Source organism: Phasianus colchicus, chromosome 12, assembly GCF_987193195.1.
Source record: "Phasianus colchicus chromosome 12, bPhaCol1.hap1.1, whole genome shotgun sequence".
In the NCBI taxonomy this organism is placed as follows: domain Eukaryota; kingdom Metazoa; phylum Chordata; class Aves; order Galliformes; family Phasianidae; genus Phasianus; species Phasianus colchicus.
Genome location: NC_143447.1, coordinates 16,307,778 through 16,451,956, shown reverse-complemented (window position 1 = coordinate 16,451,956; position 144,179 = coordinate 16,307,778). Strand labels below are relative to the sequence as shown.

The window sequence follows — 144,179 nt, the reverse complement described above, 5'->3', positions numbered from 1 at the left end:
GGATGACAAGTATCACTGAACTGGGTATTACCAGTGCTGATGTATAAATATAGTGCAAAAAAAAAAGGGTAAGGCTGGCTTCTGCAGTAAAATGATATTGACACAATTAGTTTGATGCTGTTTTTAGAGTTTATAGAATATGACCTCTGGATTTTTCATCTTCAAAGGTTACTTCTAATTAGCATCCAGTGATAACATGTTGGAGATGCTTCTTTAAAAGATATCACAGCTCTAGCAGTGAGAACTGACATGGTATCTATCAAAGTCTCGTGGTGCCTGCAATTCTGACAAAAGGCACTCTAAAGGACTGGCACGTACCACCTTATTTGCATTTTTGCATTTCATTATGCTCATAATTGCATACCACCACAGCAATTCTTCCACGCTATCTCAGAAAACATTATCAGCAATGTCTGAAATAAATGCTTAAATGTCAACAATTGACGAGCAAGAAAAGCTGACCTTTGAAGGATCTCATTCTTTTGAGAATTGCCCTGCTATGACTCACTCCTCAACTTTTTGTTTGTGCTTGATAACACCAAAGGAACATAGTTTCTGTGTGGATTGTTTTTGTGTATTGGAAATAGAGAGGAAGCCAAAGAGCTGTAAAAATACAATCAATTTATACCCACAGTCAGATGGGATTGACTGAACATTTGCAATGACAATTCTTAAAGTCACTGAAACATTAAAGTAAGTGGACATTAACATTAGGCTACAATAGAATTTCTATGGAATTATATGTTACATTCACATTAGAATTAAAGTTAATTTATCCATGATTAATGTTATGACAATGAACAAAACAACTTTCCTTCCACAAACACGTTAACCATTTTATACATTGTGATAAGTGTTTGACAACTGTAAACAGCTGCTCTAATACCAAGGAAAACTATTCACAGTCATCTTATATTTACTGCAATACTGACCAGCCTTCCTTAGTTTAAACTTACATTTTATCCTAGTTTGTGTTTCTACCATCATTTCATGGCTCCATTTACCTTGATTTGCATAGCAATTTTGGTGCACATTTTTCAAAAAAAAAAAAAAAAGGACTGATCAATTTTAGCTTAAAATAAATTACACCACCACAGAAATTGCTCCCACTGTCCAAAAATGCTAATCAATTTTGAAAATCTACATCATGGCTTGCGTCCCAGATTTTTTCCATCCAATCCACATCAAAAAGAAATGATAGAAAATTATGTTAACATGTTCGACTGCTTGTTTGCTTGTTTTAGTTGAGGCATTGGTTATGCTTCAATGGCAAACTAATCGCCTGTTTGGAATCTCATCCAGTTTGTGTTACTTTTTTTTAATGGCAGTATGGAGATGCTGCAGATTTCAACACAGTCCATAGAGAAAGTTTCAGATTCTCTAACAGGAGAATTTTTTTCATCACTTTCAAAGTATCAGTAATAGGAAAATTGAACAGTTTATTTTGATTTGTATTACAGTCTTCTGTGGCATGATTTCATTTCTCTATATTAGATTCTTTTTTTTTTTTTTTAATTCAGTGAAAAATTACAACAGATCAACCTAAAACAACTCACTGAGAAGTAGCTCTTTTCAGGCCTATAAAATACCATTAGTGTGAGGATTTTAATATTTTAAATGAAACGTGATTTTAAGTATTTTAATCCATTTCAGCTCTTTGGTTAACTTGTATCTGAGGGGGTTCCTTTTCACACAGCTTTCACACAGGTTCACACTTATTCCTAATTACTATCTGTTATGGCAACAAGGCTACCTGCACCTCTGTCCCCAGACTGCTTCTTGTTGTGTCTGCATGTTTTGTAAATATATAGGGACCCTTTTTTTATCCTTAGGATATTACTATATAGTTCAGTACCTTGTAGAAACAGGTGAGCTACTTCAGTATTAATCAACCTTAGTGAATATATGCTAAAAGAGCTATTGAGCTTCTGGTGCTGCAGCTAACACCCATTTCATGGCTGCATTACTTCTAAATGTAACACTGTACAGCTAAAGTAAGCACCAAAGGAAAGATGAGCCCAACAGTATATACAAATCTGGAAAGAAATGGAGTTACCTTTTGTTCTCTGCAATTAATGATTCACCTTCATGGCCAGTACTGTAGTTAGGGCTATTATTTAGTCAGTCCCCACTTTAAAAAGCATTCAACAGCAATAAGTTTTCTGGGTCCATACAGAGGTGTATGCTGCCCTGACTCTAAGGGGCAGGATATCATCCAAGGTGACCATTGGCTTGAACAGATTAGGCTTATAGACACTTTCAGAGCTGTTTCAGAATGTTACCTGGCAGACAAAATGATCTTTAGAAATAACTGGGAAAGGCACATAGGGGGAAAATAATAATAATATGCAATAAAATTTCATTTAAGATTCCAATTTTACACAGTCCATTACATGTGAGAGTGGATTATTCTTCCAAAACAAAGCATTTCGTTGTTTTAAATCTCAGGAGCTTCCCTATTCATTGTAACACCTTGTTGGAACCACATATCTCTGCTGCAGTTGTAATAAACTGCACAATGACCAGATCTCTTTTAAGATGGCTGATGTAAAATAAGGATGCACAAGCACTGTGTCTCCTATTGCCCCTTTCCTTTTTGAAATAGCCATAAAAGTAAGTGGGAGGGCAGTAGCAATAGACTTGGATCCTCCAAGTATATCCATCTTTCTTATGTAGTATGAAATATATGGCATATTATAGACCTTGACAAATTTCAGTACAACTGACCAGAGTTTTCTAAAAAAATTATATGTATGAATTTCCCCAGTTTAAACATGTGAAACATCACTTCTACAAAGCACTTCAACATGACTTCCATTTTAAAATCTTCTAGACCTCATTAAGAGTGCATTCTTTGTTTCTGGCTATTGAAAAAGCTCAGCTAAAGCTGAAACGCCTCATTATAAAATATTCTGCAACGTGATTTAAAACAATGCATGAAAAACTATAAAAAAGACTTTCTACATGGATATGATTAACAACCAAAATTGCACTGTTTCTTGTTGTCATTAACAACCTCCAGTAATGATTAAGATGGGCCATTATAAAATATACATATAGATAAAAAACCTCCATATGAAAAAGTCAATATTTTATATGAAAAACAATACTGGAATTATTTAAAGCAATTTTTAAGTTTATGTCCTTTTTGTCTGAAGATGGAAAATGGATCTTTTTTTAGTTAAGATGTGTTTACAATAAAAACATTTGTCACTGTTCTTCATTCAGAGATAAAATGCTGGAAATGCACAGTGCACTTACTGGACAATTCAACATGCTGGGGTCAGGCACTCTAAGACTTCACAGTAGCACAAGAACAGATATTGAAGATGCTCGAAATCCAGATTATGGCTTTCAGAAGACATGGAGTATTGTTCACCCAGGTTGAAAGCAAATGTATGTTTATATACTTTAATCTTGGCTCACATGTGAGCTACCATGTTAACAATTTTGTTACCCAGGCTGCCCTGGCTTGGGATTTAAATAAAAACAAATTACAGGTCTTAACAGTGATAGATGGACTTCTTTTACATTTGTGTAGAGTATTTTTGCCTTAAGATTAAAGGCTTATGCATTTATCTGCATAAACTAACCCCTGGAGTAGGGTACTGCTGACATTTTCCAAGAAAAATGAATATCCTAACTTATTCCAAAGAGAAGACTTGGTATTTGTATGGCCAGAGTGACCTTTGCAAGTGCCCTTTCAGATTAGGTGCACTACATGGAAAATTGTGCTCTTACAGTACTCCATAAATCATACCTACCAATTTTCTTTAAAGGGGTATGTAAATATCAGTGTACCAGGTGGGTAAACAACACTAACCTCGTACAAATGGCTTGAAAATTGAAGAAAAGCACCTTATTTTGCTGCTGAAATTGCTTTTGAAGCCCAGCATCGTGGCTTGGGTTGTAGAATGCATGAAATGATTTGTGCACTGGGAATAGAAAATGGGTTGATGATAACCACACTCGACACAGTTCCTATGTTTCTGAGTTCTTTCGATGATCAAAGATATCATTGCTGTATATTACTTTTCTTAGCAGATCCCAAATGCATGTGAATTTCAAGTGACATACACATTATCTGCATGTTTCCAAAACGGACAGGCAGCTTTTTAGTTTGTATTTCTCATTTGAGCTGGTTAATGCTTCTGGTCCAGTTTCCGTCTCAGCCTCCTTGCAATAGTTATGTAGCATTTTCATTCAATAAAAACAAGACTGAGAAGTTTATGTACTAAAGAAGGAAAAAAAGAAAGAAGTTACAGCCTTTCAAAAGTCAAAAGTATTATTTGAATACATACTGACTGTGAAAGTGGAAAGATCTGTTAATTGTTGCTAAGCTCCAATAGGCTGCAGAAAAGACTCTGAAAGAAGAAGAGCTCTGGTTTTGGAGATATCAGTAGGGTAACATATACAGTATGGGTAGCATAAACACTTTGGTGGAACTAAGAACCACCAAAGGTGGGAAATGAGAACATCAAGAACGTACATGTAGCATTTCCAGAAATTTCCTTTCCTTTTGGTTTAATTTTTACAATAGAGACAGAGCGACTTCAGAAGTCCTGCGTTCCCTGAGATTCCCTTACATTTAATGATGCTCAAACTCTCTGGCATATCAATCTGGGCAACACAACCCGGACTAACCCTTGGACAGTTCTGAAATACAGACCTTAATAGTGTGAGTGGAACTACGTTATAACCGGTAGAAGCTGGGAGCAGAAACAGGATCCACGTTTCTTCCTCCTGCCTACATGAATACTGGAATAAACAGATGAAAATTGTAATCAGCCATTTGGAAAGATGAAGTGTGAATAAAGAATAAAAGCCATAATCCATTTCTAGCATATGTTTACGAAGGTGCCTTAGAGTTACATATCAACATCTCCAATGTCCTCCTTCAAAACACTTAAATCAGCTCAGCTCAGAGTGCCTTGGGGCATAAGAAAGAAGACAGAAGAGCTTGCAGGAAAGTGAAGCATTTCTGAAAGCAGATTTATTTTTCACAAGAGGGAATAAACCCAGCAAGAGAAGGATATCATCTACCTCCCAAAGAAAAACAACACTGGAGGGAGAAAAGAGCTGCAAATGCTGTAAAACCAAACTTGGAGCATTTCTGGTAAAATTGTTCTCACAGGGAAGGGAAAAATAATCATGAAGGAGATGATGGTAGTGTCTGAGGACATCCCCAGCTTGCATACCTGTGAAAAAATGAGGTCCTCCTTCCCAAAGATACTTCCATGCCAGGAGCAGATCACTCAGCCATGTTACCATCGGTCTACCTTACAACTTCTTTGAGAGGACAGGGTTGGATCCAACAGCAAAACCATGTTTAAAGCAAGATATAAAGGCAGTTTGAAAGACTTGTAACATTTCAGGTCACAAGAAGGCACACAGACACTTTGCAAATGCAAAATACCTTGTTGGGAACATGTCACATGTTTATCAGCTGTTCTCATTTCCTTTCAGTCTCTGATTTGGTGGGCTCAGCAGCACACTGAACTTCCAAGAGTTTGCAGTTAGTTTGGAAAAATCGCAATGCTGAATTTCTGCTCTCTATAGATTATCTAAATGCATTTGCTTGGCAGTATTTTCTTCTGATAAAAGTATATGATAGTATTTAATCTCCAGAACCTCTTGTTCACGGAAGTCTCAGTTCTTTTCTACCTTCTGTGTTTTGTACTGGTACTGATTTAAAGACAGTAAAAATTAAATTCAATACAAAGACTCTCATTAGTATCTGGAAATCTGCACTGTTTCATCTAGCTCCAAAAGCCCTCATTACAGCATGGAAGGGAATTACCCCTGACTTCAGGAGTCATGAGGAAACACCTGAGAAAACCTTTGCATCGTGGTGAGAGGAATAGTTTGTGGGTGGGTTTGGTTTCTTTTTTCAGAAGTGCCTATAAGAGTTAGGTAGCATAGGAGCCGACTAAAAACCATGGTTATTTGTATGCCTGAGCAGCTTGGTTGCTTCTGAAAATTCCCACCACTTACAGACACGCTAAGGGAGTGATTTTCAAAGGAGCTTGTGGATTTTGCAGAGATGTATTCACTTGTTGGTACATTCAGTTTTCCCCCAAGTTGTTGAGCTCAATGTGATTACTCACAGGTATAAAAAGTAAGCAAGTACATACACATTTGTAGGCTCATGGCTGAGAACAGCCTAGAACTGGGGGGCAGGCAGAAGACAAACATTTTCCAAGGTCACTTTTTCATGTTAGCTGCATACTCTTGGAGAGGCTACAAAACATGCGTTATTATCTCCAGTGGGGACTGCAAATAAATATAATGTTATTATTAGCTAACCTTTTAATGCATCTTTTGAGCTCTGAAGGAGCAGCATTGTGCCAAGCTTTATAAATTTGTTTCTTCAGTCTCCTTGACTCCCAACATGTAACATTTTATTCATTATCCTAAGGTCTAATCCAGTTTCCAAATAACTCAGTGGTTTCAACATACCATAAAGATGCAACCAAAGCTTCTGCTATGCCTGGCTTTGAAAAAAAATCACCACTTAAAAAAAAAAAACCGTCCACTTGCAAAAATACCATCTTAAAATGTCTATTCTGCACATACCTTGGTAAGATCTCTCTCTTATTCTGTTTACTGAAACCTCAAAAAAATCACATAATCTTGCATCTACATGAACAACGGAAAAAAAAAAAAAAAAAAGAATTGAATTTGACAAGCACTGCTAATAATGAAAATGTTTTTAAATGTGAGCTCTAGCTGTGTACCAATCACTGCCTAATCAGGGTTATGCTTTTCAAATTATATTGTGTCTTCTTTCACCTCCTGACTATTATGTGAAATAAAAAGAGAAGTGCTTAGGCAAATCCTTGATCTGTTCACATATATTTTTAATATTAATATGTCAGAGCAGTGGCAATAATGATATTAGGCAAATGACGGAATTCTCCCCCCAGCTGGACATGTTAATTGAGAAGCCAAATTTTAGAGGCAAAGTTCACGTCTGTGCAGATGGCAGGACAATGCTGGATGGCAGGCCTAGGTCAGTGTCAATCCCAAACCGTACTTTAATGGCTCACTTCTCTGCTTTTTCAACGTCAGCTGGTCCCTGTGGGGTGTATAAGTTGAGGAAGTCTGTCTGTCTCTGTTTTTTTTCTGCCCTTGACTCTGGCTCACTAATTTCATGCAGAGAAGATGCCCCTGTGTGTGATAATAAAAGAAAGAAGAACTTGGAATCAAAAGATCAAATGAAAGAGAAGGTTTCAATGCTTCCTTAAGAGGTGATGTAGCTGCTTAAAACCAATACCGTTCCCTTCTTCTCAGAGGACTTCATCCAAACTTGCTCACATCAAGGGGAACACGTTCCCCATTAAAACCAGCCACCTGACATTTCCTTGCTGCATTTTAAAATAACAACAATTATTATTTATTTATAATTTTTTGAGGTGAGGGTTTCCTACGGTCTTTATTTGCACTTATAGCGAAACCACTTAATATTTTGGCCTGGCTGGTCAGAGTTTAAGACGCTTTATTGTGTTGCAAGTACATAAAGGTATTTTACCCTTTGTTAAAAAACCCTGAATATTGCTCATATTTATATAGCTATTATATTATCTACTTTAATATGATCTGTGAATCAAAAGCTGAATGTATAGACCTATATATTTAGAGAGATTTATAGCTATACAGCATCACAAAAAGACTTTAATAGCTTCAGTTTCCTAAGTGATATAATTATTTATTATCTCTAATTAAAATGCAGAGCTTGGCTTTCTGCATGAGACTAGATGAAAAGCCTTTTTAATGAAAAGAGCAACTATGAGCTCTAAATTTCTTTATGGAAGAGATAACTTATGTAATCACTGGTAACCTTTTTCAAGAATATTATCTCACTATTTATAAAACAATACCTTCTTTACTTTATAAATTCCCATTTACATATGAAAAAGAGCTTTATTTATTGATGCCTTTGACTGATGTGCATTCTTCTTTCAGGAATACCCTTTTTTTTTTTCATTTTACATATGCCAGAGCACCTTCTTTGCCTTTGACGTTACCTGAAATGATATTTTAAAATAATTCTCTCCTTGAATAATCAATAAACACAATTTAGTTCATTCATCAAATAAAATCACATTATATTTCCTTGCTCTATAGTGTTATATTTAAAATATTTTCTAATCTTTTACAGTTAAAAGAATGCAAATTTTAACCAGTAGGAGCAGCTATGAACAAAGGGAAAAACAAATTTGTTTTCTTTTGTTATTGTAAAAAAACCTTTCTTCAACACCACCCCCAACATACACACACCAAAAGGTATTATTATTTAACTGCTCGGTGAATCAGTAGGATATAAGCAGCCCAGAATTGAAACAGCATGGCAGTAAAATTTGTCCACATCTATATTAAAAATGAGTCATGATCTCATATACTGCCATAACTTAATTGATATTTATATTGTTAAATTACCTCTTATTTCTAAACAAGGAGAGGTTGCCACCAATTATGGAAAAAATGCTATAATATGCTAAAGCTTTATACAATTACATTTTCTTCATATTTGTATGACTTTCAACATGACTGTGACCCAAACTTGATCCATCTTTAGCACTTTTAACATCATTTTCTGCTAAACATACAACAAAAAATGTGAACTTGTATTATATTAATAAAATATTAATATATCACAGTATAGATTGATGTGATCCATACCTTATGGATATTTCACAACTACACAAGGTTTGATTAAAAGCTCACTGTAGTCAAAGGTAAGACTTTCTCTGATTCTAATGGGCTTTCTATCAAGGTCTTGGCTATCTGTATTTTTTCATGAAACAGAAAAATTCATTATCTTTGGAATTGCCCGATATGACTCAGGGCAGCAAATGAGTTCAGTGATGATGCATTTGTGTAAATCTGGGCAAAAATTGACCTTGCATACTGTCAGATAGGAAAAGAGGTAGGAAATGCATTTAACTGAACATCTCTGTTGTGTTGTAATCATCTAGACTTGTGTTTCACTAATTAATGGCTGTGTAAAGCGAGAGCATTCAAATAGACATCATTTTAAAATCCATTTACTGTTTACAGTCTTTGCTTTGTAACTGTTATTGTTATTGATTATCTTTTAACTTACCTCCTCTCTCAAACCAATACCTCACCATGTCATTTCATCTCTTAATTCAGAAAAGAAGCCACCAATTTTGCATAAGCATGTAGTGTACCAGCCAGTGCAGATTTCATGCAATAGTCTCCCAGTTGTCCAACTAACATTTTTCTAGACCCCCTGTAAAGATTTTGGAAGATTTTTCTGAGTGCAAAAACCTATATAGAGGGCAAAGCACATATGTTTTGAAGAATATAAATGCATATAGTCGATGACATTATCTAGCCAGTTGAACCAGGTTTAAGTTTACAACTAATCAAGTCAGGGAATGGAAAATAATAATCTATGTAAATCAGTTTAAACTTGGACATTCCATCTGAACAATATTGTACATAGGAAAGAGTGTATATTGATCAAATAAACATTTAATATTGTTTCATCAGATGGGATCAGATGGGAACACAGTTTATATTAAGTTGTCCTTAATTTCATTCACAACATTGTTAGCTAGACTTTATTCTACTAATGAAAATATAACTGTATCTCCAGGAAGGATAGCCAATATCCTGGAAAAGAGATCAAAAGAGCACAGAGCAATGTTGAAAGAACCATTCAAGTGAACAGAAAGTAAATACCATTTAATTTATATTGTTACAATATTGTTACCATTTAATTTTGAAAGTATTATTTATATCAGAGATATTTTCATCTTCGTATTGTAAAAAGCGTGTAAGTGCATATTCAAAATGAACAGAGTGGAATTTTTCTGTATTCATTTTACATACATGAGAAAATATAGACCTGATACAACTCCACATAAGTCAGTAAAATGAAAGATAAACTCCAATGGACTGCAGATTGGTGCTAACCCTGGCTTTTAAAGTTGGTAACAAATAATTGATTCATATATTTGGAGATGTACATATTCAGTGTTTTTCATCACGTGGATACACAAACTTCAAGCAGTGGCACTTCAGCTGTTCTTAATATTACAGCCAAACCTCATCCAATTTTCTAATTACCCTCTCTTATTAGCAGCAGTGAGGTTGAAAGCTATTCCTTATAACAATAAACTATCTTCTTTTCAAAGGCTCAATTTAAAAGATGGATTTTGCATAGCACCATAACACTTACATTTGCCAGTGCCTCTGTTGCTGGTGTAGATTGCCTCCATGGACACACACATGAAGATACTGCATGCACACATTGCTAGCTGTCATAGAAAATCAGCTATGAGAAAGCAAGCGTTCATAACTTTGTTCAAATAAATCAAAAATATCTACTTAGTAAACTATACTGATGTAGTCTGATATTATATATCATATAACTCAGATTCTACTGTTTCTTGTGCTTAAAGACTAAAAAAATCACAGAATCACAAATGCTAGAGCAACTCAAGTTTGAGTAGCAGATGATGCAGATTTATAAAATCATACAGCATGGACTGAAAAAAGACCAAGTAATCCACGAAATCTGGGGAAAATCAAACCACTTATTCCATGTGTAATTCAGCTAAAATTACACAGGCTTAATATTTGAAATCATCAGAGATTTTTGCAGCCTTTATTTCTGTTACAGTTCCTCTTAGCAACTGTATTGAACACTAATGCAGTATGTGCATTATTACAAACGGGAAATCCCTGGCATCAAAGGATTAATTTTAATCTTTGTCTTGCTTTAGTAATAGGAAATAAATTTTACCTAGTCATTGTCCTAGTCAAGTCATATAAAGAAAGTATATCTGCTGACGAGCCTTTATTATCACAGTCAAATAGATTAGCATTGATTTACTGTAGGTAAGAGCTGCTGAAGGGTCCGTTCTGTGTGTGCTCTTCAGCAGCATGATTATTTACTGTAAACCTACCCTCTGATTTTCTCCTTAGGCTGGTATTGCTATTATTAAAGCTAATTCACATGAAATTATGGTAGCTCTTCTGGTCTACAGTCCTTGGTCAGAGACCTAAGCAGGTGTTTGCTTAATAATTTGGTCAAAGATCAGTGAGTTAAAGGTTAGGCCATAAAGGGGAAGAATGGAGAGGTCAGAGCACTTGCAGGAGGGGTCTGAGACTTGATCTTCCAGAGTCTGGAATGGTCGAGCCTCAAGGTCAGCCATTAGTGATCTTGCTTTAACGGACTGTGAGATGTCAACCATAAATTCACCATGCCAGCACCTTTAACCCTATTAATACTTTGACTACTGGAAATAAAAGCAAGAATCCAGAAGGAAATAGTCCATGGAGAATTATTCACAAAGTGTCCATGAGATTAAGTTTATGTAGTAAAGCTTATAACTCTTAACAGAGCTTTCCAAGGAAAAAAAACACACATTCTTCATTACTCCCCTTTACAGAAAATCATTGCATTCTGTGTCAAGATGGTAGATGAAGACACTTCACACATAATGCCTAAATATATATATATTCATAGAACATAAGATTTTTCTCAGATAATATAAGTAGGAATTAATGAAAACAGAAACAAAACTGAAAAATCACCTGTTCTCGAAAACTGTACTAGGTCAGGTACACACAAAGTTTTATCATTGTCACCCATAATTAGAGAGCACATACTGAGTAGTCATCTTCTTATCAGAAGCAAATGGTGTCGCGGCCATTTTCTTGTTCACGACAATAACTGTGTTTTGATGGTTAGCTATTTTAGCAAGTAGAAGCATGTGACAACCAAATGCCAACTTGGAATAAATGATGTTTAGGAATTTCATCCTGGAAAGTGCATCTCACCTTCTACTCTTTAGTGCCACTTCAAGATGGAGCTGTTGGCATTTCCTGAAATAGCGCTGAGTTGTAGAGATTCAAATAATCTTAATATCTAAGAACTCTAGCTGGTAGTTTTACATCAAAAATACATGAAACAGCTTAGTATTACCAAACACCACATCCTGCATCTCCAGAGCCTGGGAAACTCATCTTTTGCTGTGTCCACAATCTTCTGTGAAAAGAATAAATTGATATTATTAATAGAAATTGTGCTATAAATGTGCATAGCATTCTTCAGAACAAATATAGTTCCTCATTATCTAAAGGAGATTAAAATCTAGATTAGAGCCAGAACAGTATGTAATGATTATCTGTGTAGAGGAGATGTAAAGGAATAGCTGATGGAGGGACTGCTCAGCCATTTGGGAAATCAAGGTATTTGGCCAATAAAGAAAGTAACATCACAGACTAGGTGAGGAAAATATTTCCTGCTTTATAGCTAGGATGTCCATGGGACAACGAGCAAAGACAGTGAACTCCTTCCCCAGAGTTCCTGGGTACACCTGACAAGGCACTCTTTCCACTGCAGGATGAGGAGGACGTGAAGCTTACAGGGATCAAAGTATCATGAAATGAAGCAAAAGGGTAGGAAGGGTGAGACTTAAAGGAATCATGCATTGAGATAAATGAAGACATCACAGCAGAATAAAAAGAGATAACAACAGACAGTTGGGTGCAGAGTGCTAATTGGGAGTCTGAACTGAACCAGTGGCCCCAGTCCAGCATTAATGAAATATTCATAGACAGGCACACAGCACACTGTCAGGAAAGGACAAGCTGGTTTGCCTTTTAGTGAGGAGAATTTTACTATATCCCTGTTTTCTTGCCTTGACTTCCCTACTCTCACAACTCCGAATCTGTGGTAAGGAAAGATATACAATTGCTATAAAGTGTGTTTTGTCCATGAAAATTCCAAACTGGGTAACTTGGCTTTAAAAATTAATTACTTCATCCTTAAGGGCCAACTACACAGGAACTTGAGACGTCTGGAAACTTCACACAGACCTTTCTTTAACTTCTAGTCATGCTTTACTTGACTTCTAGCATACTTAGTTTCTGTATATCCCTATCTTAGGAAACCTGCACAAAGATCTGAACAGAAAGAGCTTTTCATATGTGGGCAGGAGGGAGCATGGTGTTTCAAGAGAAAACTAGCTCTCCTATTGATAAAAATTCACAGATATTTCAAACTGAGAAACTAATCCTGTCAAATCTTATGAGGTATAAAGTACCCACAATTCCCACAAAGATCAGCAGGTTCTGGGTTCCCTCCAGAGCCCCTCAGAACTGAGCCCTTCATCCAGAATACTTGGCTTCAGTTCATATCACTTGAACTCACATTGTTCAGTTGGGCTTAAATCTTCACATTAACTGTTTGCTCAATTGCACTGCATACCGTGCATGCTGCTGTGTGCACCTGTTTGTTTTGATAGCAAGCACAATAGGATATTTTGTGGGTTGAAATCATCCACTGTAACAAAACAGTCTTTTTTTAATTAAAAACAATTCTGGAAATGAAAACACAATAAGAATATGTACAAAAAAAAAAATCCGTTTATGAAGATTGAAACATAAAATGTGTCAAAATATTTTTGGAACCTCACAAGTATTTTGGTGACACAAAGTCAGTTTTCAGAAAGAAGTTCTGTTTTTAATGGGCATACGCTTCTGTCTTTTAAATACTCTCTAAAGGATATTCTAAGTAAATCTGTAAAGAATTCCATTTAAAAAATGAAGAGCAAGATTATTTATTAAAGAGTAATGTATACTTATTTTGCTTTATGTTCTGCTTGCTAATTAGGAAGAAAATGCACAGTTAAAAAAGCTGATATCAAATTTCCAGCCTACTTAATCAGTCCAGGTAGACATCCATTCACAGGCAGCCATATCCCATAATGCTTTTGCATGTTTAACTTTCATTAATTCAATACAATTTATTTCATTAATTGTAAGAGGAACATCAAAAAAGCTTATGTTTTAAGACAAGGACTGACCATGTTCATATTTAAGATTATGTCTTGTACTTCAGGAGCTCCTCCCATACCACCTGCGAGTAAACAGTACCATGAGCCCCTAGTCTTGCAGAGAACTCTACAATATACGAGGTGAAAATACAAGGTACTGTAAGCTAATGATAATCAGAAATAATTTCTTGATATTGTTGCATACAGAGAGCTCTTGAAATGGAAAACACCTTTACAGCATTATCTTTTTCCCTCTAGATTACAGGACAGACAAACACGATAATCTCAGAAATCTTTAGAACAACAGAGAGAAGATTATTTAATTCTCTTAATGGTCGCCACTGAGGCAAAATTAATCCAAGCTTGGAAAAGGACAGCAGAAGATCTTTAACAGTGCAGGACAGCCACAGAGAGCTATCAATAGCAGCTGTGTATCAATAGTTAGGTAAATTCCAGCTTTGCAGGACAGAACAGTTGGTACAAAGGGAAGGTGAATTAGCCTTAAACCAGGAGAGATGTTGTTCCATGGATTTGTTGCTTTCCTTTGAATAAAGAATACTGATATTGTCTTCCAGAAATCAGTTCACTGCCCAGCACAAAAGCTTTGCCCTTTCGCCTCCTGTGCATGCAGAGAGAGGAGATGCTAACATGCTAAAATTCACTCCTGGGCAAGAGGCCAGAACATGGCCTATGTACTATTAAGCCTTCGAAATAGGGTTTAAGTGGGACTTAAGTGGTGCATGAGCCTTTTGTTGGCTTTCTGCCCAGAAGTGAACTTTACCCACAGAGAATATTACATGTTGTCCACGCTTTGTCTACCATATATGGGTGCAATGTAATTCTCCTTTATCACCCTGACAGAACTTCCAGCATTGCTTAACCTGAGTTGTTCTAAATGGTCCAGTGTAAACTATGCCTGCTACATGCAATACAACCAAGCAGAGCATTTCTAATACAGGAGAAAGTCTCTCTTCATGGTGAAGAATTTTCTCAGGACTGATATGCCAACAGGGTGAACTGTATGAGCCTCTTAACTGTATGAACCTCTGTAATTAGAAAGATGTGGTTTATGGCATTTATTTCAACAAAGTAGCGTATAGATTTTCTACAAGACATTATTTTCTGTCTACAGTATATTATTTTTATTTTCACTTAAAACATACCAAGAATCTCCCTACTGGTATGCTCATGTGGTATTCCTCACATTTAAACATAGCTGGAAGTATTCCCACATATTTTATGCACACGATAGCCTTTCAGATTCAATAGAATTGCAAGGTAAATCAATTAAAACATAGCGTATGTCTTTACACGAGTGAGTGCCAAAGTTCTACTTGCACTGCTGAAGTGTGGGTTTTTCCCCTTTAAGATTTTGTTTCTATGGGTTTTGTTTTGGCATTATGGCTGTCTCTTTCCTAACTGTCTCATTTTCACTTGAGAGTTGTTTAATAGGTTACTAAGAGGGTTAGAAAAGACAAGAAGCAAAAGTTTAATTACTTGCAAAAATATGCACAATACAAGAGAAATGCACACATTCTGGACATTTTGTAGCCTGATACTGTCTCTGCTGGAAAACAGTTGACAGAGAGGGAAGCAGAACTGGGAACAAAAACCTCAGATGTCCTGGAAGGAATAATAAATCATAATTTACTATTGTAAATTCTGCTGGCAGCTCTTAAAAGTGACCACAAGTAGTCTCTCTGATATATAGTGAAGAGATCCAGAACTGCTGACAGGTTTGTATATACCAGACTGATTAACACTTTATATTACATTGACAATTATTAGGGGCTTTAAATTTGAGTTCTTACATTGCTCTTACTTCGAAGAAACCAGCTGTATTTTTTTTTCTGATGATACTTTCTGTAAACGACATGTAGAACCTGATGATTATCATTCATTTTTATATAGTTAGCAGATGGCTTCTGGCAGCAATTCCTTAAAAGTTTCTTCATTTATAAAATATGAAGTGGCCGACCTAAGTTAAACCAATTAGTGACTTTCCTTTTTCATTTTTCCAGGTGCTTTCTTCATTATGAGATATCAATCAACTGCAGGGCAGTAAACATGCTAGTTCTGGTATTTATGGAATGCTCAGATCATCAATTGAAGTACACGTAGTTCAAATCTAAAATATTAGCAGTTCAAAAATCCATTAAGATCAGTATCAGATGAGTTGTTACACCACTCGTATTGGAATGTGCTGCAAAGAACCAGCATGTGACACCTTGGAAGTGAAAGAAATATTTCCTGTTACTACAATACTCAAAACCTCAAAACAAACAGATTGCAGAAACCAGATTGCATTCATTGGACTCATTTTTAAGTAATAACATTTACATTAACAGTGTTCATATTCGTTTCTTCAGCTACTTGGTATCTCCAGGTCCATAAGATAGAGAAAATGTTTCAGGGTGAGTGTTCTTATTTAATACACCTGAAAAACTATTCAGCTGTTTGTTAAAAATGGACAAACATTTCAGCTTGTTTCTACAAGCAGGATCTTTCATGATCAATTTTAGTTTCGAAAAACAGACACATTACTTGAAATTACATGCATGACTAAAACTTGTACCCACTCAAACCTGGTACCAGTATGTCTCTATAAGTGTATCACATGCCTCTCTATAGGCTGAAAATCTCAAGTACAATTACACTAGAGTTGGAACGCTGTTGTTGGATTTTATAGCAAGCAGAAAAGCAAATAATCTGTGCTTCTAGGTATATGTTTGGAATTGAGGAATATTAGAAAAGAACAAAATTGCAATTCTGTAAGCCTCTAAGGTCAGGTAAAGCTTCTACTCAAATGAGTAGCCTCCTGACAGGATCAGACCAACTACTCACCAGAAATAAGTTTTTGTTTTGGAAAAAGGCAGGTTAAAATGATAAATGTCAAATTGCAGTGGGTCTTTTGAAAAAGTCATCTCTCCTGACACTTCACCCTCATCCCTTGCTCTCCTCTTCACAGATGGCAACAAGGTGCACAGTAAAAGAAATTAAGATGATAGTGTGTAGACAGGAGCAAGGAGACTAGTTTTCATCTCTGCAGACAACAGAAATGACATCACGTCTCCTCAAACTGACACATTAATAAATTTAGTATCACCTGAACTTTTCTGGAAAAGAGAACCTTTTACACCAGCAAGTTATCTGGTGTCAGTAATAATAGGAATCTGTATCATATTCTGCACCATATATGATGGCAGAATTACCTTTTGGGCCCTAACAAGTTGACAGGGGTTCATTTTGCTTCCTCTTTTAATGACATCTTCTTTGCAGGTGAACTGCAGATGTAATGACTTCCTCTTTTGCTACTGAATACTCTGAAATGTCATCATGACCCAAGACATCTCAATCTAGCTTAATGCAAACGGGAAGCAAAGGGTTTTTAAAGGTGAAACTGATCTTGCTAATGAAGAAGTATCACTCTTCATTTGGACAGGGAGCACAAAGCTTGTTAGATCGAGCTAGGTGAATGTCACAGGTTAGAGTTCAAACATAACACAGAATTGTAACTAAAGATGTTGTCTCCTATTTGTGTAGAGATACACAGTCAAAACAAAGTAATATAAGTCTAAATTAAGTATTTTGGAATGATCCGGCAAGGCATAAAATAAACATTTGCTGGAGAGGACCTTAATCATGAACAGTTCAAAAACATTTAAAAAGACAACAGTAAACATGTAAGAATATGTTGAAAAAGAAAAGAAAAAGAAGAAACAAAGAGGAATAAACAGCAAGGAGAACACGAGGGATTTTAGCATAGCCCAGTCACTGCTCTGGAGATTCACACAAAAGTATCTGATTTGTATGTTGAGCTATAGCATTTCAGATTGTAAAAATTCATTTGCCACTGAGTTTGAACAGGCCATACATACATATGTATTTTTAATGTACAAGAGAGCCAATTAAGAGCCTCAATTAATCCAAGAGCTTTTCTTCAGTATGAGTGAAAAGCAGCTTGCTCTTCAGACTTACAGAAAGTTTCCTGAAATCATTGGATGTTCATGGAAAAAAAAAAATTACCCACAGCTACCAAACACATTCAGAGCACCTTTGTCACCTGAGAGGAGATCAGCTCTTCCTTGTCATTATCATGTTTGTGGGAGATGGCATCCCTCATGCTGAGAAGTAGCCGTGGAAGGCATTAACTTTCAAAGCCTTTGCTGACCTTATAGAAATAGCACTGACAACAAAATTTAGCTGATCTCTTTGCAGATGTTTTTTTTACATATTTATTTCATTTAATAACGCATTGTTTACAGACCAGGTCGTGGTGACACTCTTCTATTTCAAGCAACTCACTGTTTGCAGGGCTTCAGGATGTCTCAGATGGAGACACTGTATGAATGGGCCCAGATTGAGGCCAAGCAGAAATTGTTCAATGATTCACCAAAAGAAAATAAAAAACAAAAGCCTACTGGCTTCAAATGCTTGTCTGATTCAGGGAACATTTTAAAAACACCACATGAGTATTTTAAGTGCCAAAACTAAGATGGAGATTCGAAAATAATTATATGGAGATATCTGAAAGAATGCATCATTCATGCAATCTTCACATCTGCTTGAAAAAAAAAACCAATATAAGGTACATTTCAGCTGCTCTGATTTAAGTTTTTCAGCAGTTTTTCATAGAAAAAGCAGAAATGTGTTTGCAATATATTTTGTTTCAGCAACACTGACTTATAAGAGCTTTCATTTACTCAGTACTGGTTTTTCCTAAGATTCTTAGTGGAATTCACTGATCTGAAGTATAAAACCAAATGGGAAGGCATCTATGAATGATAAAAGATGGCTGTCTTTTAAAATTAACAATGTCTATGGCTAAAAATGATAAACTCAGTCCTTAGCTGAAATGCAAGATTTTACCAAAAGCAATAAAGTCAGCGTTAATATCAAAAATATAAATTTCTTTGTGTATCAAATCTTAATATTAAAGGACTCGGATGGACAAAATGGAACAACTCGAGGTTATGCTCCACAGCGCTGGGTCAATTTGGCAAAAACTATTCTGCAGAGTTCCCAAGAGGTCATCAGAAAAAAAAAAAAGAAAAAAAAAAGTGAAAGAAGAGTGCTTTCAAGAATTGAACTTATTTATGGACTCCAGAAATCTGCTTCTCTATGGTTAGCTTCTCTATGCCGTCTAGTTAAGAAATGGCTTAAAATATACCACAACTTCATACAAGCACTGTGGTTCCTTATAACGCATCTGGAAACAAAGAATAGCTTCTATGCAACAGTGAAAAGTTCCAGGCCATATATCATGCAGTGGATTGACGTTAAGATTGTTTTCTGGAGAAGAGCCTTTATTCATTCTAAATCAACGGATGCTATAGAATGGATGATAAACTTACATGTCGAACTCTAAAGTTGCTATTCAATTTGCTCGATGAAAGAAAAGATTGAATACAAGATTTGATTACCTAGCATCCAATGCAATAGTAAAATGCATTACCTTTTTTTTTTCTTGCATATAGGAGGTACAGAAATTGCCTAATGAGTTTAATCCACTTACCTTGAAAGAAAAAGTAAAGTACTTGCAAATAAGTTTAAATGAATTTTAAATTTAAAAAAAAAGAAAAAAGAAAAAAGAAAAGAGTCATGGTCTCTGTGTTATTTTAGGAAAAACAAGCAATTACACTTAGTTCTAACAGGTGGAATAATGACTTTTTCACCTGTCAACTGGCAGCTTAGAATTCCCACACATGTAGACCATTTCTGTTTCATCTTTTCTTTGAATTTCAGTTGCTTTGCTTTTCAATGCCTGTGCTTTGCTGGTGTCTCCTTTGTGTCTGAAACTCTCACACTGAGTTCCGCCTCTTTGGTGCTGGGCTTTCTTTTCACAGTGACATTTCAACATAAACAGTCAATATTCATTACCTCAAAGGAGACTTCCCTCCTATTGCTGACCAATTAAATACCAGCTGGGTTAGGCGGACAAAGGTAAAGAAGCTGTAGCACAGGACTGGCTTGGAGTATACTTCTTCCCTTAAATGGGGAAAGAATGTATTCAAAATGAAGAATTGACAGTATTGGGAAAATCCAAAGCAGAGCAGAACAGTTTCTTAAGAAGTTATGCTCCTGCTCTTTATCTTGCAAGGTCTGTTCCTAGTGTTATTCAGCCCATAGACAAAAATAGGAAAGATGCCTACATATCACAGGGACAAAAACAGATACCAGGTGTTCCTATACAACCTCATAACTTTGATAAAATAACAAGCACGTAACAAAAATGTCCAATGTTTGATAACAGGAGAAAAGGCTTTCCCCTTTTTCTTTTTTTTCTTTCTTTTTTCTCTGAGATGGGACTAAGATCCAGATGTATTTTGAATGCTGTTGCATTACATACAGTTCAGCATAGGCTTCTTCCTTTTACACTAAGTAATGTTCAAGAAAAATGCCCTCCTAAACAGATCGTGAGCAAGGTGAAGATGTAACCAAGCCTACAGCTGATGAGAACAGCCTGCTGACAGCCTGGAGGCTGATGAACCTCCTTCTCTGCCACAGAGTGGGAGGGGAAGAGCATCGATATCATTTACCATCTCCAAAATGTAGGCACAACCCTTAGGGGAAGGAATAGCTCTACCAATGGCAGTGCAAATCAAGCATCAGTTTCACCTGGGATGTGCAAGAGCACTGAATCATAAAAACACTAAGATGAGAACAACTGAGAGGGACAGTCTATACTGCACAGCAGCCCCAAGGCAGGATCAGATACCTGAACTATTCCTGACATTTTTGTCCAACCTCTCCTTGAAAACCTCCAGCAGCACAGCCTCTTGTGTTCCAGTCCATGGCAGTGCTTAACTCTGCTTACAGGCTACTAAATTCTTCTGATTGCCAAAACAGACCCTTTTTGTTCTGATTTAAGATTATATAAGCCCAAATCTACACATACATCAACAGAATCCAAGGAGAAGTCCAGTGGTGTTTTAGCCCATTCATGTTTTTAGAGTTTAAGTACAAAAGGTACATTTTAAGTGCTGAGAATTTTCAGATAATTAAAAAAATAAAGCAATAATTTGTAATCTGAAAAAAATGCAGAAACTTATTTGTCTTAAGAAATGTATTAGTAGAATAAGCAAGCAAAGAAAATAAAACAGTTCGGAGCATGAGGATATGCAGATCAGACACCAGTGTGGTATGAACAAGTCTGAAATCAAAAGACTCAATGATTGCTCAGTGCAAGATCAGGCTGAATTTTCACAGTTCGAAATAGCATGTTTAATGATCAGAAGTAGTTCTTATATTTTTACATGAACTCATAAGGATTTTTTCTCCTTCTTGTGAAATAGAATTTTCTATAGCACAAAAGGGCCCAATCCCACAGCCTACCCTCAGTGGGAGGTTTGCTTAACCAAGAAATGCAGTGTCAGGCCTTCTCAGAGGATAAAAACAATACAAAGAATTGGTGTAGATGCTTTATGTAAAGGTAACAGCTTGAATCCCTGAAAGCATCCAAATGATTTTTACTTAAATGGATGTGACATTGCCAAGAAAGAAACTTTATCCTCATGAGAGATCTTTATTAGCCAGGGTACTTAACCCTAAAGATGAGGAGAATTTAATAATCACAGGGTTGTTTTCTCCCTCTTTCTTTCATTTGTGCAACCAGCAGCTAGAGGGCACAAAAGAATGCTTTTACCTTATGATCTATCATATAAAAGAGCCCTACTCACTGAATAAAGAAAAAATAAAATTCCTAATATCATAGACTACAACACATTTTGTTTAGATTCTTAGTCTCAGTTCTGTTTCTCAAGAAGCAGTAGCAACTCAGAGAGTCAATTGCATGACAGTGCAGGAAACTAAATATCTTTATTCCACCAAGAATGTGTATTTAAATCCAAGAACACACCAGGTATTTCACATCACATACACTCTCTATGCACACGGTCATCATTACTTGCCTTAACTGTTTTGCAGAGCTCTTTGTTTAAAACTAATATAAACACATATTTAACCTCCTTCATTCTTACATCTTAAATATTAATGCTGGCTGTGACTCTGCATTAATAACAGCTATTATTTTTGCATTAATAAGGAGCTTACGAGAATAAACATAGAAGTCATAGTGCAGTCTTCCTGTCAATTAAAAAGAGAGTCAGTTGTAGTTGCAGAGTACTTTATCTTATCATTTCACTCAGGACATTCCCAGGATCTGATCTGAACAGTTCCAGTGATAATAAACGTGTAAGTACACAGAAAACCATCATGGCAAGAAAGTCAGAACGGAGGTTATCAGTGAATTGCCAATTTTGGAATCCCTCGCTTTGGAAGGAGCATTATCACCATAAATGAGGTCATTGATGTGGACAGTGTGAGCATAGAGCTTGACATTTTTTCCACCAGAAATCCTAATAACCCCAGAGGTGGTCACATCTGTTGCTGCGCCATAAAATGGGGCGGACCTTAATAGCAACGTGTGTATTTCTATGTGTATACGTATACACACGTAGTTAAAAAGTGAAGCAAAACAAAGACCCTTTCCCTTCACCCCTAATGAACTGCACCAACCCCTTAGGCAGAAATGACTTGGATCCGGATAGAGCGCCATTTGCCAAATTGTAAATTGCCTACATTTATTTTGGGAGTGCACTAAACAGAGTGCTAATTGCCTTGTTTAGCACTTTCCCTTCTTTCATTTGCACTGGTGTAAAATCTTAGTAAATTAACTCAGGATTTTATTATGTAGGTAGCATTTGAACAACTGAATCAGTGAGAAAGCAGCATCAAAGGACTGATAAAAGAGGAGTTGACTCTACCCAGAATGCCATTTATATGTCCCTTGAATTAAAAAGGATGAAATTAACTTTTAATCCTTTTGCTTTTCATATAGCTGATCTTAACATAACATGTATTACTCAGTCATTTTATTTGCATTTACTCATTTCAAAATGTTAATAACTGTGGTTGCAAGCTTACTGTATGGGAATGCGGAGTTGCTTGTATTCATATACATAAGTGTGTAGGATTCCTTAGTAATTTTTTTGAACTGCAGCCAAACACAGACTTGAGGCTTCTGTTTATTGTCAAAGAGAACACCCTGAAGAGCAATTCCCATCTAACTGTTCAGTGGGCTATGCAAAATTAGCTGGTGGTCTCATGCTTGTCCACAGCACTAACGGTATCTTATTTTTACACAAAGTCCAAGGAGAAAATTGGAAAAAAAATAATCACCATATTCTCACCTCTATAATATTAATTTTTCCAACTGGGAAATTAGAAATGTCCTGTTTGTTATGGAAACAAATGCAATGATATCATATATATAAACCGGATGTTTTAGAACAAAGTCTTGCATCAAAAAATTTTTGTTCACAATCCTTGGCAAGGGATTTCAGCATGGTAGCACCACTGTTTGTGAACAGAATTTCATTTAAAGAAAAAGCATTCAGAAGACCACTGAGTCAGCACTTTGTAGATCTGAGTTTTGTTCTGAACACACCTGCTGGAGAATTCCTACCTTTAGACAATGGATTTCAGCAGTGATGAAGTCTGGGGTGTTCTACTTGCAGGACCTTAATATTCTTCAGTTCTGAGAAGCCAAAACTTCTGCCTTCATGTGCAGCCAAAAGCCTTATAATATAGAAAAGATAGATAAAACCTGTTTGTTGTTGTCGATAAACACTGTGCATGCAAAAACAACTACACTTTGCACATCTACCATTTCAGTTTGCAGTCCTTATAAATCATGTATTTCTATATACGAAAAGCATAGTATCATAAAAATATAAAAATCAACTTATTAATATTAGAATGAATTTGAGAAACTGTTAAAAAACAGTAAAATGTATTTTCTTTGTTTCTGATAGATTTCTTTAAAAGCTAATTTAATGGTTATTTTCCCTCTCAGTACTTCTGATTGTAATGGGAATAGCAAATTAATATAAAAAGACATCACGTCCTGAATCCTTAGCACCCTAACAACGTTTGAGTAAATAACACATTATATGATCATATGTAAGTACCCAAACTTCTATCCCTTAACCTTACAAAACAACAAAAAAAAGGGTTTTTTTTATAAAGGCAAGTTTTTTACAATATTTTTTTAGTTCATTTTCCAGACCAGGATGGTTTGGGTGGGCTCCAGGTAAGTGAGCTATTGAACACTTCTCCCAAATACAAGGCCAAGGCCTTTGAAATACCTGTATTATTATTTAACATCTGGCTGCACTGCTGTTCAGTGCTATGTGAATAAAACAAGCCATGACTTAGTGTGTGCTAGCCATGCTTTGCCAAAAGAACAAAAGAAGTACTTGATAATGATTCTCTGTACGTGGGTTTATAATAAAGGTCCAGAACTTACTCCTTATATTGCAAAGGGAAGCCATGCCATGTTTCCACAGCAGCAAATGCAAGTACATTTTTGGGGACCACATCTTCTTGCTGCAAGAGTTACTGAGTGGGAAAGGAGCAGGTTATAGATTTATTTTTATCTGTGCAAAAGAAACCATGATTAATTAGGATGTGATATCCCTGTTACTGCTACTTTTATTACATTGGAGGTAATAGCACTCATTCAAGCACAAGGACTCCATGATGTTCCATGCTATGAATGTATGCACTGAAAATTTGGTCTCTACATCTGGAAGTTTATAATCTGAAAGTATTGAAGAACAGACAAAATGGTTAGCAGAAGAAAAGTCACCACAGATCGCGTACAGCTCAAGGGACCTAAATACAGGCTTTCTTCAAAGTGTTGCATAAATCTAGCAAGACTAAGTTGGTTGTTCGATGAAGAAGTTAACTGCTGGACCCAAAGAGAAGGCAAGTACATAAACTAGAGAAGGAAGATCTGGGACATGGGATGAATAATTCTGAAAAAAATAGTGCTTCAGAGCTTAAGGAGAGGATTTTTTTTTTTTTAACTGCTCTCCAGGATTTCACTGTTTGGCCTTGTAATGTCAAAAATATGTTTTTAACAAATTAACCTAGCGCTGAAAAATAATTGGGACTAACCAGCAGCTTCCCAGTTCTTTGTTCCTTACTATTTAGTCACAGGCACACACACACAAAGTAGAAAAAATACACAAAGGCAAAATTGTCTACAAATGTATACAAAGATTTTTATGTTCTACTATAGGCCCTTATCTCAGGCAAAATGAATATGCTAAAGAATCTCCATTAAAAACATTAAAGCATAATTGGCTACCCTTAATTTCCCAAAAAATGCTGCCAAGTTCCACTTTGTAACAGAAGACCATTAATAAAAATATATGTTATTTCAATACAAAATACAAAGAATGTGTAGATCTACCAATATAATATACCAATCTACCAATTTACTACAATGATTTTTATTTTATGTTATCAATAGGATTTTCTCAAAGAACATCACAGTCTTCAAAAAGAAACAATCCACGAAGGTTACATTAACAGTATAAAACCAACCTTGTCCAGACACCCTAAAGGGATGAGTTTTCCTGTTCCCTCTTTGTTCAGTAATTCAATTTGCTTTGGTAAGTGAATTTTGAGAAACAGTTGTAGCATTAGTGCTTCCTCCATTGCCATTCCAAAGCACATATTCTAGCCAGAGTATGAGAAGAAATTTTAGTTTAGATTGTGCAGGAATTTGAGGTATTTCCTTTCATAAACAAGTTTTAGAAGTAGATGTTACATTTTACATTTACATCTTGCTTACAAGCATCTCTAGCAAATGCCACCACATACTTCTATTTCTTATATATACACGGACAAGCTTATGCATGCATATACAAAATGTATATAATGGAGTAGGATCTGCATTGTGTCAGAGTTTTAGATGGTGTTTCCCTGTGCTTGTGAAGGACACGTGCTAGTTTTAAGTATCAGTCATGTAGGAGTTTCTGATCAGACTTCTGTCTTCCATAACACAACAGCTTATGGAGGTTTTACATATGAACAGAATGACGTTTTTGTCTTAATCTCACCTTCTTCATGCAATTGTCTTTAAACTTTTCAAGAAAAATCAATGTAATTTCTCCATACTTTTTTTGTTGTTGTTGTTAAAATAGTTAAAGTCTGATTAAGCCAGGGATGAACAATGAAGTGTTATGATGTAAAATCTTAAGAATCTGAGGCATAAGCACAACGGAGAACAAAACATACATTGAAAACAAAAAAAAATACACCTACTACTGGTGAATCAACTTTTGGTCATAAAGGATACAGGAGTAATCCAGCAAGAAATAATTGTGTAGGGGCTGACATGCTATTGGGATTTTTAAGGGACGTTGTTTTCCCCTTTGCCACAGAGTTGCTATCTGCCCCTGGATCAACTTCATGCACAAATTTTTACTTCTCCAAACTGTTTTTAACTGTTATTAATGCTGCCAGTGTTGAATCAGCAGAGCTTTGAGATGACTCTGCCTGCCCTTTTCCTGCAAAGGAAGCACATAAAGAACACAGCTTTAGCTTTGCAAACTTCAGTTGTTCTTAAACCAGACATAAGAATAACTTTTTTAAGTGAAAGAAACCTCAGAAAGATTAAGGAACACAAAAATGGAACGCAAAATTTAATAAATTCTTTCCCTGCCTCCTGTGTCCTTATAAGGTGGGTCATTTTCCCCAGGCTTGCTCTCAGATCAGGAACTCAGTGACTTTCTAAATTTTGACAAGTTCCACGCAGTCCCCTGGCTCCCTTGGAAGCTCCGTGCTCTCGCTGCCTGAGGCTTGTCTGCTCCTTGTCCCCTGGAGTATCTCGGCCTCAGCCCTTGCTGCAGACTCCCTTTTCCCCTGCCTCTTCTTCTGTGATCATGTTTGGTTGCTCTTGGGGAAGAAATCATCTCCCCATATTCCAGAGGGCTGTCGCAGAGAACAGCAGTCAGAAGAAGTTAAGCATCTCCCCAAAGGAACCTCGTAGACTGCGAAACACATCAGAAACTACAAATTAAACAGATATAATACGGTATCTCTGTACTGTTATTATGTATTATACCCCTAAAGAGGTACCATTTCAGTTTTCCTGCCTGCAGAAAAGCAGCTGCCCATAGCAGACCTGCTGGAGGATCCTGCTTTGACCTGAGTCTGAGGGATGCTCATGCACGACCTTCGAGAAGCCTGGCTATGCCTCCCTGCTCTCATCAATGCAGATTCTGACACGTCGAGAGCAGCTATTAGATCAAGTCACTGCACTGCCTTTGCACAATACTGCCACTTTAAAACAGGATGATTTTTCACTTACAAAGCGTTTCACTCTAGAAACCCAATGCATTAATTGAAAGAACTGGTGAGAGCGCTTAGCGTTATTTGCCGTATTTCACGTCTGTAAATGATAGCACAAATTTTAAATGATTTACTCAGTACTAGAAACAGATCAATGACAGAAAGCCAGTGGCATTCATAGCTACTTATAGCCATTTCTGATCCTCCTGCAGCAACCAGCGTTCCCCCCAGGCAAACAGTGGCAGCATTTGATGTCAGACGCAAACGTCAGCAGCACCAATGAGAAACAGTTAACAGAGGCTTGATATTTCATTTCAGTGGGAAGGGAAATTAAATCTGCAGTTTGTGACTCTTAGGAAATTAAGTCTCTATTAGGAAAGGGTTAAATACAGATTATGTAAATAGGGATATTGTTATTTGTCCCGTATGTAGCACTATGGAGTGAAAACCGCTTTCTCTCCTGATTTTTTTTTTTTTTTTTTCAGTTTTTCTTTTCCACAAATTGAGAGATTAACCTGGACTCAATTGAAATGGCAGCCCATATCATACCTTCCCTTGATCTCACAGCATGGCTAATAACAGCTGGGGCCTACCAAGCAGGCTTCTTTATTTTTCCTTTATTGTTCCAGGCCACACAACCGTGAACCTTCAGCATGTTATGTACTTAAGCATGGTCAGGTTGATGTCATTATTTTCTTATTGTTGCGGAGCTCCCTGGGTGTTTGCCCATATTCATAGAGAGGGGCTTGTGTGCTCTTTGTAGGTTAACCTTTTAAAAAGGAGATGCTCGACCACTTGCAAATGTAGCCCAGGGCTGTGACATTGCACTAGGCCGATTGGTACGCTTCAAAACACATATTAGCACCACTTGTGCTATTTCATCTCTCTTTTTAATTTTAGCCCGGTCTTGTAAGATAAATCTTATCTGTGCCACAAGTAAATGCTTGATAGAGCACATTTTTAAAGCCTTTAGAAAGAGAGAAAAAAAAGTGTGGTTTGTCTGGGTCACTGTGTGCTTTGTCTAAGTATAGGCATAGCTATTTGTCAGTTTATCTGTCTGCTGTCCCTCTGTCTATCTCTCCAGTTACCTTGCAGCAAACAAGCCATGAGCATTAGCACTGAATTGTGAGAGCTACAAGGAAGAAGTGCTTCTCTGCATGAACCATGGCCACATTTAGCTTTTACAATCCTATAAAAATTGGTCTACTTGCTATCAGTTCATCCTAGAAAGCAAGCCACTGCTCTCAATTGCCTCCAGCTTTGATGTAAGCACCCTACAATACTCCTATTTAAACTACAGTGGATGGAAGACACCAATAAAAATATTAATTATCTCCAGTTGACACCAGATGCAGTTAACATACTGTGTGCCAGCTCTGAAATACTAGAGTTTTTATTAGGAAAGCTAATGTTTATTGCAAGCATTAAAGTCTGAGTCATAAAAGGCTGAGCATAAGAAAGATGTTTCAGGTATTATTCCTTTCACATATCAAACACAAGTTTGCTAAATCCTGCTTGAAGGGTAATTATTTTGGAAGTCATATTGCAAATAGAAGCTTTCGAAGAATTTGGCAAGATTTTATCCTGCGCTCAGTGGGCCAAATGTAAATGAGCAAGAGGACGAATCTCCACTGGTTTTTATGAATGTTGGCCTTGTAACTTTTAAGTGAAGCAGATAAAAACAGCAGCACAGATTACAGGCTTAATGTCTGAATTACTTGAGTAGCGTCAATTATGATAACGATAGCCCTGACACCAATGTATGCTTTGCTACTGTTTCCTTTGTAGACAGGTTGATCCTTTGCTTTCTTAAACCAAGAGGTCAGGAAGGTGAGCTGTACAGCTGGGCAGCGAGCAGCCTTATGCATCTGGGTCACTGTCAGTGCCCCAAAGGTGTATCTTAAGTTGCTTGTGTAATGGGAAGCGGAAGGCTGCCCGAGCTCGTGTGCTCAAGGATTAGGTTTATGGTTACCACCAGACTGGACACACAACTGCCCTGTCTGCAAAAGCTGTGTCACACAGCTAGAAGATGAAACAAAATGATGCAGATATCTGTACAGGATGGAGATGGACTATTCTGGCTTTTACTTATGACAACTGCGGAACCTCCATATGTCTTTGGACTGCATACAATCAGAATTATCCTCTTAAGGATTCTTTGAGGAATCAAAAGGAACCACAAGCAACAATTAGGCTTAAATTTCTACTGTGTTTTTTTCTTCATATCAGATTTCCAATTCCACAGTTTATCTCAGTATGCACGCACATGCCTAATCATAAGGACGGGTTTCACACATTACTGTAAGGTATAACTGGTTTCACAAACCACAGCTATGTTGCCTTACCCTTCAGACTTGAGTTTGTTGAGCCAAAGAGCCAGCCAATTGTCTCTGTTTCCCAGACAGCAACAAAGCTTAAATATGAACCACTCCTACCGTGTGCCAAATCTCCCTGCGCAGCATGGCTTATTCCAGAGCAGAGCTAGGAGAATCAACATGAAGGAAGTCTGAGTAGTCAGGGAGCTTGAGCCTGATGGCAGCACCAGGCTAAAGTGGAATGGAGACAGCCTTGTGTGCACATTAGTCACTCCAGAACAGAACTTTCACCGTGCTTCCCCCTTTCCAGCATCAGACTTTATTTTTATTGTAAGAAGGCCTTGATAGCCTACAAGGCAATACTCAGCAATACACTAAGGGTTTGTTTTTATCTCTGATCTTCTCTTTTAATCTCAGTAATGCATTGAGGTTTTCCTCCGATGTTTTGTGTCTTTGCAATTTCTACTTCGCAGAGCAAGTTAACAACGTTCAAGCAAAATACTTATTTTCTCTTGAAACTAAAGCTAAATATTTCTTTCTATAATGATGAATTTTGATTAACTGTTTATTTCTATAAATGAGTGTAAGTGTATACAAATGTACTTTTATGTATACACATACATACATATATGCTTTATTGAAATGTTAATGTGCAAGGCGTACTCTTACTTCAACTTGGTTTAAGTAAATTTATAATCAAAATAATAAACAATTAAAAATTGAATATGATCAAGATCTTCCCCATATGATTTTTTGCAGTGCAGTTGTAGGGAATTACATGTGCTGGTTTTGAAGTACTGAAATGAACTATGAATTCATTATAATCTCATCAGTCTAATCCTTGATTACCTTAAGCAAGGTGGTATTCCATGAATTGTTCTTTGTACACTTAAAGGACCACAGATACGTGAAGTTCAATTATTAAAACCACTTTAATCTATTCCCAGATAAGCATGGCTCAGTTATAAAGAACAGCATGTTGTGTTAATGGAGGTTTTATTTTGACTGCAGCCCTTCACTGTGCTGCTACACCAAAGTCTAGCATTATGTTTCCTGGCATATTAAGTACATAAAAAATTACTTCAAGCTATAGAAATATCAGTGATTCCATCTCAAATCTTTTCTCCTTATAAATGTTCTTATTCCCTGTGGGCCAAAAAAAAAAGATTTCTAATTTTACTGACAAATTTTCGGTGCCTCTTTTCAAACCTGCTAGTTTCATCAAAATCCAAGAAACAGAATGACATTGCCAGAAGATATTTCCTACAAACCACGGACTACCGTTTGTAAAATATGACTCAAACAGGATGTCCTTTCAGAAAGCAGTACTGTGTTTATGATTCCATAAGATCTTTACATATTTCAAATGATATTCAGAAATATGCTTATGGGTTTTTTTAAGATCTTATTTTCTTATCTGAACTCTTTTAACAAAGGTATTACGCTAAGTATAAAAGCTGTCCAATTTTTTTCCAACCTTTTGCTTCTCTCTAAACCACAGTCATTTTGTTAGACATTGAAAATGTCTTGATTTAGTTGTCTTGCTATTTTGGGCCTGTCCTGCCCCCTGCAGTGGTAATAAGGATGGGGCTTCCTGCTGGGTCCTGAAGAATACCATTTCACGGCCGCCACATAGCTGGCGGCTTTTATTTATGGAGCCAAGAAAATGAATGGGTATTAGTGTCCAAACATTTCAACATGCTCCTGTGGCCATGCACAAAAGGGACTGATTTGCAGCAAATTTCCACTTATTTTTCAAAAGTATTTACCTTGCAGAAGCTTGGCTGATCGCTATAATGGCATAGCAGAGGGGAAAAACGACCATTTCAGAACCCAATTTTTATATATGTTTCTGAACCTTAAAAGTGCTATACTTCTTGTGAATAAAGATAATACTCTTGGTTGCTAGGCTTTTATGGATATGTGGCTAATGCCAGCCCTTTTTTTCATGTGTATCTTTACAACAGATGAAATGCACATTACCTAAAAGCAGAAAGCTTATTCTGCAACGGGGATTGCACAGGTGAAGATTCTTGCAAGAGATGTTACTGGTGCCATTGCTAAAGTTTAGGTTCTTTTAAACATGGTGAATGACTCTGAGCATGACAGACCCCAGAGGTGCTTTTAACACCTGTACTTCTACCTGCCTGCTGGGGGCAGTGCTGTGTGTATTTTACACCTTTCCTGAATTACCCAAGAAATTTGAGGAAGACTTTCAACTGATGCTAGGCTGTTGCAGCTGCACAAAACCTACATCACAATGCTGCATCCACAAAAATTGATGAGATTTGCACATGCCCTTAAAATGACTGAAATATGAGAGGACACTTAGAAATAGTGGCTAAAGGTTCTGTTCAGACACTGCAATGTTCAGAAATGAAATTCAAAGTCTTGTGCTTATGTCCTCTTAAATAGTTCCAGATGAGCTTTTTGGGCTGCAAAAGTCAACTGCAATCAGCATGTGGCTGCTAGCTGATATGAGGACTTAGTTACATAAAATGAAGACTCTTCCTAGTTGTGCAGGTGTTTGCAGATACAATTTCTCAGGTGTAACTCCTGAACGTAAAGGGAAAGTTATCACAAATTAGTTCTAAGTTGATAGGTTCCATGTTGGAATCTATGTCTGTTATCTTTTCTCCTGCAAAAATTATCTACCAATTATAGCAGTGCTTCCAATTTAACTCCTGATCTTAAATTATTCCTATTTTTTTGTCTAAAATCAGTTTACATAAATGAGGAGAAAAAAAAAAACCCACCACCATACAAAATAAGCATTCTATTTCACCACAGAGTTTGAATATCTTAGAGTTATTAAATCCATAAAGAAAAATCTGAAATCCTCAATATGCAGCAGTACACCTGGAGCTGCTTCATGTTAAAGTTTCTTATTCCTTTGCTACCTATTCAGATTCATTCTACTCAGGTTCCCTCTCCTAAATCTCATTCAGACAATCCCAAAGAAACAGCACACATCATAGGCAAATCCTCTGCAAAGAATGTCTCTACCTCCTCCTGCTAACCTGCCTTCAACTGCCAGTAACAGCTTCAACGTGTATATGAAAAAAGAGATGGAGGAATGAAGAGGTGGAATAGAGGGGCAGATAAATAATCTCATCTGTATCAACACCCTTCTAACTATGCAGGAGGCATATCAAGAGAAAGGGAGAAATACATGGGGCTCTTTCGTTTTTTCGCTCCCTGGAGTTTTACAAGATTTGGTTCCTTTTCATACTGCATGGCAGAATGCACCCTACACCTGAACAGCTGCTAGGCAGGAATAAACAAAAGGGGCAGTTCGAAGAATACTCACAATCTCCAAGGGAAGGATGGCCATTTCTGTCAGCCACAGTTTCTCCTTTTGAGGAATGGACAGAATAATGTTCATAGAGTGTTGTGAGAGTCTGCTGTGAGTACTGGACAAGTTGAATTTATTTTAAGTTTCCACTCATTTCCTGGTCTCTCCCACTGGCATATATCATACCTTATGAAAACTTCAGAACACCTTCAGAATCTACAACATTACAGCATAACATTTTAATGTTCAGAAGTAATCAAGGCCAATCAAACAGTAGGCATAAAGAGTCCTTTTTTTGAACAAATTATAAATTAAAGCGCTTTAAAAATAATACATCATTCATCTCCCTTACTCATTACAGTGCAATTAAGAGTGAATTGTTGTATTTTAATCTGGTTAATAATAAACTGTCCTAAAATCCTCACAGAAAGTACAGTTGGGAAAAAAAAAAAAAAAAAAACAAACAACGTTGTTCTCCCCACTAAGACATTTCATTCTGTTGTAATGAAGCAGGCAAATTTTAACAGAAATGAATACCTCACACTCTCTTTTGTTCCCTTTTTTAATATATCTTGGTTTAGTCAATGACTGAGGAAGTCTGTCAAACCCTGCTCAAGGTCCCTTCTTCTATCATTAAAAGTGAATCATCCTGAAACCCCCACTTATTAAAAAAGTTTAATCTTGTCAGGTTAGGAAAAAAAAAAAGGAAAGAGAGAGAAAGAAAGAAAGAAATTTTGCCTTTTTTTCCCCAGGGTTAGGAACTACTTTTACCTGACAATGGCTTTGCATGTTATGGCATTAATTTTGCAATAAATTATAGTGTAGGTAGGTAGAATTACTCACATTGCTTGACCAAAGTGTCTGACCTAGCCAGACCTCTGATTGATGAATAGTTTTTCATTTTGTTCTACTTGTCCTATCAGACAAAATCGAAAAAGTGAGTGAAAAATATCCTATTTCATGTAATAGCATTTTGTTATATATCATTAGCACTTAATTCTGTCACCAGTGTCATGACTGTGCTAAGTAGGCCTTTCAGCTTAATCCTTTCACACCTCAGTGTGACATTCATCTTAGACAATTGATGCACCAAAACTCTTGGTCCCAAGGAGTGAAATAATTCCTAGATTGCTATGTAGTGACTTAGCCAACATCCTCCAAGGAGAGGTCACTTACAAAGTTAAAAACGTGAATGGAGCATGATTTGAGATACCTTTGTTCCTTATGTATCAGTACCAATATAGCGTTCTCAGTATTCAGTTTAGAAAAAACCAAGCACAAGCCCAAACAGTTTTGGCTGCTCACCTGAATACCTACTGCGTTCTGAAGTTCAAGTGCCTTTTACTTCATTGCTATTGTTACCGAAGATACTCAGATTTAATCTGATTCAGGTACATCTGTCTGTGATACTACACCTCCAGTCAGCCTTATGACAGTGTCAGAAGTCTATTTGTTGTTTGAGCTTTCTCAGGACCTCTTTTCAGCATAACTCCTAGATTTTGCTTAACTTCATGGTTGCATATCAGTTGTCTCTCGGCCTGAATCCATACTCAAGTCCAAGAAAGACATCTGAAGTCACGTGTGGGTTTCAAAGAAGCTCTAGAAAAAAATTTTAGTAAGTTGAAATTCAACCTATCCCCAACATATTGTGACTCCTGTCACAATGCGACAGCCAGAAATTTGGATAAGACATCTGCACAGACATTTGTGTATGTTTGGCTTCAGACTTCCAATTGCACAGACATTTGTGTGAGTTTGGCTTCAGACTTTCAATTTCTACCCTATAAAGCTTTATGGCAACATCACAAGGCCTACATAGTTTGTTTTACAAACTGGACAATAGTGAGAATGAAACGCTCTTATGTATGTAGGTCCTATGCAGAACACTTCACACTGACTTATATAAAACCTTGCTCCTCTGCAGGCATTTCTAATTGAGCAGAATTTTAGTCAGAACGGATGAAAGGCAAAATATTCAATGAGCTCTCTGCTTTGCAGATACAGTTTTGTTATTGCCAATCTTACTGCTTGCAATGGGAGAATGAGGCAGCAAATAATCAACCAACAGCACACACAGCTCTGGTAGCAGCAGTTTCAGTGGGTGGCACAGCCGATGAAAAGATAGAAAAAAGGGTTGTGAAACTTTAAGTGCTTCATGTCACAGGGCTCAAAACTTACCAGGTTTTCATCTTTGTCAACATTTCCATGACTTTCAATCAGAATTCCATAGTAAAGGCATGGAATGTTAATGTTTGGAAGGAAAATATATTTCCTGTACTATAATTTTGCACATGCATGGTACATAACATTTCTGTATAGATTCATACTACTAGACCATACTGTTTTGCTCATTGTTCAGCTTATCCCTGGTGTATGGCCTACCCCCTCAGAGTTAATTCATCAAATTACCCCAGAGATACCTCTAATTCTATTTTCCCCTCAAAAGCAACTCCCTAAAGATGTGAATTTGTTAGTTCTCCAAACCAGTCAGCTTGTAGAGTAGGAAAGAATCAGTTCGAATGACCTAATTACAGGACTAGGGCCTTAATTTATGAGAAGCTTACTACAGCTACAACATGCTACAGCAGTATCTAGCCACGGTTTTCACATTCTTTTGCTTTTCAACCAAAGACTATTGGTACAGTTCCCTGTCTTTGTCCCCTTCCTCACTGTTTTGGTGCCAGTATATTGGGCCATGTGCTATTTGGATTGGAAGTTCTTTGAAGAATGAGCTGCATATTCCTTAACAAACCAAAGGCGTATTTAATAGAAACAGGAAGTAGCTAACAGGCAAAAACTGGTATGGTAGAGACTTTCTTTTTAAATCAATCTCTCTACAGAAGCAGCTACCATTATTTTTTAACAACCTGTTTCCGATTTTATCCTAGTTATAATATTTTGTTCGTTTGGATTTTCTTTTGCTGGTGGGTTGGGGTTTTGTTCATTTGTTTGTTTGGTTTTGTTTTGTTTCTGTTGCTTTTCACACCTGGCATCTGCCTGGAACCTTTAGACTGCGCTAAAGTTACATTGCAAGTGCTTACCTCAGTCAGCGGATACTTACACAGTGAATGTGTATCCGGAACATTCCACTGGTTCCACTGGCATCAGTCCACATGTGTGCAACTGTAAATGACATGGAAAAAAAAATCTAGCCTCTGATATGAAAAGGGCTATTTATGCACTTTCACAAAGGACAAAAGTCTTATAACTTTGGGTCTATACAGAAATGAGACACAAATATGTTAGCGAAAAGCCCCAAGTTTTCTAAATGTAGATGAGCACAGATTAAGAAAGCAGTAATTAATTTCCTTTGACCTCAAGCTGAAATTCCTTTCTAAAGCTGTCATAAAGAGAAAGAGGCCAGAGAGAAGAAGTGAAACTGTGTAACAATGCAATTAAACCCTTGTAATGAGGTCAGCCATTGGACTTGTTGCAACTGATATCATTATAGCAATGAAGAGGCATTATACGATGGCCTGATTTTATACAGGATTCATTTTTTTCCTTTAACTCTTTACCAGACAAATATGTATTCTACAGCATTATAAAACAATTGTTGATAGCCACCAGAGGAGCAGACACATGCTTTCTGGTCTTCCCATCAATATTTCATAAGTTCTGGCAATGAAAATATGAGAAAACTCAGCAACAGTGGCACACAGAACAACTTCAATACAAACAACCCTTCATTCACATACAGTGTCAGAACTGCTGATAGAAGCTTCCTCTCAGAAAGCAACTTCACACTCTCCAACAATGGGAACAGGTAACTTTTAGCATTAAAACAATCACATTAAAAAAAAAAAAAAAAGTAGTTAAACAATACCTTAAGTTCCCAACATTCTATCCTGCTTCAAACCATCTTCTTCTGATTGTACAATACATTGGCTGACTGTTATGCTGGCTGCTGCAACAGCAAACTTTGTTTTCTCCATGCTTGGTTCAAAGCAAGTTCAGATATGTTTCGATAGATGCTGCTTGCTAAATATATATATATATATTAAAAAATACACTGACAATTGCTGATAGGTAACACTTACCTCATGTGAGAGTTGTCCTCTTGGAAAATATGAACAAACTTGTAGGAGTAACCTGAACCATAAGGAATCCTTAGAAGTCCCAATCTCACTTGAAACTTGTTTATCCATCGAGTGCAGTGGGAAAAGATTTTGCTCCATTGGAATAGTAAGTGCTGGTTTCATGTGGTCCGCATGCATCTTAAGCTTGATTTTCTGGCTAAGCATCAAAAATAAAAATAATTGTGAAACTCAGATTTGCGGTCTGATTCAAGGAGATTTACTTTGTATAAATCTTTCATTATATGAACAAAAAGATTTTGAAGTGGAAATTTAAGGACATGCATCTTTTCTGGAGGGGTGTCCTAAGTATAGGGCCTGCAGATGACCCATCTTGTTACTTCTTTGACTCACCTGGATCCCCTGCAATTGACCTCGCATTTCCTATTTCCTCAGCAACTATTCAGCAGAGTGTAAATGAGAAGTTGCAGTTCTTCCTTCAGCATGTCTTACACATGTGATTTCTTCTCCATGCTTCTAAGATGGGACTTGGGTCCTCATGTTAAAGAGATGGTTCAGGTTCATGAATACAGAATGGCTGGAGGAAGTTCATCTTCAAGACATTTCAATCATACCTTTTTCTCTATGTCCTTATTTGTGTTCTTTTGTTCAGAATGGTGATTGCTTACTTGAGATGCCTTGCAATAGCATAGAGAATACACATTCTGAACTCAGGAGGAAAAGTTAAAGGAGAAACCTATTTGCTTGTTGGAGCCTCCATTAGTTGTGCCATATTTAGTCCTTTAAAAAAACAATTGTAGTTAGCCCCAAAATGAATAAACTAGGGCATTTATAACGCATACAGAACAGATGTTTGTTTGAAGAGTCTTTTCATTGACTTCAGTGTGGCAAGGAGATTTCAGGCTTCAGTTTCCTCTTTCTTGAGGCTTTAGTTCTGGTCCCAGAAAACGTCAATGCATATATGAAAGCATAAAGGAATTTCCAACTGATGTCAAGTATTTCCAACTCTTCCCTTCACATTCCTCAAATTGCTTAGCTTATAGTTGAAACAAAAGTTTCAAGTACCTTTGCTTTTTCTCAAGAAGTTCAGCATCCCCTGTGTGCATATCATACCTTAAAAACTCTTACTAGGACATGGCTTACTCTTTGGAAATAAAGAAAGGGCAAAATTGTCCTGTACTTAGAGGACTGATTTACCACTTCACATCCCTTTTCTTTTACTCATGCACTGAGTGATCATGTGCAATTTACTCATGTTCCTCAGTTTCCCCTCAGCAAGTATAATACTGACCTCTGCAGAGAGCTGCAAGCTTTCTGTTAACCTCTGAGTTAAGTGCAAAGCCATAGCATTATTAAAGACATTTTAAACTGAGACAGCTGAGTGATGTCCTATAAATTGTCATTTCTCCTCAAATGCTCCACAATATAATATTTCCTCCAGAAATGCATTTATTATTTAACACTTTTCTGTGAAAGGTTTCTTTTACATTGCAAATAGCCAGAGTTCTTTCATAGGTCTTAGACTATTGACCCTTTACCTTAAAACAAGCTATTAATGCTTAACGCTGTTATTAGTATTCAGGGAAGTAATGATTGGTACTAAAATGGAAATGTGCAGTAAAAACACCTTCTATTTTGTAAAATAATTACGTAGCCTAATAATTATTTCATACGATTCCTTTTGATTGATAGGGAAAGGGCACCAAGAAGTTTGGAATCATGATTCTTTAAGGTCTACATTCAAATTGCAGCCACCAGAACCATTGTCTCCAGCAGTTACATTTTATAAGAACTGCAACAGGACAGGATGATCCCTGATTCTGTTTGCATGAGAATTACATCAGAAAAGGTATTCTTTAGCTAATTAGGGTGTGGGGTTTTTTTTCTTTCTTTTTCTTTCTTTTCTTTTCTTTTTTTCTTTTTTTTTTTTTTTTTTTTTTTTTTTGAACGACAAGGAATTATAATTCCATAAAGGGCAATACAACATTCTTGCAATTTCCCAGTAAGTCATTGGTACCTTAGAGGTCAAATATAGTTCAAATCTGCAGAGAAGTGAGACTGCCTACTTCCACTCTGCTGTCATCCACCTGACCCTAACCTGGTAAAAGCATCCCTAGTGGTGCCAAAAAGGCCCTTCTATTTTCTGCGTAGTAGCTACACTGGTCTTTCACATTTAAGGCTGCCAGATAAATGTCAAATTGCAATGTTCTTATGATGTTTAATGGGAACCAGGCTGAGAGTGCTTGAACTTGCTTCACTTTCGAGAAGTTTTTGTCACTTTGGCTGAGATGGAAAAACAAGTCTTAGATCAATAATGTACATAAATGAAATAAATTCACCGAGCTGAGCTTTCTCAACTGATTTGCTGCATGCTGAAAAACTGGAAAACCTTCCTAACTGCATGAGTCCTCATTTAGTACAGAAATAGCTACAGGATTATTGTTCAGTGTTTTACAAAGACAGTCTAGCTCCTTTCTTATCTTGAGTGGGTAATATTAGAAACTTTCATAGTTGTTTTCATCACAGATTTTCAGGCCTCAAGACAGCTATTGTTGGGTGTCTCTATGTGCAGAACTACTTAAAACTATTTCTGCTGAGCTTGTTTTGCTGCCTTTTTTTTTTTTCCCCCAGTTTTGCTGCCTTCAAACACTGCATTAAAGTTGAAAATTATAAAATAAAGACCTATCTATCTTCACAGATAATATAGCAATAGATTGCAAATGAAAACTACAGCTGTGAATAAGTAACATACATATACACAGAGTAATTATTTGTTTATAAACCTTCTTAAAGAAATGTTAACATGAATTTAGAAAAGGCACTGAGAAGGCTTTCCCATCATTATGCTGTTGAAGACAGTGGTTGGTGACCTCTCTATCTTCACCATCAGATTCCTAAGCAGGGAGAGAAAAAGCCAACACCCACCACCGCTAAGAACTCTGGTCATTCAATTAACGTGGGAGTTGTTCAGATAGTGAAGTGATAACTGCCACAATAAAACTTCAAGGCCTATTTAACAGTTGTGGAGAGAAGAAAAGAGATGCTTCTGCTGATCTCACCTGGGCTACTCAGCCGTGAATGCTCTGGATGTAGCACAACTGCTCTCCTGGATCCCTGCTTCTGATTCTATATGACTACCAAAAGACATCAGAGTGCCAATAAAAGCTGTAAAACACCAGCAGGATCAGCAGTAGGAGCAACAGCTGGCCAGATACAAGAAAGGAAATAAAATGTACCATCTGAGGGTAATCAAGGGATTAGTTATGACTCATGAGCCACAACTCCTTTCTGGACAGACTCCTGCTTTGATCTAGCTGCATATGGTCCTTTGCTCTACTTCCGTACTAGAAAGAGCAAAAAAAGAAACAAAGGAAGTAAGCATTAAATAGAAGCAGCAGGTACGAGATATTCAGAGCTATTTATATATTAACTACTTTGGGACAATTAGCTGGAATTAGTATTACGTATTTTAGGATGTAATTAAAATTCACTTAAGTACTTACTTTTGTAGAAGAGGTTAAAAAATTAATATAGAAGAACATCATTCATTTGCCTATGACTTTACCTAGGATGCTAGTAAGACCAGTAAGAGATGTGGTAAAGGATATTTCAAAGGTTTTATGAATATTTTGTCGTATTTCTCTTAATAATGTTGCAACACGTGTTGAAAAATGGTAAGAACTGACATTTCAAAGCTGAATTTGTCTTTTTAGCTTTAATTAGCTCTAATTATTTTGAGTTTTAACTATGGGAGAAAAAATTGATCATTAGCTGTTTAGAAACTCCTTGCAAATCTTGGGTGAATAAACTCCTAGAATACTTATCCAGTGAATAGAGCTCTCTGAAGTTCAATTCAAAAATAATTTTCTGGATCTCAAATCTTTTCAATTTCTGTTATCAAAATCTTTTTATATGTTTTTGTTTTGTTTTGGACTTTTTTTAAGTGATATTACTCTTTTCGGGGTTCGCTTTCTTATACATCCAAGAATTGCACTTACCCTCCTGTACTGTTTGCTGTTCAATTACGATTATCATGACAATTTCAGAAGTTCACTCTTTACAAACACAATCGTTGATTACATAATGACTCCACATTTACATGTGGGTAATGCGATGTAATCTCCATAAAGCTATATAACTAAATCACCCTTACTGTCGTTTACAAATTGTCACTTTCAAATTCTATTTGCAGTTTTATATTTTCTACAGAATATTTCAGAGAAGTGAATAACTTTGAGCTAAATAAAGATCTGCATTGAACCACATTAAAAATTGTGATTTCTTGTTTGCAGGCAGATTTTGAGATCAGATAACCAATTTTAAATCTGCTTTGTAGGGGCTACATTGATTTTGTATTACACTTTTTTTCTTTTTTTTTAAGAAGGCCATGCAGTATCAAATCATAACATTTTCACTCTTTCACAGCAGTTACTTTTACATGATAGAGTTGATATCAGTTCTGAACTGTTTAATGGCATTATCAGCTCAGAAGGTATTATAGTTTCAATTAGACCTGAAACTAGTTCACAAACATGTAGGAGTCTTTTCCCAGTTTCATCACACACATTTCAACTCCTCCTAGAGGTTAAACAATGATGCAAATGTAGATTCCAATAACAACAGTATAGATATGTTCCATAGATGCCAAATATATAGATAGCCCATAGATAGACAGTATATATTTAGCCTCTACTTCCACCATCCTGTGAATGTAATGCCAGAGGGAATAATTAAGGGGCAAGATTGGATGACCTAGACAGTGGCTGACCCACCCGACAGGCTTTCAGACTGAATTCTCTGGTCTGCTAAAGAAAGCCTCACAAAGTGTCATTAAAGCAGCCATGGAAGACAAGAAGAGAGTTCCCTAGCGACTCTGTGATGATGTAAGTCTGTCAGAGATGGCTCAGCTATTTGCCATCACAAGGCATTTCCTGCCTCCAGTATAAGAGGACAGTCATAAAGTCATATGCGGAAGGCAGAATGGAACTGAATGTAGTGACCTTGCTACCTTTGGTCTTTCAACAACAAAAGTAGACTTTCCCCTTTCTAATCAAAACCACGTGAATGTGAATCTTTAAACCCTTGTGGTTTCTCACTTTGTTCTGTGGCTTTGACATACCAAGAAAATATGCCTTGATGGCCTTATTATCTAAGCAATAAATCTATGGTAAGCAACAGTCTGTCAGTCTTCTATTAAATCCAATTCATGGATCGATTGCCTATTTTCAAAATTGTCATCTGTCACAACCCAGACCAAACAAGATAATTGCCATCTGTAAATTTATTTGGTCTCTCTGATCCATGTGTTCCAGAGTCTGTTGAATTTATCCCAAAAATACTGCACAGAGGTGATATTGGGTTTTCATCATTAGGTTCTGCATGGAGATACAACTCAGTTCACACTGGCTACTGACTAGTCATCAGATACTAAAAACTTCTGTTTGCTGATTGATACACTCTGAATGGCATCTGCAAATCTACTGCAGAGATTAAAGTCCCTGTGTCAATTCATTAGTCACCTTCTCTTTATCATTGGGAAATGTAAAACAGTAAGTTTGCAGGAAATATATTCATTACTAGACCCCAGCTGGAGCCTTTTAAGATCAGGGATTAAAAAGCACATACACTCACTGTTTCCAATTAGGCACAAATGCCCTTCTCTTCTCTCTTCCTCAGCAATCATATGACTTCCTCTGCATGTGACTAAAATGACACATTTTGGCAAACTAATTGACAACTTTTTTTTTGAGAAGATAGCTGATAAATTCATCTAATTAATTTCTGTCATGAGTTAAATCTAGTTACCATGCTCCCACAAAGACTCTTCTGCAGTACCCCTTTTTTCACAACACCTCTTACTCCTTTGTGGCGTGACCTTTGCCTGTGCTCCTCCTTTGCAATTCCCAGCTCAGAGACAGAGTGTATGACACAGAGGGGAAGGTAGTTAGGTCTAGAAAACATAAACATAACCAGAAACATCACAAGCCCTGTTGTCATGCAATGAAAAATCAAAAGGGTTCCAGGATTTCTGCAGCAGTTTCCAAAAGGCATGTAAGACGGTACATCAAATCTCAGGCATGAATAGTATGAAATCTTTTTCTCGTCACTTTTTTCACCACATTTTTATGACTGCACTTCCTATATTTTAAGTGTCTGTGTTCTTTTTCTAGTTCAAAGCCATGTGACTTATTTACATACAATCCAGTTTGATTTGAAGAAGGTCATGTTTTAAGGCTGCTTAAGGAAACTGTCTCTCAAGTTCTGCCTTGGGACTAAAGCTAAATTCCAACAGACGCTCACTCGAGACCCCAGTATAGTCAATGAGACTTCTGCAACTGATCATCAGGTTTTCAGTCCTTAGTATGCTGCAGTTATTTCTTTCTTCCAGCAGGTTTTATAAAGTCTGATTTCAAATGCAAAATGTTACAAAAAAGCAGATGTTAATGCTTTTCTTTCTTGAATGTCTGACCAAACTTACTGAGAAGAAGGAACTGATGTACAATTTTATTCCTCTTACTTTCATTAACAGTCTTCTGCTGCAACTTGTCTAGATGCTTTGTGACTAGTGCTGGTCTTTCCTCTTTTTTCCCACTGACATGCTCTTGCCAAGGATATCATTATGACATTCTGTAGTAACAAGCATTCTTCTGTTCAAATTTATATCAATTAGTTTGGGACAGTAATTCAATTGGACGGCCCACTGGATTTTGAAAGACTTGCAACAATGTCAAAGTGGCGACCTTTTTCCTCTAGTCTCAGCCAAAAGCCATTTTTTAACAAGGAGCTCTTGAAAAGAAATGCCACTTTGATAATTAGTTATTGATCACGGACAATGCGGCGACGAATACCATCGGATTAGCCAGACGCCAGTGGGTCGTGACACGAGAGTTTCCTTATCGCAATAATCTATGAAAAAAATATAGAATAAAGGTCATTAAGGCTTCTCTTTGGGCAGCACAACCTAGATAATTTCACTTCCTTATTAAAAATAAAAATACCAAAATATTTTGAATGCACTTACTTTTGTAACGAACCTGTTAAACTAACTTCTGTCTAAAAAAAACTGTGGAAGTTCCATCATTATGCAACTATAATTAAAATAATTTTGATAAATTAACCTTGCTTTGGCCAGCACCAGCAGTTCTACCTCACTATAACAACATCATCTTTCTTATTCTTAAATGTCCATTAGTAAGAATTTTGGATCTGAGCATAAAACTGAGTAACAATTATAGACTTACAAAATAATGGACTTTTTTGTCTAATTTAGGAAGTATTTCAAGGCCTGTCTAAAATTGCTTCATATAAGTTATTTAATAGAGAAAAAAATGATCAAGAATAATTTTATTGCACTTAGAAGTGCAGAAAAGAGGAATGAATCCATTAGTTTTAGAGTTTCTTTGTAGAATATTAATGAAACATACCTTTGCTGTGCAAGTATACACAACTGCCCATACAGAAATTCTGGCTGACTTGAGAGACTATTAGGTAAGTAATACAACTATTTTTGAGGCATGGGATATAATGTTACAGTCCCATTGTAATTCAGTTCTTGTAACAGCCTGTCTATGATTGGACTACCCAGTATTTTACATTAATAAATAGATTTTTTATAGATCATCAATTCAGATTCAGCACAGGGCTTCTATTTGTATAGGCTTGCCTAGAAGAGTTATCATTTCAGCAGATAAAAGCCATTTTGGTCAGAAAAATAGAAGTCTGATACACTTAGTATGTCAGAAGTCTGCAAGTCTAAAAGCCAAACCCTAATTATTTTGTTTCTCATCAGACAAAATTATTTTCTTAAAATCTGATGACTGATGATACTTAAAGTAGTGTAAGTAATTTGATGTTAGTCAGTGCCCCCTAAATTGTTAATATTTTATCCACTTACTATTGAATTACTTCTGTTTGTTTCAGTACAGAAAATGAAGACAGTGGACACAGAGAAAAGAAAGTTCTCTTAAACTCAGAATTTTTTCATGTTGATTTAGAGTCATATTTATGGGGAATGTGAAAAGAACCTCATTTTATTAGACTGATCAATTTGTCAGGAACAGAATAATAATCTTTTCTTGTATTCAATATTATTTTGTAAAGTTCATTGTTAATTCAATGTCACTTTATTGTTATTATTAAATTACTGAATTACTAATAGTATAATTCATTACAAATTATCTTTTTGAAGACCTTCCAGAGATTCGTTTTTATTCCATACTCTATATGAAAACATTCTAAAAATGTAATCGAGGTAACAATCAGAACAGTTACTCATTAGCGTCATAAAGGTAATCTGTTTGAACTTCTGTGATTTGAAAGTTACTTCAGTTTATTGCAGTGACTGCATGGAATACAATCTCAAGCAGGAAACTGTGATTTCATTGAAGCTAAAGGGACAGAGTGGCCACCACAAAGGTAGTATGACACAAAAGTTTTGCTGTAGGTGGATAAGGAAAATTCTGCAAGGTAAATGTTTTTCACCTTTTTCTGCTACTGTTTTGCCATTAGAACTTAGAAATAAAACTCACTTTGAGGTGGCTAGTTTTCTGCCTATCTACTGTGAACTGCTGTTTTATGGTTCAGGTTAAGAGCATTAAAAGATTAATTGCAACACCATTCTGAGCTGTACAGAGAGAAATCTGAAGCACTCCAGCTGACAGCATATGGATGGTTTCTGTTCTTCCCATTCTTCCTTAGATAAGTACAAAATACCTGTTATCACCTCCCTCAGATAGCTGATAGCACCCTTTTTTTCACTATATAGATGAATATGTCCATCCTCTTATTTAACCACTGTAATTTATGACTGAGAGTTCACACTGCATACTGTAAGACAGATCCATAGTGTACACACACACATAGAGGGTCCCTTCTTGTGAAAACAACAGACTATTCTGATGCAGTATACCTGTCTAGCACCCAACTCAGTCCATCTATTCTAGTCTTCTCTACTTTTAATTACTGGATCCTGAATATTTCAGAAATCTCTCTCTTTCCTGACATGCAGACAGGCAACAGAGGAACAGCAGATCTGACTTTTCTAATGGAGAAAGATCACAAATTCAGCAAGACACTCATCGTTTGTGATCACCATCTATAATCTCCAGAACTCTTCTGAGCAAGACATTGGCACAGATCTGATCGTCCTTTAAATAAAGGATAATATACATCTATTTAGCTGAGTGTACATCTTGCAATCTTGTCTCAGTTAATCACAAGGCAATGGCAAGACTGTCCGTCAGAATGGTTGTTTGCATAGATACCATGGTGATGGGTATGTGATAAGATACGGTTTATTTTTACAACAAGGCAATAACTCTTACTTACATATTTCCCCCAGGGTGTTCTGAGGACTAATCTGTTAGTGTTTGCTCAAATCTGTAAAAGGCCATATAAGTGCTAAGTATTATTATTATTACCTTATTACGGTATTGACTTTTACCACATTGAACTGCAGTACTTTCCTCTACTTACGTGTAATATCACCATGAAGTGTTTATACTCCCGTAATGTAAATGTTTCCTTTTGAAGGTGAATTGAATCACTTATTGTTACATGTGACCCACAATATAATTTATTTACATGAGCCAGGAGACTCTAAAAATATATTCTAGGGACCTTTCCACTTAGACTCACACTATTACATTCTCAGTTTGTCCTGAATGTTGTTTGTTGACATGCATTTCCGAAAACCTGTTTGGCCAATTCATACAGCCCTCTAGGGCCCTGTGTTTTGCTGCACCAGTAGGCATGCTGTCATTACTTTGGCACTGAAATATAGCTGACTGTAAAAGCTGGGTTGCTGAATTCACCTGATTGTGAATTGTCCTGAGAGCAAAGACTTAGCAACTGCACAGAAGTTCAACCTACGGTCCTGTGCACTGATTAACACTTAACCAAGTGCCAGTCTTCTCTCCCACATCTATGAAAAAACAAAAACAAAACAAAATGAAAACAACAAAACCAAAGCACAAAGCCACCTGATCTGTCAATTTTGCTCTTAGTATCCATATTCCAAGCTGACAGACATACACTCTCCTCCTCCCCAGCCCTTACATCTGGATCAACGGGGACAGGCTTTCCACCCCTCAGAAGATTCACTTACATTAAGTGGCGAGGTGGAAGCAGTGAATGAACAATAGACGGCTGTCAGGCTCGACAGCAGGGCATGGATGTATGAGCGTGGAGCTGACAGCGAGGGCCTCAGAGGGTAAACTGCTTTGCTGGAACTAATTAAACAGATGAAATTATTACATGAATATGCAGATGTTGTTTACATTTTACCATATGGTATTATTTCAGGTAATAACTCGCAGGAGGATCCCTTCCTCTCATCAAGAGGAAATGAGTTGAAAAGGAGGCTCCACGTGTCACCTTTCAGTTGCTAGGCAGACATTGATATGGCAGTCTTCTCTCCAAGTCGCAGGGAAACTCTTTCCCTTTTAGCTATATAAAACCAAGAGGATTTGCATTCTTCCTACTTCGCAGTGCTGCAAGAGAATATCTTTTTTTAAGCGTAAGTGTTGGGGTTGCAACATTTTTTTCATTATGCACAGAAGGCATGCACTTTTCCAAATGTTCATTCCCAGTGTCTGTTTTACAACCGAGATGCTGCTAATCCAATAGTCTGCAGGTAAGAACTGATAGATCTGTCCAAATATGTAGAGGCTGGATGCATGACATTTCTGCAAAGCCTGACATGTGGCTATGCTGGTTAGCATTTACTGTTTTGCTAACCTGAAGCGTTGATAACAGAATCATTTCTTTTCAATAAGTTTCTGTTCATCATGCTGAAAATGTCGCTCCTTAGAATTACAGAGGCACAGGACTACCATCTCCAACACCATAAAAATTACTAATTGTATTTAGGATGGGCAGCCAGCTAGAATACAACCTGACTAAGTTGCTGTACAACCCAAAGATACATACTGAGAACAATCACCACTGCAATAGTTCTAGGAAGTGTTAACTACAGAGGGATGGCAGTGTCAGACCATAGTCAATGCAGTGCTGGCACAGCTTGTTTAGGGAGCTACTCACCACTATATACATTCAGAAAGGATAAATGTGGAAGTGTAGTTATCCTATATGCATCCAGTCAATTATGAAAGCACATCCCAAATTTTGAAGAAAAAAATGTAGATGTAGCTGCTGAAGAGGACTAATAACCTTAAGGATGAAAAGATACTTTTGCAGCAAATTCTGCTTCTTAAGGATGAACATGCAACTGTCCTGTCATTTTGTTACTAAAATTATTCAAAACTTCAATCCTAAGACAATGTAATTTTAATATTTTTACAGGCTGATTCAGCACTTCATTTCTACAATGACTATTTTCGTATCCTCTGAGGGATTAATGGCACCAGTGTTTTGATTAGATACACAAAATATTTTTGTATTACTCTATTATCGTATTACTCCAAATGTTCCTAGCTGGTATGTTTGTACGGATTGACTGTATCGATTTTTCCCTAAAGACTCAGATACTAGATATGTTTTTATAACTCATGAGTAAAGAATAACGCCAAGTTACATCACCACTGCGCTGACAGACTGGTTGTACATTGCCACTGATACATTTGGCTTCCAAATTTCTTTCTTAGGTACATCATCATTTTAATAGATCATTAGGGTCACTGGTGACCTATATCATTTAAGATGCAAAGACATGATGTCAGTGGTGCAAACTGCGGTCTTGATTCAAGCTATCATACTGTATTTTTGAAATAAGATAAACATTTCTTCTTCACCATGATCACCCCTGTAAAAATACCACTGAATAGCCAGAATAAATGCCTCTGGCCATTCTGAGAGTATGAATTAAAAAAAAAAAAAAAAAAAAAAAAAGAACAGTCATGTCTCCTTGACTTAGAGACAGACAGCTTTATATGGAGTCAGTGCTATAAGTTCAGAAAGGATTTCTTTGACTTTGTCTTCTAACATTTAGCGATGTAACATATATATCAAAACAAACCAGATCACTTTATATACATTCCCTTTGGAGAGAAGGTGAGAAGACAAACACAGAACAGATGTTAGTCATGCTTAATGTACTACTGGAGGGTACTTAGATGCTAAGGTGATGATGGCAATAGAAATGAATGGAGTCTTCTGCAATTGCTATTCCTAGCTAACAAAAACACAGTGAGGAGTGCTTCATTCCTCTGCTCAGCAATGCACTACTTAACAACAACACTGAAGGTAAGCACTCTGGATTTTCATCAGGAAACTAGCAGAAAGAATAGTTACTGCTTATTACTGACGTGTTTCCACTTCTCCCTCCTCATTTAGTTTGTTAAAAGCTGGCTTTGATCACTCAAAAACACATTCCCATACAATAAATTGAATCAGTGCAGCAGTTAGGAAAAAATTCTGTAAATTCCTACAGATTATCTTGTCAAAGTGTTTGCCTTTCTTCTTTCATTCATTATATTGCGATGTCATTATATGAAATATAGAATATTATACAAAGACGTTTTGTTTTAGAAAACTACTATTTTTTTAAACTAGAAAACAGTACTCTGGACTGCAGGTTTTTTGCTCTTGCAGGAGTTCAATTTATCTCATCCCTTCCATATACTATTCCTTTCCTGCTAACAAAGTCACCAAAAAACTGCAGAACAGTTTTGATCTCTGGTTATGAAGCTCTGTGTATGCTCGCAATGTACCTATATTTCCGGGTCCTACTAAAAAGAGCCTGGGGGCAAAAGGCAACAGCATGGAAATAAATTCAAGAACTTGAAGTATTAGGAACAAGAGAAGAACTTGCTGCGAGTGATCAGAGGTGTGGATGAGGGAACAAATGAAACAAGAAGTGCTACAACAGAAGCTGAGAATGTCCTGTTGGCATCACAGGAGGTGGAGAGCGGCTGCACACAGATCACTGAGCAGGCACTGCCTGAGGCTGCTACTGCTGAGCAGAAATCATGATACAGATATTATTAATAACAGTGTAATGGTACTCAGAGGTTTTTCGATGGTGTTGGAAACAGCAAATGAGACAGCAGATGAGTCCTGGAGAACAAAGTTCTCCTATATGCCTTATTGTCATTTCCCATTTACCTCCAAGACAAGTTTTCTACAAGTCTTTGTTACTTAATTACTGTATTCAACGTATTCTACACGTTGCATAATCTGAATATAAACTAGATAAGTAATTTGTAAATGAAAATAAAAAGAACACACATATATATATCTAAAATTTCTACAATTCACATTTTTCTTTCCTCTATTTACTTTAGCAATGAATCATGACCAGTTATGTACTGGATCTCTCATCCACACTCACTGATCTGTCTAAAACCTCTGTCCAGCATTCTGGTTATCATGCTATTCCTTTAATATCATTGTACTGCTCTCCTCAGCTCATTGGGTATTGTGAGGTCATGTGGACAAAACTGTCTGGAATATGTCCTGAACATCATAGTTACAGAAATATTAGAAAGAAGATAAACTTTACTTTTATTTGTTCTTATTCACATCTTTTTCTTCCAAGAAATCATTCCACTTGGCAACCACAAACATGCAAACACGGCAAGGCATACAATTAAAGGCAGCATCTGTGAAACTTAGCTGTGACTTCTTACCCCTACCAGAAAATACCAGTGAACAAAAGGCAGCACGATACCTATTTATTTTCTTAACACCTGACTCTGTTCCAGGATTTTGTACTTTAGTTTGTTGCCACCTGATGTTTAATCTTTCTCTGGTGCATCCAAAATAAAGTAAATTGAGTCATAGCAAATATGGATTTGGCCTGAGGTGTTTTGGATGAAGGCCCAAACCTAAAAGAATAAATAATTCAGAAAACTTTGCACTGTATTGCACACTACTATGTGTTCTTGAAATGGAAAAGCCACAACTGTGTGACATTTCACTTGTCCAAACTTCATGATGATCTGTTTGTTTTAAAGAGGAAAAACTAATACCAGTCCTGGAGTCATGCCACATTGATTTCCATTGTAGTATTTCACTTTAATAGACAAGATTTGCCAACTAGGATTAGTTTTACCTTGGTTTTCCAATTTTTTTTCCAAATGTTTGTTGTTGTTGCTATCCAGGGGGAAAGAAAGATACTTTCAGTTCTTTGTGTTATGTAGAACCTTTTAGCAGGTTGTGCTAAATTCACAAAGTAAAACAGAGCATCTGAAAAATTTTTTCATTGCCTAAAACATCATTCTCAAAATTTCAAAGACTTTTTGTGATTACATTTTGTTTCTCCTTCAAGTGAAAGAATCTCAGATTGCTCCATTGGAAAGATATTTCTTGCACTATCTGAGGAGGAGAGAGGATTGAGGATTTCAGATGCGAAGAGTCCAAAAATTGCAAGTACAAAAAAAAAAAAAAAAAAAAAGATTTAGAAATATTTTCACTTAGAGAGAGGTTTAAGGACCAGACTTTGTTTGAAAGCCCATAAATCATACCTCCTAATATTTCAGTTATCCCATCCTGCAAAGAATTCCACACATAGTCCCATGGAAACTCTCCAAGAAACCTGCCAGGACAGCCCAGAGGAAACCCAGGGTTCTTCTTTTGCAGAGTTCAGTCTTAGAAGGAGCTAAAGGCTGGATGTCCGGGAAACTAAGTCAGCGTTACAGGAAGCATCTGTTCATCTGCCCTTGGGCACAATCAGCTCCTCTGTGAAAGCTACCTTCCAAGAAAGAACCAGTGACAGAGTAAGAGAAATGCTTCACAATTGCTTGATGTTTTGTTCCCAAATAACTTGAATTAACAGTTGTGTCCCACTTTTCTTTCTGGGGTAGAATATTGTTGAAAGATTAAATAAAGATGTAGGAAGTGAAGTGATCTGCTTTTAGTATCCATTTTACCAGCCTCTGGCATCCTTCCTGCTGTTTAAATTGAAACTCTGCTTGTAAAAATAACTAAAAATTCTCTGTTGAGACAAAAATCTGTACAGAATCACACGTCTGAATAGTTGCAATGTCCATTTCACTCTGAAAAATTTTATTTTAGGAGTAGTCTAGGAGAGTCTAGAGAATCAAGAACAACAGAAAGTTGTGATCTAAGCAAGGTGAGAGGGAAACTCTGTCCAGTGATTGTAGCCATATGACATGCTCTAGGGGAACGTGTCATGCAGCCCAGGTATCGTTCAGGTAATGGCACTAGAAGTCCCTCCATCCCATTCCCAGTATCTCTATGGTTCACCTCAAAAGCTGAAATTTAGTTGTTGAGAAAAATAATCCACATACATACCAGTATACAATCAATGAGCTAATCCCTTCCTCTCTTCCTGAAGATTCATAGACCATCAGTGGTCTACGCAAGGTTCAGCTTTCCAGACCTGCTGACAGTAAAACTCAGAATCACAGAATCACCAAGGTTGGAAAAGACCTTCAAGATCATCCAGTCCAACCACCCACCTATCACCAATAGTACTCACTAAATTCTAACTCTCACTAACTCTGGATTTGTTCTTCCAACCAGGTTACTCACTTTGTTTAATCTCATCAGAGATAATCATTTAACCAAGGTTAGTTGCCATACTTAGACATTTCTTACTTTGCTAGAATACAACTAAATCAACAAAAACAAAACACAACCTGTATGTTTTTGAACACTGCAGCATGCAAGTATGGCACATACCTTAAGACTGACTGAATGAAAAGCTCTGCAAATAGACACAGGCACTCTTCAGCTGCAGAAGCGCTACCAGGAGAGCCCAGCAGCCTCACTGACCTGGCATTTGGTTTAGCAGAATTGCTATTGCATTGACTCTTCAGGGCAGAAAACAAACTCTCAGACCTTTTGTGCATAAATCCACAGTAAACATAAGCCTTTGGAGGTCGTGCCAAAAACATTTCCTATGTGAAAATGTAAAGAAAATCTTTGTGGTACTGGGCAACAGAAAACTGTATAAAGACTTCTCTGCATGATGGACTTGTAACTGCAAAACTCAAGCTCTATCACAGGCAGCCTCATTTCACTGAAAGCAACCACATATTTGTTTTTCACCGGTACCACTCTCTGCTCTGTGTCACACAAAGAGTATATCTTTGAAATTACCTGAGTACTGATTACATAATACATATTGCAAAACTGGGACACTTGCACAGCTCATCAGTCACTTGCACAGAAGACATTCTCCTTACCAGTATTTTTCAAGCAAGCTTCCAAAAGAAAAAGTTTTTTTTTTTTTCATAGAAAGAAAGAAGTGCTGAAGAGACTGCTAACTTTATTATGTTTCTATTCATATACAATCACAAATACTCTAAAAATATTTCCATATTATAGGTGGTAACCACTGTAACTGTTTCTGCTTTGTCAGCATCCACTTAATTTTAGATTACATTTTGGCATTTCAGGAAAAAAGACATTTGGGCAAAATGGAACTGAGGAAAAAGTAATATGATTAGGACAATTTATATTTGTAACAGCTGTGAATGGGCTTGCTAATTCTTTGATAAGTTCTTGTTACTTCTCACTTCCCAAATGAATCCACACAAGTATAAAACATATTGGAGGCAGATGCTGCAGCAGATGAACGTGTTTGCCAAGTGGTATTTTGTTTGGTTTGGGAATGTTGTTTTTTTTGTTGTTGTTGTTGTTGTTTTTTAATCCAGGTATTCTTAACTTAAAATGTTATGTGCACCAAATAGTTCTTATTTCTAGCATACTTTATGCAACATTCTAGGACACACATTAATACAACTTCTCTTTATTTTTACCTTTCTTCTTGTTAAGCCTCATCACACAGCCTTTACTCAGATGAGTAATATCACTTACTCCAGTGGCACTAGAAAAAATAGCAGTAAGTTCAGTGAGCTGTAGAATCATATCGCACTTGAACCAATCCAGTCAAGATTTGCTCTTGATCTTCCCAACTCTGAAACGTCACACTGGAATATAATAAAACAAGAAAAACCTATTTCAGGACAACCAAATTTGAACCTGAGCTTCTTTTAAAGCAACTCACATACAGGAATTCAGCACCTCCATTGTTCCATTCATTATTAGGGGTGACAAATGCCTGGAAACGTTTATGTTCACTTATTACCTTAATTGCATATTTTTGTGGTTTTATACTCTCCCATCACCCCCCAAAAATAGAATACTTTTTACTTGAAGTTCATCGATATGGGTTTCATGTTCTCTCTGATATTCACTTGTTTTACTCCTTAGAAGTCTATAAGGGCATGAGTTAGTTGTCTTTAAGCTAAAGAGTTCATTCACTTTCGTGGTTATAATCTTCTGAAATTCAAAAGGAGTTGGTTGACTGAATAGTGAACACAGAAGAGGACACCAACATCATGCATCATTTTTATAGGTTGTTCTTATTTTTGAAATACGTGAACGTACACACATGTACCTGCATGCATTTTTATGAGACCATGCATGTAAGCAAACAACAGTGTCATACAAAAAGACTGGAAATGTTTGGGAGCTCAAAAGCAATATCTTTCCCTCTAAACTGCTTTATTACTGTCTTTTCCTCCCTCTTGGGCATGTGTTCAGCTGAGACTAGGCCAAATTGGCAGTCATTTTCAAAATGCTTGGCAGGCCCATGATCCCTGGGAGTTTTCAGCTGACATCTTTCTCTCAACCAGTCTATGCAAGGGTCAGTGGGAGACCTGACTCTCAGGCCCTGGCTTGCTCTGGCTGTGTCATGAGTCAGGACCAATATAAATTAAAACCTTAAAGCCATACTGTGAAGGCATTCTTTACCCCCTGAGGTATTTTTTTTCCCTGTGACAGACTGCCTTTCTACTAGTTTCCTATTTTTCAATTTGTGGATAATGCATGTCCCTTTGAGGTGGAAAAAGGGAGAACCAGATGGCTAAGAGAGAGTTAAACACCTACCAAATTTTTTCATATTTTTGGTAGATTTGTTGATGCTCAACAAGCAATAGTGAAATAATAATAATACTAGGGGCTGCTTATCACTTACAAACAATAGTCCAATGACAATATTCACACTGACGGAAAAAATGGGAGTAGAAATTAATAGTGACAGTCCTGCAGGAAACAAGGAAGAAATTGGATACCAAGTTATAAAATACAGACTAACCCAATAGGCACATGCTGCTGTTATTATATTAATATTGTTAAAAATATCAAAGCACTTTAAAAATGGAATTGTACTGTAGGTAGATGGACAGTATTATTTCCACATTCTTTTAAATAGAAATTTTCACTTCTTGTTTGGCTTGAAGGCATGGATGTAATTTGTTGCTCGAAAATCACTAGCTGAATGCTGTGAAAAATAAGACTCAGGATTAAAGTCTTCCCATCTGAAGGACAGAATTAGGCTACACCGAGAGCTCTGTTATTAACAAAACCATCTGAGTCACTGCAGACATGGATCCCACTGATGTTGTTCAAAAGTGGGGTGGGCCATGTTTATTTAGTTAGTTAGAGAGCAGGGAGAGATTGTTTTTCCTCTGTGCAAAAATAAATGGAGGAAACCTAACAAAACTCATGTAAATAAAGAAATAAATATGAATCTCAAGAAATGTCACTTGCTGATGAACTTAATCCCATAGCCTTGTGTCACATAGGCACAATCCCTCTGAAAAAAAAAAGTTGCTGGATGACTACATATAGATAAAGTGCATGAGCTCTAAAACACGAAGAAAAAGACCACAGTATCCTTATTGGTGACTATGGGTGTTACTGCAGAAGCTGTTTTGTCTGCTGTGCTCATAGAGCACCCAGCACGGCAGAGGATGCGACCTGACATGCACCAAAGAGTATGAATAACTACAGTGCTTCACAGTAGCACTGTTTTGTCTGAATTCAGGGGACTAGGCTTCAGATATTAGCAAGAGAGGGAACAGGGTGCCCAGGAGAGTGCGGAGGAACAGCACAGTCATACACATAGCTCCTTCTTCAGTCCCCAGGTGGATGCAGTGAAAGGCTCCTGCCTCCTTCTCTCCCCTCTGTCTGTATCCTAGGACAGTTGAAAGAGGCAATACAAACAAGGGCCTCCCCAGCTCAGCACAGAGCTGTGTGCCATCCTGATTCCACTGACCAAAAGACCTCCTCAAAACCTACAAAGCAATGTGCTCCATTGTCCCAAAGCCTGTTTTCACCGTTCTTTTTCATTTGATTACAAACCTGTTCTCTCAAAGTGACTTCAAGCAAAGTCACCAGCCTGTTTCTTTCAAGTGGGTTTCTCGCTGCCAATAATTTCAATCTCTGTTTTTAGCAATGATGTGTTTCCTCCCACTTCAGCTTTCTCTCAGCACTCAGTGAGCCAGACTTCCATTTTCTACCAGACACCCAGCCTGGACTTAATAAGCAATGGGGGTAAAATATCCACTCTTTACATGTTGGGTATCCTGAGGTACATACAAGCATCGCTCTAAGATGTGATAAAGTAATCTAAAGCTGGGCCCAGCCTGCCAGTTCAGGTCTAAAGGGATTTGATTCAGTGTCAAAACCTTTGGCTCAGGAGGTCACCCTCTCTTCTTGCTTTTCTTATAACAAAGGCAGAGGGTTGCGGGGGGAAGGGCTTCCTCTTCTTTTTTTATTTTTTTTTCCTCTCTCTTTTTTTTTTTGTCTTGTGAATTCATCAACTGTTGTTTGTTGGGCAGCGGGTCTTTATTCAGCCTACTGAAACATTTTCATTAGATGGAGGCCTCTGAAGTGCGCTAGCGGCTGGGACCGCGCAAGTACAAAATCTTAGGCCTCTCCAGAAGCCGGCTGATTGAAATCAGCACTGTGTCAGGGGCTGTCATATCTCAGAAAAGACATAAAACACACGGAAACATCAATAAGCAACAAGCCTCTGACAGCTCTGAGACATTCCAGCTGACAAGAAGAGAAAAGGGGTAAGGTTAGGGCTCATGGGGGATATTTAAAATGCCTAACAGCCAGCCGAAGTGTTGGCAGGCTTCAGGGAGGCCCAGAAAAGACAAGATAAAGTCTATCAGGTTATCACCTGGTTCGAGACGGATCCCTCACAGCAAGGCCACAGGGATGAGACAATGATACAATGGCTTTTTTTATTATTATTATTATATTATTATTATTTATTTTAGAACGTATCGGAAAACAGGCTGCATTTACACTGAGGTTACCCAGACAACGTTTGTGTGGGAGAAGATTAAAAAAAAAGACAAAAAAGGAGAAGAAATGTAAAAGAGGGGAGACAAAAAGAGAATCCTGTGAGTTAAAGAATTCTGCTTCCAGCTACCATGTACAGAAATCAAAAAGGATTAACAAGGTTTTTTTTTTTTCATTTAATTTCCTGTACACCAGACGCTTTTGTTAAGAGATCAGAGATATTGCTATTTATTGAATTTTTAATATGATCTTTATTAAAAGGCAGCACACATGTTTGGTTTTCTTTTTTTTTTTCTTTTTTTTTTTAAACATATATGGGTATAAAAATCAAAGCACAGGAATGAACCGTGGTTGTTTGATTTTGGTCTTTTTATATTACGGTGATTCAAACCTATTTAAATTTTAAAATAATAAAAATCCAGCCCACATGGAAATGGCTCCTCATCTTCCTTTCAACTCTGATCTATTCTGTAAAGTAAGCAATGGGCCCAGCGCATTATTTTGACCAATCAGATAATGAATTCTTGCCTTAGAGTTGGTTTAAGACCAAGAAATAATGTGCATAGCCAAGTGAAAAGGGTTATCAGTAACATTTTTAGATTACAGCTACAGAACATATTTTGCTGTGGAAGAGCCAAAATTGCTGGAGAAGAACCTGTTGTGCTCACTCATTTATAGAACACACTTAACCATTCTTCCCAGTGACAACAGCAATAGCAGTGCTGGCTTCCCCTTCCTTAAATGTTTATTCTGACACAAATATGACAACTTCTTGAGGTTAGGCTAGTGCTAAAATTTGAGTAACGTGATAATAAAAAAAACCATAACCTGATCAGAAGGCTTTACTCACTTTTTTCTATCTGCATCTCTATTGTTTTTGAACCTGTGACTATTTTCTGCAGTCATTTACAACACAGACCAGACCCAGAAGTCGTGTAATATCCAACTTGATTCTTTGATATTCTGCTCATATTGGTGTAAATCCATAGGATTCAAATGAGTTTTACTATATATAATTATTACTGTGCTAGCATGAAGCCTGAAAGACTGAGGTTCAAATATTTTCCTCTGCTGGACCTGTGAGCCACTTGGTCTTTTGAAACTGGAGCTGACGGATCTCAGGAGTGAAGGCATCCACAAGCACTAGTACATCATGCTCAATTTTCTTTTCTGGCAGGGCTTTCCCTTTCTGGCACACCAACAGGATTTCGTAGTGCCTGTAATCCCATCTCTCTCTATGATAGACACTGTTGGGGAACTTCTCAGTAGCAGTCTTAAAAATTTTGTTAACCACACAACAGAAATTCAGACAAACTAGAAGGAAACTACTTAGGCAACCACAAAGAGCCGGAAACCATCCCACGCAAAGCTCTGGGGAAAGTCCAAAAACTAACCAACAGCTTGAACATTTCTTCCTCTTAGCTACAGGTTGCTGTTGCAAAGCTTTGTGAGCACAGACAGTGGACTTCAACCTCCCAAGATGTGAACTGAGAATAACTGTTCTCTGTAGCACTTGCTTGTGAAAACAAATCAACTGTAAAACTTGAAATCACTGGATGAAGCATTGCACAATTTAGGTAGAGAAAACACATACAGTCCTCTGTAAGGTCTCTAGTGATAAAACAAAAGGTCAGCATTGGTTTGAAGACCTTCTACTCCAGCATATAGCAAGAGGCGAGGTCAGCAGAATAAATAATCAAAAGAAGACAGGCAGAGAGTACAGTAAAATGAATTTATGAAAAATATTCTATCATCGTATCTGTGAAAGAAAATTAATAAGATATCAGCAGTGCCTACTTACAAAAGATACAGTTTTTCCTCAGTTTGTTGGAAGTGCATATTCTGCTGGCTAGCTTGGCACAAAGTTACAAACAGGAGAGGATGCATATCATTCAGGTCCTTTTCATCAGCCTTTAAGATGAAAAGTACTCTTACAAAAGATGTCCAGAGCCTGAAGTGCGGACAACTCTCTTGATTGAATGCAGCATGTGTCAACCTGGACACCCTTTGACCCATCAGGTTATTTCTACTTCTGGCACTAAGAATTCCAGAGAGGAAACCTCATCTGTGTCTTTTCTTTTTAATGGAAAGTTGGATCTACACCTAACATAAGTAATTACTCACTGTATCAATAATTGTGAAGGATGGTATGTGGATCACAGATGGCCTGTGGGGAACAGCAGGCATAGATAGAATGGTCCAGGTGCTATTTGATGTTGGTAGGAGTTAGAGTCATCTCCTAGCTTGGCACGAAAGACTTTGTTAAGATTATAAGAGTGCAAAGGTGAGCTCTCATATGGTCTTGCACACGACCTCTTCTTTCTAAAAACCACCTGTATCTCAGCAACTTGCCAAAAATGTGAAATGATATGGACCACTGCAATTTTTTTTTTTTTTAATCCCCTACAGATTTTTCTGACAAGTATTTCTCCAAGGGTAAATGGATTTAACTTTCCAGTGGAAACTAGTGTCTATAGTTCAAAATAAAACATGATGTCCATTTTTCCCCAGTACTTTAAGGAGGACCTTTGTTTCAGATACAGTGGTCAAAACAAGTTTCTCTCCTTTTACTGTAGAAAAGAATGCCAGGTTTATTTTTTTTTCCTCTTTTGTCCTTTCCTATTCTTTTGAACACATTTTTTGAAGAAAAAGAAAGATCAAACAAAAGTCTACTTTTCCCTTGAGATAAAATAAATGGTACCAGGACTCCTTACTTCTTAAAAGAAGTCCAGAAGATGAACTTAAATACACGAGGTTTTTGTTCCCCTGTCTAAAGACTCAGTCTGTGGAAGTTACACTGAAAAACTGCCAAAGAACCTTCTAAGACTGAAAAATCAGGTTCACTGATCACTTCCTTTTAAGTGTGTCTGGAAACCAGTGCTATTTTTGTGACTCAGACTGAAAACTGATTTCTTCTTAGTCTATTGATATTAGGCATTTAAAATCCCCTAGTATGAGTTTGCCTGCTATGAGATACTGAGTTGCTTCTGACTGTAGGAATGAGAACCTCTGTTGAGCCACTGAGAATCTCATAGCTCAACTTGAGACTGCAGCATCACTGAACTCTGAGCTAATTCCACCGAAGTATTTTTCATGAAAGTTTACAAAACAATGTACTGAAAACTTAACTTGGTAATTGAGAAGCTTGCAAACAATAACAATAAAGAAGTGTGTTAAAATTTCAAATTTCAAATGCGAAGCCAAGTTGGAGCATAACCACTGGTATCATAAATGGGATATGCAGCATACTCAAAATAGTAATGCAGTTATGAAGAAATTTCATTAGAATTCACTGGCATGTATCATTATGTATTAATTCAGGAGAATAGACAGAAGGGTCTTTTTCCATCTTTCCTTCAGTGCACCAGAAAGAACAGATTAACCATGTTGGTAACCAGTGTCTGGTACAAATGCCAAAATACAGTTAAGTCCCAGGGGAAAACATACCATGGACATACCCAAGTTACTGCCTCCATTTTTGAGTGACTTGTCATGCACATCAGCAGAACTTCTAGGGATATATCTACCACTTCTTAGAGGAATAGGAAATCTCTAGGACCTTTTTTCCCATAGAACTATATAAGTTCCCTACCTTTCTAGGCACAGAGTGAGTCATGGTAAGGTATTGCAAGAGTATTCACAATTCCAGTGATGTAGCCGGTTCCTCCATCACTCAGAAACAGAACTGTATTTTTAATGTGAAGTCAGTCTAGCTTTTGAAGTCATTCAGACTAGATAAAAATCCTTTAAATTGTGATGAGAATGAGGAATGATAAGGGGTAACTTCCTGATAAGAATATTAGCAACTCTTTAGTAAAGACTATGCATTCCACTGCAGTGTAAATATATGGGCAGCAATTAGGAAAGAACCAAAAGCACACTATGGAAGTTTCCACAGATGAGTTCAAAACTATTTATGTGGTCATCTAGTCTACATTATCTAGTAAACACTTATAATGGAATTGACCCGAGATGAATAGCTCCTCCTGCAAAATGCTTAACTCAGGACTTCACAGCTCATTGCAACATTTTCTTGGCTTTGACTGCAAACTCTGTCAGTCTTACTTGCAGTGCCATCTCTAGTGAGGTGAGCAGAATTTACTATGCCTTAAAGTAATTAAATGCATCTCCAAAATCAAGAGAGTCCAGTAGCAATGAAAGTCCAATAAAGTATCATGTTTACAGGTACGTGTGCTCATGCAGCAAAACAATACGATCAGAATTGTGAAAGTATATTTTCCAGTGCACGTGCTGGGTATTAATTTTCAGAAAATCAGAGTATAGCCTCCCTGAACTGCCCTATGAAATCTGAGTATATGTCATTATGTAGCACTTCTTGAAGAAACTTGTTAGGTTAGTTACAGCCAAAAAAAGCCACTCATCAAGTAGTGTGACCATAAAAATTTGTGAGCTGCACACACTATCCTCTAGACTTTGATTTAAGCGAATTATGAAACCATATAATTTTGGTGTAGCCCTTTTATTCCCCTGGTAATTTATGTCTGTGAGTAACCATTTTATCAGAGCCATAATGCCAGGATTGTTGCCTGAAGCTCTTGAGTTTGTTTTGATGAAATACTTTCCAAGTTTTTATCAGACAAATATGACCCTTTTTTTCTTTTTTTTTTCTTTTTCTTTTTTTTTTTTTAAGAATTCCATGCAGGTTTTTCAAAAGAACTGTTACTATTTTGCCTTTAGTGCTCTGGGTTCTCTATTTGGAGAGAGATTCCAGTGCTTTCACACGGTGAGATCACATGTTTGGGGACCAGTACAATTTATGCACCAACTGCAATAAAGGCCTGCAGACGATAGGTAGGAAACATCGTACTGGGAAGTAGCTGTAGGAAATGATAGCAAAAAAAAGGAAATAAGAGGTGGAAAGGCTGGTAAACCAAAATTTATGGAAGGAGTCTTTATAATCTCCATCTCAGATGACTCCATCATCCAGCCTGTTTTAAACCTCCTAATGCTCAGTCAGAGCAGAGAGCTCATGCAACAAACTGCAGACAGAAAACACAGAGCGTGTACAAAATTAATTTGAAAATTAAGAACAAATGTACACTTTAAAATAATATATAATTAGCCTTTTTTAATTCCCACTTCACTACCATTTAGTAAAAGGTGAAGTTCAATAAAATTAGCTGCTTTTATTCAACATTATTCAAATTAATTTGCATATTCAATTCCTTTAATAATTCCATGATACAGTAGGTTTTTTTTATCCAAATTTTAGAGTATATCTATGTAATAGTTATCTAAGACTGCAAGCACTGTTGCAAAATTCTGATAAATTCTGGAACAGAATATTATTAGAGGAAGAAAAGTCATTTCATTATTGGCCATGAGAGTCTGATTATGCATCCCACAATGCAGTTAGGAGATAGAAATGCTTTTTCCTTTCAAAAAAAAGGAGAGAGAAAAAGAAAGAGCCATAGGACCACTATACTAGATATCCCATTTCTGTAACAAGAATTTACTATCTCTAGAGAATCTATTTCCAACATAATCTTTTGTTGCTCTTAATTATCTAAAACATCCAAGCCAAAAGCTTCTGTATTCTCCCCATCATTACAGAGGCATGAATATTTTCAATACTTCTCATACTTTAACTCCACTAATATGAAAAATCAGGCCTGTCTGTTCCATGTGAGAATACTTCATCACATCCTTTCATGGCAAGTACCACAAATGCTATTTACCTGTTCTGTACTCTGTTGTCATTACACCTAATCTCAACCAAGATTTCAATAGCAGGATCTTGTAATACATCTCCCTTTCTGAAGGTAAAAAGCTGCACCTACAAGCATTCAAGTAAATGACTCTTGATACCAGTTATGAACTGAGATATTTTGCTTTGCAACATAAAGAGCCACTTCTGAGCCTAATAATTTATCTGTGATCAGCACTAATGAAAATTTCACTTGTGCTCAATTGCAGCAAAATAGAAATATGTATTTACCATACAGCTATCTGTGCATGATAAGATAATGTTAATGCACACAGTTGGAGCACTAAATAAATGTTATATCTAAAAGAAATCTGATGAGATTTTCCTTGTAGTTTTTCCAGGATATTCAGTCTTTAGCTTATAAGTAAAGATTCTGGGGAAGGAAAAATTCCATTCACTGCACTGCAACCTTTCAAATTCTCATTAGGTCTGCCTACTGCATTGATGATGACAGACTATGTTGATGAAAACAAAATTTGATTTTTTTTTTTTTCCCCAGGAACTCTTAAGTTTCACATCTTTCTGAGCCATCTTAACAGTCTGGGGGTTTTTGGTGCTTCCTCACATATAGCTATGATTCAAAAAGAGATAAGACTGAAAATATCATTAAAAGCTTTTTCTTCTTAATTCGCATTTAGTTTCTGAACTATTTCTGACCTATGATATTTTCATAAATAGACTGAGACAAATAACTGCAACAATCTGCACATTCCTAAGGATAGATCACAATGAATTTCTTCATTTGGAAAATGCCTAAAACTGATAAGGCTAATTTTGCCTGTATTCCATCCAACAGCATATGCCCACCCTAACAATACCAGGCCATTATACAAACATAGTTTCATTATGCTGCCAAATTTGCCTCAAAGACTAATATTCAACTTTTCTAAGGTTTTCATAACAACTTAATTTAATATTTTCACATGCACAACATGTGTATGGTTACCAACTGATAACAAAACTAGTACCATTCATTAAGTATTGCTATAAATCTCTCCACTGAAATAGCAATAATATTGCCTCCCAGCAACCACAATAAATGTAATGCTTAATCTCTCTCTGTGATATTGTATAACTCTAGCCTGCAGCTAGACTTCCACTGTAGGTGGTACTGTAGAGGATAAGTCTGCAGTGACAGCACATGATGTGCTCCTCTTTTTCAGCAAATAGAAGTTCATGAGGTGTTTTTTTTCCTTTCCAGAGAGAATCCTGGATTTAGAGAGGGATAAGAAAGAAAATTATTCAAGTGGAGCAATACCACACTTTAGTGAGAACTCTGTTTTTTAGATTTTTTCTCTAAGGGTGAATATTTATTCTACGTCCCTTGAAACTTCACCTCATCTTCACCTTGGTGGATCTTTGGAACTCAGTCTTTGCTTTACCTTTCTCCAGCACAGTCAGTGATGTAACTACCACAGTGGCGTTTGTGAAAATTCACAAACATTTCTGCAGTGGCTGGATTTGGCCAAGGAAATAAAGGCACAAACCCCCTTTTTTTTTTTCTTCCATTGGTGTTTCCAATATCAACTATCAGATCACAGAAATGATCAGAACAATATTTACTATTTCTGGGTACCCTAACCCATAGAGAATGTCTTCCTTATTTAAATGCTTGTTCTTTGTCCACAGCTCCTATTTCTCACATATTCCTATTTGACAGCATCAGGAATTTAAGAATTTAAGATTGCTCTGCAAGCAGGCATGAAAACAGTCCTGCTTGGTTTGATGCATCCATGTGGATGCCCACATGCAGGGGTCCACACATAGGAGCTTCCAGCACCAACATCTAAACAAGGCATTGAAACTCCCCATCAGGATACCTTTATTCCCAAAGGAAAGGCCAGTCCTGTAACACTCACCTCCCACAGGGATAAGGTGAGGGGGAAAGCAGAGGAAGATGAGCAATCCTGAGCATCACTGCCAGGCAGCAGCCATCCCATGCAGGTAGGCCACATGGCAGCACCACCAGGCATCTGCATCAGTCCCACATTGAAAAGCTGCTCCTCTCTGGCTTCCATTGGCTGCAGACTGAAGCTGGTGTGACAGCCAGCAGAGGACCTGGCTGAGGCCTCTGGCTGGCACTTCATGCCCTCTCTAAACAGGGGCTGTCACAGGTGCTCGCTCCCCCTCCCCAGCAGTCCCCTGCGTGTCAAGCTGTAATCCTGCCCTGCTGTTCTGTGTTTCTGAAAGCAAAGCTTCCTACCTTCTGCTTTGCTATTACCGTAGGTATGTAGCATAGGGCTAGATTTGACCTAAATTTGATTTACTCATTTTTCCAATGCTTTACAGGGTACTTAAGCCCTGGGTCAGCAAAGCACTTAATCACATGCTTAACCTTAAGCACATGCTTAAGTGCTTAATCAGGGCCTTGTTGCTATAAAAAGCACAAAGCTATGACTCAATTTGAGCAACTGAGAAGGAAAATTGAGACCCCCCATTCCCACTTGCTTCCCTCGACATAAATGTATAAGACTAATTAGTTATTTTAAACGTGTTTAAATATATTTTGGTTTGAGGCCTAATCTAGGAGTTTACATTACAATCTAGACAAATCTGAATACTGGGGTCCCTATAGGATTAGCGGCTATTGAGAGAATCACACACTGGATGCAGAAAGTGATAGATCTTTCTAAAGAATTTTTTTTCCATATATTAATATTCTTTTAATTGTAATGATTGATCTAATAAAAAAAAGGGATTGTCTTTAAAGGTAAACAAACCAAGTAATTCACATGTAATACAAAGACACTACTTATAGCAAGATGCACCCATCTGCACTCTACAACTACATATGCAGTTTCAAGATTACTATTTTAAAATGTGTACTGCATCCTTATCTAACTTGTCCAGTAGGTGCAATTATTTGTAGAATTTGTTCTACAGTTCTGCAGGAAATTTTCCTTTTGCTCAGACTGTACAGATTTGCCTCTGCTGTGATTTTCTTCTGACTAAACATCTTCTGAAACATTTTTTTTGATGCTTCCCAGAATTACTGGCGCTCTGATTACAATATCCTGTTGGATGGATACCATGAAAGCTGCTAGCTTCAGCAACTATCTAAAATGTGCAGAATGTCATATAAAGCAGTTTATCAGGAAGGGGAGGGGAGGAGACAACAGACTTTTACATGAACCGGGAATGCTTATCAACATATTTGCTTTTTCATATTACCTTCTACATTTACAATATTTAACAGGAACGTTATACCACATCCATTTTATACCAGTATTAATTAGGAATGGTTGTGTTCAGAAAGTCTTGGATAGCACTGGTAAGAAACTTATATTTATTTTCATTCAGAAAATAAATAAAATGTATTTTAAAAAGCTTTAGGCACAATGACAGATAGTCAGGGCAACTATATCTCAGCTTCTCCAATGAAATCATCAATTCCACATGAGTACAATGAACTCATGAAATGAAATGCTATTTCTATATGGAATAACTGTATTTGCTCTTCTTCCTCTGTATATAAGGAAATAAGATTGCAGTATCCTAAATGCAGCCATTCACACTAGGAAATGTCCTTTCCTGACATTCTCACACTAGTTTAACCATTTCCATACTGCAGATAAGTTTTGGTGAAACTCATTTCACTGCAGGAAGTTGATTACTTTGTCTCTCTAATCATATTTCAAGCAACTATATGAGAAATGAGGTCATGCCCTTCCATTTACAAAGAAAGAAAAATCCCATGGTCACCACACAGCCCAGCACCATTCTTCCTCTCTTTGCCTTCATGTTGCACTCATTAACTGGGACTTCCCAGAAAAGACCACAACTTTCAGCTGTCCTGGAAACAGTACATCTCAGCATCTCCAAGGCTTCCTAAGATAAATGGTTTATAGTCAGTAGAACCATATTCAAATGAAGTAGAAACATGAAGAATGATACAGGAATACTATTGCCTGATGTTAACCACTGCTGGGAAATGGCAGGGGGAAGAAGACCTACTGAGGCGTAGCCAAAGGCCCCTCTTGAAAGGCCCAGAGACAAGTCCTCAGGTTTCTGGAAAGGGATGAAGCTGGGGGGCTTTTGTTGTCTACTCTGATATTTTTGATACACACATTAATTTCATTTTAAAAACAACCTTGAAATTCATTCCAAACAAATTTGCATTCGTTTGGCTCTTACGTTGCCACAACTCGTTCTGTGGAGTCACTTCTGATGCGTAATAGCGTTAAATAAAATCATATTGAATTCACCAGCCCCCAAATGAAATGTTTTCTATTATAGGATTGGTGCACAGTTTTTTTTTTTTCTATCCATTATATTCTCCAGGCAGCAATAGCAGGCTCTCAGTGAGGAGATGAACCCCAGCCACTTATTAGCTCATGGCTGGAAGCCATCAGCTCGGCGTTACACAAAATCCCTGATTCATCATTGCCTCACTCCATCCTCACACCTTTCAACTCACTCATCAGAGGTAAATACAAAGTAAAGCAGAGGGAAATCAGAACCGAAGTTTCTACAATGAGTTTTACTACATTTTACTGCCTTCTTTTCATTCTTTCAAAGCCTTAAAAAAAAGACCTATTTTCTTGTATTATTTTTTCCCCCGGAGATAATAGTACAGATTCAAGAATATTTCTGCCAAAAAAGAAAACTCCTTGAACCTTGGCTTTCCGTCTCCGTCCTACTACACATAATGAGACAACTACTTAAACTGCATTTAAAAAGTGCTGAGTAGATGAACTCGATGCCTAATGATGTTACTCAGCTTGTCGGCAGCTGATTGACACTAAAAGTAATAAATTAGAACAGAAAATGATTTTACAAGATCTCCGGGATGACAGACAGGCTAAGTGTAATATCCTCCATTACAGTTGTCACTAGATTTTATACAGTTCAGATCTGAACAGCCTCGGCAGGAAAGTGGAACAATTTCATGAGATAGATCTTCAGATGATGTAGAGTAGAATAAATCCTCTGAAGTTAAGGAAGCTATTCTGATTTATGCAGACAGCGATCTGGCTCCATATTTTTATACGTTTCTACTCAAGCATTTGAATTAAATCATTTGTTTTCCCATGCAAATCTGGGTAGAGAAAAGCAGAAACCCTGCAAGAGTGGAATGCTGACGGCCCATGTCTTGGTTGTTTTTCTTCTACCCCCCTGTCCTCCCCCAGCTGCCTTCCTTCCTTTTTTAAGGACAGAAAATAGTATTTAGAGCATGGCATCACTGACTTTGTTGGCTGCCTTCATTTCAGGGAATCCCACTGTAAATCCACAGCACCTTTCAAATCATTAGCATTCACTGTCAGAATCCTTTGTAATGTGTTAGGATGCATAAAAGCAAGACAAAAGGCAAGCATGTGGATACTCCACAAAGCTCAAAAAACCATTATGCCATTACTTGGGGTTAACGAAATAAAAAGTGTGTATATAGCTGTCTGCAAAGTCTAAATGACCAATCTGATTTTTATTTTTGCTATTGGCTTTGTAAACTTCTATTCATAAAACTTTTCTTAGAAGAAAACGTAGTCTCTTGTGCTCTTCTTGTGTTTATTCCAAGCTCAAGGATGACTGCAGATGATTTTAATTCTGTTTCATTCAATGAGCTCTTCTAATGCAATGATTTTCTCCATGGAGGACCTTAACCACAGCGGCCATTTGCAGCTGATGATTATTTTTTAATATTTTTTTTGCATAAATAATTTATAAAGACACTGCAGACATACTTTTACACTGAGAGAAAGGAAAAGGGGGAGGAGGGGCAGGACTGCATCTTAAACTCTATTTACAAATTTACCTTGGCAGGCCCTCTTGCTGCCAATAGGAAGCCATGTTGCATATTTAATTTGCTCTTTTGTTACGACGGGGCTTAGGTTAGTTAATTTCAATTTTCGATTTCAAAAGCTATCAAATATGGCTCAGATGAGAAATCAATTTTTCTCAGCTGCCTCTGTTTTTGTGATGGGGAGGTTTCCCATTGGCACGAGGACAGCCACGTGACACGGCAAGAGATTAGTTCACTAGACCCCGTGTTTCAGCCACCTCAATTACTGGCTGCCTCTTGTAATTTAGCCTTATAACACCTAATTTCAAGATAGAACTCATATTTAATTCATGAAAGCTTCCACAAGAGTAATTGTGAAATAAATTGCCATAGAAAATATCCATTTGTGACTCGTTTTAATTTTGTATGCTACTAGCACGCTATTTGTTCTACTTGTTTAACACTTTAGCACAAACATATTTTATATTGAACTTTATGGACTGCTAATAGGTTATTATTTTTCACTGTTTCCCCTTTACAGACACACTACTGAATGTCCCCCTCCTTCACGTGGCTCTGGGTCTAGCAACACTGAAACAGATGTGCTAATGCACAGAAACTTGTAATCTCCTAATTATTGAATGGAATTGTTATGATCTGTTCATAACTTTAAAAGTAGCAGATAAAATCGCAAGTGATGGTTTGTAAATGGTAGTTAGATGACAAGGATCATTTAAAGGGCCAAGGAATAAATACAGTTTAATTTCTGTAATGTTTTAAACAAACCCATTCATTACACATATTGATGTTTCATGATAACAGTGGTATATGTATTTTTAATTCTTTAACCAAAATAAATGTTTCCACTGTATACACACCATTTTGTCCTTTTCCTCCCTGTTGCTATGACAACAAGGTGGGTGAGGCCTCCTCAACTGCCAAACTCAGCTGTCATCCCTTCACCCTAAAAGCCTTATAATTGCTTTTATTTGCATACGACAATTAGGCAGGATGGCTCACAGCAAGAAAACCAACCTTTCTCTCCCCCAGTGCACACAACGCCAGCCTGTAATTTATAAAAGATACACGCCATGTGGTGGAGCACTAAAATAGAGTGATGAGTCCTTTCATCTGATTGTAAGCTATTAACAAAAGAAAACATCCCTTTTCAGGCTGTAAAAAATGCCTATCTGGTGTGAACCTGGAAAAAAATAAAAGAGGAGGGGAGGAGAGAGAAAAAGTTTTGCTTCCTCAATGCAAACCCTTCACGTTCATTATCACGTTGAACTCAGCAAAAGTGTTTGAAAGAAAGAGTTGCATTTTGGTGCTTTATGAACAATGGAGCATCAGAAAATTGATGACATAGTAAAAATAAGAGCTAGATTTTTGTTCTTGGATTACGTCACACACAAAGATGCCAAAATGAAATGATAGTTCATAGCCAGCTCACTGAAATCACTGGGAGAAAAACATGAGATGGGTCAGGATGTCAGACTAGCACAGCTGCATGAGAACCCAAAAGTTCAGTACTTTTAATAGCTCCTTTTCATTGAAATTTCTCTGTTCAGCAAAGTACTGAAGCTCACTTGCTTGTATGTTTTGCTGATGATGGGCCTAAATATCCGCACAGGTTTTTCACATGAATCAGAGTTCAGGCAAATCTCTTAATGCAAGTTATTTAACAACGTGCTGCTGTTTTTAAACTTTCACAACTGTAAAGTACCTTTCCCTAAGGAGAGCAGTTAAGCATCTTCTCTATGACAACCTCTCCTCCTCTCTGCTCTATTCTGAAAGCTCTTCATTTATCACTTCTAGCACCTGGGTTGATAAGTTACTTCCAACCCTGAAAAATCCCAAAGGTGGCAAAAATTCCACCTTTCTTTTGATACATTTTACATTTACAACCTGACTGGTAGGAACGAGCATGTTAAATTTAGTAGAATCACAAAAAGACACTGGGGGAAAAAATGGGATACGATACAGGCAAAGTGAGGAAGCAATAGCTAAACAAAAGAGCAATCTGTTATCTTGCTAGACATCTAGCTTGATCTAAAACTAAGCCAACTTCTATGTTGCAATGATACTAAACACATATTCTTACACGTCTCTGACTTACTCGCCTCAAAAGGTTACCCCCCTTGAAACTGGAAACACTACCTAAGGGTGTAAAGCAGAGCAGATCCACTCTGGCTCAAACATGGGACTGAGCTGATGTCTCCCTGCAGCCACCTTCAGTGACCTGATATTACTGAGGCAGAAGAGTCAGGAATGTAGCTTGCAGGTATCTCCTTAGATTTTGCTCATCTTGTTGATATAAACCTTGTTTTAACAATTTCAGTGTGTAGAAAAGAGGAGAAAGGCACGAGGCGTGCACTGGGAAGTTCTCTCACGTCCTTCCCTTCCTTGCTAGCTCTGGCAGAAGCTCACAAAGCACAGTACACTTCTTCCTGCATCACTTCCCACCTTTCGTTTTTACAGGGAGCAAGGAAAAGTTGACAAACCACAAGTTTCTCAGCACAAAACTTGAACAGCTGCTAGTTTTTGGCAGTGTCCTGAACAGGCAGCACATTCAACTTGGCTCTGTCGCTGATCCATCCGCTCAATCAGGACAAGCCACAACTCACAGACTCCGCAATGGGGCTGCTCACACACAATGATGATGGTACTCTGAACTTCACAGGTAAGTTAAACAATCCTCAGTAAATCTACAGATGACAGCAAGTTGGGAGGAAGTGTCTGAAGGAGGAAGGCCCTGCAGAGCTATCTAGGTAGGCTGGATCAACAGGCTGAGACCAACTGTAAGAGCTTCAACAAGACCAAGTGCCAGACCCTGCAACTTCAGTCACAACAACCCCATACAACGCTAGAGGCTGAACCAGAGGAGGTCCAGGTTAGATATCAGGAAAAACTGCTTCAGAGAGAGGGTTGTGAGGCATTGAAATAGGCTGCCCAGGGAAGTGGTAGAGTCACCATCCCTGGAGGCGTTAGGTGTGGTTGTGGTGCCTTGACAGTTGGACTAGATCTTAGAGGTCTTTTCTAACCTTAACGATTTTGTCATTCTTTGGTAGAGACTGCTAGGCCTTTTGTCTTAAAACTTGAAGTCAACCTGTGATTTTCATAACTTTTTTTACAGGATACAAGATCTTGGCCATAAAAGCATGTTGTGAGTGTATGTAGTGTAAGTAGCATGGATCCCCGGGATCAGAGGGAAGTGATATTTCCTGCTCGATAAGAGACATGAGTCTTTTCCATGATGAGGCTTGTTCTGAACAAAGCGAGTTTCTTGTTCTGTATTCAGTGCATAGAACCTAAAAGTAGTAAGTTTTCTTAGAATACAGAGGTAGGACAAGACATAAATGAAGCTCTGGTAGGCTTTTTAGCTTTAGTGCCTTCTCTCCTCTTTTTCCAAATGCATGTACTTATTTAAGAAAAAAGCAAACCATGAAAAGTTAGTGAAAATTTACATGATGAAGCTTCTTTAGGTTGTTCCTAACATGCACTCTGACCATTTACATAGATTTTATGTCACTATTGGCTGTTGCATTCAATAGAAACACTTAAAATACTACCACTAACACAGCACTGTTCATCACATTCACATAAAAACTAAAGCTTAATATATGTGTCTGCCTGAGCTCAAATCTCCTTTATACCTACCTGCTAAAACCCATAGCTTTGCTAGAGTTACTACAGCTTTCCATAAATATGCATTAGATTAGAATTTGTTCCAAAGTGAATAGAATACATAAAATTTGACTTACAGTCATAGCTAACTGTAATTTTTCCATGGTTCTTTTACTATGTTGTGGGAATATTCTAGGGTTTTGTACAAACTTGTACTTTTTCTTATCTTTTTCAAAGTTCTCCATATAAAATAGGAAAGAGATTTGAATGTCAGGAACAGATCTGTGGCATGAAATAGTATCATTCAATTACCAAGGTGGCATCATAAAGGAATAAGGCATAAGGATAATTATTACTTTGAAGATCTGTATTTACAGATTTAGTTTTCTAACATTCATCTTAAAAATTAGGTTACTGTTTTTTCATCTGGCCCTGTTTTTGATAGCAACTAAAAGCAAACTGAAGTAGTTGGATTTTTTACTTGCTCTAAACACTTTAATATCCACAAGAAAGATGAGAAAATGTTAAGTAATTGATAAAAGCTGTGACCACTAGTAACTAATACATGGAAAATGGAATAAAATTTTTCTTAAAAGAAAAAAAAGCTAACATCTCCACACATACCCAATCAACCTTTAGTAATGGAACAAGTGGGAAATGAATAAGTTTTTCTCTCATCACAAGAGCAGGTTAAGGTGCCACTTTCCTCTATGACAGGTTTGTAAGCTTTACTATTTTTTCTACCAATATAAACAATAGAAAAGAGGATCATTTGGACCACCAAGAAAACACAAAGTTGCTTTTGAACTTTTAAACTCCGCTCTTAATATTTTTAGGTATTTTTATTACATATACTTATTTTGCCAGCAGAAAGACCTGGATTAGTTTAAAGCAAGAAATTTGCTCTTATTCCCACAAACTACAGTGGCAGAAGGATCAAGCTCTCAGTGATGTTTTGATTACCACAATAAGAAAATGCCAGTATGTAATCTTTCATGCAGACATTGTACAACAGTTCACTGTACTTTAATCCATCTCCTTCTGCTTTTTTTCTTTTTTCCAATAAGAGGAACTACGTACACTCAACATGAACTCTACGATTCAAATGAAGCTTCATGTGTGCTAATATTAGACATTAATAATAAATCTGGAAGCAGACAAGTCTAAGATGATTTCTGACTTGGTTTTGTACCTCAGACACTAGAACTTGAACTGCAGAGTTTGACACTGACACTTTTTAGGGAACAAAGTCTCTCTCCTACCACCCCCCCCCCACCCCCCAATTCAAATCTCATCTGAGAAGTGCTGAAATGAAGCTGTCACTCAGGCCTGCTCAGGGACCTGTCAGCAAAACATTGAGCCTTTTCATTTTGATGGGTCAGCCTGCAATCCCCTTGAAAGAGAAGTCCGTGCCACTGTGGTTTTTCTTTCTGCAGGAATTCTGAATTCTAATGAAACTCCAAATCGCTCAATAAAGGCAGGGGCATGGGGAAGTAATCCAACTCAGATCGGAGTGAAATTTGTATTTTATCTTTTCCCCCCCCCCCCAGACCATTATTCTAATAGCATTGGTTTTTTATTTTTTTTTTTCTATTTTCCTTCTACTCTCCCCCTCCCCTTATGTATGTATATACATTTTTTATTTTTATTTTTTATTTTTTTTTGCAGGGCAGGCACAAATGGAATGAGGTGTCCTTTGTCTTGATGCTACACTGAGATTAGGTAGCAGCTCTCTGAAAATGAAAGGGCATGGCTCAAATTTTCTTGGGTAAATATCCATCTACCTATTGCAGTCTGCATCTCCACTGCTACAAATATCTCTAATGTATGACTATGCTGAGAGAAAGAGAAAATTTCACATTAGCATTTCTTCCCCAGAAGAAAGTCTTTCATTAACACTGTACAAAGCTTTTTCAAGGAAAAAAAAAAAAAAACAAAAACCCTACCTTTAGCACTTCTTTGCTCTCCTCAGCTTTTCTTTCCACATTAGTTACTACCTATGACTGATATCAGGGTGGAGGTGAGAGGATGAAGAGAGAGAGAAAATAATTTATATAATATGTTGATGTATTCCCTTTAAAGTGGTTTTTATTAATACACATTATGATTTTTAAAATATGTATGAATTCAGTAGCCGTTTTATGTTTGCTCCCATTAAATGTTGTTTATTTTAACAAGGAGATAATTGTATTTTGCTAACTGTTTAAATTTGGAATCATTAGAGAAGATGTAGGCAGCCTGAACAGACAGAATTTATGACATGGTCAATGCTATAGACCAGTGCTTGCTTTACGTTACATGAGTTAAATAGTGATCCTAATCATTTACTTAGGCTTCTTTCACAGATTGCACAATAATTAAAAAAAAAAAAAAGTAAGGAAATTAATCACAATCAGATTAAAAAGGCAAATAATTTGGAAATAAAAATCAGAGCCTCTTCTGACTGAGTATCACACACAAAAACATTATGTGGAAATATAAACCATGATCCATTTGAACAGTATTTTATGAAAATGGAAAATAAAAATATGGATGGAAATCTAACTAAAAGCTTCAAATTTGAAGCACAATCAAACACAAAGATGTGAAGGTATCAATTAGATGGTGTAACACTGCTAATAGCACAGTGGTAAGTGTTGCCTAACTCTTCATTGTCTGGTTAACCTGCAAGTATGCCCATCAGTAATGTTTCAACAATGCTACAGCAACCCTCCCACCCTATAATTATGTTTGTGTTATTCAATCTTGCAGAATCACCATCTTCAAGCTCTCACCCTCTCTCTGCAAGACATGACCCAAACAGCTCATCTTCCTCTGCTCTGCCTGTCCAAAGAGAATCCATTATAACACCAGGTGTTGAAAAAGCCAGATATTATTATGCAGTATGCAGCAAACCAATGCATGTATATTTGTGCATGGTGTGTGTGTGTGTGTGTATATATATATATATCCAACTATTTTCTTGAGTATTGTGATAGAGCTTGGATGCCAGAAAAAGTATAGTATGTAATTTTCCTTGGTGATGACCTTCAGAGGTTCTCTTCTCCCCTTGATTGGCACATGTCTCCATGGGGAATCATTATAATAGACCCCTATTTCTCTACCTACACTGTCAGGGGCTGCTAAAACTATACTTCATTTACCCTACTCTACCTTGCTATTGCACCATAGGTAGTATGAATGATCACCCAGAGTTCTGACGTTGTGTTACATCTGAACATCCTGAAAGTAATTAAAATAACGATAGACACTTCTTCCTTCTTTTTGTCAGAACATTAATAGTTCTTTCTTTTTTCCTGTGTGAAATCCACACCGTATTTTCACTCTCTTGCATGATAGGTAAAGGCAGGAACTTTAAGAAAGCAAAGGACATGTACTTTTGCCTTCATTTCAGAGAATACATTTTAATTTCAAGATTATATCTCAAGCATATGATAAACACTCACATGTTGTTCAAGATTGAAATACTTTTTTTATAGATCCAATCACCTAGTGTGTATACACCTATGTATATATGTTAGTAAAGGACACATAACATACTTCAAAAAATGGCTAAACTCTACAAAACTCTAATTCAGTAGGGGCTGGTCTTCTTGAAATGCAGGTGTCACAAAGTTAGCCTTTGGCTTTATATTTTGTTATATAATCCAAATATGAGATGTACACATTTAATAATGGGAAAGTGGGACAATCATTTCAGTAAAATCTCTGAACGTTAGAAATGTTGGTTTCCATTCACTGTCAAGTACCTGATGATTTCCAATTGCAAAAACATTATGATGGAAATTTTCCTTTCAGTGTATCACCAGCTAGTTACACTTGTATAATGAATAATTTAAGAATCTACCTTGAAAACTTAACTTTGACTGAAATATCAAGTGTACAACAGAGTTTTACTTTCATAGTATTTCTTTGCTTGCACTCTAACAGAAAGAAAATGCATCCTTGTCATTTGACAGATTGATCCAGTGCTAAAGAAACTGCCCCTCTATGAAAGGAGCAAATACTCCGGGTGAGACTGAGCTGAACTAAAAGCTATTTTACTCAAAAATTAAACCAATTGTCAATCTTCCATTCACGGTTATAAGTTCAATTCACAGCTTTTGTAGCATCATGCGTGTCAGCCAAATTTCCCTTCCTCAGAGGTCCTTGCCTGAGTGGACAAATCACAGACCGGAGCACTGCTGCACCCTCAGGTGAAGCTGATAATTTTAGAATTATTTTTTATTTTATTATTGTTATATATTATATTTATTATATAAAAACCAACTTCACAGATTTAAGAGTTTTACCTCCTTCTTTCTCAAGGTCAAGACAAAAATAATTTGATTTCATGAAGTAGTCCAGCCGGTCAGACTTATTCAAAGAAAACCATCAAGAAGGTTTTGGCAAAATGTGACCAACCACTAGCCAATACAAGTAACCTTTATTCCGCTGAATAACACATACCCAAATGGGCCGCCATGGAAAAGTCGCCATATGAGATTTGAGGGATCAGATTCCAAGTAGCGAAATATATATTTAACTGAGCTAAGTTCATCTTCAGGTTAATTAATGACATTCTAAGTTTATTCTAGAAATATTTCATTTTATTTCATCCTAGTACTATTCTATTTCCCATAAGAACCTTAATATTTTGGGTTATTTTTTATTAAGAAATTTCAGTCTCACAGTAGCCTGTGATTAATTACTTTAATAGAGTTAAGACTTGATTTACACCAGTGGATACTTTTTGTGGGGAAAACACAAGATTTTGATGAAATTAAAACTGTCACTGCCTTGTGAGCTTTAACAGTACCATTAAAGACAATTAAAGATTTTTTCCTATTTCATTGTGGCATTTTTATCTGTAGGTTTTGGGGCTTTTTTATTTTAAAATCTTTTGTACTTTTGTCTTTTTTTTTATTTTAAAATTATTCTACAGAATCTCCTAATGCAAAAACCACAAAGATAAACCCAGGAAGCACTCCAGATACATCCACAGTAGCATAAGAACTGTTCCTCCCCCCGAATCCCCTTATAATTGGTTATGATGTTCAATATAAGGGATAAATGAGTGTCCCTCTCCTGCTTGTTCACAGTATGCCACAAAACCCTGAAAGGGTTAATTGGCATTTTAAGAAAAGGTAATTGTAAAGCATATCTGCTGGGGTTATCCCCAGAATTGGGGGGGTGGTGCATAGGTCTCCCACCCACTGGAGCATCTCACATCTTGAAGAGCATGCTGAAGACAAAAGCAGTACTACTGCTGTTTCTTGATTTTCACTTTCAGCTCTAACTGCTAACCCCCAATGTGCTCTTTTGAGTTTACTGTATCAAGCTAGTACTTACAGCAGAGTGTATGTACTGTGCCTTGACTGTAAAATTATACTGACATTGTAAGCATAAATAAAAATCTGTGTGTGTGCTTAAATCATACATAATTTACTGCTGAATTTATCAGTTGCAGAAGAACAACACACTGACTGCAGTGGGTGTGCAAAAAAAACCTGGATGGAAACTGGCTACAATTTTATATTTTCTTAAGTAAACCAAATATTTCATTGAGTAAAGTACGTAACCTGGCACATATAAGAAATGTTGTTCTAAGTGAAAAGTCAAACTGAATCTGAATGAGGTCATAGGTGGTCATTTTCTTACCGTATCAAACCCTTTGCCAGTTCTTTGTAGATGCTCATAACATCTTTATCCTCTGAAAGTATATACATTTCACATTCACTCTTGTCAACTGCGCATTTTTTGTGATGTTCTTCTAATGCACTCCAATAAGCAAGTAAAAAAAAAAGCAGACTATACAAATATTCAAGAGCTAAGGTCAATTTGGGGGTTTTATTCAAGTAATATTTTTCTGGGCATGAGTTGATTCCCATGTTACTCCTCTTTGGAGCTTGGCTTTAAGCATTCAGTTTGCAAGTGGTAGAGTTCCCGTGCATATTTTTTTTTTACAATGTCATTCATCACAGCATACAAAAATGGGTGCTTTGCTACTTTAGCCCTAAATTCACAAACCTGTACTATTAGTGATCTCTCTTCTGTTCCCACTGAGATTATACCCATACCATGCAAACTGTAGAAATGTTTACTGAGAGAAGAATGAGATCTTATACATTTTACAGTCACATTAAGGATAAAATTCACCACCTTGAAGAAAATATCACAGCGAGCCATAAAAAAGGTACTGCTCATTCCACAACATCACATGAACACAGAGGAAAAAGCATAGGCATCCACCACCTTTTAAGTTAGATAGCAAGAGCAGAAAAAGTAATTAAGGTCCTTAAAAGGCATCAGAGATTCACTATATGCAATTGAAAGTTCTAAGCGCTTCTCATATTTGTTACTTAGTGAAGTTTGCCTGTACAGGTTTGGGAGCAAAATATCTCTCCCAAGTAGGAAACTGAGCCTAGCAACTCTCAGACAGCACAAGCATTTTCTTTATCTCATAATAAAGGCTAGTGACACGATTAAGGTCTCCCTATTTTTTTTTTTTTTTTTTTTCAGAATATTTGTCTCTCTTTTACCAGTCTGTCATTAGTATTTAAGACTAAGTTTCCTGTACTGTAATTTTGGAATGTTCAAATACAAATTAGTTTCCTGCATCTCCAGTGCATATTTATTCCTATCTCTCTCTCTCTCTCTCTCTAATGGGGTCTTCACTTAAATGAGTCCCAGCAAAATTCTTGTCATTGTTGAGCACGTCTCCTAGATCCTTTCCTCTTTGCTTTCTGCATTCCCACTTCTTCGTGAAGATGCTTAATGCAGCATAATTGAAACAATTTTATTGTCTCCAGCTATCCATTGTACTATTTCAGTGGCAGAAAATACTGGTCAATTTGACAACTTAATGTGACTTTAGTGGTCATTTGAACTCCTTTAAGCCACTGGGTGCTAAAATTACTTGTCATCTTCCTTCACCTGCAAGCTGAATATAACTGGTCCACAAGAAAAGGAGGCGAAATATTTTCCACTGAAAATATTTGTAGAAAGACATAATTGCAAGTTTTACTAATTGATAGGGCATTGACTCTTCCTACAACAATTTTGAACCACTCGAGAGCAATACTCGGTACGCATACCTGGGGCTTTGCTGATGCCTTCAAACTTAAGATTTTCTTCTTCCCACTGGGCTGGATCGTTAAACACAAGATGGGTTACACAGCCATTTCAACTTTTCCTTTCCTATAGATTATTTTTTGTAATCTAATTTATCTATTAATTGGATGCCTAGTGTTCAACAAAGGCAGTTCAGGTTGACATTTGAGCTTTGTACTTTGACTGCGTAACTCTGGTAATCATAGATATTCACAGCAAAGGTCTGAGCAACTACCCAAAGGAAGAGAAAGCATTTCTTCACCCCACTTCCCATTTAAAAAAAAAGAAAAAAACATTTGCATAAAGATTTTTTCTACTTTGTTTTGTGTAGTTTTTAAGGACCTAAATGTTTCTGTACATCACCTACACACTGAGAACGTGGGTTTTGATATTCTAAGATCTCTCCAGCTTCTTCCTTCAACTGTCATAAACAAGATAATATGCAAGCTTAAAAATTATACAACGGGCTTGATCCTGTTCCCCTTGACATCAATGACATTCCAATGAAATCAGACAGACCCTACCATAGTTTTACTTCATATGTATTTTTTAGGTTATATGTAGATTATATTATATGTTTTCATAACATCAGTAATGGTTTCCACTGGCTGTATAACCACAGCTACCACTACCAAAGAGGCACTGTGGTTGCCTCCTGCCAAATAGTCATCCTCACAAGTTTCTGATAAATCAGTGGGAGCTTTATGGACTTTCAGGAACAAATGCAAATGATGTCCCTGTCTGGACAATTGTCTTCTGCACTGATCTATATAGAACTACTACGAGTAATTCCTCAGCATACTGTGAACCATCATTCTGGTCCATCCTGTTGCCCCCTTTCCCCTTGATATCATGTACTTCAGTTCCTACTCATTAAAAACACTTAAATTGGCTGTGCTGAACTAACGCAGGTTTCGGTGTCCACTCTAGGGTAGAGTCACTTTTCAAGTCAAATGAACTTGCTAATTTTAATGGGATCCAAACAGTGAAACACCTCATTTTGGAAATTATCAAGCTTTGGATCTTTAAATATAAATTTTGAGGACAGTTTGTAACATTATAATCTTATTATAGTGATATAACTTCATTGTTCTTTTTTTTGTTGTGCTGGTGGGTTTTTTTGTTCGTTTGTTTTTAAGAAAAATGGGATTAGCACACTCTACTAATAATGGCACATGTTTTTCCTTACAAACCCGTCATAACTACCATTCAGTAAAAAATAAATAAAACACTGTATTGTCAGAAAATGTAAGCTAGTAACTCTTCCTAAAAAAAAAAAAAAAAAAAAAAAAACATCTAAATTTGTCTGTTAGCCTGGTTTCCTACAGATTTGTGTCCTTTAGCCCTTGCTCCTCATCTCTATCCTCACCATACGCTCTATTCAGGAAGCATGAGGAAATACTGCAGCCCGCCAGCTGTTCCCAAAGCCAGAGTAGAGGGGCCGAGTCCTGTCTGCCTTTCCCTCAGTGGGGGCACTAATTTGGATTTCTCTCCTCCTCAGATTTTCATGAAACTTAGAAGAACTTAATTATCACTGACATTTCTGCCCTTCTGTCAAATTCAGTTGAAAAAAGCAACAGTACTAGGAGAGGACTGACAGGTAGAGAAAACAACCATGCAAGCCTCAGTTCTGTAGGTACATAGCCTAAAGAATAATATTAAAAAAAAAATACACAAAGTCCAAAGCCTTGCATTAGCAATACTGCTAGTTGGATGATCTGAGTTAATGCTTCATTTGTATACGAGTGTGTATTTAAAGATAATTAATATTAGCTGTGACTTTTGAGACTGGTATCAACACAGTCTCCCTTTGTAGTGCCTACAGTTTTGTAAATGCAAATAATTTTGAGTTCAGTTTTGCATTTTTAATTATTAGCAGGCAGACTTCCTTTGGTATTTAACTGCCTCACCATGACTCAGGGTAGGCACATGCATTCATGGCATTAATTGTGACTAGGATTTTCAGGTGCAAAATATCAAAGTAGATTTTAAAAAAATTAAGCCACATGGTAAACCTGAAGAAACATACTTGAGATGCATGGACTTGGGTTTGTTGTTGTTTTCTTTTTTTTTTTTTTTTTTAAAGCTTTGGCCACATATTTTTGAGTTGAACTACGGTAGTGCATGTAATATTAATATGAACTCAGGCTGCTGTGAACACTTACTGTATAGTATGGGGGGGAGGGGGGAGACATACTGCAATATTAGAAAAAAACAAAACATTATTTCGAGACAGGCATGCCAAAAGCAGTTCTCTGGAACAGAAGGTGGCCTAATTATTAAAAGAAATGGCTTCCATCTCTGTGATGGTCTGACTGTTTGTGGATAAAATCCTACAACTGTGAAGGGCCTCGTGCACTGCAAAAAAAAAAAAAAAAGAAAGAAAAAGAAAAAAAAATCAAAGTGTTCAGCAGCCATACATCAGAGAGACTATACAAGAAGGGTATCGTATTTTTAGAGACCTCAGAATTCTTGAGCAAAGAAGTAGTTAGTACCAGGTCTACATCAAAAGAAAACAACATTCGGTGTCATCGCTGGCCTCCTCTGTGATGTTTTGCCCCCAGCTTCATAATATTCAAAAAGTCATGGTTAAAAAAGACAGACTGTCTCTTTAAAATTAGATCATCCCTTTTATTAATATGCAGAATGAGTTGTCAATTGACCAAGCAACAAATGTACATCCTCATATCCTCATTTTCACTTCTATCTATGAATATTTTAAAACCCTAATGTGTGCTTGGCCATTTGGGTTTTAAGCAAAGACTTATCACAGTGTAAAACCCCTCATTTTTATCCCTTAGCTGAGGGCTTCTTTTTCCCTTTTCCAGGGTGTCATTAAAAATCTGATGCCAAGAGCTGGGACTTGGCAGGGTTTGCGATATAATTTGCAATCTGCAGTGTTTGCTGGCTAGCCCCCACCTGCCCCCCTCTTTTTTTTTTTTTTTTAAACCAGCCTGCCTGCTAGAGTCAATAGGGGGCATCCCTCATCTGTCTAAAAGAAAAATAGCAGCATACTAATTAGAATTCTATTTGCCAGAAGCCTCGGAGTTGCTGTGCTTATAGATTTCAAGCTTCTTTTGTTTGAATTAAATTGCCAACTTTTCCCCCCCTTCCTTCTTTGCACTAGGCATGAGAGAGCGGGTGCCTTATTTGATTGAAAGAGGGGAAGGGGGATGGGGAGGAGGAAAGCCTTAGCTATGGAAATGCTGAGGAAATGTCAGGGTTGTGTTTAAAAATGCCTGGTATGCTTTTCAGTGCCTGACTCCTGTCTTTCTAGCAGGGTTGTCGAGGGGAGGAAAGGGGGCCTGGCACTGAGCGCAGGCACTCTGCCCCTTCTCCCTGACACCGAAATTCTGGGGGAGAGCTGACATGCCTTTCCCCAGCTCAAAGCCAGATGGTTCAAGCTTGGATAAAACCTTGGGATGAGATCACAAAGCTTGTTCATAACAGAACACACAACATCTCTGTTTTTCTGTTAATACCTCCTTTTGTGCGTATTGTGTGGGGTGAGGGAGGGGCCAGTGCATATGTCATAAATCCAAAGGAAAATGTCATACTTAACATTAATTTGTTTTCATAACCCTGAAAAAGAATTCAGTCAGGCTTTCCCTATTAAAATCTCATAATTAACTGTCTAGAAGTTTTATTACAAATAATTTTTTAAGTTCATGAATAACTGAGCAAAATACACCCTCAAAAGTTTCTTGCTGCCATTAAGCAAATAATTTTTGGTTTTGTTCATTTAAATTTTGTTCATTTAAATTAAATTTAAAAAAATTCCATGGCAGTCTTCAAGCACAGCCACATTTATGCAACTTCCTAAGTTTAGGTGACTAAATAACATTAAGGCTGAGCTCACTTTCCATCACCACAAATTATGCCCGTGCACAATACGCCCATTGACAGTCAAGTCTCATGCACTGATTCACAACCAGGGATAAGCAAATCATGGGGACGGAATAAAGAATTTGATGATCTTCATATTCCTCATAAACTATGGAATGCTTGCAAAGGAATCCAAATTTTTTTTTAAATGCATTAATCAGTCAAATTTACTTGACATTTTCATGGATTTGCTTTCTCCTTAGAAATTCTTAACAGAGCTCACCTAGCTATGATTGGCGCTCTGGGATGACAGTGCCTCTGCTCCCTCCCCAGAGAAGCTAATACTCCCTATTTGACTTCTGCCATAAATGTTACCATGCAGCGTGTTTAACATTTTTGTATGCATCAGCTTAAAGCTTGTTTTGCTTACTGTTAGCTCAGCACATTGCGATTTTGTTTCATAAACGCCCATGAAAGGGCAAGATTTTTGGACATGAGTACAAACGTGGGAAAAGGAAATTAAGACTAATTCCCCGTTTGCCATGTTTGCCTGATAGTACTTAAAAAATGAGTAATTTATAAAGCCCATTCTGCTCCCGACAAAATGTGACCCCTCAAGTTTGGTATATAAATACTGAGCCATGCCAGAATGTTTGACAAATATAGCTTCAATTTTTTTTCTTTAAACTGTGAAACCTTAAAAAATTAATTATGTTCTAGTTTTTTTTAAGGAATTCCAGGCTCACATCTGAAATACCAGTCCTCTCCTTTTAAAAAAATCATTCATACGTTATCATAGTATATTTGATTTTGGCTTAGTAGATGCTCTGATTACTTTTCTGCAGTCCTTCAAAATAAATTTCCTGAAAATACAGAGCTAAAGTACCAGCTAACCACTGCATTTTTATGTGTTCATTAAAGATAAGATCTTGAAGGAAAGAGGAAAAATATGGACATTAGTAACTCTTACATACACTCCTTGGTGCTATTATATTTTAATTAGCACAGTTTGCAGGCTGTAACCTTTCCTAGGCCTACATGATGCATGAATATTTTATTTACATTACTATAAAGTAAAAATAATTTGATTATCATTTGTACTATTTATCATTACATGTTTCAAGACACGCACATAGGCTCTGTTTATAGTGGATTTTAGCATTCTTAAATAGCATAGAGTGCTGACAAGCAAAGTATTGATGTTTACAGTATCATGCAAACCCTGAAGCCAACCATGTTCACATCTCTTTGAATTACTTTTGCAATTCGAGGCCTCCAAGAATCTGGTCCTCCTTTATCTCTTCTTGTTATAAAAAGTGGCAGGAGGCAGAGTGGCAGAATGACCCACAAGATGGCACCTGTCACCAGGGGGATTTCTTCTGCCTTCTGCAGGCCAAATTTTGTTTGAACTCACTATGGCCTCTGTCATATCCTCATTTTCCCTTCCACACTTGCCTCTCCTTCTTAATCCCCTCTGTGCAGGCTCAGGTTCTGTTTACCCAGCTTCCGAAACCTTTTTCCGCAAGAAGCCAAAGTAAAACCTCCTTGAAAGAGGGGTTCAGGATTAAGAAGCAGACCCTGTGCAGGAGGAAGCCAGCGACACCACCTGCCGCCTTGAACTGGCTTTGCTTAAAGGCAGTTTTTCCTATACACAATTACCAGGCTCATTCTTATAGATGTGCATCTGAAATACATGATTACTTTAGGTCTCAAAGGTGAGGGAGTTGATTAGCTCTCTAATGAAGCCTTTTGTTATTACTTACAGACAAAGTATATCACGTAGACGGAATGTACCGTAAGAAAGCTTCCTTACACTGGGCTAGATATTTTTTAAGCATGACCTACTAAGATCATCCACAGCTGTGAGGTAAAACAATCTCTATAAATACAGAATCACTGGAATTTTTTAAAAAACTGATTAAAAGTAGCGACAGAAAATCACAAACAAGTACTAAAAGTCCATTAGGCCTAATGCCCCAAAGATGAAACTGATTATTCATCTGCTACATGAGGCGTTTTGTACTTTGTAGGAAACAGTCCAGGGGAGCATTCACTCATTGCCTAACAGAGCTGCGAATAGGTCTATGAAGATGTTGATAATCATCCCTACCTCTGACAACACGAAGGGCCAAATCCCAACACTGTTACAGAGAAACAAACTACAGAAAAGCCTACAAAAGCTGCAGGTCGTTCTATCATTTAATTCCTGCAATGGAGAATTTCTCCTTCAGACACAAGGATTCAGTGGATTCCACACAGACCCACATGAAGCCTGACAAACCAGGCAGCCCTCCTGCAGCATGCACCAGTTCCAGGCCTTGCTGCTACTCTTCCATCACGTCTAGCTTTGTGGACTTCCATGCCCTCAAGTTTTCCTGCAGGTTCTTGCACCTGACTACGATACCACACAGTTTGTTTCTTTCATTATTTCTTCACGGGCTGGAAAGGGAAAACATCTTACACCTTGTTCCTAACGGTCATCTTTCTTCGTTTTGTCAGCTCCAAATATGTGCTCTTTAAAACATAAGCAAGATCTTTCAGCATACACCAATAAGAGCAGAAAGGGAAAGTGCTTCTAAGAAATTTTCATTTTTCCTAATGAAAAACGGCACAAACCTCAAATCTTACTTATCAAAACTTAAGGAATGAAGAATCATTGTTTGGCTAAACTTAGTTAAGAAAATCTTGCCTACATGTTATTTTACACCAAGACAAAATGACTAGAAACAATGCAGGTGTGTATAGACAGTAACTTGAAAAGTTAAAAATAGTTATTACTACTGTGAAGGCTTTAAAATGTTAATATCACCACATTGATTAAGAATATTCCTTTCAATAGCTGTCTACAGTTAACACAAACAGCAGACTGCATGGCTGTATCCCATATAAGATGATTTTACTACAAACATACAGAAAAGTAATTCAGATCTTTCATGCAACACAATCAGGCCATAAACATACACTTTACAGAAACCTTCTAAAGTGGGCTTATGAATCATGCCAATTTGTCTTGAGCTTTGGGAGGGGAGATTTTTTTTTCTGACGCTTTTGATTTTTCATTTTGAAATGACTTACTTCAGTTTTTTCTGTTAGATTATGAAATCAAGCAAGACCAGCCCCAAATGAACCATTTTGATCAATCTGAAAGGCAGTTTTTTGAGAATTTCCCTCTGCCAAGAATTTGAAAATGTCACATTTCATTCCAGTATGAACAGAAGCCAGATTCTGAACTCTCCAAATCCTTTGCAAAATAAAATTTGTGTTTTTCACAACTCCAAAATTAATTTTCTTCAAAGACTGCAGGATGGCTTAAGATAGTGGTCAGCAATTACAGATAGCATGTGGGTGGGTTTTAGTAGCTTTACCACATTAAGGGCAAGGCCAAGAGCACGGAGTTGGAGCATCTTAAAGGAAGCATGAGAGGCACCAACTCTTAGCTCCTGGATCTCAATGAATCCCAAGCTCAGGCAAGCTGGGGTCCAATGCTTCACTTCAAAGCACAATAAGGATGCTGAAACAAACACCGGCATTTCCTAGTTCCCACTATCAATATTCCTAAACTTTAGAAAAGAAAAATACAATCTGGTGTAACAGCCTTAAAAGACTGTTAACTACTGCTACAAGAAACATTCTACAACTGCAACCTATGTAAGGATAGAAATCCAAGAGGTGACTGCCCAGGCAAGCAAGCTTTCCCTCTAGACAAGTTCATTAAACTCTTGCCAATTAAAGCCACTCTTCAGCAATGTGGCCCCAATGTTTTTTTTTTCCTCCTTATATTCCTGTATCTTCCTTTCGCCATGAGCTATTTAGGAAAACTGGTAATTTGCCAGGCTGAATCTGTACTGAATCACAATTCAGTGGCATCAAGATATCACGCCTTCCCCCATGGCACCACACAAATTTCTCTCCCCAGACTGTCTCTTGAATGATCCTGACATAGGCAAGATGACTGTTTGGCTGGAAACAACCTCATAACTTTCACGTAAGCACAGAGTTGGGCACATAGAAACCTTCGCATCCCTCTGTTATACTGGATGTAATCAACATCCATCCAACCAACCAAACTATGGATATACTATTTGCTCCTCAAAGGGCCAAAGCCACCCCACCTGCCAGCTGGACACAGAATGGGCTTCTTTGTCCCTGCAGAATAGTGGAGGATCTGGGACTGGGCTGCTGGTCTGGTTCATCTGACAGAGCTGCCTGTGCTTTGCAAAATAACTCCAAAAACTGGTCTGGATGTGTTGTAATTAAACTCATCTACAGCTGGTGCAATAAAACAAGTAGCAGAAATTCAGCACATGTCAAGGACAGCTATCATTGATGCTTTTTTTATAACTGTTGTTTCACAGCATCTCCTGCATGAGCTCCATTACTTCTGCTTTTAACTATCAACCTGCTCACTTGGGAGCCATATTTAAGGTCAGGCAGTACACATTAGTCCTGCCTGGTGTAAAAATTTACTCCTTGCCCTGGAAATGACAGTCCTGTACAACAACACATGAAGAACAGATATTCAAAAGCAAAAGCTCTCTTTTCTTAAATTACACAAATCCAGTATGAAAACTCTAATCTATATGTTGTTATAGAAATTCTGTCTCCAGTACTATCCTTGGTTTTGTAATTATTTTAGGCCTTTCACTCAGAAATAATAAAAGAGCTTATGTTTTCTCAACACTCCAATGAAATCTCTCTGATATCATGCCTTGTCAGTTGCTTTTTTGTTTTCTTCAAAGTAATTAATCTCAAGATGCCACTCCCCCTATCATATATGACACTCTCATTGGCACAGACAGGGAGGAAAATATATTTTGGTTTTCATTTAGTTAACCACCTCTTTCTCCAAACCAAGATCATAAAATCAAAGAAAACCAGCATGAGATAATCCTCCACCAATAAATTTATCAAGAGCAAATTTTCTGCAGGCTTGCTAAACTGTCATAAAGGGGAGGAGGTAGAGATCAAATATACTGTTGAGTAAGGAAACAGAGAGCACAAACTTTGTCCTCAGCTCGGGGACAATGATGCTCAAAGATTAACCCACCCTCTCAATTAACACCTCACATGAAAATCCCAGCAAGGTCATGGGATCCGTGCTGCAACTCGGTCAATCAGCACTGCCTGCCTCCATACAAACCAAGATCGAATGCAGAATTAACACTGGTCCCCCAAGCCCTCATGCACAGACTCACGTCAGATTAAGCCCTTGCATGGAGGAGATATGAAAAGCATTTCTAATTAGGGTCTGAGGTTACTGGTTAAAATGCAGTCGAGCAGTCTACCAACCATTCTTCTTACCCTCTCTTCTTTTTTTTTTTATTTTATAATTTTAATTAAACTCAGATACTATTTAATTCCTACCTGCATATATTTAGTACTACTTGAATGCAAACCTGATAAAGAATACTCCTGATCCCCACTTAGCTGCCACAAGCACTTATTAAAAGGAGGGTGACTGTCTTCAAGATCTTCCTTGAGTCCCTTTGCAATAATTACTTTTTCTATCAAATGAAAAGCATAATATTTTTCTGTAAATAGATTTTTTTTCCATGTGAAACCTTGACTTCTCTACTCTCATGACACTGTAATTATAACTTCAGCATAGCTTTTAGTTACTATCATTCCAGTCCACGAAGAGGCTTTTTTCCATATATTCTCTGCTCCTCTTTTAGCTTTGCTCACAAAATTCTTGAGACTAACACTTGAGGACATTTTGTAGCCCATTTTTCTCACAGAAGAATCGCTGAACATCCAGTATTTGGGGGAATTGAGAGGACTTGGTACTGGTCACATTTTGTTTAATTATTTGTAATTCCAGGCCATTACACAGCATTTCTGATATTGCGTGCAATAGCAATCTAGATCTCTCCATAGCAATTTTTAATATCTACCATGACCCTGGAAATCCTCATGCTACACTACAGCATACTAAAATCTTGTCACTCCAAATTATAGCTCTGAATAATTCAGGAATTGTTACTTATTAAAGCATTGGGAAAACTTTGGGATTCTCGTATCTACAGGCTCTCTATTATTATTCTGATTATGAAGATGTTTTAATATATGCTGCTGCTATCCTTACACATTACCACAATACCATTTATCAATATACGATCCAACTCCTGTATCACACAGCTATACTGCAGAGCATCAAATTATGCAGTAAAATGAAGGTTCCACTTTTTTTTTTCCCTGGGAAATGAGGAATTATATACTATTTACAGCAAATTTTAAAATTCCAAATTATACCTTAGCATAACAAGAATTTGCAAACAAACATTCTTAAGCAAAATAAAATTGTCTACACATAGAACATCTCTTTTTTTTTTTTTTTCCATGACACACTCACTAACAAAAATAGGGACAAAATTAATGCAAGTCTAACTAGTTTAATAACATATTAAACAAATTCTGCCTCTGCTAATCCCACATAAGCGGCTATAATAAGCCTTAGTGACAAGGAGGATCTAATGAAGAGTTGAATTTTTCATAGAGATTTTATTAGGTTCATCATCCTCCTCAGAAGTCCAGGCCCCCGGCCATGCCAGCTCTAAAACCTGGAAAAGATTATCTTCAACTTACTGAGAATAAACATCTCATTTCTACAAAGAATATTCCATTTGATGGCAAAACTTGCACGTGTTCTAAACTTTGAAACCCTGCCACTGGATGTCATACTGGAGTAGCTTTGAGCAAATGTAAATATTAGTTTAAAGCTTCAATAATATTCCTGAAAAAATCCGCCTGGTATTTTTAGCATATAAATAACATGTAGTTTTATAACAGGAGGTAAACTGTAACATAGGAAACATCCAAAATATCACTTTGCCAAAGTATATTAATGAACTGCTTTCCCCAACTGTTGAAATAGCATCATTACTTTCTGGACAGGCAAACACTTGCACTTACATTGACAGTAATGCACTGACTGTGTTCAATCGATGGATTACCACAGCAGATATCCCACACTACGAAAAGAAGCGCTTCAAATTCATTCAGAATTCAAAGCATTTTCTCTCCAAAACTCTGTAGAATATCAGATGGCGTTGGAGGAAAGTAGCCTAATAGCACATCTCCCTAAACAAAGCCAAAAAAGTGGGATCAAACCCTAAAGAAATACTACTGTGACCACTGCTTGTGCTGTCTGGTTAATAAGGTGATGAGGTTTTACTTACAGCTACGTTTGTAATATCTGGTGTGAAGCATATTATAAGGTTTTATTATTGTTACTTCTAAAAGTACGTTACTTTCCAGATGGCTAAACTTGTGCAAAACTTACATTAGAGGGGACCCAGGTTGAGTAGGAAATCTGTCCATTCAGGAGGAGAAATAACAGTTCTGCCACATGATACTTCAGACAGGCTGGTGTGCAGTTTTATATTTAGAAAATATCTTCCCATCTCCTTAGCAGGTCTAACCCATTCCTTTTTCTCCCCCTCTCTTTTTCTTTTCTTTAAACACACAAAGTTTTATAACTTCATTACACTGTCATCCGTTTAAGCTTCAGGTGGTGCTCTGGGATAAATGTACACAAAGGGTCTTCAAGAAAATACTGCAAAAGGACTGGCTTTTTTACTTTTTTTTTTTTTTTCCCAAGATTTTTTCATTGTAGCTGCTGGTATCAATTTTGTAAAGTCCTGCATTCAATACTGGTATAATGTAAGAGTAGGAAAAAAAGTTTTGCAAAAATACTTTTAAAAATAGGAAAAGTTGTATTTTGGTCCTTTACAACAGTGAAAGAAAGGCAGTGATTCTCTATTCCTGAAAGGCATCAGGTGCGATGCTAAACAGGGCAGCATCCCCAAGAACTGGATTAAAGTTTATGAAGACAGCTGCCCTGTGGTCCCTGTTTTACTTCTAAAGCATTCACCTTTTTGGTGACTTTCACTGTAAGCATGCCCTGATCTGAAACAGCCTGAAGCGTTGGCTTACTACAGAAAAATTATGATTCTGTTTTCAAATGATGGCAACAAACTTAATCCTGCAAAACTTCATTACAGACAATGAAGGAATAAACGGGCAATTAACCACCATAGAGACAAAAAATAGACTCCTGACAAAAGATTTTTCAATCTTAAATGCATCATTATTTTTAATAAAGTATGTTGTATTGTTATTATTCCTCCAAATTACACCTGCCCCTTGCATATACAAGGTACTGGCTCAGTTTAACATGTAAAAGCTCTACTTACTCCTATGTACGTTAGAAGAACTCCTGTTCTTCTACAGAAAAGAAAAAAAACAAACCTCTAAAAGAGCTAAAAAGCCCTCAGAACACATTGTTCTTTTCTGAAGTTTGTCTTTCCCATTCAGCTAACTATTCTTCTCTTTTAATCTATTCAGGTAAAAATAGCCATTAAGTATCACCTAAGTATCACTTTTGGGGGATTTATGATTAGGATTAGCTTTGTGTCACCTCTTGGTACAAGGCTGAATTGACAGAAATTCATTTAACCACAGTTAGAATCCCATTTCTTCCCTACTTCTGTATTCATATACATTTTTCTTTCTAACATATATTGATCTTAGAAACCCAGAGCCACTTTTTAACACTTTATTAAACACAATATATACAAGGTAACATATTGAAAGTATAATAATGAGGCCAATAGTAATGTAATGAAGATAGTCAAAGGTCTATCAAATACGTAATTAATATTTTAATTATATATCTAATATATCTATGTCCCACTGCGAAAAATTGCTAAGTCTAGTAATATTCATGGTTGATGACAAGATTATTATTAGTGGTGGTCTAAGGAACAAGTGTTTATTTTTAACGTTATTAACAGTACAAATTATGATTAATATGATTATTTAGAATCATTACGTGGTAGAAGAGTTTGATGATCCACTCAAGTGCCTAGAATTTAACATTCTCCATCTACCATTTATAGAAATTAATGACCTAGCTTAGGTTTATTGTTATTGTACGCACTGCCAGGAAAATTGCTTTTTTGGAGGAAAAAAGCAAAAGGGATCATCCAAGTGTGCTGCCCATTTCTCCATCACCCAATGAAATTTCATGCTTGCAAATCAGTAAGAGAGCCTGATAAGATGATGTTATGCACTGAAAATATAAAGCCATGACTTTTGCAGGCAGAAGGACAGGTACCACAAACACTCATCCACACAGAAGCGTTATTTTCATTACCTGGACTTGGATCAGAGCCCTTGGGCCAGGTACTAGGTATACATAGATATTCACAAGAGCTTACTGAGACATGACAAAGGAATATTTTGTAATGCTTTTTGCAAGATGAAAAGCTTATACCACAAAATACTGAGTAACCTATAACCACATAACTTATACTATTCAGAGCATCTCTGAACAAGGCAATGCCTGTGAACAAGGCAAGCTTTGCCTCCCTTCACTGTGTGCGCATCTCTGTGGGTATTACATGTGTGCTAACGTGACAGATGTATCTGGGCAGGCAAGGTGCCACATGAGCTTAAAGATGCACTGCATCTGTGTTTGTAGGCTCACGGGTAGGGAACCTTGGCTTGGTGGGCAGCTTTGGGCTTGTTACTGGCAGAGTGCCCACACAGGCATGAAGGCCACGGTAAGGCTAGGCACAGAACAACTACTTCCTAAAATCAGAGTCACAGCCTCAGCACAAAGCCATCACAGAGCTCACTGTCACTAAGATCAATATGCTGTCCACATATTCACGGCAGGGCCTTGTGGGTCTCAACCAAACACTGCCTAGATGAGGAAAATGTACATATAATTTTCCCATCGATTTTGAAGCAAGTCAATACTTAACCCTTTGCAGGACTCTCAACCCTGCAAAATGGCTCCTCTGGATCCCATAGATTGCTTATGCATTAACTGCCAGTTCACTATAAACAATTGTCACCTCTTCAGCCGGATTCCTCGTGGAACGCTGAAGGAGAGGGCAGAATCATTAACTAGTTAAATCTGATAAATACAGACTCTCAGAAAAAGACGGAAGAAAATGGACCATTCTCACTTTGTAATGCATTTCCATCAGTGACTGGCACACTATTAGGATCGGGATCAAAGGGGGTGGGATGCCGGCATCTTTGGATTTGGTCCTTTCACGTTGTCTGATTGATGGAACTGAAAGGCTTCTGCTTGTAAAGCAGTCACCCCAAACAGCTGTCTCTTGCTCCTGTCCTCCTCTCCATTGCAGTATATGCAGTTCAGATTTCATTTATCAGCCCCTTTCAATAGCAACACTCTTACAGTGGAAGTAAAGCCTTGCATTAAAGGGGATGCTTAGCAATTTGCATGCATGCACCGTATTGCTAAGCGTTGTCTGGCATTACTTGCCAAAGGACATGCAGCAATGCATATCTTCTATCTCCCCCATTTTTCTGGTTTCTTAAATTATCAGTGTTTTACTTCCCTTTCATGTTCAAAGCATAGCAAATTTATTTGATATATTCTGAATGCTGAAGCATGCCAATGACATCAATCAAGCTACAGAACACTAGGAAAGCTGCTATAGAGTAATCAGAATTGGCCATAAGCTATAAATATATACTGTCTCACAATTCTTTGGCTGCTACACAAACTTTGATCATTAGCACTGATCAAAGATCACGAAGGATAAAATGGTATTATGATATAATGGCATGAATGCTACAGCTGATACTAAGGGCTATATATGACCTATGCTTGACTAAACCGTCTTTTTCTACACAACAGGAGCATTCATTAAAATAGCAGATTTATTTTGCTGTACCTCAGAGGATATATAACAGGAAACTGTAGTAGAATCAGAACTGGCATAACTATTCATAACCAACCTGTTTTGCATTTGTATTCTCTGCAACATACTTGCTTATAACACCACACAGGTGACTGTCTCATACAATGTCTAATTATGCCTGAGAGGTCACAAAATGACTTTTTATTGTTTTCTCACTTTTGGATATTTCCTCTCTAATAGCAGGATATATCAAGCACTGCACCAGTAGATTTTGAGTTCCAGGGTTTTACACCAGTTAGGCTTCACATTCTAATCTAATCATTATTCATATGAAAATGGTCTCTTAATGAACATACCTTTTATTCATTTGTAAAATATACCTCATGCTCAATACAATTCTCTAAAATTAAAGCTACGTTAGCAAATGTGGATTCATCTCCCCTGCCTGGCAGCATACTTCTCTGCTCCATACTCTCAATTAATTATTTCGATAACTTATGAGAACTCCAAAGTTTCCAGACAAAAAAAGTAGCATCTAACCTCACAGTTGTTAACTAAAATGAATAAAAATGCTTTGTACAAAAGGAATCAAGTAATACTGCCTTACACATTAACTTACGCTTAATTTTCTTAGGAAACCCATCCAGGAAGAACGAACTGTAATTTTTATTTATTTATTTAAAGTCCTCAGCTTTCTGCTTCCTCCAGGAAAACTAAAACATCTTTCCTTTGAATTTAAACAACTGGGAAATCCAGTCAGGGACAAGAATGCCCTATGACTTCGTGATCATGTGCATTTTGGAGCTATCAGTAAAAATCTACACAGGTAATCCGCGCAGGTAAGATGGAGAGCCAGGTACATACAGAGACAAAATTATACCTTCATAACAAAAATCACACTAATTTAGTGATTTACAAGGCAAGAAGCCAAATTCCACTCCGTGTGAATGATTCTGAGGAAAGAAGTGGCTGAAGATCAGTATCTGCTTCAAAACTACTGGACAGCAGGAAGACATGAGGTCTTCCTCAGTGAAGAACTCTGTGACAAAACATACTGAGAAAAGCAAAGGAGAATCCCATGGCCTTTGGTATGCAAAGGTTTATTCAGCACTGTCACAACATTTCTACAAGTATGACCCAAAAGGACAAAGGAAAATCAATTCTTAAAGTGTTCTTCCTTTGTTCATATTGGGAACAAAAGATGAGGAATCTTTATGCTTTGTGATTTCTTCTCCCCTATCCCTTACAATTTGTGAGTTAAGCTTTCAGATTTTCTTATCTCACCTAAAAACTAAATAAATCCTAAAGGAAAAAAAAAAGTGCAATTTTACTTAAGGTCATTCTCAAGGTTATCCTGGCAGCAGCCTGATAAAACAAACAGCACAAACCAACATGAAAAACCTGAATTACAGTGCCTGATCCAGTCCCTACAAAAGTCAGTGAATATCTCTGCACTGGTTTCAGTGGGCATTCAATCAGGCTCAGGGATAATTTGGCACTCAAAACCACTTTACCTCCTTTTTTTCTAATTTCCATTATCTCAATCTCACTAGCACAGTCCAATTTCAGGCTTACATTACATGCAAAGTCCCATTGTCTTGTCAAAGACGTAATAATCACAATGCTGTTATAGTGCTTTGATTATATCCCTGTGCTTTATCTAGTCCATTGGCTCCTGTACTGGAAGAGATTAGTATTTCCCGGTGACTTGTTGGAACGACTTTTTTTTTTCCTTAAAAACTCTCCCATCCCCATTATAAGCCTAATGGTACATTCACGAAGAAAACAAAACCAAAAAAGTAGTGCTTGTGATCGAATGACAGATACTTGAAAATATTTCCTTGTATACGCTTCAAGTATACGTAAGCTATGCAAAAGAATATTCAGATTCATGTGTGCCAGTGCACAGGCCCATATAATTAATATACCCTTCTGAAGGACACTTTTTATCCAGTAATAAATAGAGATCATGTGTGTATCATTATATGCACACACCTATATTTGCCTAATCCACTTATGTCTGCCAGCTCCAAACTGACATCAGCCAGACAGTTCCAGAGAAAAGTATAAGAAGTGCATGCGAAGTTAGAAATATCACATCAACTTCTTCACAAGATTTGTTCACTTTGTCTTCAGTCAGAGGAAGGGATTATCCTCAAGGATTAGAAAAAAATCAAGACTTCCTCAATAAAGACATCGTCTAAATCTTTATTGGATGCACAAATGGAGATGAGAACCAAGCGATACCGGCTGTGATAAAAGATTCCCACATATGAAGCCTGAGAAAAGAAAATCTGTGTTGGCAAAAATTTGTTTATATTGTTTTTCTAATCAAAAAGTCTATGATAAACCTGGAAGTACACTGTGAGCCTAATTGCATTAACTTTCCTCAAGCAATTATTCTAAAGAGAAGCTCCCATATATAGAAAATAACTCCTAGAGATTAGGTTTGAAAATTGTCTTCTCATCTGTCAAATAGGAAAAAAAAATTGATTACATTTTAACAAACCTTTTTCCTCCCTTTTTAAACCAAATGCAAGACTTGTAAAAATGTTTAAGACAAAGCACATTTCTATTATTCTATTTCTATTTCAATCATCTCTGTTGTAGGCCACATTATGGGACAGTCTTTTCTGACAGCTCATCTTTTTCTTTCTCCAGATTTATTCTATTTCATCTTAGATTTTTACCCTCTGCAGAACAAACATCAATCCACAATGGATGTTATGCTCTACTGGTGTCTTTATACTCAATCCTTCGATATTTGTAGTTAGATATCAGCCTTACACTTCTCCCTTTGCTAAAGAGGGATTAAAAAAGTTACTCCACTTATCCTTTCCAGTTCAAATCCTAAAGAGGCCCAGAAGTGTTCCATATTCATCCTTTGATTACATTACATTGTCAACATCTGCCAAAGTATTGAAACTGCATTCTTCATCATGATGTGGTTTTCCAATCAGCTTTTGTAGTAATACTAGCCCTTGATAAGTAAGCACATTAAAACTACCTTTCTTCTACCCTGTCTAAATAGTTAGCCTATTCATGAAGTGCTTGGAATGAACTGTTATAACCTGGCTCACCTGTGAAGGTTTCATATACTAATACAGTACTATTTTACTGAAAACAAAATACATCGGCCATAGCAGCAGAGCAGAGATTTGTTCATCTTTTGTTCCTCGAAGAAAAATTCTTGGCAGTAGGATTTGGAAAACAGATACTAGTCAGCTTTTTCTTTTTTCTACAGTTAGGGGCAAAATTAAAAAAAAAATAAATAGAACTAATGCATTCCATTTATTTCAGATAGATCAAAGAAAGAAGGAAAATGCATAATCAAGCAAAGTTTTTCAGAGCACGTGCTCACACATTTGCTTTTCTAGAAAGGTTTTTAATGGAAAATACTCTAATTTGGTCTACAAATCTTGACTGAACAGGAGAGCAAGCATCATATGGAATAGAGCAAGAGGTCATGCGTGACCATGGGTTTACTGAACATGCTTAACCCATGAACATATTTTGTTTCCAGTTCACATTATAAAGGTGTTGATAGCTCTAGTGAATCCAGCTGTTGTGGTTCTGGAAACAACTGCCTCTGCCAGAGCTGATCCAAGAGAAAGTCAGAAGAGAAAACATCCACATCTGGATGGCTTTCAGTTGAAAGTCTACTATATTTACGGCAATGAAGATGGCTTTAAAGCAAGCAGGGGAATTTTGTGTTAATTAGCAAATATTCACTTCAATTCTCTGAAATTACTACCCAGTCAGCAACTTGTGGTAAAAGAGTATTGGCTTGAACACTTACTGAAACCTTGATATTTACCTAAAACATGTAAAACAGCCAAATATCTTCCTATTTATCTCATACCAGCCTATATTGTTAGATATTACCACTTCAAAATACTTTCATCCAGTCCTTAAGACACCTCTTTAAGGGCAAGGATGCTGGACAGTCAACACAGAATTTTTCTGAAAACAGACCTTTGCAAGCAGGGAATAAAACAGGCAACATTTTGAGAAAATCTTCTGTATAGAAACAGATCTAAAGAGCCCTTAATCTAAATTTTCTGGATGACCTGTTTAAGAGTTCATGTGACCTTGATGCAGAAACACTGGTGAGGGAAGAAGGCCTGGCCTTTAAAGCATTGAGTTGCTACCTGAATCTAGACAGAAAGGGCAGCTCTAGAGTGGCAACGTGCAACTTTACAGAGAACAGGATGTTACAGCAGAAACTTCAAATCATTCCACACTGCTCTATATGCCAAGCCTAGGCCCTCTAATGTAAGCTGAGCCAGTGGAACTGTCACCGTTTGCTCATCTCCACAGCAGCCATCCTATGGAGCCAGTGTACAAGTGCATCTTTAGTCTAATGAAACATTAATTCATATTTTGGGCTCAGTCCTCCTCATCCCAGCCTCCTCAGCTTTCAGCTTCAAAACCAATTATATTCCAACTCTGCCACGCACCTGGGTTTCTTCCTGCTGTTCCTTTCCTTTAGGAGCTTGAGGCTGAGATTTGAGCAGTCTTGTAGCCATGCCCAAGTGGATATAATACCTGGTTGTTTTTAATCTCATGAGCAAGATGTTTTTCTGTTCACTGAACAATCATGAGACTGACAGACACGTTGTACTCTACCAAATGAGTATGTCTGTGGTCTTCAAGGGGGAGAATGAATGCAAGACAGGAGCTAGGACAAACCTTTGTGAGAATCTTTACTCTGGATCTTCTCCCTACTTTAACTATGGAATCTAAGACCAGGGCAAACTGTGTTCAGATTTAGTTGCAAGCTTAACCAAATTTAATCTGTATGTTTGAACAGAGAGTTCAGTTTCAACTTTATCTACATTACTAGTTCATGTTATTGAATTTACCTTCTCCAGTGAGTTACTGAATAGTCACTCGCACTTGTCTTAATGTGAATTTTAAGGAAAGTTGATCATTATGCTAGCATACGTTTATTTCACACAAAAGCATATATGTGTACAATTTTGTACTGGATACTAACAACCAATAAATTGATGCTATTACCAGGGTCTCTGTGTATATGTTGGCAATTACATGTGTTTTTCTTCTTTCCACTATATAAATTTCCTTTCCCTAATAAAGTGTGGAAGGTTTCCCAAAGAGTTTAATAACCCAGAATCACTGAAGTGTAGCTGTTAAAACAAGCTAAACTGGTTTAACTTCTGAGCTGTCAGATTTAATTTGAAATGATGCAATCTGACCACTGTTTTCATGTGAATTGCTAAAATTAGGTCATTTCCACAGATATGCAATAAATACTAGAAAGACTGTCAAAGTTTAGGATTTCACCTTGCTCTGAATTTGCTTTCTCAAATGAAGTTCAGTGAAAAAATAAACCATTAATTTATTTTAAAAATCTAAAAAAAAAATAGTTAAACCAAATAAACATACAAATAGCCCATGAAGAACAGTGTCCATATAATTTAAAAAAAAAATGTTCAAAAGGTATTTGAACACAAAAGATATCTAGCTCAATCATTTTTTGAAGGCAGTAAAAGCAAATGCATATGGCATGAAAATCTGTTAAAACAGTACTTTACACCTTTGTTTGTACCTGCTCCAAATATATTTGTCTATAAATTAACTGCACATGGTGGCTTTAACATTGGCTTATTTTATCCATGTGTTCAAGAAATTTAATACATAGCCTGTATTCCATCAATTCCAGTTCTATTCAGTGAACAAAAAAGAGGAGGGTTATAAATATATCCATGTATTCTTTCATTTTATATGCTATTTAATCCCAAGGTGTGAACTTGCATATTTAAAAAAAAAAAGTAGAAACGTAATCCTAAACTTCTACAATTTCTCTGAAGAGATGAACTCAAAATACCAACATATTCAGCATCAAAAGTAATGTGATTGTCATGAATAGTTAGTCTCATTATTCGGACAGAAGACTGAGCCAAAACATTAGCAGTCCACAGGGTTGGTCTTCTAGTAAGATCAACACCATCTCATGATCTTCACCTTAACATCAATCATCTTTTATCCTGTGCAGTAATACTTGTTATAATCATTTGCTCTCCAGTAGTAGCTAGTATCCACACTCACAACTACATGTTATTACTATTCTTTTCCTGAGGAAATCCACAGATGTTGGAACAGAGTTCAGGTGCTCCTGATACCAAATATGCACTAAACATAAAAACTTTGCTTACAGGTTCTGTCAGCTTAGGATACCTATTAAAAAAAGGAAGCACCACTTACAATTTCCCAGGTTCTTTGCCGACTCTGTCAACACACAAATCATTGAAAGAGAGCTGGATGCTTATTACACGTGGGTTGGGTCATCTCAGTCTTCTCTTCTAATTTTAGTGCATGTGAAATTTGCCATACGGATAGCCCAGAAGAGTGAAATCCTTCACTTAGTAGCAACCATGATAAAACACAATACTTTCATTACCGTTTCTTTAACGTGAACTATTCCTTGGCCAATTTTTTTTTTAGAAATTAAAGGGTTAGATCAAGCTTTGTTTACAACTCCTCCAGACCACATATTCCTTTGGAAAGTCTAATCAAACTGCAGCTACGATCACCTAGCTTGGGGAAGGTTCATCATCTCTTTGTTTCTACCTCTGCTCCTTTTCACAAGTTGGAGTCTCACACTTTGAACAGTTAGAAGATTTATTCTCACTCCCAGCCTTGGAAGTTATTGTACCAATGTTCTTAGACAGGCTAAGGTCAGAAAAAAGAATTCAGATTTTCCTTCCATTCACTCTGCACTGGATGTTTCAGCTTTCATGTGTGTACATCAGTCTTGGTAAATAGACAAAAGACCACATCTCATTTCATATCATCCTTTCCATAACATCTACCTGCTCTGGATCCAGACTGAAAGTTGACACTTGAGCTCTGTACCCATTTACCTGATACAATGCTAGAGTGTACATTTAAAGAGTTTACATATGGAAAACGTTAATGCCACAATCCTGCAAAAACTTGCCTAAATGCTTAAGTCTAGGCATATAAGTGATTTCATTAAATTCAAATTACTCAGCTCCATTGAATTCAGTTCATCCACGCTCATGACTAAAAATATAAGGATTGTGGACTTAGAGATCATTATCCTTGACCCGATTTGGTGTGTCCACAAGTAAAACAGATAAGCAAATCCATTCTGCTTGTGTTTGGAATCCAGAATTTGTACAAGCTGGATGCCTTAAGAGTTGCAAACAGTGAAGAGCAGCCAAGTATCTCAGATTACAGCTGCTACATTCGAACCATAACCCCAGGTGTTCAATTTGGTCAGTTTTTAGGAAAAAAAATTATATACACAAAATGCAGTTCAGCATCTTGGTAATACGAATAGGACAAGATTCATATTCCAAATGTGAACTCAGTAGCACTGCATAGAGGGTGGAAATACTGTCTTTAGGAACTTCCTTTAATTCTCTTCAAAGCTTAATTATATTACAGGAAATATTTGGCTAAGGTGTGGCTATTCATCATGACTCCTATATTAAGAGTACAATCAGAAATATTTCAGTCAATTTTTCATTTTAATCTGGCTTTTACTTTCAAAATATAATTATATTCCCTCATTTAATTTTTGTTATAAAAAGAAATTATCTCTCTTAATTTTCTTTTACTAAAAGAAAAGCTTCTTCTTTAAAAATCTATGTTGTAGCAGGCAAAATATTTAGAGCTTACGATCAGCAATTTCTCTAAAGAGGAAGATTTAAGGAAAAAAAGTGGCTCTAAAAGTAATTTCAGCAGCAAAGTAGATTAAATATCCACCATATTAGTCACAGAGTATTAGATGGAATTGGATTGACTGGGAAGAGGTCAAAGAGTTGCTGAAGGTTTTAGCCCACCAGAGGAGCAATAAAATTCAACCATACTTAAGATCATTAGCTTTAAACCTTTGATATGAGATCCAAACCTCCAATGCTCACAGAAGGAACCTCCAAGCACCATGTCAAACCAAAAGGAAACCCTTTAAGGTGTCTACATTTCATGGAAACCTTAAAGCAAAGTAGAAGAGTGGAGATAGAAAGAACCCGTATGTGCAAGAAAAACTAGGACACAAATAAAGGCTGTGTTTTCTTTTCCCCTCTAAAAAAAAGAGAATTTATAAAATACCAGTGTGTTCACTTTAACAAGTTCTAATGGAGTCTGAAGTTCTTCTCCTAGATAACAGAAAACTCACCCATCAATTCTCCAATTTGACTCCTCGCTCCCAGCACCCTGCTCAAATGTTCTCTTCTCTATTTTCTCATGATAACAAGGCACACTTCCCCAAACAAAGAAGGGCTGCATTTGCTGAGTGAGCGTGGCACCAAAATGAGACAATCAAACAGAGATCTGAATTGTATGACATGATAAAGGAAAAGACATATGCTGACAGCAAGGCAAGGAAGAAACCTAAAACTCAGAAGTCATCTAACACAGACAATCCAAAAGAAAAAGGCAGAGGAGTAATTAAAAACCCTGAAGACAGTGATGGGTCTCAAGTTTTTGAACTGGCTCCCTATTTAATAGAAAGGATGGTTTCCACCCGAGAGAAGAGAGATAAAAGACAGACTTCTCTGTAACTAATAACCAACTGACATATTTCTGTTGGTTTTGTACATTTTTTTCCACTCATTTTGAAAATGACAAGAATAATTAAAGATGTTAAATACATTGAGAGACTTGTCATTCAACTAAAATACCAACTCTCATAAATTTTTCAGAATAAGCACTGCAGACAGCACAATGCAGAAGAAATGAATCTCTCACTAGGAAGATTTAGGCATTTTCTGATCCTAGAAAAAAAACTTGTACCAGACCTTCTATTTCCTGGGGCAAGATAATGAACTTTTCTTTGTGCATTTGTAAATATAAAATGTATATAATTGATTAACTTCTGTAGCAGAGAAAAATGAAAGAAAAATGAAAGTCTCAAGAATTTTAGCAGCCATTCTGGCATATTCAGGTTTTTAATTTTAACGCAAGTCCTTTGCAGAAGCATGTTAGAATTTTGCACAGGTGCTTTGGCTTTACTGTCCTTCATAGAAGCTAGAGCAGAAACACCAGCAAGGTGCTTTTGGGGGACAACCTCTGTTGCAGAGAATTTAACTGCATGACACCATAGACTCAATCTAACAGGACCTAAGCAATACTTAAGTCCTGTGTTAGTTTTCTACACAGAGAAATTTTAACTCCAACAGAAAAGTAGCTTATTTTGATGGAGCTATACCCTTTCAAAAAAAAAAAAAGCCAGCCCATTGGAATGCAACTTCAGCACTCACCTAATCTATGTGTGGTAACTTTTCACAATATGAACCAAAATACTTAAAGCCTCTTAGTGGAGAAGAGCCCATGCAAATACATCAAGAAGTTCAGAAAGTACTGTATGAAATAACATGTACTTCAAAAAAAATCTTATTTAATATTTTATAACAGTGTCTGAAAGAAGCCATCGCTCTGTATCAGCAAAGCCTGTGCTTCAAATAAAAGAGTGGAGTATGTTAGAGGGCAATTAATGTATATACTTGAAATAGTGTGCTTTAGTTATCTTCCTGTGCAAAACACAGATCTCTGTAAATATCACAGTCTGTTCATCTCAGCTACAGGAGACTTCTACATCTAGCTCACATCTAACATCCAGGAGAAAAAGCAGCGCTGACACCGCGCAGGGTTCAGCAGCGCTCAGCTCTAGGTGGCAGTGCAAGGCCACGAGGGGCAGCAGGTCCGGTTCCTTTCCCCCAGATGGATGACAAATCCCAAAAGGGAGGGGTGGAGGGGAACGACACAAACTCATTTGCAGGAAAAGGTACCTTATTTCATAATATTCCATCGTGTTCAAACCTTGTTTGAATTATCCCTTGACTACAATGCAGTCACTCATGTAGTTGCTATATAGATATGCATATAGACATAAGGAGGAAGGGGGGAAAAATACCTATGGAGACTCAGCTCAGCCATTAACTTGCTGTCAAGAACACAGTCAGCACAAAGACTTCCATGGCAAAGGCTTCAGTAAAAAATTCTCTTCTAGGCTGAATTCTTTTTAGACCTTCTAGGACAATACAACTCTGAGCTACTCAAGCAATGGGAGCCAGCACCACCTAAATTAGCACAACTTGTGCTATTAGATGTCAGCCAGGTTCTCATGGTAAAAATTATGGTGCTCTGATTACAAAAGGAATTTTAATTCTTTGTTGGAACGAAGAAAAAAAAAAAGGCTGATTTACTTGCTAGCATTTTAACATCCTCCATAGTTATGAGAAAAATTCTACTCTATTTTATAAATGACCACATGGGAACCAGATCAGATTCTCCCCTTTCGCTAGTGGAAACCAAACCTCAAAACAGCTTGGTCTTTGTTGGTATTTGAACCTTGACAAGACTGCTGAGATTGTCAGAAACAAGTTTAGTTTACGTACAGAGAATGCCTAACCAGTTAACACTGGACTGAAATCTTCTGAACAAGGCCGATTATGGGCAAAGTTAACAACAGTGCTTCAGAAAGCAATACATTTGCTATCGTACTTCGTTAAAGCAAACCTTAACATTTACTTTCAAAAATGAATTTTGTTGCTTCAGGTTGTTTTGATGAGTAGGTACCCACATAGTAGTAGAATAAAACATGCACTCACAAATATTAGTATATGAGGACCCTCTTGCAAAGACCATCTCCAAGGAAGTTACGTGAAAGAATACATTACTGCATCAAAGCAAATCCCGCATCTCATCATTTAAACCAGAAATGGAAGAATGAAGCTCATTTATTTCTCAGGGATTGCGATTGAAAAATAAAAGTTGACATTTCATAGCTTTTTTTTAGTGCCTAAAATTCTGTTTTCAATCTCTGAAGGCTTATTTTTCTTTCTAAAGATGGTGTGGGGCCTGCAGGACCCACTTAAAGTTTCTTGCTATACTTGGCCAAGAAATACAAAGTGTTGGTGAAGTATAAACACAGAGCCCTTTTTCTTTGACCCATTCTGCAGTGTGATGGGATAGTGTTGTTAGTTTATGTGAGAGAAAATAGCATAGGCTTTTGGAAAAAAAAAAGAAAAAAGTGGAATTGGATTAAGGCCTTTGTGCAAGCCTCAATGCTGAGGGGAATTAGCAATAGTTGTAGGCACTTAAAGGAGCTCTCATGCTGAAGCTTATCCCAGATTTTACACAATAAACATTTGAATATCAACAGTGTTTTGCAACTTGCAGCACTAATGTATAAACTTCTTCCTTTTGAAACTCCCAAATCCCTCCAAACGTTTGCAATACCCTCTACATAAACATGTAAGGCCTATAGTGGAAAACACCCAGCTAGGGATGTGTTTTTTTTAATGTATTTTTCATCTGCCAAATCTGAAGTCATCTAGTACCATTAGCTGGTCTAAGCACTTCAGAAGTCCAGTAATTTAACCATCCAACTTTTTCCCCTCAAGCCTTATTTTCCATTTAAAAGACAAAGACGTCAGTGGGACATGAGTTTGACTTGGGTATACTAATCTTACATATTTCATGTTACTATAAAGAGGCACTACAAAACCTTTGATCTGTTCCATTCTTTAAAATGCTGATCTATCCTTTTATCAGTATGTTCATAGCATTTGGGGGGGGGAGGGGAGAGTTCACTACCAAGCTTAAACCATACCACATCACAAACACGTGGAGCAACCATTTAGCTTCCTCTTTTTAAAGTCATCTGGTAGTAAGCAGGATTCAGAATAGATCAAGAAGTGGAAGCTGGATTCCTTACTGCTAGAGTTGTACTAACACCCATGGAGATAGTGTCATTAGCTTTAAGTAAGGTCTGGCAGTTAATGACAGATTTTGAGTTTCTTAACACTAAGTGTAGCAAATTCACACTGACATAGTTGAGAAAGACCTGTGTCTTTTCTAGTCACTGATCAGCAAAATTTGCGGTTGACATGACATCTCCACTAGCTTTTGTAGATGCGACTTAATTTCAGTAGCCTGTTTAAAGGATGATAGCAGATTCAGGAAGAAATTACTTCCATGCTCTTAGCAGGATCTCAAAGTAAATCTTCTCAATGCAGTATGTAATTATGAAAGATTGTCCTCTCCTTACTTACTTTTTAACTGTTAGGTAGGGATGTATGTAATCGGGGTTTACAACTTTGTCCACTAAAATAGCTAACAAATAAACAAGCCTATGGTGAGATGGGGTGGAAAAAACTTGAGATCATTTTTTTGTTACAGCATTTGTTTTGTGCTTAAAAGGACTGCGATAAGAAACTCATTGCATTAAGAAAAAAATGAAGACATTACTGCCCTGTCCAGTTCTGAAGCATGTTGAAGCAGTTTGCCTATTGAATTTGATACAATGATGTATAGATGAATAAAGTTATCTCTAGTACTGAATAGGACGGTGTCAGTGGGAGGGTAAAAAGGGAGGAACTTGGAATCTGAAAAGAATACTTTTTCCCCCCCTCCCTCTTTTTAAGAACTTGAAGGTCAGGGTCCAGCTGCAGTAAAAGGCTAGAGGACAAACAAAATGCTGGACAGGCCCAAATAAAGACAACTATAGACATAGACACACATATTGCAGAGGTTTCCTGCTTCAAGTAGCTATTATACTAACCTACACTTTAAGCAAAGAGCATTTTAGGTTTCAGACTGGTGAAAACCTAGGATGAGCAGAAGCACCAGTAAAAGTTGCATCTTTAAAGAAACTGATGAAACAGGCCAGCAAAGGTAGGAAACTTTTTTTTTGGAAGAAGTTATATTGACTCTAGTTTACTTGAAGGTCTAATTATTTTGACAGAGATAAGCCAATAACACTGCTTTTCACTTTTTTTTTTTTACCAATAGTAGTGATTCTAATCAATCTGGTGCCTAGCTCTGGTAGGGCCTGTATGATGCATAAGGAGGAATTTACAGCCTTGAAATTGGAATCAGCTTATTAAAAATATACACTATAAGTCACTGCTTATTCATCCACACTTAGGAACAGTTTAGAGTTAACATTCTGATACTCTATCATTCACATCATAGCATAGAAAATAAGGAGAAGAATCTTCAGAGAAGTAGTCAGAAGGGTTAATACCACTGATTAGAGGGGAAAACTGCATTAAAACATCAAATTGATCTACATTTTGTCATTTGTGCTCTGTGCCGCTTATTATCTTGTAATTATTCTAAATTTAAATCTCTCCCCATAAGATGAAAGAATGATTAGTATCTCTTTAAAAAAAAAATACTAGTAAGCCTGTCCTGTTCAGCAAGGGGGAGGCAGCTGCATAGCTTTGTCTGAGTTTGCTTGGCTTTAAAACTAAAAAGAATACCAGAATTAGAACAGCCTCATGATCTCAAGTTTTTAAACACACATATAAATAAGTTTAGTAGCTTGAGGTGATTACTGTGAAGAACACCACCATTTACTTTATTACTGTTTCCTAGCTCTAGCTTTATATAGGTCTATATGCATTTACTCTGAACAGTGGCATAAAATTCTAAATGATTGTACCAAATAATTTAACAGCTTGGAATAGCATAGATTTTTGCAAAGTAGAAAATTTTTGAATTAAACTTCTGAATTAAAAAAAGCAGATTCTACTAAAGCCACATGGCTAAACAAGTTCTCTACAAGTTACCTTTTATACTAAATTTATATTTAATCATGTACATTGGAATGAATAAATAAGAAACTACTATAATCTCCTGTTAAAGTGCTTTCATCTTCTGATAGAAAGATGTATTAAGAAACAAGAGCTGAAAACAGCATGAAAAGGAAGAAGATGCAACAATTAAGTCTTTAAAACAGTTTCAAGGGTAATGCAAGTTGCAGATCATTAACTGAACGCATTGTCTAATGGGCACAAACAATAGACTTCATTTAGAAGTTTCTCTTTTGTCTGCAGTCAAACCTGGAGTTTTAACCAATCTATATAGATGAATCTAGGGATTAATCTGAAGGTTTAAATGGTTTAGCCAAAGGTTGGTCCAGCTTTATAGTAGTGACAGCTGATTTGTGTTACTTTCCACTGAGATTTCTTTTTTGGATGACCCCCCCTACATATTGCATCTTGCAATTAGACTGCTGACAACTCTATTATGCTGACAGCATAGATAGAGTCACACAAGGAATTATACAGCACGTTATGCTGTAAATTTTACTCACAGACATCTTAGAAATGGTACTTTTTTCCCCCCCATGTGTTCATATCTATGCTGCAGTGCATCTCAAATTGTGGTTATTCAAGGCAGAATTGGTGACATGCTGAATCTAATGCAACTCTTACCAAGAACTTCCCAATATTATGAGCCTGTCAGAATGATGTCAAAGGAGGTTTAAGAAGTGCTTTCTGAAGTTGTTCTGAGTTAATAATTAATGGGTATCTTTCTTTGATAGTTCTTTTATATTTGGATGCAGCTGGCTGGAAATAACCACAAAGGGAACATGATTTTATTTGTCATTAATTTTGACTTTACTTAGCAAATGATCGCGTCCCATCATCAGAGCTTTACTAATCTGGCTATACTATAATGTGAAGATGAAACCTTTGATTAACAAAACAGATTAATCAGTTTCTAGGGTGTATCTATGCACATCTTACCCCCAAACGTCTCCTCCCAAGTAGTTTTCTAGTACATGCTTAGAAATGTGATAACTGTTAAAAGCTGCCAAGTAATCATGGTGAGGTTTTTGATCTAGGCTACACATTCATCCTGTAAAAATGAGTGTTTTGCCAACTAACTCAGATGTCTTGTCTGTACACGAGATGCGGATTCAGCACTGCATAGTAGGAAATGGATGTGTCTTGTTTTAAATATTCTGCGCGTAAAATAAGTTTAAAAAATCTTGTAGTACTATTTCACTGTGACAACGCCTGCTGATGTTAAATGCTGTTAAGGCAGGATTTAGTCCTATATCTAAACATTTGCTATCCTTTTACTCTCCATTCCCAGAAATAAACATATATATGCTATGAAGGTATTGCAATTGATGCACAAGTTCACCCACACTTCATTTCTTTACAAGGAAGTCTGCTTGAAGATTCAGCCCTTCCTGAGATTTCCATACAGTTACAAATGCATTGAAGTAACTCAAAAACTTTGATCAGATCGATTCTGTTTATTAAAATTACTTCATAGAAAATTAGAGAAAAGCAATTAGAATTGGCAAGAGAAGAGAAAAAATTAGTATTCTGGATATTCAAAAATTTGTCTCTGGATGTTTATAAATACAATTAACTGAAATTATTCTGGATTACTTCAAAAATAGTGTAAAATTAAAAAGGAGTTCCTAATAGTCTGGGTGAGGAAAAAAACATTTATGGTATGCATTCAAAGTCATTTGGGCTGTTTTCATATGGGAAAACAAATAGTTAAGATTCTTTATTATTAACCACAAATTAAGAATCAAAGCAAAATCTAGTCATTAACTAGCAGATCTCTTATTCTCCTGGGTGATCTGCCCAGTGCAGATGAAATCCTATTGACACAGAATATTTTACCAGTTAGATAATGAACAAGCAGCAAATTTATTGCATTGATTTTTTAGCACACATTTCTAAGTAGAACATATTACTTATTCTCCAGTTACTAGGTAATTCCCATCCTGTGAATCAAGTTTCAGGTTCATAAACAAGCGCAGCCTGCAAGCATCCCCAGTAAGAAGAGAGAACTAAGTTAGGTTTAAGTGTTGCTGTCTACTTAGATGCTGCAGTAGATTTCTTCAGATGTGATAAGTATTGTGGTCCCACATTTTTAGTGCAGAATGCAGATTCAGTTTTAGTTTTAGTAGTGGTTATCACCTGTTAACAGTTCTGGAAAACTTCAAGAGAATGCGACACCCACCACCGCAACCATCAGCGTGCATCACAAACATTTCAGTGTTTGAACACTGTTTTGAACTGTGAAGGATACCTTCAAGAGTTAAGAGAAGCTTGACCAGCGTACCATAGTTCTCACTGAGCATCCATAATTGAAAATATCTTCTCTTACTCTCTCCCTCGCCTCCCAAACCCCAGCTTAAAAATTGTTTTAAGAAGCTGGCAAGCGTCAGCAGGGAAGCTGAAGGTACTAGGAGGTCTTCAGACTTTAACACCCTGTTTAGATAGATTAAGTCAGGAAAAGATGCTGCTGCAGTCATTCTGAATATCTGATTACTATTTGAGCTGGATTTGATATTTGTCAGCAATGTGCAAGGAGAAAAAACTTGCCAAATTGTGCTAGGTGAGCTCTAACAGTTTTTATTGAACACTAACAAATCAGCACACACCTCTAAGCATCTGTACACATGCATGTATGCTTATCAGTAATATATACAAACTACACTGAAACGAATCCACACATTAGTCTTATCCTTGCATTTTCTGCCCCATTTAAAAAAGGACAAAGGTAACAGAGCTGTAGCAGTATTTGTAATTATACTCTAAAATTATCTGATTGAAATGGCATATTCTCCTGAGAAACTTTAAATCACGTTCGAGAAAGCACTCAAATATTAAACCATAGATAGAACAGATTTCAAAGACAGCAGTTCAAAACTGAAACCTATGCTATTTCAGTGCCTACTGTTGAGCAGCTCAGTAGCAATGTGTGCATGACTTGTTACTATCTCAGTTGTATTTTAAAGTTTAATATCAAGGGAACGCTTTTGTGTTCAGCTTAGAATAACGTTCAATTTCAGCTCAATGTTATGTTGTTCAACTAATAATTCTTTTAAAAAAATATTTCAGAAAGAATTATAACTGCATCCACTCCAAACAGCTGCAGAAAACAGCACACGTTGAGAGTCCGTATTCATTTCATATTTTTCTGAACCAAATAACGTTTTGTGCAATTTACAAACAATTAAACTGGGGATAAGCATTTCAGATGAATGCACAGCTCAAAGCGCATAGTTACATACAGGATTTTTCTAGCGTTTCTCAAAGCGTGTACATTTATATCCCCATCAGCAAAATATTTTAAATTATTTAAATACAAAACCATTTAAAAACAAATAGTGGTACCCTAGGCATAAAATTTTGATCTTCGCTTCCAGATGGAAAATATTTGGTTTCTAGTACAAACGAATAACTTGAAAAGTGATTTTCTATTTAAAAAAAGCCAAGTCACATTTCCTGCTGTGTTAGCACTGTTTCTCTGATGTGCTTAAACAGATCTTGAACATTTACCACTTCTTATAGGTACACATAACCAGGGCGAAGACGAGATATCCATGTCATGGTAAATTGAGAAATAATTATTCTATTCTTTGATTTATTACATCAGTTGTGAAGCCTCTAACTAGAGCTGGGTATTGCAGCCTACGCACATGTGAATACCTTTATTCATGTTATTTGTCTCATAATCTGTTCAAATGGGTTAATTACTCATGGGTGTAAAGATGAACAAAATTTGGACCTTGGCACTTCATTTTACCCTTAAATCCTTATTTGCCTCTGTCTACAAGTCTATACCTGTATGATAAAGGAGCAAATTACACAGTTGCTCCAGTGTAATTGTTTTAGATGTTTTGAGCTTGAAATAAAAGCTATGTTAATAAGCCCACAGTTGAAAGCTTAGCTTTCTATAGCATTAAGATGCTTGTTTTCATCTGATGAAAATTATTAATACTAACACAAAAATTGTTTTGAAACCATTTATATGGAATACGTACCTACCTCTTTGGTTAAAATCAGTGATCCATTAAGGCTTTTCTTGCTTTTTTCCAAGCTGTGAGCATACTGCGTATTTAAGTGTGTGTAAGAGTGAAGGTGGGGGGTAGGTTTAGCTGAATAAGAGATTGCTTGATATCTTGAAGTCCTTTGAAGAGTTTTATAGGCTTATAAAGCCCAGTGTGAATGAATGACATTTTTCCCCCTTTACTTTTACATATGGAAGTTTGTTAACCTGCGCTTCAATTAGTGAATAATTATTAATTATACTAATTACAGGTTTAATGAAAACTACATACTTTGCAAAAAAAAGTTAAGCTTAAGGCTGAAATTGTAGCTGCAGACACTGACGCTATAATAAAGACTGAGGCAACACTTCTACTTGTGGAGTTTTATATACTTGTAAATATATTTAAGAAAACAATAAAGCACTGGAGAATTTTCTTTTTAAAAGACAAATCCGTAGGGAATATATATCCCATAAATAATTTCAGAAAATCCTGATGTTTCTAAACCAACAGTAACAACCATTTGTTTTAAAACCAGGACAAGATGCACTAGAATCCTAACACAACACAAAAAGCTGCCCTCATTTTTAAGCTATCTACACAAAAGAAACAAGAACTAATTGCAAGTTATCTGCTAGAACTTCTAACACTTTTTTCCTGACAAAAGAGCATTGTACTTTAAGCTGCAATTATACTGTGACACTAGCAACAAATCGGAAAACTTAGATCTAACACTCTCAAGGAATCCCATCATTGTATTCCTCTTCACAAACTTTAAATTCCAAATAGGAAAGAAGCCTGAATTTGAGATCTCTCCATTTCTACGCGACTGTTTTATTTTAGTGTGCTGTTATTGTACTTCAAAATTAACTTCTCAGAATTCTGTCTAACAGCACCACGTATCCCAGAAGGCTCTTTTAGAACGTTTTAAGAAATGTTGGAATTAAAAGTTTGTTGTTTTACATCTTCTGCACAAAGACCGACAAAACATGCTGCTCACTAGAAAGCAATTCTTTTAATCTAGTGTCAGTGTTAACTAAAGAGAGAAAGTAATGTAACTAAAGACCTGAATTTGAAAAGCTAACTGCACACGGGCTCACACAACTTCTCGTTCATTCTTTCACAATAGAGTTTGAAATAATCTAATATTCAGTATTGAATGTCGTAGAAATAAAGCTACTGTTGCTATTCCAAAGAATTACACCTGGTTTTTTTCCTCTGGTTTTCAAACCAGGGCTCCATCATCTGCAGGATTTTGTTAAGAATGTGTTTTAAAACACTGAAAATGTTATTGTTACACAAATTGAGACAAACGTTCACATAATGAAGAATAATTTTATAGTCTACAGGAGTATGATTAAAACCATCTACTGGGGGGGGGGGGGGGGCTGAAAACGGAAAGATGTAACTAACATTTATAAATTGCCATTGTAAAATTAATAATGTTAAACATTTTTTAAAATAGTATGCAAGGCAGCCAGCAATGGTTTTATCGCAACCAGTTTTATAATATCACTGTTGCATTTTCCACAATTATCTGGTAACTTAATCCATCAATAGTACATAAAATTAAATCAACTATAAAGAGATGAAATTACTCTTCATACTTCTCTTTCCATGCAGAGAGAGAATTCCAAAATTACAGTAAATTAACTAGGTTATTGAAATCCACTTGTGATCTTGATTTTAGACTTAAAGAATACTTTAGCAAGTACTTAAACAGGCAATTATTGTTTATATAGTTAACAAAAAACGTGTGCGGTTTTAGAGAAACTCTATTCACTAATATTGATAAGTAAATAGCTATTTGGAATATTTCACTGTAGCCAACAACATTCACTACTGAATGCATCATACACTTTATGTTAAGATACAGCATCATATATTTACATTTTTGTTATTTGTCTATTTTTTCTAATAAGAAAATATGAATACATATAGAATTTTTAATACCTCAACACAGAAAATAGCAGGTAGAAATTACTTCAGTGAACATTCAGACAAAAAAACAAATATTTTCCTTGCAAAAAAATTGGCCCTAATCCTGCAGCAGGACCAAAGTCTTGCTAAGGGTCCCTCTGAATGCAGCATGGCTCAGACGAGGGCCCACCGCCTCACAGTTTCTCTCTTTATTTGAACTACAATCAAATTAAAGAACTCTGCAGCTTGCAGGATTTTCAGATAACAGATTTTTCCCTTTATAACTTCATTTTTTTTAAATGAGTAATGATGTTGCTGTTGATACCGCTGCCTCAACATCAGAATTAAATTGCATGAGGAGCTGTGTCTGGTTCAGAGGTTTAAGTACTACTTTTCACTGTATATTAAGGCTCTATGGGAAGACACCTCTGAAACTGCCTTTACGGAGCAGTTTCGGGGCATGCTAAGGCTTCTTTTATTTTCTGTCCCCTGCAGAAAATGTACTGTCTACTCAAACCAGGAAGATTTTCCCACACGTGCAATAAATAAAAATCTGCACAGAGATCTCTCCACAAGCTTTGGCCCATGGTGTAACTCCCACTGAAATCAGCAGCATAGAAATAGCTGCAGTCCAAAACATAAAGCATGATCCCTCTGGACAAGCAGCTGCTGCACGCATCACACAGGAGCTGTAGCATGTAATAGCTCGTGGGTCACCAAGAATGTCCACAGTAAAAGCAGTCAGCTGAAAAACAGCCAGTAGCAACTTATGGCATGGATCTGTCAGAGATGCATTTGCAGAGGGTCTTCGCTGGGTCCCAGCAAACACCAGGGCTTCTGTGCTAGGGTCTACAAAACCTCCAGCAAGCTTCAGGCAGTGCAAAGGACCCTCAACGCCATTCCCGACAGCACAGTAGAACAAAGCAGTCATGTTTTATTTCTAAGTATAAGTTTATGTGCAGGAGGGATCTAGTGTACCAACTGCCCAGTAAACACAGAATACCTCTAACTTCCACTTTAGATCATTTAACAGCTTGCAAGCCCTTTGCATTAAGCTCTAGTTTTGTAGTCATTCCTTTTGTAGTCAGGCTTCATTGCTAGCATGAAAAGCACTTCCAAACCCTTTAGCTGTAAAATTACTGCAACAACTTAAATGCTGACAGAAGGGCTGGAACAGCTCTGAGTTCCACCTGCTCCAGAGGGACCTCCATTTCCACCTCTGCAAGGAGCACTGCAGGAAGAAGCAGCCAGAGATGCTGCTCACAGCTCACTGAGAAAGCAAAGCAGCCACAGCCCCACAGGCTACTCTCAGGTTTGGTAGTTTGATTTTCCTAATTTTTCTTATACTAATAAAACAAGTTTTAATGAACAAGAGGAACTAACCATTGTAAGATAGCTTTAGTAACCAAAAAAAAAAACCAAAGGTTTTTATATCAGAAAGAAGAAACATATCAGCGTTACATTACACCAAGGCTTAATCAAGCACTGCTCTTCTCTGTTTTCAGATATAATTCCTCTGAAATCAATGGGAATTTGCTCAGATAAGGAGCAAGGACCACTCACTGATAAGTCTGAAGTTAAAATATCCGTTGCTTCATTATAGACCATTTCTAGGACTAGGTCTGATTGTTCTTCTGCAACAGGGAAAAAGCTAGGCTCACATTTCAAAACTAAGGGTGGGCTGGTAGGGCTACCAAATCTCCCCCAGCATCAGGGCACACTGAAAAAAAAAAAGGCAACTCATTGCTAATACTCTTCAGAAGCCTCTTATTTTCATCTACATGAGTTCATTAGGATTACACAGGTGACTGATGTTACATGGTAAATGCCTCCACAATTGCAAAGATGCTATATTAACAAAAATCAAAATAAAATAGTTTGTCAAACACCATACATAAGATGCAGCTGAATGATTCACAGGCAACTGTTTTGCCTCCATATATTTGCACAATATGAAACAATCTCTAATTACAAGATCACGTGCAAGATTTCAGCCCCAGTGACTGTAGTTCTGCAAGACTACAAAGCCTAGTGCTACTTCCCCTGCCATCTCCTCCACTAATGCTGCATCAGCATAGATCTTATCTCATATTTAAGTTTTCAGTGGAATCAAATGGCTTCTTTCTAGATTCAGGAGTGAAAGCAGCCTGCAAAAGGCCTATTTTTTTTTTACATTTCTAAAGCTCAATCATCTCAGTGAATTTCAAGTCCAATCCACTCTCTTGTAGGATTACTGCAGCCCTTCTTTCTTCCCTCTCTTCCCCAGAAGAACATGAAGGCTACTCTACAAACATGTCTGAATGCAAACACCGTGAATCCCTAACATCCAACAGCAAAACACTCCACATGTTCTACTAGAAATATTGCACAAGAGCAGATGGAACTGGGGGGGAGGAGGTGTCAAGTGGTCACACCCCCACATCAGACTCAGCTGAGTATGGCCCTGGAACAAGGCAGCTGCTCCCCCCCAGCAGCATGGGGCCAGACTCTTCCGTAGTGACCATGGCTACAATGTGCCCCAAACCTCCACACTTCTTCCCTCCTTTGGGAAACTCTCTGTGGGTTGAAGTTTGTTGTCCTTTTCCAAAGGCAGTGCTCAATATCCACTAACTAACCTATTTTACAAAATAAAAAAATCACCAAGAACTACAAGCTGTTTATATATTGAAATCTATACACACATGTATTCTGTTGAATACATTTTAATCCAGGCAAAACACAAATATCCAACTGATTCATCCCAGATTCTAACGCATAAAGCTGTATGCATTTTTATTTCTAGGAGCAAGCCCAGCTATTTCAACAAGACTCTGTTGAAGGGGAGATGTTGAGAAATTACTTCATGTTAAGCTTAAGAACTGCGTAATTTTTTCCTTTCCTAAATTTGCTGATTGATTCCTGATTTGGGGTCCTTGTGGGAATTTTGTCTGATAGGCACTTCTGCAGCAGGCAAAGTGACAGCAAGTCTCGGGTGGATTTCTGGACAACGGAATAATATCGTATCATGACGCCTGCGCAGTGCCCTCTCCATGCACAATAGCTCTGAGTGGCAGTGCATGGTAAGCAGATGAAGCAGTAAGAAGTATATGATCTGATGAGCTTGGCTAAGCTGGGGGCGTCTCCTCTACTCGGCTAAATTAAAAACCTCCCTGCAATTTCAGCCCTAATCACCCCCTCTGATGCTGTAATTGATGATGGTCAGTTAACTCCTTCATTCCCAAGACCATTTATCAGAACCTAGGGAACTGCACATTAGCCAGCTCATCATGTATCAACTGGATTTAACATATCCAGAACATTTAGAGAGATATAAGACAGATATGAATTACACGGGGAGTAAACATTTCATAGCAGGCCTCTGGTTACATTAGGGCCACAATGCCCCACTCCCAAGTGGTACAAACTGCCTTTAAGCCTGGTTTGTGGAAAATCTCTCTTCGATGGCATTGAGTCACACATTGGCTTCTCTGCCACTCTCCTCCCTGTGGCTGGCACAGGCAGCATGCCAGCAGCATTATTACACCCTTGCACCTCCCAGCTGGCAAAATAGCCCTTTGCAGCCTTTACCAGTTGGTGCAAGCTGCTCTAACTTGTGTTGAGAAACCAAACCAGAAAAGTTCTATTTGCATTTTCAGCTTGAGTCCAGACACAGTCCTTGTGTGCTCTACGTACAGGCTTACTGCTAGCTCCTTCAACATGCTCCAAACTTAATAACAAAGGTATGACTCGTGCTGTTAAAATGATCCTGGAGCCAAACAATATCTTTTTATTCCACCTTCTATTTGTAATGGGTTTTTAGGGAATTGTCTGTGCAGTGCATTGTTCCTCTCCTGCAGGATTCTTTAAGCTTGACTCATACAAAGAAAGAAAAAATTCCATGAGGTGTGATATATGTTTATACTCTGCTGAATAAAAGGCTTTTCAGCACTGGGAAATCTATAGCATGAATTATTCTAACTGATTTATAATAGACAGCAATGCCTTAAGGACCCTATTCTGACTATTTGTGCTTTCATGACAGGGTCAATGTACTACCTGCACCATATTCAGTAACTAGAGCATCCAAGGTGTACATCCATATATCTGTTTTAGAATGACAACCTATTACTGCACTTTAGAAGAGGGTAAGAGGCAATTCTCTTGCCTTGCCCCCTCCCTTTTTTTTTGGGGGGGGGGAGAAATGGGGGGGAGGGAGGGCAGTGTCAAAAGACTCAGGTCTTCATGAAATTCATAATTCCAGTATCAACACAGCCATCTCGCCTAGATTTTTAAATCACCCCTTGCTATATCAGGATACCAGCAATTGCTGATGTCTAATCTTATTTTTTATTTCTGTTGAGTTCTTTTGCTTTCTTTTTGCATGGGGAACAGGCTGCAAAGTCTTGATAGCACAAAGCTATTTCACTTACAAATCACAGAACTGCCACTCCATAAACAGGAAACTGACTCAGGAGATATCTGGGTAACAAAAGATGAGTCAGCTCAAAGGGGAACAGGGCAGAAACCCCTCTCTCAGTTCACAGTCTGAGTAGCAGACGTTTCAAGTTGCCACAGTAAGATGTTTCAAGAGTATTTTACTCAGTAACAGCTGACTGCTGTCTGGCAGGCAAGACAATTGAGTGAACTGGTAGATCTTCCCACCGAAGGTACCATTCCTCATTATCTATCTGCATAGGAGGGCGGTAATCATTAAGTGCTTTGACAGTTGAAAGCATCAATTCTAGACAGCCATTCCTACCAGATAAGAGACTCATCTTGTTAAGAGTATGATATTCTCATATATCACAACATTTTCCAATATATAGAGGAAAGAAAGTACTACTACTTTTATTTTTCTGGATCCATGAGAAAGGACAGAGTCGTGGCTGGATTCAGACAGTCTTTGATCAAGACCAACTTTGAGGTTGAAAACTGAACATATATTAAACAGCAAGAAAATAGCTTTATTAACATACACCTCCCTTGCTGCTGTTATTCTTGAAATATATCATTACCACCCCACCCACAAATAACCACATCATCCTCCTCTCCTTGTAGTGCTTGTTGTGCTTGACTAGTTCAGTACAATACTAATGTTCTTATCAAATGAGTTCACAATAGTTTTGTCCCTAGCATACAACAGAACTAGCCCTGAAAGTCTCCCAGCACAACCAGGACACACGGCACTGAAAAGTTGTGTGTTGCCAGTCAGTAAATGAATTTAATTAAGTAGTGAAGAGGCTGATCTCATATGGCTGGAACAACTGAGTGTAGGTGTGTGTGTGCACATGCACACTCAACACATTAGCAGATCCAAGCCAAAATACAAAGTAATCCATGAACTTTTCCAGTTGCAATTAAGCTAAACAGATCCTTGCTTTGCCTACACTGGTAGAACATCTTCTGGACTGGACTTCTCAGGAGAGACTATGGTTGAAATAGAATACATAGAAAGAAATAAAATTAAAAACTCATGTGACCTTATGCATATATATTTAATTCTAGATTTCACACTGTTTTACACTTATTTGAAGTCATCAAGACAGGAGAAAATTAAGCCTGATAATGGAAAATAATTTGAAGTACGCCCAAAATAACAGCCTTGATAGCTTTATTCACAAAAAAACTGTTGCCTACAGTTAAAGAAAACAAGCCCAGGACATTGAGAAATCTATTCTGTTTACTAGGATATCTACATGCAAATATGCTTCTGTATCCAAATGACATGCAAACTACAAGTACCCAATCAATTGTGAAAGATAATGTATTCACTTTTCCTGTACCTGTATACGGAGAGCTGGTCAGTAGTTCTTTATCTGCTCAGGTACTAATACCAGTGCAGGCCACTCCAAAAGTATTTTCCCTTTTGCAGCCCCTCTAGGCCAACAGAAACTTCAGCCACAAACCAAATTAATTGGCCAGTGGGGATTTCCCTTAGAGGAGGAAGGCATTCTCCAGCTACGTAGGACTGACATCTTACCCCATTCCCCTTTTGCAGTCTGTGACAGGAATGAGTCTATTGGTGACAGAAGGGACACACCAGCCATATGGCTCCAATGCTTTGTGTTACAGCTACTTGGGACCAACCATCTCATAACAGGACAACTGAAAGTCACAATAAGCCAGTGCATCCCACCATACACCTGAGGTTTTCCCCACAGAGCTCTAGAAGATGGCAAATGGCTCCATGTTACCTTTGATTTAACCTTATTTCCAGAAAGTGCTCACGGAGGACACTAAATGAGGGACTCCAGTTAGTTTGCCAGCCTTGGCTGGTTTTCTATTCTTACTTTCTTGTTTTTAAGTTTCATTGCAAATGAGTAAAGCATTAGAACATTAACATATATTGTATTGCAGAGCTTATTCCAGTAAACCTGTCAAAATTGGCATCGTGAATAATAATACTTAGCACTTACATAGTGTTTTATATTTTCAGAGCATCGTAGACATTAACTTAATTAACAAGTGACAGTTTCACAAGCAGAAGCTCTCCCTGCAGCACTAGTCTGCGTGTCTGAATTTCTCACAAAAATTCAAACTCTGCATTAATCCTCTTGTCTTTCATCCTTCTGAAAAGATTATCTTCCTTTTTATTCAACTCCCCTGGACACAGACACCCATGCTTTTAAAAACCAAGCTATTAAAAAAATTTAGGTGGAAGAACAGTGACTTAACATAAGCTAATTGGAAAATCCACATTACCCTACTTTTCAACCTAAATTACTCAAAAATCAGAGCTCTATCAAGCACATATCTAGACAGAATATGTTTCTAAATTGGCATAAAATGTACTTAATATTGATTGCTGTGCAATTTCCCAAACTGTTCAGAAACAGAAAGACATAATTAGGTTTTATTTGAATTTTTTCCTTTGGGTTTAAAAAGAAAAATGGCAAAAAAAAAAAAAATCAATACATTAGTCTATCTGCAGAAGAAAAGTAAGTGAAACTCCTGTCTCTAGAAATCTATACCGTGTATTCAATAGGGAGAACAACAGTCAGTTCTAGGAGCTATATTGTAGAGAAGATTTGTGAAACCTGTACTAACTTCCAGAGTTTAACCATGCTAGAATAACATCTGTCTTGTTTTCTACTCATAGTCCACCAAGCAGATTCAGAACCCAAAGGCCATGGCTGTACCAGACAGAAGTCCCCTCTGCTTTGTCTACCTATTCAGGGAAGGGCAAAGTCTTTCTCACCCTGGCCTTCATTAAAAGTAGTTCAGTTTTCAGATACAAAGGACAAATTTGAGGAACTGCACCAACAAACTCGTCTTACAGAACATCCATGAACATTGTAGCTCATAGCCCACATGGGCAGTGCAGGCATTTACTACCCACACGTTGTATACCTCCATGCCAAAAAGTCACTGCAAACACCACTATGTCCCAGAGCACCAGCCTCAGAAAAACCAAAACAAAACATAACTCAAGCACCTGTACAAGAGAGAGAAGAAACCCTCATTAAGACACAATTTTATCTCTAGCCAACTGAGTGGTGGTATTATGGGTTTGAAACCTCCCCACCACCACAGTGAGCAGTTTCCACTAGCAAAAACCACTATCTCAAGGAACAGAGCACCCAGAACTGATGCTAGATTCAGAAAAGCTCTCAGCAACAACCCAATTCACCCTCCTCAGAGGGCTCAGCAGCAGCCCTGAAACAATCAACCCACCACACACAAACAGCAAGGAACGAGGAATCACATCTTAGCAGCACTTAGCTTACTCACAGATCTGTTGCCTTCCGAGCAGCACATCTCTAGGACAGGACCAAGTATTACAGAGCCATCTCCTCCAAATCACTCATGATAAAGGCTGAGGCAAGGCTATAGCAGCTGTGCCCCATCAAGGTCCTGCTGAAGGCTCACAGCTGCTGGCACTGATGAGGGACCACCACAGCAACCCAGCCCTCCAGCAGCCGCACCTCAGCATCTCTTTTCCCGCTCTTTTATGGCAGGGCAGCAGCTATAGCTGAAAGCCCAACAAAATGGTGGCTGTGAGGGCAGACAGAGTTGCTGCTGGCTGGCCAATCTTGTTTAGAGGCACTCCTCTCCCATTCAGTCACAGCATCCCTCATCATTACCTGCTGCCTCCATTTCCTTCAGTATCTGTGCAACTCTCAGCAGCTTTCCTTAAAATCCCAGTTCCTAAAGTCAAGTCAAGGGGTGTGCATTTTCCTGATCCCCATTTCAAAAGAAAGTTTGCAGCTGCTTGAAACCACCAGTGGCTACACCAACCCAAACGTGTGAGTGCTACCAGAAAAAAAAAAAAAAGAAAGAAAAAAAAAAACCCACAAAGCATTGAAAGTGCCTTTCCCTCATGTTATGAGCAGCTGAGGTCTGTAGCAAGCTGAGGAGTGTGGGTTGCTTCCCTCACAAAGTGCTTGGGCTGCACACCTGCGTCTCTGGAAAGCAGCTTCTTCGTACAGCACAACTGCTACAAGGTTTTGGCAATGACATGGATGTTTACTTATTGTGTAACAGTTACACTGGGAAGTGATGTTTCTTCCCAGTTTCTTTTACTTCTTGTGCGGAAGAGGGCACAGCCCTGTGTGAGCTTGAAGTGTGACAGGCAGGAATTTAGCAGCGGGAAACTGCAGTAAACTCTTTCATGTGGCACTTTCCATGGGTCAGACCCTCAGCTGATAAAAATCAGCATTTGTCCACTAACGGCATCACTAACAGCCATGTAGCCTCACTATCCCACCAAATCTGTCACTTAAAAATCGCATTATGTGATCTAAATTAACTGCTTTCACTCCAAATATGTTTTTATTTCACTTCAGTATGAAGACATTTAATGCTGGTAAGCCACTTGGTCACAGTATGTTTATGCACAAGCACACACACACACACAAAACCAGCCAGACTAACTTGTTCAGCCAGCACAAGTGATTCTGAAGCAACCTTAGCTTTAATGCATTGGTGCACTGTGCGAACAGCAGTTCACAATTTTCCTTCCTCTAACAGACAGCTCAAACACTGGCATAGCTCCTATCAGAGCTTTTAATATCTGCTGTAAGCCTCTGTTTAGCAGGAAGATTACATCCCCCAGATTTCACAGTTCAAAAGTTCATACTGTACTGTTCTATTTATAGACTTGCCTGACATTGCTTCTTCTTCAGCAGAGATATTCTGGAAAAACAAATCAATCTGAAGTATTTTGGAACATGGTTTTAAAGAGTGTATGTTATGCAGATATGCACAAAATCACGAGGAGATTTTGCTTGCTGGCGTAGACTTTCCAGTTAAATTTTCTTCTGACTTCTCATTGGACTTGAACTTTTGAAAATAAAGTTAAAATTCAGAACTGAATAATGAACACAAAATTCGGAACATGCTTTGCTTCTAGTTAGCAATTTCATTCAAAGGAACAGAATTATTAAAAATACAGAACAACAACAACAAAAAAGCCATCCACAGGTTAAAAATTACTTTTGCTGGAACAGAATGGTCATGAATAGAAAGACCCTTCCAGCCTGTGCATCCTTGATTATTTTTATATTTACCTTTCACTCCTCGTTGTACATCTTTTCTCCTGATCTGTCGGCAAGTAAATTCTTCATACTCTTATCTTGGTGCAGAACTGCTTTAGAAACACATAATAGACATTTTAAGTCATCTCCAGATATTCAGCTCTGGAGCGATAAGGCTCGGGCCTCAGTCTAATCTCATTTACACAGATCAAAATCATTTCATTGGAGTAAGTGATGCAACACTGCTGTAAATCTGCACTGCTTCTTTCTTGGGTCAGTTTTGTGTGTGATGTTTTTGACACAACTCTGTGCCAACTCATTTAAATGGATTCTTTAATCAAGCCTCTTTTTTAAAAATGAGAAGGCACTCGTGTTTGTGAAGAGCTCTGGCCTGTCATGCTTTCAGGTCAACATCCTTCTTTTACAGACTCCATCCAGCCTGATCCTTCCCTGATCTGAGGTTGGCAGCATCACATTGATTGTCATCTTCATTCCTCACTGCAAATGATCAAATACCTATTTTACAGCAGAACTGAAATAGGAAAAGGTAGTGAGACAGAAGGCTCCAGAAGCAAATTAAGGAGAGCTCTCAGATTCATATCCTCTGGAGCTGCAGAACAAGAACAAAACTGCACTGCCATCTTCATTGCCAGAATTGAATCTAGAAAGTCCTGCCCCTGAGCATGCATCCTTGCCATCTACTTAGCAAAACACTTAAATGCATTGACTATCTTTCAAGTACCATGTTATCTACTTAGAGAAATGATTTAGTTACTGATTCATCTGAATACTAAAAACATCAGAGAGCATTTCTCAAAAATGTATTTCTCTGTAAGTGATGAATTTGGTACTGTGGTTAGTTTACTAAGTGAAGCTCAGGTCTGAGAGACTTTTATAATTGAATCCAGAGTGGTTTTGACTTGTACACTGCCTTCAGGTCACAGCTAGCTGAAGTATACCTTAGCATGTTGCTGCACACAGCATCATCTTCCAAGCAGCAGCTTCTCACCACCTCTTCTGTTCCATGTTTCCTTCGTTGCATCATGGCCTAGAAGGGACAGAGGTTGCACATGAGTTTTCTGCACTTTACTTAAAAACAATGGGACAACCACATTTTTTTCCACAGTACTCCAGAGGTCATGAAGTATGGGCTTGAAGGCACATGCATTTAATCCGTTCAGACACTAAAGAAAATAAAGCTCAAGTTTAGGCATGCTCTGTCCAAAGGGAACTGTAGCCTACAACCACAGCACCTAGATCTCAGGCGTGTAGCTTGCATCTTTACAAAAGTACACAATTTTCTGCCTGACGCTATTCCATTCCCTTTTTCCAAGGGGAATGCACCTTCTGAAGGCATAATCTGTAAGCTCCTTAGCCAGTGTATCTTCTGACAAGCTTTGCCCTGCTAGTCCTCACAAAGCAGCCCGCACACTCTCGGTTCGCACTCCTCTCAGCTGAGATGACAGAAGCAGGGCATTCTGAGTGCCACTTCTCGTGCTCAAACTGTGAGTAGCGAACTGCTTACACAAATCCTCCTCTTAAAACCGCTGGCCCAGCGTGACAGCTTTCGGTGTGGTAATGCAGAGCTGTACACCTGCAAGAGCCAGCCAGCCTGTAGTGGTGAGAGTGTTTTGATCGCAGACTGCGGTAAATATTTAATTATCGTGTGATTTCGTCTGTGCAAACCTCAAAGTGTTTTTCAATACCAATACTTGCTCTAGTTATGTGTAACCATCTTTCAACTTTAAGAAATATATTCAAGAGTGATGATAAATATTTCATAAAACTGTAACTAAAACCTGTTTGAAGACATAAAGTGACCTGCTGCTTATGTTGAGGTTAGAGGAAGTACTTCAAGAGTGTATTAATTTCAAATAATTTTAAAAAGTCTTATACTTGTTGGATATTTGCTTTGCCCAGCTTAAAATCAAGGCCACGATGACACAGTCATTATACTGTAACGTGAATTCACTATCCTCCCTTCACACAACGTACACAGCATGATTCAAGGTTAAGCACAGAATATCAAAAGACTCCTAGCACGGACAATTTTAATGGTAAAGGAACCTTGACTTCTACTGATTATATTAGTTCAACTAAAATTGACCTTCAATATATGAAGATTTCATTTTCATAAATAAATGGTATGACTGATGCCTTTTACTAGGCTTACAAAAAAGTAATCAGAATTGAAGCTCTCAAGGCCACAGTCTTTTTTTTTTTTTTTTCAGTTCAAATTACAGATAACAGAAGGAAATAAATAGTTACGAGATGTTAAAAGCTAAACTAATTTTTTGTTTGTTTGTTTCTTAGTAAAAGACAATAGTAATTACTAGTGGGTTCCCTCTAGCTAGCATAACTAAATAACAACTTGTCACTTTCCAACATTATCACCAGAGTTGTTGCTTATGCATATTTATCTAGTTAATGGGATAGATTTATTACAAGTATTGAATAATTTGGACCCAGCCTACACTGATGTATTTTATGGCGTGTGGTCAACACAGCTATTACAGCATGGATCTGCAACTGCTCTATAAACTAGAGAATGCAGTCATTAAAATGAATGAGCACAAGTGTTTGTTATGCTGTTTTTAATTATATGTTTATCTCTTTTTCTATTATACTTCCATTTTATTTATACCACATGTGGTCACATATGGTCCGTAGATGTTATATTAGGGAGTTTAAGCAAACCCTAGGCAATCATCTTTGTTTATTTAGAAGGGCATAACTTACCTAAGCAGAAATTACAGTTCTATGCATCTCACTTTACATTCGTATTCCTGATTTTCAGTGAAGTCCAATATCCAAAGTTGAGAGCGTTCTAAAGGGAAAAGGAGCAAATATATTTACCCATCCTATGGCACATTGGTTTTGAGAGATTGGACTCTCTATTAGGATCTAGACTCAATAACACTTCTATGTCCACTCCAGCTCGGAATATTCTCCAATTTAGGATTTATCACATGTTAAACATTGTTTTAGTTTTTTAAATTTGATGTTTATGTTATGAGTTCCTGAAGAAGCTGACTTAACTTTTGTAGAACAGAAAACTCCGGCAACAGAAATTCATAGAACTATTTGTTTAATAACAGTTTGAAAGGATAATTTAAGGCACAAATCAATGGTACTTTCAGGGTTCAGTTCTTTTTTTCTTCTGCCATATGGATAAATATCATTCCCTTGTGTACTCATGAAAATAGTCCGAGGAGATAACACAGGAATTGTAGGACATCTCTGATGGAACATCTCTACTGCCGGTGGACTGATAGCCACTAGAAACCAGTCTATAAAGTCAAAAGGAATGCAGGGGTATGGCCCTTACCTCTGAAGGCCATTGGCATCCAGTTAGGTCTGTGATTTATACCACGAATGCCATTTGATTTGTTCTTAGTTGACTTATGGTCTTATTCTTCACAAAATTTTAACAGTGCGAATGGGACAGAAAGATTGAAAGAAGATTGAGGGCACTCTTTCAGTGAGTTGTACTGCCTTCACTTTCTGAATGTTAATGCTAGAAAGCACAATCATCTAAAGCTTCATGAAAATCAAAGACATTGTTTTAATCCATGTACTTTCTTTGGACAATTAGCAGTCAAAGATTTGCCAGAGAGTCGTGTCCAGACACAACCATCTCTGAAAATTTACATACATAAATACATTACTTTTCTCATTGTTATATTCCCAACTTCAGCTCAAGGCCTGTATCTTTCACATGACAGAATGTGAAAAAATTATGCATTTAGCTAAATCAGCTTAACCTGGGTCAAACTACGCCCATATTGGAGCTCTGCCATCGTAAGTGAAAAAGAATTATACATCTGATGTTACATGCTCTGATGAAGGAGAAGCAGTGACACTGGGCTGATCAACAGTTTAACAGCGACACAACTGGCACCCTCTGAGGACTGAATCAGGTCTATTGAAATGATCAATTTAAGTTTTAAATTATAATTTTAATTATTTAAAATAGAACATTGGCAGAGCTAGGACAAAAAATCCTTTGTGTCAAATAGTAATTACATCTGACTTTCTCACCAAAAACACTAAGTGCTGTCGTACTGCCTTATAACTGCTTAAAAGTATAAGGTTCTTTCTTTTGCACAGTTCAGATTGTGCACTGAACTAGATAGCTTTGTTACTAGGGCACACGGTGCTCCATCCCTGGAACCCTGCTTGAACTCTTTACTTAAATGAATACACTGGTTTTGCTCAGTCATTACTAGGCAGTAACTCATATTGAAATGCACTGCACTTAATTCAGGACAGTTGGCAGTCTCTGAAGGGAAACTCCAAAATGAGCCAGCATATGAAGAGGGAGAAATATCTTCAGCTTAGAGCTGGGGTTACCACTAGCACAACGAGGGGATTTTCTCACTCCAGCGGTCTGCATCAGAACTGGTATTTGGTTCCTGCTACTCAGAGGCCTGTAATCTTGGTGAGGGAAGGAAAGAAAAACAACAACAACAATAAAAACCCTCTAAAATGCTCACTTGGAGCACAGAAAATTGTAAATAAGCCATGTAAAAAAAAAAGAAACATACATGCTCATGCATCAATCATCTCTATTTCAGATGCAATGCCAAACAGAAAGGATGAATGAGGGCTCAGCTCAGTTAGGATGAGTGCAAAAATCAACAGCACTAAAGCTACTTTTCAGGTTAGCATAATCTTCTGTTTGCAAACACTGTCTGTTTTATCTGACTTTTTTTTATTGGACAGCTGTGATCTTCTCCTTTCAAAACCTTGTCACTGCTGTTCAGCAGAAATGTAAGTGATATGATTAAGGAACATGGCATCTTGTATAATCGGTCGTAATCATTATCTAGGGGTTTCAGTAACATGACACATGCACAGCAACAGCAGCATCTGCTATGGACTGACAGATATCTCAAGCTCAGGATGATGGAAGCACACTCAGGGATTTGTAAACTTGTCTTGGCTAATGCCACTATCCTGATGTGAACCTGTTGTTGGCTATGCTGTTTAAAGGCCAAAGATTAAAAGTGTTTTATAAAGTTCATCCTATCCATCATGAACCCACAGCTCTGGCTGATGTGGGATATATCACCTTAGCAGACCTTTCCCACTTTCACTGATAGGGTGGTACTTTTGGAAGCAGCTGTAAAGAGCAGAACTCTATTTTTGTAGCATTTCCTCACCGTACGTCAGGTTGGTCTTTTACAAACACTCAGTATTGGATTGACTGTGTTTCCAAAGAAGTCTACAAAGTTGAATTACATAGTATAATATGTAAGTTATAAACACTAGGGGATGGATTCCATTCTGCAGGGCCATGTGACTGTAACTTGAGTGAGTCATCATGTCCGTGCTGCTTGGAGTTCTGTACCCTGATTATGTGCTGAAAACTGTTGGCCATAGCCCCAGAGATACCAGACATATTTTGGACACTTCCTGAGGGAAATCTGAAGTCTGTTATCTTCCCCAACCTGTAGAGTCTAAAACCAAATCTCTTGCTTTCTGCATGTGTTTCCCAGCTACTGTGCTATTAAAGATCTGGGAGAAGTAAAGGTGTTTTCCACGCATTCTTGTTGTTACAGCGTCACTGGAAGGCAAAAGGCAATGAGCCAGGAGAAGAACAAGCAAATGAGAATCAGGCCAGAAATGAGATGTAGACATTTTTATTATTATTATTATTATCTTGGCAAAATTTAGAACAGATGTAGTCTGCATTTATTTACTCTGAGGCCTGACTGATTGCCAAGGTTGTGACTGGGGACATCACTTTTGCACAGCAACTGTGGAAATCTGTCCTTCCTTCCCATTGGCATACGAGGATTGAGACCTGGGCACTGTTCATTTACTATAATTTCAAAATTTGGCTTTCAGTCATTTCTAGACAAGACATCGTATTCAGTCTGTTTCATTCAACTTTTTGTGAATATTACTGCAGCTGTATTTCTAGGAGCATTACACAGCAATCAGCCAGTGTGTATCCTGAATTCAGGTTTGTTCTGCAATAAAGCATAGTTTGTTGAACCAAACGTGGTAGTTTATAAAGGCAAGGTGCATTTAGAGAGGTTAGTACCTTTTATTTGTATCTGTCATACACAGCTAATTGTTCCTATTTATTCTCACTTAACATTTTTAAGGCTTTCTGGATAAGGACGGTTCATAACATTTTGTATTATGATCCAGATTCTCTTACTGTCATCATGTTTGACCTTATTCCACAAATAATTTTCTCAGGTTAGGTTTTTAGATTGTAGAAATGGGTTATGCTTACCATTTGAGAATCTAGACCATTGAGTTCAATGACTAATGGAGTCAGGTGCTCATCAAGTTCAGTGACAATATCAGAATCTCATTCCTCTCGTATTTGAGGACAAAGGATAGAGATCTAATGAAAGGAGAGGCAGTTAGCTAACCATGCTTATGAAGGAGGCAAATATAAATGGACCTGCCTCTTTAAGACTTCTACTACATCTTTGTGGAACAATAATAAACAAAACAAAAAAATCATTTTGCTTTATTCTCAAATACAAACATATTGGAAGATTGTTGTGTCAGTGCCAGGATGTAGATCAAAATTCATTCTTCTTTCTTGTTTTCTTGCAGGTGAAAGTTTGAGAGAAAAATACATGTATAGATAAAACAGACACAGATCAGATGTAAAAATCCACCTGCTCCATGTATTAATGTGATTCTGTCTGTGAAAATATAATGTTGGGAATTAGGTATCAGGAAAGGTATCTAGATAAATTTAAACAGAATTCTGAATGAAGACGCATTTGGGTAAACAGAACAAGATGAGATTAAACCTAATGTAAGAGTACAAAAAAGAATATGACAGAACAGGGCAATGCTCAGAATCTCTGCTCTTAAAAACAGCAGTTTTACAGAAGTCGTTGCCACAGGTGAAGTTACTATAGCTGCTCCCACTTTCCGCATAGGTGTCAGCAGGTGTTGCTGCCTTTCCTTTGCCTCTGAGACAAACACCTGCTAATATTAGCTACCTGCTTGCAGTCCCCACCAGAAGGAGCTTAGCAGATGATATTTTCATTGGATTGTGCAATAATGTGAAGTCTTCTCTAATCTTATTTGGCACATTACCCATTGGATTTATGGAAATCCTAGATGAACCTTGACCCAGAAGTGTAACAGTCACGTAAACTCTGCATGTGTACGTTGTGGTGGTCATGAGGTGTGCCCTTGGCTTTACTTACTGCCTAAGTCTTTGGCTAGTTCTGCAAGTAACCCTTAAATCCAAAGGGAATAAAGTATAAAAATCAGTCTTCTGGACACATAGCACTTTGGCTGATTAGCATGGAGAAAAAAAGAATTAATAATGAGGAGAAAAAAAAGATAGCCAGAAACTACAAACACCAGGGAGCCCGTTTCAGTGTTACTTGAAAATAAAGCAACAATAGCAAGACTAGTCATCTCATTAAATAATAATTTGTTATTTCCCTTTAATGCTGCACGTGTTCTCTAACGGCTGTGACTTCTGAAGACAGTTGGACTGTGATTTCCACATATTTATCAATAGGAAAGTTGTATAACTTTTAATGAGTCCTTGAACTGACCACCTGTGAACTAGAAGTATTGTAAACCTTGTCTCTTGAAATATGAAAAGACTTGAAATACGATAAGTCTTCCTTTATGTGGCTGATCTGAAGTGGGTCTTGAAATCACTGGCAGACAGCTCAGCCAGTGCTTCCTACAAAACTAAGACATGTCTGCCACTTATGCCCAATGGCAAGAAGATGATCTTATTTTCACATTTGGAAAACTGCAGGTAATTAAAGAAGGAAAAATGCTTCTGTTAATTAAAGATTTCTTCTTTCAGTATGAAGACAAACTGTTGTGTTTCCTTGCGATCAGAGTCCAGCCACCAGGAGAACTTTCCAGCTGTTGGAAGGTTCTCATGGTCCTTCATGTCTACATGATTTGTAACTCGGATGTCTTGTGACAAGAGGTAGATGTGCTTAGAGCAGGATTCTGGACTCATGAATTTCATTTTTGTATGAAACTGAATTAGTATAACTTGCTGCAAAATGTCAGAAGAAAAGTCATTTGAAAAATGTCATTTCACTTCAGTTGAAAGGCTTTGCAAGTTTTAGCAGTTACACAGTGCTGATGACTGGTTATAAAATCGAGTCTTCCTTCATTATATTCTTGTTTATATATCATCTGTTTGATTATCCTATTTCATTTTTGCTTTGCTGTTCTGTTCAAGTTTTAAGATTTTGGGTTTAAGTCACATATCCTCTGGCACATGTTGCCACACAAAGAGAATTCTTTCCATTCAGTGTAATGAAGTAATGCTGTATCACTATTGTATGAAAATTTTCAGAAATGACAAAAATGCATTTCCAACATGGAGTTCTTTATATATTGAAATAAAATACTATTTTTAATATAAATTTTTTAAATTATGCTTTCAATACAAAAATTCTGTCTCAGCCTTCGTTGTGAAATTTTTTATGATGATGACTTCAAAAGTAAATATTTTCAAAGCGTCATTTTTTCCAAACATTTGAGATTCTGCATTGTCTTTGCAAATCAAGAAGAAATACAGTTAAAAAAGAAATTTAAATTCCAGGTTTACACACAATACTTTTTATATTTTTATTCTTTCATTTTTATTTCACAGGTGTGGATTATCTTCCAACTCTGAACATGCTGCAGGAACAAAAGGTATGCACTGGAACTCCAATACTCACTTTAAGAAGAATATAAACATTTTGGATCCATTTCCCAGCATGAAGAGCTCTGCAAGAAGTTGAAGAAGCCAGAAAGAATTAGAAAGCACAACCACAAACAGTATTAACAGAAATACTGTATAATAAGCAAGGCAAATCATCCCTTCATTCAGATGACAATTACATCACAGGTAACACGACGCTTTCCTGCTTTCAGCAGCACCACAGAGATAACCTCCCTGCGATGAATATATTTTGAGCAATTTTTCCCATGTGCTGGTCTGAACCAGGCTTTTCTTTGATGCCAGATATAAATATCCTACTGCAACTCTTGTCTTGCTCTTGCATAAATAAACTGCCTACCAGCACTGGAAAGAGGCACTTGCTATTGTGTTTCTGTTGTGACAGTGTCAAAAAAAAAAAAAAAAAACCATGCGAGGTGTTTTCCAAGGGGCCATCTTTATCCTGACGAACATCCGTACAGAAAATGTAATTGCACCCTTTTAAAACATCATCTTGGTCCAGCAGAATATTCTGTGAATCTGCTGAGAGATTCACTGCACCAATAATGTCATCCTTTAGTTTTCATACAGTTTTAATGGAAATGTGTGAAAAACAGGAGCGACACAGCATTTCCCTTTGTGGCATCAGTCTCAAATGAGCTAGGTCCCACACTTTTCCATTTCACATATTAGAATGAATATGCAGCAGGAGGAGCTGCCTTACATTTTCCACTCTTCATGTTAAATATAATCTCCCGGGCTGAGTGCTGAATCACATCTCCCAACTATTCCCTGCTCCAATTGTGCCTTCACTTGTGATGCTTTTATTTACCATGTCAGCTTGTACCTTTCTTAGCAGTGTTGCTTTTCTTCCCCTTCAAACAAACATATCCTTTTCTCTATGGCAATCTTTGAAATGTGTGCTCAAGTCAGGGGTTAGACAAACCTTATCAGTATGCATGTGTGTGTGTGTGTGCACTTGTGTATGTAATTCAGGTATTTTCTCTTACTGAGCAGTACAGTTGCATTGGAAAGCTCGTAAAAGCCCGAGTGGAACAACAGCACAATGCATCAAAGGGGAGACTGAGATTCTTTTTTTCTGTAATTTTAGTTGAATGAATCACAAAGTGGCAATTATATGGCACATTTTTCTTCTAAAAAATTGGCCTTGTTGTGCCTCTAGACAACAAAACAGCATGAAGGAACCATATAGGCACAGCTTGGTTCCAAATAACCATGTTTACCTAATATACACAAATATGCCAGGCCTCACTGTATAAACATTGCTGTTCTGACTTATTTCTGGAAGTTTCTGAAACATGTAACATCGTGAGCAGAAAAGAACATTCACTATTTATTTTCACTGTAGGAAAAAGCAGTAAGTTTCAAGCACAAACATATTTGCAATGTGATAGGGAAAGATGACAGCAGTATCTGTGGAGCATTTCATCCCCACTCACACAGTGAAAATCTTGCAATGGAAAAAATCACTGGAGGTGTGCAGCTTGAATTTATAAATCACACACTTTGATTTATCTAGAATATATTTTCTGTGTTATTTAATTTGAATTGATTCCTACTGCGTTTTTCTTTCTGTCCTTTTATAAGATATTCAAGAGATACTCTGGGCAACATGAAACACTGTTAAGGGAACTACCACTCATCTCTTTTCTTATCTCTTGGGCTGCTTTTTTCAGCATTCGAAACTGGCGCCTGAGTTGTAAAGCTCCCTTGCAAGATTCCTATCAGATGAGGGCTGGTGACAGGCAGGTTTTCCTCCGGGAACCTAACGGAGTCTTTGAATTCATCAGAAATTGCAAATGATGCAAGATGACTCAAAAATATATTCCCAACAAGCACTCAGGAAATTCCCAGACCAGAAGCGTGCCTGAATTTAATAAATGGCATATTCAAAATGTAACAAAAAGATAATTTCAACCTGATTCCAGGGGAATCTTTAGCAGATGAGTCCCACCCTGTGGCATTTGTGCTCGGCACTGCTGTTTCCATGCAGTTGTGTTGGGGGTGCAGGGCTGAGATCGTGAGGTCTCCTACCTTCCTGCCAAACCTGGAAATGCTGCTGTTTGGGGCTATGAGAAGCACCCCCTTACCAACAGTCGAGTTTTAACTTGAATTCTCCTGTTAGTGGTTTGCACGAGGATTCTTACAAAACACATTTGTCATTCCTCGCTCACAATCACCACTCCAAGAGGTTTTTCCCACTTTTTCCTTCATTCTGGAGGGAAAGATAAAAGTATTTCATGAAAAATTCAAAATGGGAATGCTGTTCATATTTGAATTTGGTGCTCTCCTTTCAAAGTGCTTCACACCATAACTCACTTCAAGTCCCGCATTTATTCCTATACCTGTAAAACATCCCCTCCCCTTTTTGCAGTTAATTGCTTTTTCAAAAATTTGAAACAGCATCGTTTGGCTTTTTGGTTTGTTTTTATATGGTGGTTTGGGGTTGATTTGTTTGCAGAGACAGAGTAGGATCCGCTTAATTACTTTCTTATTCCTCTCCATTTGTACAAACTAGTAAACTTACATCTTCCTCCAGCCTGGAAAAATTAGATTCCAACTAAGTGGCAGCCTCTTCTTTCCTCTGGCTACTTTCCAAAAAAAAGCCAGAAAATACTGAGTAGAACCAAATTATACAACCAAAAATAAAACTTCAAGTTCTAAAAAAATCACTTTTTGAAAATGCCTTTAAAATGTCAAGAGAAGTGAGTTTTTGTAAGTATATTTTACAATCTTTCCATAGAAAATATTTTAATGTGTGTTCATTCAGTTTTTATTACAGATGATTCCTGCCAGAAGTTTTAAAGGAAAAGAACAGTTTTAAGAAGTCCAGAATATAATCAGGCTTAAATCATCTACCGATAGATTAGCTGCAGAAATCAATATGCTTATTTAATATAGAGCAGAAAAAACAACGGAAGACTTTTAAAAGAGCCTTTCCATGATGAAACAGTAAAGGATCTCATTGGTTATCTATTCGGTTAGAAGAAAGAATGAATGAAGAGAGATTCTTCAAGTTACTTCATTATAAAATTCTGTTTTCTTAAAAAAAAAAAAAAATCATTCTCTAGCATGGGTCCCTCCCTATCGATCAATAACCCTTTGTGGGCTCCTTTCTTCTGTGCTGAAGGAGGGATTTTGTGCTCCTCTGAAACCAGTTCTATCTGGGATCTAGTCCCATAATAGGGAAATTCAAGCTGAAGACTTCACTTTTTGTTGTAATTGTTGTTGTTTGTGTTAATTGATTAATAAGAATAATCTGCTCCAGCTGGAATAGTTCAGGGTCCTTCCCATTTCTCAAGCCTATCCTTCTATTTCTTTTATAGAAACCATAAATGTTTGATCACATGGGTCCAACTGCTTCGAAGTCACTGCCTCAAAACCTTCATTTTTCCACTGACTTCACTTCTACTTTTTCTTTTTTCCCAGAGTTCTGATGCTTATTCAAATTGAAAGCAAGCAAACAAACAAATACATCTCTTTATTTCTTAGTCCAAATACCTCGCAAGACAAAAACAAATAACCACTTTGATCAGGAGAGAGTGTGGATTTTCCTTCTTCTTTAAAACAAGCAGAGGATATTTGTGCAAGTGAGGGGTCAGGGTCAGGACAGGCAGAGCTTGTAACTGAAGTTGTCTGTCTTCGGGCCATGCAACTGGGCTGCAAGTTTCCCTAATGCCTTGGCTCTGATCCATACCCTGACCTGGAGACACTGAGCTCAGGCAAAGAAGCCAATTAGGTTATAACCCGAAGTTGGTTCAAGCAGAGATCCTGTAGGCGAACTCTGGCTGCATTATCCACTAAGCTGCCCTGAACCTGCATGTGGTTTAAGCAGGAATGGGTTGTTTTTGTCAAAAATCATAATTTCCCTGGGAATCAGAATGGTATATAATAATGGGGGAAAAAAAAAAAAAATTGCAATTGCACAACTCATTTTCTTTACAGTGGAAAAGCCATTTTATTGTAAGTCATTCTCTGTTGTTCTCCTTTATGTAGATTCTGTAAAAGTATGCTTCTTAATACTTCATTCCATTAGCACATCTCCTGTTTTATTTCAAAGTGTACATTTAAATGAGAACAATACTCAGAAAAGAAAAAAACATTCTGGTGCATTTGCATTTGCTGAAAGGGACAAACCATGAATGAATGCTACAACAGCTTTTGTAATTTCCTCTGTATTCCCCTATTTTCTTAGCACATTTGGCAGGGAAAAAAGAAAAAAAAATTGAGAACTAAGATATGAACACTGAACCTCGGCTTCTACGCACTGGCACAGCTCCATACAGGCAGTGTAGATACTTTGATTCATATCGATTGAAGGTCTGTCCTAAAAGTTTGCAGAAGTAATGGGAATGGGAGAATTTCAGCAGCTCCACTGACAAAGGGAAGATGTGCTGTGGGGAGCTGCACAAGCAGGGAGTGCACAGCCATGACTGCTTACACATTAATTAAAGCAGTTTTTTATTTTGGTACGGGAAAGCTGGTTAAAACCATCTGTTTCAGAATATTCTACGAGCTAAGAAGAAAATGTGATCAAGATTAGATCTAGGTGATAAATGGTTGGGTTGTTTTTTTATTCTGTGGCTTAACCTAAAGATCTAAATAGTATTTGCGTCAGAGTACTTAAGTACAGATGCAAAGGTTTATTGCAGTGTGACAAACAAAATGATCTTAGGTTAATCTGCAATGTTTTGTTTCAAACAAAACACAGATTTAATTTATTTTGCATTTTATTTCTGCATCTTTTAACCCTTACAATATGGAAGTGTGTAATATATTCCGAAACAAAGGCTGAAGGAAAATTTCCCCAGTTTTTTACTAAAACTAATTGTTGAATATGACCCAGTCTGAGGCCTCTTACACATCAGGCAATCAACAGGCTGATGCCTCGGTGGAGCGTTCCAGCAAATTACCTGGCACAGCCATCGCGGGGTAGCTGTGCTGGAGCACATCCCTGGAGCTGAATTAGAGGTTGTAAATTGCCTCCACAAATCCCTTCCCTCATAGTCACTTATTGTCCCACATAAGTAGCTATCATTTTAATTGACAGAGTGTTGTACGAGGGATGCAAAATCATGAAAAATATGAAGTGCATCATAGAGAGACAAAACACAGATCTGTTGAAATTATACCTTGTCAGGAGGGAAAATATTCTGGTTGGCTGAACATGAATCAAAGAATTTGGAAGAGCAGAATGCTGGAATTACCTGGACTCAGAAAGTAAGTATAGAAAAAGATTTGGCTTGCTTGTTTAGATTCCTATTTTTCTGTTCTTATTTTTCTTTTGTGCTGGTCACAAACAAAGGTTTAAAAGGGAAAACTGGAGAAGATTTAAAATACAGGTAATAGCAACTTGTATCTGTAGAGTAAGTAGTCCAGCTACTGATAACAGCACAGAAGCATTTCCCTTAGAACAGGTCTGCACCTAGCCAGAGTTCAAAGCAGCAGCAATGGGTTGGCTGCTCAAGGGCCCACATGCAGTGAGTTTGTGGTCCGTGTCCCTCTTTCATAACAGTGTCTACATGATTCACAGGCTCTTCGTTGGCCCCAGAAACAAAGATGAATTTTGCTGTCAGAACACATCTGTCATGTTGGGGTGTTGACATCACGTGCAATGTTACTTAGCAGTTGTGGTATTGCACACTTGAAAGAATTTCAGTGGTACCTCTTCTCTAAAACAGATACATTGCTATGAAGGAAATACATGCATACATGCATAATCACAATTCTGTCATCTTATGATGCAAAGCCACACAGGAATATTCAATTCCTGTATCTTTCTTGCCTTTGTTTTCTGCTCCACGTTTTGTATTGCCTTATGAAATGCATGCAAGAGTAAAATGAAGATCAAGGTTTATTTTCTCCTTTAAAAAAGCAAAAACAAAACTGACCATGGCCAAGAAGCTGAAAAATTTGATAAATAAAAAAAATGATTATCCCTACTGAGTTCTGTTTCACTTTGCATTGTGTTCTCTTTTGCTGGAAAGGCAGCAATATCTTACAACACAGATATCAGTGCAAGTCAACAAAGCTATTTCTGTCTTAAGGAGTGAGGGTAGAAGAATCTATACCTTAGTTTTTCTACTGAAAAGAGAGATTAAAAATAGGTTTACATCCAGTATTGATTGATTTATTTATTTAATCCATCCACTGATAGCATGAAAGCTTCTGCTTTAGCACTTTACTGTTGATGCTTGACTGAACTATAGAGCTTACTTTTTTAATGCAACCCTGAAATCAGCTTCAACATTGAAGCAAAGGCCATGACACTAGAGATTTTCAAGCAGATAGAGTAAAAATATTGGTTTTATGTGTCAGTGCAGTAGGTGTTGAAAATATATTAAAAAAAAAAAAAGAGGACCATTGATCAAAATAATAGATGGAAACATTTTTTAATCTGCACAAGTCTATACATGTTTGTATCTCCAATTGTAAACACACATACAAAGACCTGCAGAAGTGTATCTCTTTCTCCTGAAGAATTTGACATTATATACATCTTTCAGCTTTTAGCTTGATTCCTTGGACTGTTCAGCCAGAATACCATTTTCCCTTCCCTTGTGGCAAGCTACAAACATTAAGCCTTTTCTAACAATTCTCTATTGCTGCTTTCTCTCTTTTACTTGATGCACAAGTTCTCAAATAGATTTTTATTTCCAAAAATCAACCATGCTTAAAGTACAGCCAACTCAGCAAGTGTTTGTTTGAAGGGGAGAGACAGGTTTCTCTTGCTACCCCAACAGCACACGCGACTGCATTGACCAACAGAAAAGTCAATCCTAGGGTGAGGACCAAGAAAACTCTAACTCCCCTTTTCTCTCTCCAGAGTTCAAACCTGAAGGCTGTTGACATCTCCTATGATTTAATCATTAGGATGAGGTGCTTTGCTGAGGAATGGCCTCAACGGAAGGTCGGACTTCAGGGTTCGAGGATAACACTTGCACTAACAGAATGCTGTATAAGAGATTTATTTTCTCAAGACAGATATTTATAAATACACTCTGCAAGTGCAGACTGTTATCAATATATTTTCTACGCTTGCATTCAAAGCACATTTAAGGAAAACGTATATTACAATATAAAGCACATGGGAAACAAATGATCTGGGAGTTCAAAACAAAGAAGTCAGCAAAGTAAGTTTTGGAGAAACTCTGCAACCAACTGAATCAACTGGCTGAGTTGGTTCATTTATTATGCTAGATATGTTAATGTACCTCCAGACTGACAAATGCTCTGGAAGGCAAGGATTTTTCTGATGTAAAGTCCCCCGGTACACCTAACTTTGCACGGAATATTCTGAGAAGTAAGAGTTAACTTTAATGAAAGGCCTATTTGTGCTTTAAAATGTCGTATGTAGCTTGATTAATGGAAATAGATTAGAAATAAATATATTTAATATGGAGAACATACTTACCATTACACTATCAGAGCACAACTGACATAGGATGTAGTCTAAACAAAAGTCAGCAGCTACTAATGAGGCTTGTTAGTGATGCTAATCTATGTAAATGTTATTAATTGAGAACATCTATCTTTTATCTCCAACATTTGGTAATCAGGCAATTAAAAAACAATGACATTCCCGGCGGTTGTTCTCCCAGTAAAAAAAAAAAAAAAGTGATCAAAGAGTCCTGAATAAGGAAAGGGAAAGTCCCTTATCAAGAGCTGGGCCTTGCCTTGGGCTACCAGGCCTCATTAAAGGCAGAAAAGCTCTGTTGATCACCAATTAACCTGATTTGTAGGAACTCTGATAAAGACCTCAAACAACATGAGTTTTCTTAACTATAATAAATGACACAGTTTATTGACAAAAATAAAAACGTTTGGTTTGAAAAAGAACATAAAGGAGCTATTCAAATTGGATAGCCCTACCACACACCAGTCCTGAAAGACGTGGGATAGGTTTAACTCCACCACATTGGTGGCATATTATCAATGCCAGATACAGTCAAACCTATTAACAGCCATATACACAACAACCAAATATATACATATTTGGTAGCTGTCACATAAAATTCTGTCATCTCTAGTCATAACAGACAGCAGATTGCATTAATTATGTATGTACTATGCTCATGAATGGAAATTCAGCGCTCTAGGGTGAACTCTGTATCTCAAAACACGAAAGTAAAAAAAAAAAAAGATATTTTCTTGAGGCTTAATTGGTGGACATTTTGTGATTATACTTTTTTTTTTTTTAATCTTAGCAGTTGCCTCAAATTATCCCTAATGTAAATTTCCATCAGTCTTTTTAACCCATTCTTTCCTTTCTGAAGAATTTAATTCTTCTTCTCATGTATTGTTCATAGTGTCATGATTAGTAGGTAGAGCACTGCAGCGCGACTGTCAACTATAATTGTAATTATTGCCAGCAGTTCATTAATTCACATGGTGTTGGCCTGTCCCTGCTTCTCTCTCTGGAGAAAGAAGGAATAATAACTAAACGTAAAACTTGGGCCTAGAATTGAGTGAAAAGGTATTGCAAATATGGTACCAAATTCAAACCTTATCTGTGTTTAAAGGTTAAACAGTTTTGTTCTATGACTACAGCTATTCCACCAAATCTATATGCATTATGCTAGAGATATAATTGTTTGTGTACTGGGGATCTTGCCAACATCAGCATGTCCTCTAAAATTATAACCTGGGCTTACATTGCTTTACTGGCAAAATCTTTAAGTGTGCTTTAGGTCTTCAGTGATAAAACATATTTGAGACTGTGTAACTAGACCTGTCTTATTAGGTCTACCGAGTAGCTGATGTCCATGATTTTATGGGCCAGATCTGACTTTGATAAGAATCAGATTGGGTCATAAAGTGAAAAAATACCACTGTCAATTTTTCTGACATATCCATTTGACACATGCAGGACTGTATCTCAGATTTATATATCACAAAATCAGCTCACTTTTCTTCTGTATGATGGAGGCCTCTGTCATTTCCACAAAAATATTTTCTGTTATAAAATATTTTTTTCTCCTCATATCTTTATCCTCTATTCATTCAGCACAAAAGTGATGAAAAAAATCAAGTGGAGAGGTCCAACACCATCAAATGAGCATTTTTTTTTTAGAAACTTTAATATACACATTGATTATACGTCACATACTTAGTAGAGAACTCTGGGTATCAAGAAACACGTCTGAGAAGATACGAAAAAGGAGACAAAGCAGTGAAGGTAATACAAAGTGCCAATACCTACTTTGAAGCTCAGCTCCCTTTTTATTAAGATGTTAAAAAGAAAGCTCAGGTGCTTAATGTTGGATTACATGAATATTTTGGTCTGTGATGACATTTATATGCTTTTGTTGTGGGGTTTTTTTTTGTTTTTTTTTTTATTTAATGCATCAGTGCCCTTCTACCCAAAAAAATGAAGCTACTAGTTAGTGATACCCTGAGTGAGCTTTTATCCTAATATTTAGAACTGAGCACATTTTACAGCAAAGATAATTATCTCAAACCAGTGATTTTGGTTGGTCTTTGATTTAAGTGTTCAAGCAGATGCCACCATAGAGATTCTATTATGCACAAACAATTGTATTTCATTGGTAAGTGCCCTGCATGCCTACCTCATTATTAGAACCCAATTAATTATTCTTTGTAATAAAATGGAAAGGCGTAGAGCTAACAGGAAGCCTAAGCTAAAGAAATTTGGACCAACTGCAAAGAGTACCTGGAAGAAGCATAAAGAAAGAAGAGCCTTAATTACGTGACACAGGCGCACACACAGAAAAGAAATAACATGAATTGAAGTTTCAGAAACAGGCCCAGGGAGCACAGATCACAATCTGGCTAGATTGCAAAACTAGTACTAAGATGTCTTAATTATATGATTGATGTAAGCTTCAAAAGAAAGCTCAGCATTCACAATGGCTACAAGGTTATGAATGTTATCTAACGTATAAAGACAACTGCCACCGAAGGCAAACACTACACGTGAAACTTGAGACCTTTCTCTTTCAGAACCAATCAATAACGTCTTATTTTTAGTCTATATTATGTTTAAGAAAATGTGATGACATCCTTGATTGAAGATCACACAAATAATTATGCCAGTAATGACTCACTTTGTAGGATCTACAAGGATTGGATCTACAAGGACTGTCCTTTGAATTTCTGTGACTCTATATGCAAGGGGACGTGGTTCAATTACCTGATAGAAGTATGTAGACTATTTGTTTGAAACAAACCAAAAAAAAAAAGCACTGCTTGGGGACATGATTAGCACATTCTAACACAGTTCTGATTATTTTATTCCCGTGATTTAGCTCATCAACGAATTATCTGTTTTCAAGACAGCAGGGTTAGCTGACATCACGAGTTTCATTTCGCTTGGAATTCCAGTATTTCAAAGCTTGATTTTCTCCAAATTGGAGAAAAAAATCCTTCAAATTTCATTATTTTAGGAAATTTAATTCAAGCTTGTCAGTAAGTCTTATTTTCAGTTTTGTCATTACAATTGTTATCATCAGTAGAAAATAAAGAAAACTGACATTTCTTCAGTAGAAACATTTTTGTAATTTGGGGTTAAAAACTGAACAACGAAATCAATGCAAACCATTTTTTCAGTCAAGCAAATTATATCCCAGAAGGAAAATAGTTTCATTTCAGAATCATAAACTAAAGGTGGTATCTGAGCTTCCAAAAAAAAAAAAAAAAAAAAAAAAAATCCATAAGATGACAAAATTTTTAGCATTTCTCTGGCTGTCAGTGTCATCAGTAAACTACTTTTCCAACTTTTGCTTAGCGTTGAGCAATTTGATATTCACATATTCACCTGCACACACTCAAGTCTATTCTAAGGGACTACTATTTCCTTGCAAGTATCCAACGTTTCAGACCAATTGGCTGAACATGATATAGATCTTTATCTACAATGGATGGAATGAAATAAGCTGAATAGTCTCTAAAAGCCATAAGCATATTATGGCACAGCACATTTAAACAGCATAACGCTTTCTTCTAAGATGGGTTTGAGTAGTCCAAACTATCTGATCTTTGCCAGCGTTGTAGGTGAAACAATCTTCTCCATCACCTGATCTTTTTATTATTGAAGGGTAACACTTTCTGGGAGATACCCAAATATAACCTTAGCACAGTTGGCCCAATTCTGCTTGAAAGTCATTTTATGAATCCTGATTGACCAGGTCTGATGGTAATAGAGTGAGAGTTAACGCTACAAGCATTACACATAAGAGGCAAAAATAAAAGCTGTACTGTGCAGACAGGAAGGGTGAAGGGTCCATTGAAAATCAGAGAGATTAGCAGCTCATCACATTATATGTGGGTTATCAGGAGACAGAGGTAATGAAAGTGAGACCTATATCCTTGATCAATAAGAGTTTGACTGCATTTTGAGTTCATTTTCCCCTGCCAAGAGTGAGACAGCAAGCTTACTATTGATCACAGTGTTAATCCATAACTAGTCTGGGCCCTAGCCTAGTGGAACAAGGAGGAAAAATAAGATAATAAGCAGGAACTCTTGATCTTTTATTATTGTGTGCTAGATAAAGAGAGTGCAAGGTTCAAGGTGAAATACTTTATGATTAACCCCTTCCTTGCTGCCTAGCACCAAGCACATAAATCAAAGTAAATTACTCAGGCCCCATTACATATATATATATATTTATATATATATATAAATAAAGACCTTGAATTCTGTTTCAAAACACTGTGCTAGGATACCTGCATGGGTACACAGGCTACATCTGCGTATCTCTTCAAAACCCAGAGGACAAAGACACTCACATGGCAATTGAGTGTGATACCAGGGCCACAGCTGGCGGAAGCCTGGGACTTCTCCTCAAAATAAGCACAGAGTTTACTGTAACTGAGACAGGATTTGACCCTAAACCTCACCTTCAGCAATGAACTTTGGAAACTGAACTCACTGATAGTAGATGAGAAATAGTTTTCATTGCTTCTGTACCTACTTTAGCATCTAGCCTTAGTTACAAGCACATCTAAGCATTCTCTATCCATATGCTTTTTTTTCCTCTGTTGTCTTTAACTGACAGCATGTGCAATCAAGACAACTTAATTTTTCCTGTGGCAACAGCTGACTGATGTCAGAGACAGCCACTGTTTTAAGGTGAGCAGCTGACTGGCAATGGCCAGTTGCCTTTTAATAGAACCTGGGAAAAGAAGAAAAACCTAGTACTTGTTTTGAAATGTGTATATTCCATAAATCATTGCTTCAGTAAAATTTTAAACAGCATTTCCTTCAAGACTAAAATGAAGTTTGTCTCCTGCCTTCAGTTTCTAGATGAGAGCTTATGTTCCATCCACTTGGAGCTCAGAAGCACATCAAGATCCTGGTAACCTCTCTCACTGTGAAGGTATAATTGAAATATTTGCATCTGCATACTCATTCAGCCTTACTGCCTTTTTGCGTGAACCTGTCACATTTCAGCAGATCTGGCTTAGTAGTGGCATTTCTAATCTGAGTTAAACTGACCCGTATCCCAGCACAGCAGTGCCATTGCCCGTACTGCTGCAGAAGCCTTTGGGATGAAGCTGAGAACAAAAAGCCTTGAAAATGCAGCGTAGAAGGAATTGTTTCATTTTCTCTGAAAATAATTAACAGAGATCCCCGCTTTTCCTTGAATTTTTCAAGTTAAAGTCTCAAGATTGGCCAAACTGCATCAATGTACATCATCCTTAGTGAACTGAGAACACAAAACCAGCAGCACACATGGCACTGAAGGAGAAGTCTTGCACGTCTCAGTGTAAATCTCACAATGGTGTCATTATTTGATACTTTGACTTTGCCAAATCATAATTGCATTCAGCCTGCTAATGCCACTTTGCTATTCCAGGTCAGCAGTGCACTTCTCAGCTCTCTCAGGCCAGAGCTAACTCAGGTAACCTGTAAGACTAATTTACAGCCTCTATAGAGCTACCTTACAGTTAGCTCATTTTAGTAGTTGCTAAATTATCCCTATGCATCATTTACATGTTGCATGAGTTGGTCGAGATAATTAATGCTTGTAAAACACTCTGAGGATTTTGGATGAAATGTACAGTAGAATTACAACAAATTATTCTCATGATATTGATGATAAAAGAAAAAATTGACAACAGCTTTCACATGCTATTAAAAACACAAACCTGTGGCTGGAATGCTCTTCTCCAGCTGTGAGTGCCCTGTTTTCTCAGATACTCAGAGAGAAGATTAATCTTCAAGTGGTAGATAGCCAGTGCATTTCTAGTGT

The 144,179-nt window shown here is 37.3% G+C and overlaps 2 long non-coding RNA genes across 3 annotated transcripts; both read right to left on the bottom strand.

Moving 5' to 3' along the window:
• Positions 1-7,888: 7,888 nt before the first annotated feature.
• LOC149916296 (uncharacterized) lies at positions 7,889-24,240 on the bottom strand. The gene is made up of 6 exons (XR_016470545.1): positions 24,127-24,240; positions 23,284-23,396; positions 11,963-12,025; positions 10,211-10,289; positions 9,107-9,256; positions 7,889-8,027 (listed from the first exon to the last, which is right to left on the bottom strand). It is a non-coding gene; the product is annotated as an uncharacterized LOC149916296 (long non-coding RNA).
• An 11,371-nt stretch (positions 24,241-35,611) lies between these two features.
• On the bottom strand, positions 35,612-120,705 carry LOC149916295 (uncharacterized). 2 transcript variants are annotated; one of them, XR_016470536.1, is made up of 4 exons: positions 120,529-120,705; positions 42,470-43,516; positions 36,614-36,809; positions 35,612-35,696 (listed from the first exon to the last, which is right to left on the bottom strand). It is a non-coding gene; the product is annotated as an uncharacterized LOC149916295 (long non-coding RNA). The 2 variants fall into 2 exon arrangements; XR_016470535.1 differs by lacking the exons at positions 42,470-43,516; positions 120,529-120,705 and adding an exon at positions 37,004-38,500.
• Positions 120,706-144,179: the final 23,474 nt, after the last annotated feature.